The 137105-nt window shown below is 48.7% G+C and overlaps 11 protein-coding genes across 31 annotated transcripts; 5 read left to right on the top strand and 6 right to left on the bottom strand.

The window, feature by feature from the left end:
- Positions 1 to 9506: 9506 nt before the first annotated feature.
- Positions 9507 to 11948, top strand: GP1BA (glycoprotein Ib platelet subunit alpha). 2 transcript variants are annotated; one of them, XM_037808327.1, is made up of 3 exons: positions 9507 to 9539; positions 9741 to 11326; positions 11645 to 11948. In XM_037808327.1, the coding sequence occupies exons 2-3, from the start codon at positions 9747 to 9749 to the stop codon at positions 11811 to 11813; spliced, it is 1749 nt and encodes a 582-aa protein (XP_037664255.1). In that variant the 5' UTR covers positions 9507 to 9539; positions 9741 to 9746; the 3' UTR covers positions 11814 to 11948. The 2 variants fall into 2 exon arrangements, with proteins under 2 accessions (XP_037664255.1, XP_037664253.1); XM_037808325.1 differs by having other exon boundaries at positions 9741 to 11788.
- Positions 11949 to 13989: 2041 nt separating this feature from the next.
- Positions 13990 to 16726, bottom strand: SLC25A11 (solute carrier family 25 member 11). The gene is made up of 8 exons (XM_037808343.1): positions 16241 to 16726; positions 15481 to 15633; positions 15186 to 15392; positions 14928 to 15018; positions 14754 to 14844; positions 14565 to 14664; positions 14433 to 14484; positions 13990 to 14313 (listed from the first exon to the last, which is right to left on the bottom strand). The coding sequence occupies exons 1-8, from the start codon at positions 16333 to 16335 to the stop codon at positions 14158 to 14160; spliced, it is 945 nt and encodes a 314-aa protein (XP_037664271.1). The 5' UTR covers positions 16336 to 16726; the 3' UTR covers positions 13990 to 14157.
- RNF167 (ring finger protein 167) lies at positions 16571 to 20921 on the top strand. Of its 5 annotated transcripts, none has more exons than XM_037808338.1 (10): positions 16571 to 16796; positions 16933 to 17434; positions 17517 to 17597; positions 18466 to 18591; positions 18693 to 18780; positions 18969 to 19059; positions 19261 to 19366; positions 19509 to 19602; positions 20263 to 20343; positions 20418 to 20921. In XM_037808338.1, exons 2-10 carry the CDS (start codon positions 17261 to 17263, stop codon positions 20726 to 20728), a joined length of 1152 nt encoding a protein of 383 aa, XP_037664266.1. In that variant the 5' UTR covers positions 16571 to 16796; positions 16933 to 17260; the 3' UTR covers positions 20729 to 20921. The 5 variants fall into 5 exon arrangements, with proteins under 5 accessions (XP_037664266.1, XP_037664269.1, XP_037664268.1 ...); XM_037808341.1 differs by lacking the exon at positions 17517 to 17597 and adding an exon at positions 17645 to 17791 and having other exon boundaries at positions 16580 to 16796; positions 18466 to 18539; XM_037808340.1 differs by having other exon boundaries at positions 16580 to 16796; positions 17316 to 17434.
- A 475-nt stretch (positions 20922 to 21396) lies between these two features.
- Positions 21397 to 24322, bottom strand: PFN1 (profilin 1). The gene is made up of 3 exons (XM_037808371.1): positions 24027 to 24322; positions 22385 to 22577; positions 21397 to 21765 (listed from the first exon to the last, which is right to left on the bottom strand). Exons 1-3 carry the CDS (start codon positions 24156 to 24158, stop codon positions 21668 to 21670), a joined length of 423 nt encoding a protein of 140 aa, XP_037664299.1. The 5' UTR covers positions 24159 to 24322; the 3' UTR covers positions 21397 to 21667.
- Positions 24323 to 25576: 1254 nt separating this feature from the next.
- Positions 25577 to 31810, top strand: ENO3 (enolase 3). 2 transcript variants are annotated; one of them, XM_037808336.1, is made up of 12 exons: positions 25577 to 26145; positions 27565 to 27651; positions 27921 to 28016; positions 28186 to 28244; positions 28402 to 28471; positions 28859 to 28992; positions 29934 to 30156; positions 30245 to 30442; positions 30646 to 30847; positions 31253 to 31361; positions 31522 to 31580; positions 31663 to 31810. In XM_037808336.1, the coding sequence occupies exons 2-12, from the start codon at positions 27567 to 27569 to the stop codon at positions 31730 to 31732; spliced, it is 1305 nt and encodes a 434-aa protein (XP_037664264.1). In that variant the 5' UTR covers positions 25577 to 26145; positions 27565 to 27566; the 3' UTR covers positions 31733 to 31810. The 2 variants fall into 2 exon arrangements, with proteins under 2 accessions (XP_037664264.1, XP_037664265.1); XM_037808337.1 differs by lacking the exon at positions 25577 to 26145 and adding an exon at positions 26881 to 26929.
- Positions 31811 to 32634: 824 nt separating this feature from the next.
- Positions 32635 to 36961, bottom strand: SPAG7 (sperm associated antigen 7). The gene is made up of 7 exons (XM_037808355.1): positions 36804 to 36961; positions 34168 to 34235; positions 33838 to 33926; positions 33624 to 33708; positions 33414 to 33503; positions 33182 to 33338; positions 32635 to 33066 (listed from the first exon to the last, which is right to left on the bottom strand). The coding sequence occupies exons 1-7, from the start codon at positions 36886 to 36888 to the stop codon at positions 32957 to 32959; spliced, it is 684 nt and encodes a 227-aa protein (XP_037664283.1). The 5' UTR covers positions 36889 to 36961; the 3' UTR covers positions 32635 to 32956.
- Positions 36962 to 37037: 76 nt separating this feature from the next.
- CAMTA2 (calmodulin binding transcription activator 2) lies at positions 37038 to 53348 on the bottom strand. Of its 8 annotated transcripts, none has more exons than XM_037808306.1 (23): positions 53195 to 53348; positions 51848 to 51942; positions 51539 to 51642; positions 50362 to 50429; positions 50145 to 50280; positions 49521 to 49607; positions 49126 to 49279; positions 48642 to 48776; positions 47126 to 48069; positions 46304 to 46430; positions 44852 to 44986; positions 42830 to 42945; positions 42014 to 42198; positions 41595 to 41673; positions 41196 to 41418; positions 40622 to 40926; positions 39316 to 39512; positions 38879 to 39062; positions 38635 to 38706; positions 38516 to 38536; positions 38181 to 38350; positions 37932 to 38006; positions 37038 to 37833 (listed from the first exon to the last, which is right to left on the bottom strand). In XM_037808306.1, exons 2-23 carry the CDS (start codon positions 51876 to 51878, stop codon positions 37770 to 37772), a joined length of 3612 nt encoding a protein of 1203 aa, XP_037664234.1. In that variant the 5' UTR covers positions 51879 to 51942; positions 53195 to 53348; the 3' UTR covers positions 37038 to 37769. The 8 variants fall into 8 exon arrangements, with proteins under 8 accessions (XP_037664234.1, XP_037664231.1, XP_037664230.1 ...); XM_037808303.1 differs by lacking the exon at positions 53195 to 53348 and adding an exon at positions 52590 to 52733 and having other exon boundaries at positions 49521 to 49592; XM_037808302.1 differs by lacking the exon at positions 53195 to 53348 and adding an exon at positions 52590 to 52733.
- LOC119513741 (extensin-like) lies at positions 52641 to 53189 on the bottom strand (the record flags this gene model as incomplete). Its single annotated transcript, XM_037809182.1, has 1 exon — positions 52641 to 53189. A coding segment is annotated over one exon (549 nt), but the record flags the coding sequence as incomplete, so codon positions are not given.
- Positions 53349 to 53723: 375 nt separating the features above from the next.
- On the bottom strand, positions 53724 to 61974 carry INCA1 (inhibitor of CDK, cyclin A1 interacting protein 1). Of its 3 annotated transcripts, none has more exons than XM_037808346.1 (7): positions 61876 to 61974; positions 58721 to 58806; positions 56780 to 56893; positions 55433 to 55472; positions 55001 to 55194; positions 54387 to 54549; positions 53724 to 54160 (listed from the first exon to the last, which is right to left on the bottom strand). In XM_037808346.1, exons 1-7 carry the CDS (start codon positions 61957 to 61959, stop codon positions 54014 to 54016), a joined length of 828 nt encoding a protein of 275 aa, XP_037664274.1. In that variant the 5' UTR covers positions 61960 to 61974; the 3' UTR covers positions 53724 to 54013. The 3 variants fall into 3 exon arrangements, with proteins under 3 accessions (XP_037664274.1, XP_037664276.1, XP_037664275.1); XM_037808348.1 differs by lacking the exon at positions 61876 to 61974 and adding an exon at positions 61650 to 61687; XM_037808347.1 differs by lacking the exon at positions 61876 to 61974 and adding an exon at positions 60556 to 60646.
- Positions 60800 to 88174, top strand: KIF1C (kinesin family member 1C). 6 transcript variants are annotated; one of them, XM_037808315.1, is made up of 24 exons: positions 60802 to 61205; positions 62891 to 63011; positions 63249 to 63381; positions 63748 to 63824; positions 64191 to 64370; positions 64964 to 65029; positions 65426 to 65604; positions 65691 to 65802; positions 66201 to 66278; positions 66424 to 66489; positions 66581 to 66656; positions 67115 to 67193; positions 67387 to 67532; positions 68917 to 69086; positions 69255 to 69334; positions 69450 to 69525; positions 74230 to 74309; positions 75186 to 75280; positions 80923 to 81006; positions 81416 to 81602; positions 81741 to 81813; positions 82480 to 82887; positions 83005 to 83097; positions 86850 to 88174. In XM_037808315.1, the coding sequence occupies exons 3-24, from the start codon at positions 63276 to 63278 to the stop codon at positions 87531 to 87533; spliced, it is 3195 nt and encodes a 1064-aa protein (XP_037664243.1). In that variant the 5' UTR covers positions 60802 to 61205; positions 62891 to 63011; positions 63249 to 63275; the 3' UTR covers positions 87534 to 88174. The 6 variants fall into 6 exon arrangements, with proteins under 6 accessions (XP_037664240.1, XP_037664241.1, XP_037664242.1 ...); XM_037808312.1 differs by having other exon boundaries at positions 60800 to 61205; positions 62891 to 63020; positions 82480 to 83097; XM_037808313.1 differs by having other exon boundaries at positions 60800 to 61205; positions 62905 to 63020; positions 82480 to 83097.
- Positions 88175 to 98012: 9838 nt separating this feature from the next.
- On the top strand, positions 98013 to 98506 carry LOC119513302 (protein S100-A10-like). The gene has a single exon (XM_037808373.1). It carries the CDS (start codon positions 98063 to 98065, stop codon positions 98354 to 98356), a length of 294 nt encoding a protein of 97 aa, XP_037664301.1. The 5' UTR covers positions 98013 to 98062; the 3' UTR covers positions 98357 to 98506.
- The last annotated feature ends 38599 nt before the right edge of the window (positions 98507 to 137105 follow it).

Raw genomic sequence — 137105 nt, forward strand, 5'->3', positions numbered from 1 at the left:
ACAAATATTCATAGCAGCTTTATAACAGCCCAAAGCTAGAAGTTGCCCAAATATCCGTCAGCAGGATAATGGATAAAGAGTGGGAAATTTTGGATTTTATACGCACACAAAAGACACTAGAGGGGAAAAAAAAAGACAGTAAGGGAAACATAATAGTGAGATATGAGACACACCAAGGGAAGTCCAAGGTGGTGCCTTTTGTTTAATGTGTCCAATCCTCCCTCCTAACCCCTGAGAACATGGACTACCTTTCTGGGTCTCTGCTGTCACAAAACTTGCAATCTGGAGAGGTAGACAGACATGTAAACAGAGTGTCATACAGTTTGGGCAGGATGCTGTCAGAATTTATAATACAGTAATTATCCAGTCTAGGGAGCTCAAAGAACAATTTCCCTCCTGGAAGTGATCCAGAGTGAGTGCCCCCAAATCCACCAAAGCCCCAGGGACAGAGAGCACAGGCTTCGAGCCCAGGAGACCCCAAGCGACAGCTGAAGTAGTTGCTTTGCCATTCAAACACCGGATAGAAACATTACATTCCACCCCCGAACTCCTCGTTCTGACTCAGATCAGTCCCATGAAACCCCACTTCCGAATCTAATTTTTTCTTTTTCTTGGTTTCTTTGGGTTACAAGGAAAAGAGAATAAACTCAAATCACCTTAAAAAGAAAAAAGGGAGTTTTTCAACCATTATGGCAATAATTGATTTAGACAAGAATCATCATCATCAGTGGATGCTGAAACTTGTGGGCCAGGCTTTGATGAGGACCAGGTTGGTTACGTGGTCTCAAAGGATTCGTCCATAAAAGGGCTTCTTAGTTACAAAAGGTAAAATAGTATTTTGAGAATGGAGAAATATGGTGAATTCCACCTTAACCACCATCACCAATAAGGGGTCAAATTATATAATGTGTGTCCTCATATGATGCTCTGAGAAAGACACTGCGTCGTGTAATATTCCTGCCAGAAAGCATAACATTAATCCAAGCCAAAGGAAATATCATACAAACATAAATTGAGGGATATTATACACAATAACTGGTTTGTAGTTTTTAAAAAATCTCAAACTCATGAAAAACAAAGACGGATTAAGGAACTAAAGGAAACTGAAGAAATATTGTCCTGGGTTGCACTGGAGAAAAAGTAGCTGTAAAGGGCAACACTGGGACACAATTAGCAAAATGGGAATATGAACTGTGATATAGTATTATAGCCATATTAAATCTCCTGATATTAATAACCATACTGTAGTTATGTAAGAGAATGTCTTTGCTCTTAAGAAATACACACTGAAATATTCAGGGGTAAAAGCACACACTGTCTCCAATTTACTCCAAAGGATCAGGAAAAAAAAAAAGACACTTGAGAGAGGAAAAGAGAGAATGATAAAGCAAATGAGACAAAATGATAATAAATGATGAATCTGGGTAAAGGGCTTGCAGGAGTTCTTTGTGCTATTCTTGCAATTTTTCTGTAAGTTTTAAATTATGTAAAAATTAGAACTTAACTAAAGTGCTAATGTCTGAGCATCACCCCCCCTAAATTTCTGATTTAATGATTTGATTGGGGATGGGGAGAGAGGGAAATTGGGCACCCACTGCCCTAGAGAAATTCTTGTACATGAGCCCTAGGAAACACGTAGAAGACTTTTCATAACACCATTATTCACATGGCAAAAAAAAAAAAAAGAAGTGGAAATGACACAGTCTACATAAACGACATAAAAAAAAAAAGTCATATAATGGAATACCACGTGGTAGTAAGAATGAATGAGCCACAGCTATGGGCTCATCAGCGTGGATGTGTCTCAAAAACCCAATGTGGAAAGGTTGATGCCTTCGGAACCAAGCCCCACCTCCAGGGGGAACCAAATGGGGCGGCCACCTCCCTCCACCAGAACCAATGATGTGGTCCTTGGGGCAAGGGGGTGAAATGCATGGACCCTGGCCCCAAGGGAATCTAGAGAGGCAATATCTGGTGCTTTCTCCTTTTCTAGGGGGAGGAGGGATCTTGCTCATGAGGAGGCGGTTTCTAAAATACAGGAAGGGAGTTCAGATGCCACATGGCGGAAAGGAGTGACAGAATCCAAGAAGAAAACAAAATTCATGAAGCAACAGTGAGCAAAGAAATCAGTTACCTCATTGGTAAGTCTCAATAGGTTTTAATAGGTGTTTTTAAGCGGAAGTAATAATTTAGAATAAATGCAGGTGATCTCTCATGGATGGATGAAGGGGAAGTAGGACATTACACATAATCTAAGAATCTCATCTTGTTTTGGGGCAATCAATAATGACTAGCTCTAGACATTGATGGAAAATTGGGATTAAATATTAGGTTAAAAATAAATTAATGGTGCCCATCAACAAATGAATGGATAAACAAAATGTTGTATATACATACATACAATGGAATATTATTCTGCCATAAAAAGGAATGAACTTCTGATGCATGCTACAACATAGATGAGCCTTGAAGACATTTTGTTGAGTGAAACCAGTCAGACACAAAAGGATAAATACTGTATGATCTCACTTATATAAAATAAGCAGAATATGCAAATCCATAGAGTCAGAAACTAGAATACAGGTAACCAAGGGCTGGGAAGGGGAGGAGAATGGAGAGTTAAAATTTAATTGGTACTGAGTTTCTTTTTTGGGATGATGGGAAGTTTTAGTAATGAATGATGGTGATGGAGGCACAACTTTGTGAATGTAATTAACACCACTGAATTGTATATTTGAAAAGGGATAGTAAGGGAAATTTTAGGTTGTATATAAGCACCCAAAAACCCAACAACAACTACTAAAACTGTAGAACTATACAACACAAAGGATGAACCATAATGTAAACAGTTAACAGCATAATTATAATAATATTGTTTCATCAGTTGTAACAAAGGTACCCGGCTACTGCAAAATGTCAAAAATAGGAAAAACTGCATATGGGGGGGTATATGGGAATTCTGAGCTTTGTGCATGATTTCTCTGTAAACTATGACTGCTCTAATTAAAATAATAATAATAAATGAATAAGTAGATAAATACTATGTTAATCCCTTGGGGTTTGATGGCTGGTTGGGTACACAAGGGGACCTTCTGGGTGTGGCTAATGTTCTGTTTCTTGATCTAGGTGCTTGTTACATGGTTTAGTTCAGTTTGTGATGTGAACTTTTCTGTACATATATTATACTTTAATAAAAAAACATTTAAAAATTTTGAGTCACCATTAGAAGAATATAAATAAAACATAATCTTCCAAACCATCAGAAGAAATAAAGAAAACTTGATCAGCCCAATAAAAGGAACAGCAGAAAACCAAATGACAGGAATAAAACAAAATATCTCAAAGCGAAAATAATGGGTTGAACTCAACTATTAAAAGAAACATATGCTCAGATTGGATTTTAAAATAATCCAGCTAGACTCTGTCTGCAAGAGGGACATCAAAACCAAAATGGTAAGTAGTTGGAAAACAAAAGCATAGAAAAGCTATGCTATAAAAACACTAACACAAAGAAAGCAAGTATAGCAATATTAATGCTAAGCAAAATAGAACTCAACACAGAAAATATTAAAAGAGGGATATTTCATATTACTTAAAAGACTCTGTCTGTTAAGAAATGTGAGTGAGAAGCACAATTCACCAAAAAACTATATTGTGTAGTGGGCTGAATGGTGGCCCCCCAAAAGGTATGTCCACATGCTGATCCCAGGAAACTGTGAATGTGACCATATGTGGAAAAGGAGTGCTTGCAGGTGTAATTCAGTTAAGGATCTTGAGATTGGGAGCACATCTTGGATGATCCAGGTGGGTCCTAAATCCAATAGACAAGTGTCTTCATAAGAGAAAGGAAAAGAACAGACCCAGAGGAGAAGTCATGTGAAGATGGAGGCAGAGATTGGAATGATGTGGCCACAAGCCAAGGAAAGTCAAGGAATGCCAGTCAGTCCAGCAGCTGGAAGAGGCAAGGAACAGATTTTCATCAAATGTTAAAACTTTTGCTCTGCAAAAGACTCCGTCTGTTAAGAAATGTGAGTGAGAAGACCTTGTGGCTCACACTCCCTTTATCCAGTGTATGGATGGATGAATACAAAAATGGGGACAAAAACTAGATGAAAGATAGGGTGGGATGAGGGGGATGATTTGGGTGTTCTTTTTTTGCTTTTATTTTTTATTTTTTATTCTTGTTTTTTTTCTTTTTGGTGTAAGGAAAATGTTCAAAGATGGATTGTGGTGATGAATGTACAACCATAGATGGTACTGTGAACATGGATGACTGTATGGTATGTGACTATATCTCAATAAAACTAAATTTTAAAAATAGTCTCTGTTAAGAAAATGGGAGACTGGGAGAATTTATTTGCAAACCATGTATCTGGACAAAGATCTAGAATCTAGAATATATAAAGAAGTCTCCAAACTCAGTGGTAAAAAAGCAAACACTTCCATTAGAACACGGGCAAAAGACATGAAGAGACATTTCACAATAGCAGAGGATATACAGATGGGAAACAAGCACGTGAAAAGATCATTAGACATTCAACATCATTAGCCATGAAGGAAACACAAATTAACACCACTGTGCAATATCACTACACACCTCTCAGGGTAGCTAAAATAAAAAATATTGACAAAACCAAATGCTGACGAGTATACAGAGAGACTAGATCACTCATACATTGCTGGTGGGAATGTGAAATGGTATGCCCACTCTGGAAAACAGTTTTGTCAATTCCATTAAAAAGTAAACATGCAAGTACCATATGGCCCAGAAAACGTACCCCTGGGCATTTGTCCCTGAGAAATGAACAATTAGGTTCACACGAAAACCTGTCTACAAGTGTTTATAGCAGCTTTATTCGTAGTAGCCAAAAAACTGGAATCAGCTTAAATGCCCTCCAATGGGTGAATGGTTAAACAAACTTGGTATATACCTACAATGGAATACTACTCAGCAATAAAAAGGAGTGAACCATTGATACACACAACAACCTAGATAAATCCTCAGAGATTATGCTAAGTGAAAAGAGCCAATTCCACGAGGTTACATTCCATATGATTTAATTTATATAACATTCTTGAAGCAACAAAATTATAGAAATGAAGAACAGATTAGTGGTTGCCAGGAGGTAAGGAAAGGATGGAATGGAAAGAAGTGGGTGTGGCCATAAAAGGGCAAGGTGAGGTTTCCTTGCAATGATGGAAATATTCTGTATCTTGACAGCACAATGTCATTATCCTAGCTGTGGTATTCCACCATAATTTTGCAAGAAGTTACAATTGGGGAAAACTGGGTAAGGGGAACATGGGATCTCTGGATTGTTTCTTACAACTGCATGTGAACATATAATTATCTAAAAAAAAAAATCCACCTGAAATTTTAAAAACATTCTTGTAAATAATTCAATTTTTTAAAGAAAAATTAAAAATACAAAGGACACTTTATCTTTTAAGGATTACTACATTGGAAATAACAATTCCAGTATCAACCAACTTGAAAAATGAGGGAAATTTTAACTTTCTCAACTTCAGAATTGGTTTGATAAAGGATCTCAAGGATGCCACCAAGAACCTGGTTTCTTTCCGTGTTTTTCACCATACTGTCTGTGACATCAGCTTCATCCTAAGGCCTTGTGATCACAAAATGGATCCCAATAGCTCACCTAGGGCTATGTAGTTCCTTGTCTACACCCAGAGAGAGTACTTCACCTCAATCATCAAACAAAAGTCTTGGGCTTCATTATTAAAGGACCCACTTACTTCCTGTTTCTACTCCTAGACCAATCCCTGTGGCCCTGGGACTAAATCTGACCAGATTAAGTGAGAGTAGTTGTTTGAGACCTAAACTGTGTGAAGGGAAAGGAAGTCTAGTGACTGGCTATTTCTATTATGCAGTTGGGATGGAGTTAAACCCACCAAAAATGCTAAGGATGGGGTAGGAGTAGTTCCCCAGAGAAAAAAAAAGAGAAAAAGAGGTAGACCTTCAACTAATGTCTTTTACATGAACTTTTTAGAAATGAACCACTATTGGAGTACTGGATTAGGTTTCTTTGGATGCATGCAACAGAAATCAACTCTAGCTAACTTAATCCAAAAGAGAATTTTTGGAAAGACATGAAAGAGCTCACTGGATGCAAGAAAAACTGACAATCCAGGACTGCTCAGGAATCAGGTAGCTCCAAGGGGCTTAATAGCAGGAACTGCGCTACAGCTTTTTCTGAGCACTTTGCTGAAATCAATTAAGTCCAATTATATTTTCCTTCCTTCTGTCACCTCAATCACCATTTAAAACCCTTGGAGAAGGAGTCTAGTTGTCCATAATTAGGTCACACACCTGGGCTGAACTCAGCTGGTGACATGCAGGATCCAGTGGAATGAACTTCCAAAGATGTATTTGACTTCCACAGCAAGAGGCAGGACACCTGCTTTTGTAGTCCCATCAATTTTTCACTCATTTGGGGAGATGTAATCTCCTAAAATGAAATTGGGGTCCTCTGATCAAAGAGGTACGGAAGCTGGATGAAAAAAAAATTACAAATATTCATGAAGTACTACATGATAAAACAGTACTCAAAGCAGTATTCAAATGAATAACTACAGATACAAGATTTTAACAAGTGATAAAGTATAAATGTATAACTTTACAATAAATTTGAGCATCAACATGAAATAGGTGATTTTTAAAGAAAATATAAATTACCAAAATTGACTCAAGAAGTAGAACACTGAACAGACTAATTATTTATATTAGGAACTAGAAAGGTATTCAAAGAGCAATCCCTCAAATGGCATCAGGTCCAAATGGTTTTATAGGTGAATTCCACCAAACTTACAGAACAGAATTTTCCTACAACATATAAATTGTTCCAGAGAATATAAAGTTTTCCAACACATTTTACAAGGCTGGCATAACCCTGATAATAAAGTAAAACAAACAAAAATAGATAAATCCCCCAGAAGAAATCTATGGGCCATGACTATTTTAAAACTTAGCTGTGAATGAATCAACCAGAATTATATAAAAATAAATGTGAATATTTCAACCCAGAATTATATTAAAAATACTCTTTTATAATGACAAAGTAGGGTTAATCCCAAGCAAAGATGCAAAATTTGTAAATGCATTAACATAATTCCGGACACTGACATTGGAAGAAGGGAAAACAGGATCATCTCAGTAGATTCCAAAACATATGAATATCTTCTATATTTGGAAAAGTCTTCAACTTAGGAATCTTTGGAGATGCCTCCTATTACCTAAGCTGAAAATGTCAGGTTCTTGCTTTTCCGGACACCCTTGCAGCTGGATCACAGGCACATGACCAAAAAGACACACCCAGACTCTGGATCAGGAGCTAGGATCACAGAGAAGTAGGGATGGCACGTGATTCTCTCTCTACAGTAATGGAAGTTGTGGTAACACCGACTCCCTGGCTCAGCAGCTGTAGCAATGCAAGCTTCAGTGACCCAGTCTTGCAGCAGGAGCAGAGTTTTACTCACCAGACTGGTTCTGCAGCCGGGTTCTGGACACTGTTCCTACCTGCCTAGCTCGAGGCCTGGTTCTCCAGTCATCACTGAGAGTTCCATGAAAGTAGCCAATGGATATTTAACAAATTCCTTTTTCAGCCTAAATGAGCCAGAACATTGTCTGTTGCTTACAACTAAAACCCTTAACATATTGATGCAGTAAAAATCAATATCCTCAGGGGTTCTTACTCCACATCATGGCTTCTCTTGGTGTAAACTTCCATCTCACTTCCTGCTGCTGTCTGCCTCATCTTTTCCACATTTTTGAATATGTTTTTTTGCAGCTGGCAAATTATATAAACAACAGGTCCATGGAGTAACTGCACCCAGCCAAGTGTCCATCCCTTGTCCAGGCACCAGGGGTGAGCAGGTAGGGGCAGGCTCATGTGGGTGCATGGGGTGCCCCTGCTGGGGGATAGTAGGTGGGGCATTTTCATCTTGAGAGGGAGACATGGTGGCTGACTTCCTGAACGAGGAATCTAGCCTCGCCTTGGGAAGTCAGAAAAGGCTTCCCAAAGGAAGAAATTCTGAGCTGCAACCTTCTGGAAGAGTAAGAGTTAGGCAGAAGGGGGTGAGGTACGAGGAGAAACCGCAGGCACAGGAAAGAAGATGATCCAGAGGGAAGGGTGGAAGGCTAAGAGATGGGGCTGGGTGGGAGGTGAGGGTCAGATCATGCAGGACCCCGTAGACCATGCTAGGAATTTTAGAGTTCCTCTGGAGAGCTCCAAGGGGCCACTGAGAAGTTTTAAGCAGTGTAAGGATATGAGCAAACCTGCAGTTCTGAAAGACCACTGTGGTGAGGAATGAGGGGGAAAAGGGAAGTCAGAAAGTTGGGAGGCCATTTGGGAGGCTGTTGCAGTGAAGTGGAAGAGAAAAGATTGCACCCTGGACTAGGAGCAGTGGCAGTGGGGATGGGGAGGGATTTGAAAGAGACCAGAAGGTAAAATCATCAGGACTAGGTGCTAGGCTGGCTGTGGGGGTGAAGAAGGGGAGGAGTTAGGGATGACTATCAGAGTTTTTGTTTGTTTTGATGGATCAGCTCAATGAATGAGTGGATGAGGGTACCATTCATTTGACTGGAGGACACAGGAGGAGAAGCTATTTGCAGAGAGACGATGCTCGAGATTTCAAACATATTGTTATAGTGCCTGTGGAACATGCAAGTGGAGAAGTCCAAAAAAGAGTTTGCACGGAGGTGTTTGGGCTAGAGATAAAGATTTGAGAGTCAGGGGGGTATTGGAGGTGGTTGAAGGCAGGGGGACAGATGAGGATAAGCTGGGGTGCTTGTGTAGCATAAGAAAAGAAGAGGCCCTAAGACCAAACTCTGGGAGCAGGTGACTTTTTCAGTAAGGGAAGAGGAATAACAATCTACAGAGGAGACTGAGAAGGACCAACCACAGAGGAAAGAGGAAAAACAGAAAAATTAGTGTTACAGAGGCCAAAGGGAGAGTCCTGAGGAAGGAGTGGCTGTGGGCATGCAGGCTGCAGGAATCGAGTAGGATTCTAATGGAGAAGTGTCCACAGGATGGAATGGAATGGATGGCACTGGCGACCTTGGCAAGAACCAAGCCAATGGAAAAATGGGAGAGGAAACCAGTCCAGAGTGGGTTGAGCAGGCAGAGGGAGGCAAGGTGGAAAGAGAGAAAATTAGGAAACTCTAAGAATGTAGCTGTAAAGGGGAGGAGAGAGAGGGGTGGCATCTGGAGAGGTTTTTAAAAGATGGATGAGGGTGGTGGCTGCAGAAGTCCACCCCCAATCTCCCCAGTGTGTAAGGAAAGTGAGAGGGAGCAGAACCAAAGAGGACTTGGGGGAAAGTTATGAAGGGAGGCGATAAGGGTCTGTGTCCGGGAGGGAGACTCTGTTGCCTGGGTCACTAGAGTCCCTATCAAGCTGGCATTTCCTCCCCATCACCACCCCCTTTCCTGCCCCAGCCAGCCCTCCCTGGAGCTGCAAGAGAAGGACCGAGTCACACCCTGGAAGAAGCTCTGAGCCTTCGGAGGTCTTTCTGCCTGCTGGTAAGCTGGGGTTGGGGCAGGGGAAGGAGGAGGTCTAAGAGCCAAGGACCTAGGAGCTAGTGGTTTAGGCCTTTTGGGAGCGGGGAGGCTATTAGGTGTGGCAGCTTATGAAGGAATTGTGGAAGCTGTGGTGGGGCCTGGGGCTGGGAGAATGATGCCGGTGGCTGGTGGGGCATCCGCTCAAGCCTTCCTGGCCCACAGGTCCCCATGCCTCTCCTCCTCTTGCTGCTCCTGCTGCCAAGCCCCTCACACCTCCAGTCCACCTGTAATAGCTCCGAAGTGGCCAGCCAGGTGGAAGTGAGCTGTGAGAATCTGAAGCTGAAGGCACTGCCTGCAGACCTTCCAGCAAACACCACCAACCTATACCTGGGTCATAACCCCCTGGCCACCTTCTCTATGGCATCCCTGGTGTCTCTGACTCGCCTCACTCACCTGCACCTGGATCATAGCCAGCTGGCTGAGCTGCAGATGGATACGACGCTGCCACTGCTAGAGTTGCTGGATATATCCCACAACCAGTTGAAAAGCCTGCCCCCACTAGGGCGGGCCCTGCCAGCTCTCTCTATCTTGGACGCCTCCTTCAACCAGCTGGCCTCACTGTCTCCTGATGCCCTGGACGGCCTGAGCCAACTCCAAGAGCTCTACCTGCGCAGCAATATGCTGAAGGCTCTGCCCCCAGGGCTCCTGAAGCCCACACCCCAGCTGAAGAAACTCAACCTGGCTGACAACAAACTGAGGGAGCTTCCCCCTGGGTTCCTGCATTGGACGGATGAGCTGGACACCCTCTACCTCCAAAATAACTGGCTGCACACAATACCAAATGGCTTCTTTGAGATGCCACTGCTGCCTTTTGCTTTCTTCCATGGCAACCCCTGGCAATGTAACTGTGAGATTCTCTATTTCCGTCGCTGGCTAATGGACAATGTGAACAATGTCTACGTATGGAAGGAAGGTGTGGATAATAAGGCCATGACCCCCAATGTGACCAGTGTACAATGTGCCAATTTGTCCAAAGAACCTGTTTACACCTACCAAGGGAAGGACTGCCCCACTCTTGGTGATGGGAATGAAAACGATGATTATGACATCTATGACGATGAGGACAATGAGGGTAACAAGGTCAAGTTTTCTGCCAGTACCAAAATCCCTACAACCGACTGGGACCTACTCTACCCAGGACCTACTGCTTCCCTAGACCACCAAATGACCTCTTTGCCTCCAACTCAAGAACACACTACCAAAGACATCCTAGATCTCACCACATTCCTTCCAACTACAAAACCCACTACAAAACCCACCACAACCCCAAGCACCCCAGAACCCGCCACAAGCCCGACCACCCCAGAACCCACCACAAGCCCGACCACCCCAGAACCCACCAGAGCCCCACCCCCAGAACCCACCACAACCCCAACCACCCCAGAACCCACAACCCCAAGTGTCCCAGAACCCACAACCCCAAGAACCCTAGAACCCACCCCAACCCCAAGCTCACCAGAACATATCAACTTCTCAGTAATCACAAAACTTCCTCAATCCACCACAACGATCCCTGAAACTACCGACCTCCCAAATGTCAGTGGGTTGGCTCAAGGGACTTTGGATAGCTCCAGAAATGACCCTTTTATCCACCCTGACTTTTGCTGCCTCCTCCCCCTGGGCTTCTATGTCTTGGGTCTTCTGTGGCTCCTGTTGGCCTCTGTGATCCTTATCCTGCTGCTGACCTGGGTCCAGCGTGTGAAACCACAGGCCCTGCACTCCGCACATCTGGAGCTGCAGAGAGGAAGGCAAGTGACCGTGCCCCGGGCCTGGCTGCTCTTTCTTCGAGGGTCGCTCCCCAGTTTTCGCTCCAGCCTCTTCCTGTGGGTACGGCCTAGTGGCCGTGTGGGCCCTCTGCTGGCAGGACGGCGGCCCTCAGCCCTGAGTCTGGGTCGTGGTCAGGACCTACTGGGCACAGTGGGTGTCAGATACGCTGGCCACAGCCTCTGAGAGTGGGTGGTTGGGGGACCTGGAGGCTCCAACGGGCTTTCTTACTGGGATCTAGCTGTGGGTGGGTGGGTAAGAGCACAGGGTCGGGGGAGATCTTATGACTTTTTCTTTCTCAGAAGCCTCCTCTTCACACCCCAGGCACAGAACCTCAGACCCCACAAGCAAGGAACGGTGGTGAGATGGAGGCAGATTTGGGTGGGTCATAGAACAAGACATCCTATGTCACGTGGGGGGTGCCCAGACCATGCAGCCATTGCCATCGCTTTGAGGAAGTTTTTTTTTTAAGACAAAACAAATAATAAACAGAATAGAGCCTGGCTCCCATGGGTGGTTTTTTACCTTTTTTCTTTGCTTAGCATTTTCTTGTTTTCCACTGTCACTGTATATTATTTGTGTAGTAAAAATAATTAAAAAAATAAACAAGGATGTTCAGTTTATTTTGAAGAGGGTGAGAGTGACTGTCATCGGCATTCCCCAGAGGCCCTAAATACCCTAAGCCCTGGTCCCACAACTCATCCAATAAGACTCTGGTCTTAGCATGTGTCACTACCTGGGGTGTCATCTCCCTCTTCGCCATGGGTGACCACACAGCAGGCCACCACCAGCATCAGTCCCTGCTCAAGAACCATCCATGTCCCCCTAGAGTTCAGTGGCCCTGCTGAGGCCCATCTGCCCACAGCCTGTGGTGGGAGGGGAAGGTGGAAGCCTGTTCAGATTTGCAGCCTCAGGCGCAGCAGCTCTCCTGCCCCGGCCAGGTCAGCAAGACAGGGGAAGGGTGTGGGCCTCACAGTGTTCCATCTGGGTGGGTTTTATTGAAGAGCTTCAGGTTTCCTGCTCTCAGGCTAGAATCTCAGCAGATGGAACCCACTGCACTCCCCTGGTGCCACAGGGCCTGCCATTCCCTTACCACACCGGGCGGGGCTCTCTCACCCAATGCCCCGTCCATCTCTCACCCATTGGTGCTTCACCTTGGGGCCTAGAGACTAGGGGAATGAAGGCTGAGACTTTCTAGCTTCGTGGAGACACCCTCCTCCAGAGGGTGCTTGAGGGGTCTCTAACTTGAAGATATGACCATCTCTCTCTCCTGCTTTGAACTCCACGCTGGCAGAGGCCAAACTCCTGTTTAGCAACCAAGGGGTTCCATGCACTGGCTCCATCTGACAGTTCGGCTTCAGTAACACAAACGTCTTCAACTGCTCCCTAGTTTCTCCTCTAAGCCTTTGCTCTCACTCCAGCCAGGAGTGCTGTCCCTGTTCCCCATCCCCTCCCCAACCAGTCAAACTGCTACTGGGTGTAGTTAGACTGCTACTGGCTGGGCCAGGTGCTCCAAGTTACCTTGTACCTGGCTATTGCTCCACTCTGTTTGCTAATTGCTTCAGTATCATCTTCCCCTCTGATCTTGTAACTCCTTGAGGACAAAGTCTAGGCTTCCAGTGTTTCCAAGTGGCTAACACGGCCCAGCCCAGGGTGAGCAGGGTGGGGAGGGCCCAGTATGGGTGCCAGGCTCCTGAGCTCCACCTCCTCCTGTCTACAAGGCTCTGCCAAGGAGACAGCTCCCACCTGCTGCTTGCCTGTCCCCTGGCCTGACACGAAGTCTTCAGGCCTCTTGTTACCTGGCTCTCTCCCAGCTTGACCTTCCCATGCCCTTTAATGCCCCAAGAGGCTTTTAGGCTCCTTGAAGGCAGGACCTGGGAACCACATATCTTTCCCCAACCTGGGGCCCAGATCAAGTCTCCGGCCAACACCCTCCTTTTCCTCCATCTTCCAGTCTTTGGTGAGGGGGACACACTCACTCACTCAAGTCCTGCCCCTCCACCCCCATTGGTTCCAGCCCACAAAAATTTTGGCTACCCCTCTCTGAGTCCCTTTACTCCCTCCCTCTTTAGGCTGCAGACCCCAGAGACCTCCCCTGGGGATTATGTGAGATGACTTGTGTGCGTCTACCATTCTTGGGCAAGTGGCTGGAAAACCACACACAGCGCCTGTCATTTGGGTTTCCCTCGCCCCATCAGCTGCTGCCAACAAGATGATTTATGGAACATCTGCAAAAAAACCGGCGGGTGCTTTTTCTTTAATGATTTTTCTTAAAAATTCCGGTTCCTGTTCTCTAGAGACACCAGCTTCTTCGTTCAGTCTCCTTCCCCTACTGAGCCTCACAACTATTATGGGGTGGTTTCATCAATCCAATTTATTAAGTCCTCAGTGAAGTGGAGGGAGGTGGGGCACTGCCCCCCACAGCAGGCCCTCTGACCATTTCAAGTAGCTTTTCTCTCTCCTGTCCCCTCAGCTCTGCCTTGGTTCCCCACCAAGCAGGAGGATCAACTGCCATCCTGTGTGCCCTGAAACTAATCCCCAAGAGAAGGTGGAAATCCTCAGGGAGTTTTCCAGCTCCCCGTCGGGAACAGCCAGGGACAGATAAGTCACCAGGTTCAGGACAAGCACAGCAAGTTGGAGCAGGGGGTAGAACAGACTGAAGTCCTTTATGGCAAAGGGAAACCACACACCGTGGAGAGGAAATAAATAGACGGGGCCCGGGGCAGCGGAGTCCAGGCCCCCCGGGACGTCACGACTCTAGGAGCATCAGGTGAGTGGGAGCCCTGGCACACTGGCTCCATGTCCCACACCCTCCTCAGTCACTGAGGAAGAGACGCTTGTAGGCCTTGTTCATCTGCTCCAAGAAGATGAAGGTGAGGACGGTGTGGGGGCCCAGGCGGGCATAGTATGGTGTGAAGCCCTTCCACAGGCTGAAGAAGCCCTCGTAGCGGATGACCTTCACCAGCACATCCTAGACAGGCAGGCAGGCACAGGGCGCTGGGGCCAGGACCTGGCCTCTAGGGTACCTCTTCCCCAGCCACCTTCCCAGCCCTCCCCGGGGCATCCAACCCCCGTGGCCCTGCTCCTCACCAGCCCGTTCTTGTATTCCGGTTTCCCATCAATCGTCCGCATGTTCTGGATCCTGAGAGAGAGGACGGAGGGGCGTGAGAGACCTGAAGGGAGCCCTCCCACCCCTCTCCAGGCCCGGGCCTGCACACTCACCGGGTCTTGGCAATGTCCACAGGCATGGAGGCAGCGGTGGTGACAAGGCCGCTGATCATGCTGGCACAGAAGTGGCACAGGATGTTGTCAGAGAAGTAGCCTGGGGGGATGGAGCAGGAGTGACGGCCAGTCAGCTGGGAGCTGGCTCAGGCCAGGCTGAGGAGATGAGGGCCCAGCTCTGGGTCTCACCTGAGTCCAGCAAGAACTGCTTGGATTGGGAGTAAGAGGCGAGCTGGGCGGCATTAACGACAACGGCCCGGGCCATAGTAGGGATACAGCCCTGGAGGCGGGGAGGTAGAGGAAGAGTCAGACATGCCCGAGACCTCATCCTGCATCCTCCAAGTCTCCAGCCCCTCCACTCACCCGCCACAGTGTGGGGACTCCCTCTTCCCGGGTAATGCGAATCAGGGCATCAAACACGTTTTTATAGCCACGGCGCTGATCAGCTGGAAGCCTGGTGGGAAGGGAGGGAGAACTCAAGCTGAGGATGGCTCACCCTGTCCCGCAGGAGCAAAGAAAGGGAGGCTAGAAGGGGCGAATGCTCTGCTTTAGACTTGGGAAGAGAAACTGGTCCTTCCACTGTCAATTCCAGGGAATGGGGCTGGAGGCTCAGGAACTCACCGGCCATCAGCAGTCATGCGGATGAGCGCTACCTCGGCTGGTGTTCCCACAAAGGCACCAGTTGCACCCGCAGTCATGCCAATCACAGCCTTCAGCAGAAAGCCAGGGGGTGTACCATCTGCCCCGGTCAAGTGCTCAAACAGCACAGTGTAGATGCCAAGGCGAGTGGTGGTGTAGGTGGCCTGGCGCAGGAGGCCAGCTGACAGCCTGGGGAGTGAAGGGGTCAGCGCATCAGCCTAAGGAATGAAGCTGCCAACCCGTGCCCCATCCCACCCCCATCCTGCAGCCCCAGTACCCAGTGTAAATGCCCCTCAGCCCTTCCGCCTTCAGGATGCTGGTGAGGGCATGGAAACTGGTTTTGTACTCCCGCGTCTTGGCCCCTTCCCCGCTCAGCTGCATCCGGTTCTTCACCAAGTCCAGGGGCTGCACAAAAACTGTAGCTCCCATCCTGGAGGGAAGATGGAGTGGAGTCAAAGGCCGGGAGTCCCATTGGAGCATTGCAACAAAGGGGTCAGAAGGACAGAGCCTGCTACGTGACTGACCAAGGGCCCAGGAAATTGGCAGGCACGTGTATAGGAGTCCGTGTGTGTGTGCACCTAAATGCAACGGGTCTGAAAAATCCAGTAGTCTGGTAGGTGCCATGCAATGAAAGGGCTCCATGTAGCTCCGTGGGGGTCAAGCAGTGACTTGGGATCAAGTGAAATCTGACAGAGGGAGGGGGTTGGAGGGCATGTATGTCTGGGGACTCCACATAGTACAGCAGAAGCCAGGCAAGGACTTGGAACCCCAAACAGCCTGGCAACAGAGTCCAACAATGGGTTGGGGAGTTTTGGTGGCCTGGCAGGGGCCGTGCAATGACCCTGTATGCGGCCCAAGGAGGGATCCTGCTATGGGCCAAAGGTCCTGGCAGCCCATCAAGGACCTCGCAATGCACTGGGGACCGCGCTGACACGCGCCAGCGCGGATCACTGCAACAGACCCAAAGTTGAACCGGGCCCGGTTTCCTTGCGTCCATCCCTTCCTCTTCCTTTCCCATCCCTGGGGCCTGAGCTTACCCGGCCAGGCCCCCAAACAGGAACTTGACGGACTTAGGGGAGGTACGGGGCTTCCCGTCCACACCGCCGGCCCCTGGATTCGTCGCCACCGCCATCGCCACTCAATGCCCCGCGGCTGCTGGTCCCGTGCGCGCACGGGCCCGCTCGCGCCCAAGGTGACACCGCGCGCGCAACAGAAGCGAGGGCGCGCGCGCACGGCCCTCCGGCCCGCAGGTCTAGCACCAGCTGGAGATTCGCAAAGGCGGCCGGGAATAAAGTGGTGCCGAAGGAGGAGCTTGAATGCTGGGTGCGGAAAGGGGTGTAAGCACATTAGAGACCCAAGACGGCAGGCGCAGTTTTTACCAAATTGGAATCGCGGGAAAATAGAGACGAGTTTGTTTTCAGGTCTCGCGAGATCGGATAGCTAGGCCAGCCAAAGTGAGGAGGAATCTCGCGATAGATAGAGCAAGATTTCAGCTGGTGGCCGGGGACGAGGGAAATGTAGTGGATACTCTCGCGAGATCGGACGGTACCGCGGTGGCGGCAGCGGCGGTGGCAGCCAGGGGGAGGAGAAGAGGTTTGTAAACAGGGCTGCTTCGGGATTCCGGGGACCAAGAGGAAAATGATCAGGGAGTCTTCTGGGGCACCTGTGCCCCCTTCATCCCCACAGACACTCGCTTCACCTCTAACCTTTCTCTTAACCGGCCTTTCAGAACCGGAAGTCTTTCATCTTGAGCGTCCAATGCTGGAAGCTGCCTGACTTTCTTTACCGGAAACCTTTTTCCGAGGGATAGGAAGACGGCCCACCTGGCCGGAAGTCCCACCTTCTTGAGCCCCCCCCACCCTTCCAGAAGTTTTCTGTCACCTGTGCTTCCCTCCGTCCCTTCTCCCCGTTTTATTCTCATCCCAGAAAAAGATATTTAGTGTTTCCCTCCCAGCTGCACAAAACGGGTTAGCTGTTTCCCTCCCCGAGTCCAGGTTCCTTCTTTGGCGCCTCCATGTAGTTGGAAAGTGGGACCTGGGGGTGGCGGGACCCCTGGGATGCTGAGGGAGGGGCGGGTAGGACGCAGAACTCCGCTTGTGCTCCTGCTACCAGGACGCGGCCTCCTCAGCCTCTTCCCTCCCGCTGCCATGCACCCTGCGGCCTTCCCGCTTCCTGTGGTTGTGGCCACTGTGCTGTGGGGAGCGGCCCCCATCCGGGGGCTCATTCGAGCGGTGAGTCTGGGGGACGCAAGAAGGAAGGGCGCTGAAGGGAGGGTTGCAGGCTAAAAAGGGAAAATGGACTGTTTTTCTTCAGACCTCGGACCACAATGCCAGCATGGACTTTGCAGACCTCCCCGCTCTCTTTGGAGCTACCCTGAGCCAGGAGGGACTGCAGGTGATTTTTCTTCCCTTTTTCTTATTTCCCCAAATCCTCAATCCTAGGCAGGGGTTGAGGAGCCTTGCTTTGGGTGCAGCTGGAGGTAGCAAAAGAGTCAAGTCAGGAACGAAAGGCAGCACATCTAGTGTGGAATCCAGATTACAGCGTACCCATCCTTGGAACTGCCAGCTTTGTGAGGAAGATGGAAATGAGTAAGATAAAGGGCAGGGGGATGTGGTGTTGTCAGTAGTGTCTCTGGAGCCATGTTATTGGTTGGTTGACCTTGGACAAGTTCATTGCCTCTCTGAGACTTTGTTTTATTGTAAAATGGGTTAATACTAGAAGCTATCTCTGGGTTGTTGTGAGGATTAAATTAGATAAGCAGTTTGGCAGTACCTCATCACAAAGACTGCCCATGTTAAGAACTCAGTTGCGCCAGAGATATCAGTGACAGTTATCTGTGAAATGGATTGGTGGGGGGAATTGAAGGGTGTGAGGGAGTGTGTTCTGTAGGAGTGTGTGCATTGGAGAAGGGAATGTGAGGTCAGAACTTGACAGAAAGTGACAGGGATGGTAGAGAATTGTATTACAATTAGTGGGAAATGGGCAGGCAGTAGCATTAGCCTGGAGTATGGCGTATGGATTACCCCATCTAGGACAGGGAGAGGGATGATGGGAGGGTCTGGTAAAAGGATGTTGCTTGCTTTAATTGCATCCTCAGGAGGGTAAGTGGAGATGTAGACTTCTGATTCAGGTGAGATGTCCAGACCCCAGGAATGGCGAGAGAAGTGGAGATAGAGGATGTGTAGCATGTGGCATGTTTGGGGGTCCTTGTGGAGAGCAGAAGCCAGGAAGGAGAAATCCAACTTGCTTCTCTCTCCCCCAGGGGTTCCTTGTGGAGGCTCACCCAGCCAATGCCTGCAGCCCCATTGCCCCACCACCCCCAGCCCCGGTGAACGGGTCAGTCTTTATTGCACTGCTTCGAAGATTCGACTGCAACTTTGACCTCAAGGTTGCTGAATGGGGAGTGGGAGCTGGGAAGCCGAGGGGAAAAAAGGCACCAGGAATGAGGGGAGACGAGGCCCATGGTGGCTCATCCCCCTGTCTTCCTAGGTCCTAAATGCCCAGAAGGCTGGGTACGCCGCAGCTGTCGTACACAATGTGAATTCCAATGAACTTCTGAACATGGTGTGGAACAGCGGTAAGGCTGGGCGATCTTGACAGCTGGGTTTTCTGTAGAGCTCAGGCCGAGGGCTGGTGGGAAGACTGAAGGTTAGGGGAGAGAAGCTGATCCTTTGGGTGGGTGGGGCAAAAAAGCCAAATGCCAGGGTTCCTAAGGGCTTTGAGAACTGGAGGGTTGTCTCTAGCATAACATCCTGATCCCTGCAGAGGAAATCCAGCAGCAGATCTGGATCCCGTCTGTGTTTATTGGGGAGAGGAGCTCTGAGTACTTGCGTGCCCTCTTCATCTACGAGAAGGGGTAGGATGTGTACCTCCTTCCGTACTTCCATGCCCACCTGGAGCTCAAGCCTCCCTGCCCCAACCATTCAGCTTCAGGCGCTCCCCAACCTGCTTCTCGATTTTCTTCCCAGCCCCTTCCCTACCCCTGGGCCGTGCTCAGAGCCATTCACTTTGTCCCTCTTCCTTACTGTTCTCCAAATACTGGTCTTCTTTTCCCCAGGGCTCATGTGCTGCTGGTCCCAGACAATAGCTTCCCCTTGGGCTATTACCTCATCCCTTTCACGGGGATTGTGGGCCTGCTGGTTTTGGCCATGGGAGCAGTAATGGTGAGTGGCTCAGGGAGTATGAGGCGGAGAGTTGGGGCCTTTAAGTCCAGGCTGGATCCAGGGTTGGGAGGTGGGGGTGGTTTGTACTAGATTGTCCAGTTTTGTCTCTTAAGCCTGGTCCATCCACTCCCGCTTCCCCCAGATAGTTCGTTGTTTCCAGCACCGGAAACGGCTCCAGCGGAATCGACTGACCAAAGAGCAACTGAAACAGATCCCTACACATGACTATCAGAAGGGTAAGTTGGGGGGGGGGGCGTGGGGGCTTTTCCCACAACTCACCTGGTTCTGAAGGAATCGGAGTTCAGGATGGAAGGGGTAAAGAAAGATGGCAGAAGAGTGCCAGTGAGTCCTGAGGTGCCAGCTTTTCTTCTCTTTTTATCCACATATACAATGAGAACAGGGGAGGAGATGGAGAGCAGAGCTGAACAGGAGATGGAAAGCAAAGATGATGACGTGAAATAGTTGGGGGAAAAGATGGAGGGACCTTGCTTATGAGGGAGAAGGTGAAGAATGGGAGGAAGGAAAGGGGAGGATTCAGTCAGAAAAGGAAGAAGCAGGTAAGGAGGGGGCTGGGTCTTGAGGCCTCGGAGCCTTCCAGTGCCCATACAAGGTTATAGCAGAAGCCCTGCCCCTCCCCATTTCCGCTCCTCCCACTCCATTTCTCCCTACTCCCCCCCCCAAAAAAAAAAAACCACTTCCTTACCTCTGCTTCTTTTTGCCTGTTCTCTCTAACCCCATTCTTTGCCTTGTTCTGCCCTGGCCTGAAACTCCCCCAGCTCTTCCAATGGCTCTGTAGAACGAGGGAAATTTTTGCAGGGCTTAGCTTCCCAGAGTGCTTGTGGGTCCTGGTTCAGGTTGGCTGAATGAAGGACATGACTCCTTTCTTCCTCCTCCAGGAGACCAGTATGACGTCTGTGCCATCTGCCTGGACGAGTATGAGGACGGGGACAAGCTGAGGGTCCTCCCCTGTGCTCATGGTGAGGCCCTCGCCACCTGTGCCGTGTCCCCACCTGCAACAGGTGCCGGGCGCTTCACCTCCTTCTCCCCACAGCCTACCACAGCCGCTGTGTGGACCCCTGGCTCACCCAGACGCGTAAGACCTGCCCCATCTGCAAGCAGCCTGTTCACCGGGGTCCTGGGGACGAGGAGCAGGACGAGGAAACTCAGGGGCCAGAGGAGGGTGATGAGGAAGGGGAGCCAAGGGACCACCCTGCCTCAGAACGGACCCCACTCCTGGGCTCCAGCCCCACCCTTCCCACCTCCTTTGGTTCCCTAGCCCCAGCGCCCGTTTTTCCTGGGCCCTCAACAGATCCCCCACCCTCTCCTTCCCCCTCTTCCTCTTCAGCTGCCATCTTGGTTTAATACTTCCCTTTCCCTGACCTCTGATGACCTATTTGCACAGCCCCTCACTCTCCCTCCTGTCTTCTGTGTTGGGGGTAGGGGACATTTCGGCTCATTTTCTCCTTCAACCCCATCACTTGAGGGGATTGGAGAAGGAAAAGGGTCTGGGTCTTCACTTCTTGGGTTAATAAAGTTTTTTTTTTCTTTGAACTAAGGTGAGATAGTCTCACATAGGTGAACTTCTTATCTTTTAAGAGAAAATCACCCTTTTTTTTTTTTGCCACATGTCATTTCTTTTTAATCGTGATTGGCTGGGGGGTGCCAGGAGACTAACCTGTAGTCATGGGGACAGCCCCAGCAGGCATTTAGTGTGACTCAGAGGGGGGCCCCACCCACACGTGGGGATGACTCAACTAGCCCTGCCTTACCCTCAGGCCTGGACCCATTCTCTTGTAAGGAGGATTCTATTCCATTACCACATCCAATTCAGCAGCCCTAGGATCTAGGATTGCAAGGATCATTCTGGAAGGGCCGGTCCCTGGCCAGGAAAGCCTAAACTGGAAGCAAGAAGCTCCCATTTCTGGACTTTGTGATGCCTTAACCCCCTTTCCTCACAGTCTCCAAACAAGGATAAAGGTGGCAGGATCATGCTGCTCCATCACGACACCCAGGCTGAAACCACACGGCTCTTTGTTAGCAGAATCTTTTTTATTCAGAAAAAAAACAAAAACAAAAACAAAAAACAAAACCCAAAAAACAAGTTTTCCAACCACACACAGGAGGGGTATGGGTAGGAGGAGGTGTCTATACATCCAGCCCCAGCCCCCGCCCCATGTGGTTTTGGCAGCAATAAGGGATGTGGGGTAATGGCCCCCAAAATAAAAATGGTGTATGTGTGTGTATGGGAAGGAGAGGGGTGCAAAAGCCGTGGGGAATGGTGGGGGGAAGGGATGGACGAGGTCAGTACTGGGAACGCCGCAGGTGGGAGGCCATTTCATAACATTTCTTGTTGATCAAACCACCATGGACACCTTCTTTGCCCATCAACAGGACTAGCGCTGGAGGAAAAGAGAAAGGAGGCTAGGACCCCAAGTGTCACAATTCTACCCCCCTGCCAGTTGTTCAGCAGCTGTCCAGCCCTGGGGGCTGTAACCCAACCGCATCCCTTCCAACCTCCCCCCAGCACATACACACAGGCAGGCTGTCAGTCATCCTGAAACAATAGGGCTTTTCAAAAGGGGAAAATCAAGCTTAAAGGTTGGAGAGGAACAGACTAATATTTGGGGGTAGGGCTACTGATTCATATCAAGACTAGAAGTGGCTATGGATGAAGCTGCCACCTCTAAATTTCAGCAGAGGAGCCCAGAAGATGAGAGCTAAATGCCCAACAATCCCAGCAGTCTGCCTCCTACAAGAAATATGAGTTTCTAATTAGAAAAGGTTCATGGCAGAAAGGAATTTAAAAAGTAATGCACTTCAACTTCTTTGTATTACAAGATGAGGAACTGAGACAAAACTGGAGGGACTATCCAGGTCCCCAGGCTATAGGAACAAAAATGGTAGAACACTGATCTGACTCCTTTCACACTGGCAAACCACACAAAAGAGAACTTTCAAAAATTAATGGGAGGTGGTACATGAGGGACCTTGGAGATAGGAGGGATAAGAGAAACTCACTCTTGGCAGTCATGGTGACAGTGAGGTTGAAGGTGGGGGCTCCACCGGTGCTCTTGGTGCGAAGATCCATGGTAAATTCCCCATCCTGCAGCAGCGAGTCCCGAATCACAGAGCATTTCTGGCCCCCAAGTGTCAGCCCATTCACGAAAAAACTTGACCGGTCCTTGCCAACCAGGACACCAACCTCAGCTGGCTGGAAGAGGAACCAAGGACCCATTCAAGGGAGGCAGTGCACCAAGGTTCCCACCCTGCTCTCCAAGGACCCACCTGCCTTCCACTTCTCAGGGAGCTAAACCCCCCCAGGGAGGAGAGGTAAACGTGGTTTGTACACATCCATGAAATGTGAGAAATTCTTAGGACGGTGAGACGTTAGTGCACAAAAGATGATGATCTCCAAAACTCGAGAATGGAGGAAGGATGATGTATTTCTCTGGAGACTTAAGAGTTTAACATTTAATAGAGAAAGCAAACCCAGGAAATAAAGGGGGCCAAAAGTCAGTGAAGAAAGTGGGGTGGAATGGAGCGGGGAACTTTTGGATGCTCAGAACTCTCCTTCAGGAAAAGCAGAAGCGGAGAGGAGAAGGGAGGGGGCGGGCAAGGCAGGAGAAGCAACTTTGCCCTTATTTGGTCAAAGGTTCTGCAGGAGTTATTAGGGCCCGGACGCCTGGGTCTCCAAGTAATCTCGAGTTGAGGTCTAGGTATCTGCGCCCCAAGATAAGGAAGCAGACCCCTGGGAGCTCCCCGGGAAAGTTGGAAAACTTTTGAAGGGTGCCCGGAACTAAACCCGACAACCCAGTTCTTGCGTCTAGATACCCCAGGGAACCTCTCTCCCCTCCCCCTTACACCCCAAACCCCCACATCCGGTCCCCTCCCGCCCGGAAATCCCCTTCCCCCCTTTCGAACTTCCGCTACCCCTCCCCACTTCCGGGCAGTGAGGACATGGGAGGTGATGGGGACAGCAGTAGTCATCCCTTATTCCTTCACTTATCGTGTCTCAGAACTTTCTCACCAAGTTTCCCCGTTCCAGGCCCCGCAGGGTGGTGGGAAGGGAGGGCGAGGGGACTTCCGGGATTGGCCTCACGGGAATGTTGGGCCCAACGTGCCGAGTTAGGGGGCCATGCGGCGGCCTCGCCCTCTCTAACAGAGTTGGGAGGGGCAGGGAGCCCAGGAGGGGGAGCATGGGACCCAGGCCATGCGCCTGGGGCTCCTTCCTGCACGGGGGAAAACAATGGTGGAGTGGGGCGCGTGCTGGCAGCGGGAAGTGGTCCAGGGACCGTGAAGTCCCCTAGCCCCCTCTCAATCAGAATTCCTGGTTAAAACTGCAGCGCGTGCCCGCCCCGCCCTAGAGGCGGAAGTGGGCCGCCGCACCGGGCGGCGCGCCCCTCCCCGCCCTGTGCCCCGGATGTAACGCCCCGTCGCGGAGCCGAGCCGCCGGCAGGCTGCGCGCTGTCGCCGGGGGCGTAGGACTTAGGGGGCAACGGAGGGACCCGCTCACATGCAGTCGCCATTCGCGCGGCTTTCAGGGCAAGGACCGGGTCATAGCCTTTCGCTGCCCTCCCCAGATCGCTCCGGCCTCCACCTAAGTCCCTCCCTCGGGGTCTAAGCCCAGCCAGTCCCCCGGACCGCGCAGGCCTCGCAGTACCGTGATGTTAACGAAGGTTTTCCCGGGCACGGCGGCCCAGACGGAGGGCGAGTCCTTATAGCCCACGATGGCTGCGTCCTGACAGGTCCCGTCCGCCATGAGGTTGTCGATGTAGGCGTTCCACCCGGCCATGGCGCTGCTACTGGGACGGCTCTCGGTGGTGCTGCTGAGGCCGCGGGCTGGACTCGGGCTGGCGGGCGGGGGGAGGCGGAGAGCTCGGGGCACGCGCTGCCGTCCGGACCACGGCTCTGCTAGCTGTGCAGCAGCCCTCGTACCGCCACTTCCTGCTCCTCCCCCCACCCCTAGATTTTTATTTGCAAAGGGCGGTAGGGGCGGGGCCTGCTCCCCATTCCCTCCCTCCCCCCTCGCCTGCCCAGAGACCGAACTTTGCAAATACGATTTTAAAAATCCCTCCCCCTATTGCAAAATTTGCAGAGTTCGATGGAAAGCAATATAAAAGATTGGGGGGTGGGGGAGAGGTTGGGGTTTGGACTCCACTTCGCATTGATTATAAACCAGACTTTGGTATAGGGGGAAGGGAGTGACCGGAGTAAGGAAGAGAAAGGAGGAAGAATTAGCAAGCTGCAAATTAAGCAAATTAAGCAAATTAAAGAAGGTTCGGGGAAATCGGGGTTAAACGGAATGATTCCCCCTTCCCCCCACCTCTGCCGGAGGGAAGGGACTGTGAACGCCGCGCGTGCGCCCGCGCCTGCGCCGGGGCGGGGAGGGAAGGCGCGTGCGGCGGTTGGGACCGGCGGCCGGGTTGGCGGGCGCGCGCCTGGGCGTGCCCGGCGGGCCGATCGGGACCCTGCGGCGAAGGAAGGCGGGCTGGAGACGAAGTCTCCCGGCTGGTGGAGGGGGCGGGGGCGAGGGCGCGCGCGCTGCCGCCTCGAAACCCTTGATTTTATTTATTCAAGAAATAAGGGAGCGAAGGGGAGTTTGACGAAATGTCCCCGCCGTTCTCAGGGCTGAAGTCACCCGGGAGGCACTTCTGTTCCCAGGAGCTGCCCGTGTGGCACAGGTTCTGCTTCCTCGAGTCCGCCCCACGTCGGGGCGTTATCTCTTCGCTGTGTCAGCTCCAGTCAAGAGCGTCACCCCACGTCCCAGCCCTGCCCGTGCGCCGGCCAGCAGTTTGGGTCACCGGCCGTGCCCCTTGACCTGTCGCTGCAGGTCACTGAGTGAGGGGCGCCTGCGGGGCGAGAGGGGCGAGACTACTTTTCAAGGCGGAAGAACACCAACAAGGCCAAGATTGGCAACTTGTTCGAGGAGATTGTTCCTTCTACTGTGGGCGCGTTTGGGCTTTTTCTCCTAACTTTTCTTCAGTAAAACTAATGCTAAGAACTCGTGCGCGATTGGTTGGCCCGTCGCCAAGTGGGAAGCGGGCGGGGTGGCTCTGGTGGCCCGCTTAGGTGAGCCGGTCCCGTTCTGCCCGCCGCACCGCGGAGGGGCTTGGCCGCCTCGGGTTCCCGGTGGGAGGGACGCCGGGGTCACGCCGCGCCTCCCTGGCGGGAAGGGGCTTGGTTTCTTTCTCGTTCTCCCGAGCTGGATGCAGCTTCCCCTGCCTCCCTCCCCAAACCACGTGGACACCCGGCGACCCCCGAGCCCTTGTTCCTCGACAGCCGTCGTGGCTGAGTCACCGGCCGGCTCGGGTGGGGCGGCACTCGGGCACGTGGCGGCGCTCCCCGCCAGCCATGTCCTGACCTCTGGCCTGCCGCACACCCCACCCCAGGGTGGAAAAATTCCCCGTTGGGAGCTGCCAGACTTAAGGGGGAGGGGCGAGGAAGGGATCAACGGGGGGCGGCTGGGAGAGGGCCGCCGGGGTGAGTCAGCGCTGGCCTCCGTGACCACCGCCGGCCCGAGCCTCGGCGTCCTTCCCTCTCTCGATCGGGGCAGCAGCCCGAACTCGGGACAGACCCCACACGCCCCAGACCCGCCAAGGCGGAGAGTTACCTAGTGCAGACACCCACTTCCCGTAGTGCTACATGCTGACGACCCGGCTGGCCGCCGGCGTTCAGACGCGCACAAAGGGCCACCCCTTCCTCCGATCCATTCATTTTTTTTCCCCACTCCTGATTCAGTTGATGGACCCAGGCCGCGCGCCCTGAAGTGCCCGCAGTCGGTGAGCAAAGGGGCTTCAGACCGGCAGTCTCCACGCAGAGCGATAAGTTCTGTCTCAGCGCTATCAGTAGGGCGCGGCGCCAGCTCTGAGGGCCCGTCTAAATTCGTCTCCCCGCTCCCTTTCTTCCCCCCGCCTTGCTGGCTGGGATAGGGTAGGATGGGGTAGAGCCGAGAGTGACCGGTATGAGGACCCTCAGGGGTAAGACCCCGTCGCCTTCTGGGTGGGAGGAGGGTTCACTTTTAGACCTCGGAGCTTGCCCAGAGCCCCTGACCCTCCCCCGACTGAGGACAGAGGCGGCCGGCGCCTCCCAAGTGAGCTGAGCATGTGTGGATGTCAATCCTGCAGCCCCTCTTCCAGGCCCCCTCCCCAGCCCCGCAGGGCTCAGGTTACCCCTGGCCTTTCCTTAAGGGCACTAGTTCCTCTTTAACCTTTGCAAAAGGGGAATATAATCCTGGGAAGAGGAGAGACACCCCCTCCCCCCAATCTGAAGCCCCTTCTCTGCACTTCCTAAGAGGTGGAATTAATAGAGACTTTTATTGGGGGATGGAGAGAAAGTGGGGGTGTGGGGGTCCCCAGAGCCAAAGGCTTCATGCTTCAGGCTGAAGTGGGTCCTTGGCTTCCAGCCGGGTGTGGAGGGGGGAGGATGGAGAGAGAGAGGCGGAGCTGGCTGGAGGACTGTGCGGCTCAGGGATAAATGCCCAGCCTGAGAGGGGGTGAGCTGACACTGTCCCAGCTGCCACCTAGACTCAGAACTCACCCCAAACCCCCAGCAAAGACATCCCAGGTCTGCTGAAGCTGTGAGCCCCAGGAGGTGGTAAAGGGTGAGGGTGGTGCTGACCTGGAGAAAATGGGAGGAATTTCAGCTTTTTTCCCTCCTGGGACTTGGGAGTGCTTGAGACTGACTGGAGGGACTGGATGGGGCAAACAATGGGCACACCCAAGGATACAGGGAAAGAAGGCTGTGAGGACAGGCAGGCAGGGATGGATAGAGAAGGGTAGTTCGAGTTGGAGCCAGATGGGGAATTGAAGTTCCCCTGAGGATTTGGAGAAGACTGGGGAGCAGGAAAATGAGAACCAGAATAGCCAGAGAGGATTCGAGGGCTAGGAGGCCATGGAGATTGTTTGACCGGATTTGGAAGGAGAAGACATAGGGGCAGTTTGGGAGAAATGGGGCTTCGGGGATGGGAATCCGAGGAGTTATAAAGGAGAAGCCCCTGGATTCTGAGGATGGAGGGTGGAATAGGAGAGGTCTGAGTGGGGGAGGGGGCTGTGCTTGCCTCTGGTCTGTGACCTTTCCGTGGGGTATTTTTAGCTGCATCACCTGCCTCCTTGGGGTGGGGAAGACTCTTAAAGGGCGAGGGATTTCTGGTTCCTTAAGGGACCAGCTGTCGACACTTACTCACATCTCTTGTTCTGCAGCCATGGCCATGCAGAAAATCTTTGCCCGGGAAATTCTGGACTCCAGGGGCAACCCCACGGTGGAGGTGGACCTGTACACGGCCAAGGGTAAAGCAGGCCCATTTAATTGGTTTGTCTTGGAAGATCCCAACCCCGTCTGGTTTTTGTCCCCCAACTCTTTGCCACATCTACTCTTTCCTCTGGGGTCCCTTCCCCAGACCTTTTCTCAGGCCCTCCTCTTCCACCCTGGCTCCTCAGTCGGGAGGAGCAGGCGTCTCTCTCTGCACTGCCCTCTTATCCCTGGGCTTGGGAGGAAAACCTCAGTCCTTTGAGCCTGGATGGGGCTCTCTGTGACCTCCCAAATCCCCCCACCTCAGGCCGATTCCGAGCAGCTGTGCCCAGCGGGGCTTCCACAGGTATCTATGAAGCTCTGGAACTAAGAGATGGAGACAAATCGCGCTACTTGGGGAAAGGTGAGGAAAGTCCAGTGCAGGAAGAGCTGTGTGGGTGGTTTCAGGACATGGGCACACAAGGGGTAGAAGACTGGAACCTGAAGGTCTTGAGGAGCTGGGGGCCACTGGAAGAGACCTGATGGGGAGAGCAGAACCCTTCCAAATGAACCTCCTCTCCCGGCCTCTCTAGGGGTCCTGAAAGCTGTGGAACATATCAACAAGACCCTGGGCCCCGCTCTGCTGGAAAAGGCGAGTGCAGCCCATGCCCCTGCTGTGCTCATCCCAGGCAGCCCATTCTTGGGAGGTGCCAGTCACCCCTTCTCTCCCAAATACTTTTCACTCCTCCATGCTTTGTCTCCGGAGAAATCTGACCTCTGCTCTCCCCTCCTCACATCTGCTCTTCCAGAAACTAAGCGTCGTAGATCAAGAAAAAGTTGACAAATTTATGATTGAGCTGGATGGGACGGAGAATAAGTGTGAGTGAAGGGGTAGGGATGGGGGAGAGGCAGGGGAGAGAGCGCAGCGGCAGAGGCCTGGTTGGGTTATTTTTGTGGCCCACATTTTGGGGCACACCATAGCTGGATGGATTTGTTGTATTAATTCCACAGGCATTTCCTGATGCCTGCCGTCTGCCAGGCCTGGGCCGGGCTGTGGACACAGACCTGAAGCTGACACGTTCCGATCCCTTGGGTGGGGTCTCCCAGAGCTCCTCGGGCGGATGGGAGAGATCTATTAGCAGGCTCTTAATGCCCAGTGGTTTGGGGCCAGGATTCTTCCTGGGGTCACCAAAAGGAGTGTTCAAGGAAATGACCCCAAGCCCTGAGGGAGAAGCTCTCAGACTTTCTTCTACTTGCTGCTTCCAGCCAAGTTTGGGGCCAATGCCATCCTGGGCGTGTCCTTGGCTGTGTGTAAAGCGGGAGCAGCGGAGAAGGGGGTCCCACTCTACCGACACATCGCAGATCTCGCTGGGAACCCAGATCTCATACTCCCAGTGCCAGTAAGTGCAGCTGCCCCTACCAGATCCCACAGGGACAGAGCTAGGGGTGCATAAGCAGCCCCCGGAAAATCCACCTTCCAAAGGCAACTCCGAAGAAGCTATTTCCTGAAATCGAACTAATTATGCTGTGCTCCAGCCCCTCCCCTCTCTCCTTCAGTCCAAATCTGCCCTTAAGACTCCCTGTGCTTCCTTCCCTTGCAACTTAACCCAGCTCCTTTCACATTCCAGTCCTAGGCTCAAGAACTCCAACCTCCAATTCCAGCTCTGTACCTCACCCCCCACATCAGATTGAGAGCTGCTGCATGGCAAGGATCTTGGCCTTTCTTTATGTCTTCTCAAGTCTTTATTAAGCTAAATTCCATCTCCTTATAGAAACCCACTGAATTTATTCTTAATAATAATGTTACCATTTATTATTACTTACAAGGCAGTAACAATTGTATAAAGGCACTGACTCTGGAGACAAACTGCTGGGTTCAAATCCTGGCTCTACCTGTTGACTCGTTTCGTGATCCTGAGCAAATTATTTAACCTTTCCATGCCTCAGTTTTCTCATCTGTAAACTGGGGGATAATAGTACCTAGTTAACAGGGTTGTTTTGAGAGTGAAGTGAGCTAGCACATTATACGTCAAGTACTTAGCATGGTGCCTGCACAAAGCCATGGCATGTAAATGTTAGTTATTGCTGTTATCTTATAATCATATTACCAGGCACCTGCTAAGTGTTTTACATTTAGTGTCTCTTAATTTTCAGCAAAAGACCCTGTGGGGAAGTAGGTATTATCCCTATTTTATAGAAATGAGGAAATATCTCTGATAACTAAAATGACTCCTCCTAGTAAGTAGGGGAGCCAGGATTCCACCTAGACTCCCCATTCCTTCTTGATCCCTCTCACCTGGGGTTCCCCGGCCCGGGTCTGAGCTCCCTCTCCCCTTCCCAGGCTTTCAATGTCATCAATGGGGGCTCCCATGCTGGAAACAAGCTGGCCATGCAGGAGTTCATGATTCTGCCCGTGGGTGCCAGCTCCTTCAAGGAAGCCATGCGCATTGGCGCCGAGGTCTACCACCACCTCAAGGGGGTCATCAAGACCAAGTATGGGAAGGACGCCACCAATGTGGGCGATGAGGGCGGCTTTGCACCCAACATCCTGGAGAACAACGAGGGTCAGTGCTGAGCACTCTGGGGGTCAGAACCCGTAGGTCCCCCCAGAGAGGGGCTGGAGCCTGAGGACCTCTCTTACTCCTCTCCCAGCCCTGGAGCTGCTGAAGACGGCTATCCAAGCAGCTGGTTACTCAGACAAGGTGGTGATTGGCATGGATGTGGCAGCTTCTGAGTTCTATCGCAATGGAAAGTACGATCTTGACTTCAAGTCTCCTGACGACCCCGCACGCCACATCACTGGGGAGAAGCTGGGGGAGCTGTACAAGAGCTTCATCAAGAACTATCCTGGTGAGCCCCCCCAAGTGTTCCACTGTTCCTTCTAGAGTCCCTGGCAGCTAACACATTGACTTCCGTGGCTGCCATCACCACCTGCTCAGGGCCTTGCACCCCTTAGCCCCATCATAATGCCTGTCCAAACTCTCTGCCCTGTCACTCCTCCATGAGGCCCCTTCTAACCTCTTCCCCCTGACTCTGCCCTCAACTCCCACCAGTGGTCTCCATTGAGGACCCTTTTGACCAGGATGACTGGGCCACCTGGACCTCGTTCCTCAAGGGGGTCAACATCCAGATCGTGGGGGATGACCTCACTGTCACCAACCCCAAGAGGATTGCCCAGGCTGTTGAGAAGGCGGCCTGCAACTGTCTGCTGCTGAAGGTCAACCAGATCGGCTCGGTGACCGAATCCATCCAGGCGTAAGTCCCTCCTGGCCTGGACCCATCACAGCCTCCTTCTGTCCCAACCTCGCCCACTAACTCCAAGCCTACCTTTCCCCCAGGGCCTGACCGACCTGTACCCTCCTGACCGCAAGGTTTTCACTAACCCTTGGCCTGGCCCCATGCCACTGTGACCCTGCCATGTCCCCTCCTCCCTCCCCAATGCCATTCTTCTCTCTCAGATTCTGACATTCTTCTCAGAAACTCAGATGCAAGACCAGGAATTTCCCCTTCCCTCCTACTTGCCACTGTTCTCCCCCACAAAGTGACCACTTCCCTGTTGGGCGGCACTCCCCAGGAGGGGATTAGAAGGGAAAAGGCCCATCAGCCCCTGGCTTTCCCACAGAGGTCCCATCAGGCTTACCGAGCGCCCTCTTTCCCCAGCTGCAAACTGGCTCAGTCTAACGGCTGGGGGGTGATGGTGAGCCACCGCTCTGGGGAGACTGAGGACACGTTCATCGCCGACCTCGTGGTGGGGCTCTGCACAGGGCAGGTATGCATGGCTCCCCTCTGCTGAATGCCTGACCGGGTTTTCGGGGAACCCTGGCCTCCCAACCCCGAGTTAAATGTCATCACAGGCTACTCCCTTGGGCCAACCCCAATCCCTCCTCTCCAGCCTCACCCAACCCTCTGAATTCCTCTCCACTCCTCAGATTAAGACTGGTGCCCCCTGTCGCTCGGAGCGTCTGGCCAAATACAACCAGCTCATGAGGTAGAGTGGGTGCAGCAGGCCTGGGGATCGGGGAGCTGAGGCTGTTCGGTTGGGAGCCAGCAGCTCTGACTTTGCCTTCTAGGATCGAGGAGGCTCTTGGGAACAAGGCTGTCTTTGCTGGACGCAAGTTCCGTAACCCGAAGGCCAAGTGAGAAAGAAGCTGGAGGTCCCAGGCCCCCACTGGACAGACCCAGGTCTTCAAGCTCTTCCCTCTGAAATAAACACTGGTGCCAACCAAGACAGTGGCGTGCTCCTCTGTGAGAGGAAGGGATGCTCATCTCTGGGCTGGGTGAGGCAGGAGGAGCGGGGCAGGAAGGGCAGACAGAGAATAGATGTGAAACCTATTAGAACAAGGAGGAAGTGAAGGACTCAGTCAGAGAGGAAGTTGCGCTTGATCTAGAACAGAGAAGTTCCCATGTTGAGAGGAGGTTGGCAGAAGCAGGTGCCGTGTGTGGCCTGAAACCGAAGAGGTACTGACGGAACAAGGAGCCAGCTCCAGGAGAGTCGGAGCAGGGGTGGAGCCCCCCTCGGGAGGTGGGAGAGGCTGGATCAGGTCTGCCCATCAGTTGCAGTGAATGTCCACAGACGCAGGGTAGAGGAGTAAAGGTCACAGCCTGAGTGAGCTGTGTGAGGATGAGAGGACCGACGAGCACAACCACCCCCTGCACGGTGCCTACGAGGTCTCAGAACCGTTCTACACGCTTGACATTTATGGCCCGTGTAAACCTGTAATCTCTAAGCAGCTCTGTCAGATAGGCACTGTTATTACCTCCATTTTAAGGGTGAAGAAGTGAGGCACAAAATGGTTAAATAACTCATCTCCCCCGGGGTAACAGAGATAGTAAGTGGCCAAGCCAGGATCCAAAGCCAGGCCACCAGGCTCCAGAAACTGTGCTTAACAAGTTTTATCTTATAAATCTCTATACAAGTGCCAATATTTGGCCATCTTTACCTACACAAACAGCAAATCATACTGTTTGACCTAAAATTACCCCCCTCCTTCTCTGCCAGTGCCTACAGGACCCACCTTTCTCTGTACAAACCAACCAGGACACTGGGTCAAACAGTGTTTATTGAATGTGAAGTAACCCTAGGCCCGTGGGGAAGAAAATTCCAAGGAGAATGGGGAAGAATACAGATTAAATACCCGCTTGTACATTCACTCTTTCACACGTGCACACACACACACGCACACACACACACCACATACATGTCCAAGCTCCAACAGTGACAAATCAAAATCCTGCTTCCCCCAGCCTGAGTGACAGCCAGTGGGAGATGGCTGGGAGGTGGGCTCCAGGATGGGTACTAATAGCAGCAGCCTTGTCCCTCCCTGCCTCCTGCCCTGCCCCAGGGGCCAGAGGGAGCCTGGATGCCTAGGAGGTGGGCGGCAGCTCTTCCCCGCTCTGCCGCAGACGCTTCTTGGCCCGGATCTCGTTCATGGCCTCTTCAATGGAGCGTGTGTCCCTCTTGTTGGCCACGGGCACTGGGGGCAGATGGGAGGCTGGGGAGGGCCTAGGAGGCCTGGGCCTCCCCTCCCCTCCCCGCTATATCCTGAGCTCCTGTTCCCAGCCCTCCCCCGGCCCCCACTGTGGCCTCACCACAGCCGTAGGTCTTGTTGGCCTGTAGCATGTGGGCCGCGTCCTTGGCTGCCCCCTTGCCGATGAGGTGGCTGTACTTGTCCTTGTAGTCACTGGCGGGGCTCACCACCGCGGGGCCCAGCTGGGCCGCTGCCTCCTCCTGCCGCTGGGCCAGCTCCTAGGGGAGCAGAGGCGGCGCCGTTGCCCAGCAGTCCGGGCCGACCCCTCGCAAGGGACTGCAGGCATAGCTCACCTTTAGCTTCCGTTTTTCCTCAGCCTTCTGGGGGTCCCACTCCTCTCCACGACGGTAGGACTCCAGCTCTTCATCCGAGGGTGCAAATTCCTGGGGAAGTGGGAAGGATAGGGTCAGGGATCCATACAACTGTTTCATCTCATTCCTCTCCCTCAAGGGGGTTCAGGCTGAAAAGGGGCGAGGGGAGAGCGAGGAACTCTGGCCTTTCACCTTTTTGAAGATCATGACATAGCGACACTCGTCATCTTCCCCAAAGGAGAAAGATGTCAGGCCAGCCACTTCCACCACATCGTGTCTGGGAAGGGAAGGCAGAGGGGAAGGAGTCCGTTCAGCCATGAGGAGGTCTAGTGCCCGCCTCTCATGGATTTGCTGGTCCTTTCCTGCCACCCTAGCAGCCTGCCTTCCCCAGCCCAGAGACACTCACAGTATGCTCCTCTCTATCTTGCTCATCGGCTGAAACTTTTTCTTGATCTGCCCACTGTCTTGGATGAAATCTGACACCTCTTTCTCCATCTTGGGAGAAGGAAAAGGGAAGAAGATATGAGATGATGGGTCCACCCAAACACCCCTCTCCCCAGAATGGGCCGACAGGCCATCTAGACCGCCCCACTCCTTCCCGGTTCTCCATGCCACTGGCTTTCTGGCTTCACCTCTCTCGAGACATTTTCAAGACACTTGAGTCCTCAACCTTCTAATTCTAACTTTTAGGAAGTCCTTCCCGAAGGCTGCCTTTGGTCGCTCCAGTTGTTCTCACCCTTTTACGAAACTCCACCTTCTTTTGTTTCTCTTGCTCCTGGAGTTTCTTCAGGCGGGCAGCCTGCTCTGGGGATGAGAAATGGCCGCATGAGGCTGGGGCAGGAAGCCTGGGCGGGGAGCCTCTGCAAAGTTTCACAAGTCTGATGTCCAGTAGAAGGTATCAGGCTGGACAACTCTTTATTCACCAAGCACTTATTGATGTTTACTACCTACCTGGCCCCATGCTAGGCCCTGGGATGCAAAGGTGATTAAGATACACCAGATGTGACAATGAGTAGAATCATGTTTAACCCCATTTTTCAACCCCACTGGAGAAACAGTTAAATATTTATTTAACACCCACCACACATAAAGAGTTAAAAGGCATCTGGAGATGTAAGGAGAATAGACTAAGCCCCTGCCTCCAAGAGTTATCTTCTCATTGTCTAAATAACAAGGGGGAAGTTATTTAACTTCCTATGTTCTGTAATACTCCCCACTTCCCACTTCTGCCAGACAGGATGAGGCCGAATGGCTAGCTGGACATAGTTCTTTGGGAATGCAGGTGTGCGAGGTTAGTTGCGAAGGAACTCCCCACCCTGGGGTCTTACTTCACCCCCCTCCTCTTCCTCAGATCCAGCCTCCACACCAGACTCTGTCAGGCCTCTTGCAGTGGCATGTATGTTCTACCTGGGCCCTCCACTCCTGCCTGTCTTCCCCCAGGATGTGACCCTACTGCCTCTGCAGCTTGAAGCACGTGCCCCTTCCTACTCCTGCTCCTCACCCCACCCCCTCCTCTGCCATTTCAAGTCCTTTACATTTTTAACATCCACTTCTAACACAGGATCTGAATCCCTCCAGCTGCACTGAACCTCTCCCCATGTCCTTAATCACTCCATGTCTTTGCACAGGTTCTTCCTCCTGCCTGGAACACTTTCCTTCCTCAAGCAAACTTGTGCAATCCACCAGGAGTTGGAGTGACTTCTCCCTCTGGGTTCCCAGACACCAACTATAGCATCTGCTGAGAACCAATATAATGTAACTTTTTGATTTGTTTGTCTCCCCTACCAGACAGCCTAAGAGCTCCTCAACTGTCAGCAGAATGAGCACTTATCTGCCTGACCCTCAGTGCACCATACTTTGGCCCCCCGACCTGGTTCTCCTGGTTTGAGAGTCCTCTTTCTCCATCTACGGAGGTGGCACAAGATTATGGTTAAGAACACAGGCTCAAGAGTCACCTGGATTTGAAACCCTGCCACTCACTAACCATGTTACCTCGGGCAAGTAACTTGACTGTGAACTTCAGCTTCCCAGTCTGTCAACTGAGGCTAGTGATCCCCACCTAGATAGTCGTGGTGAGCATTAAATAATTCCAATTCCTAATACGCTCCCTCCTTTCTCACAGCCTCACGTACACAGCTCCCTCGACCTGTAACGCTTTTCTCCTCCCTATCACTTACTCAAATTATCTATTCTGCAGATCTTGCCTCATTTGGCCCACTGCAGGGTAGGTCAGGACCCTACCTCCACATCCTCACAGCCATCATTTCTCTTTCAGAGCACTTATCAAGGTGGTTATTAATTGCCTGTGTGACCATTTCCTCAATTCGCGGTCAGCCCGCGCCGTGGGCTCCTTGAGAGTATCCCTGGCCCCCAGCACACAGCAGGCATTTAGTAAATAATGGATGGCATTTTGATATTAAGCATAGATTAACATTTAGATATTAAGCCCGGGATAGGGGCTCGTCCACGGTCAAAACCCGCAGGGTTGGGAGCCGAGGTCCGCCCCAAGGCAGTCATTTCGCCGGCTTCATGCACGCGCCGCAGCGCCCCGGGAGGCCTGGACCGCCTGTCGGGCCGCGCCCTAGACCCGCCGCCGAACTCCAGGGCCCGCCTGCAGGGAAGTTACTCGGAAGACACAGGCGGGAGACTATGACCAATCGGACAGGGCCGGGGTATTCTCATCCCTCCAATCAGCATCACCATCCACCATGGCAGTTCGTGAATTTAAGGCTACACATAGGAGAAGGGTTATTGGTGGGAGGCAGAAGGGACGGGGTTAAATCAAGTAGGCGGGGCAGAAAGACACCAAAGAGACCAATAAGGACCCAGCAACCAGTTGGCAGTGCCGAGGGTGGGGCGGCTCAGAAGAAAGGTCGAACAAATCTTAATACGTAGCGCTTTAAGTTGAGATAGCCAATGGAGGGGAACGGATTGTGGATGGGCGTGTCCTGAAGCCAATCGGAATAGAGACGCAAGCCAGAACGCGGGAGAAGAAAAGAGTCGGGGTCGTTTACACCCTCCTCCAATCCGAGGACCGGACTCGAGGACCAAGGACTACGAAGGAGATGGGTTGGAGGCGTCCTACCAATCAGAGCATGCCATAGCAGACGGGCGGGTCCGACGGCTAATTAAAAGCAAGGACTGTGGAAGGCCAGGGTGGGAACCAGAAGGAGGGTGGGGCTAGGCTTCAGGTAGCCAATTATCGTCCGTTAAAGGCAGGGGGCGGGTCGGCAGCCCTTTTAAGGACTTTTGGGGGCTCCGAAGGGGCCTGTGAGGGGTCTTTCAAGGTTGAACAGGCAGCATGGTTCAGAGGAAAAAATGCGGTCCCGAGAACTGGGCGAAGAAAGGCGGTTGTGAATTTGGGATCCTCACCTCGGGCCTTGCGCCGAGTCTCCTGGTCACCGAGGCTGGGCGGCTTCTCCATGGAGCTCAGGATAGAGCCCAGTAGGTCCGCCATCTTGGGAGAAACTGAGAAGGGGCGGTGCGTCTTAAAGGGAAGGGCGCAATGCCTTTAAGGCCGGAAACTCGTCGGAGGCGAAAAACCACGCGAGGCCCCGCCCTCTTCCCGCCCCGCCCCCTCGCGGTAGACAGAGGCCCGAGGCAGGCTGGTGCAGCGATGTTTAATGGCAATTCTTATAAACCAAGCCCATGCACACGTAGAAAGTGCTCGTGGAGCCGGCAGGAGGCCCACCCCGCGACAGGGAACCACAAGCCCGGCCGTGCAGCCCTCCCCGCGGCGCCTTAAATAGATTCTTCACTATACTCTGTATGTTACATTATGTACAAGCCCCCTCCCCTCGGGGGACGGGGCGGGACTCCGCTGTGCGTTCCTATACACACCCCCTCCCCTTTGGCCACCAGGTTGGTGGCCAGACTCGGGGTGACGCGGGACAACAGGGGCTGAGGGAGGGAAACAGACGCCAACATGCGGAGTCGGGGCGGGGGCGCGGTCAGCCCTGAAACACGACGCGCGCGCGCAGCGAAGGCAGAGGGGAGACCCAGGCGGCTACATTCAGAGACGCGTCGAACAAATAAATAAGGCAAGTCGGGAAGGGGCCGAGTCCGGTGCAGGCAGGGCGGGCTCCGCGGATCACAGCTGAAGATGCAGGTGTGTGGGCCGTGGGTCTTCTGGAGCCACGGACCGAGAGAGAGAGGGCACGACCAAGAGGGAAGAGGCGGGGTGTGAGGAGCGGGGCTTCGGGAGACGGAGTTCAGCACTTCGGAGAGGGGAGGAGGTGAAGGGGAAAGCTGCCGCCTGGGGGCTCGCCCTCCCCCAGAAAGCCTCTCCCGGTTAAGACTGCGAGAAGCCCCTCAGTGGTGAGGAAGGCCGTGGAGAGGTCAGGTGGCCAGTCCAGGTTGGGGAAGTCCTTCCAGCTCCTGATTCTGCTTCAGTTCCCTCATCCTGCAGACAAGGAAGGAGTCAGAGGCGGCCACTGTGGCGGGGGAGGTGGGACGGTGGAGGTGCCAGGGCAGAGATCCAGCGGGAGAGGGGAGGAGTACCTGTGTCGGCAGCGCCGCAGGAATCTCATGATCTTCCGGGCTGCCTGGTCCTGCTTCTTGGTGAGAAAGGAGCCTCTGGTGGAGGAAAGAAAAGCTGGGGAGACCTCGCCCAACACCCACGCACCCCCTGCCCTCAGCCCTTAGGAACACTAGCAGGGAAGAACAGTACCGGGGGCTGGGGGCCTAAGGGCAGCGGGCATGGGTGAAGGGGGTATGTGCGGAGCACTTGGGCTGGGGGGCCGGGCGTACTTGTTGCGGGCAGGCAGGGTGCCCGCGGGCCGGCGGCGGTAGGAGCGGTAGTGCTGCTGGATGAGCACGGCTGCTCGGCGGCTCTGCTGAAATCGCTTCTGCTCATAGTAGCTTCGGAACTTGCTCTGGATCAGGATGGCCGCCTGGGTCATCTTCTTATAGAGTGCGAACTGCAGGGTTGGGGGAGGAGGGACAAGGACTACAGTGGAGGGACAGAGAGCCCAACCCCTGGGGGTCCACCCCCAAGGTCAGTTAATGCATGTCTTTCCCACACGCTCATGGAAAGGCAGAATCATCACAGACACAACCTCACGCCCAGATCTCATGCCTAATACCTTAAGTGCAATCCAGGTCAGCTTGTGGAGAGAGAAGGGGAGTTAAAGCTCTGGCAGCATTTTGGATGCTCGGGGCTGGGATGGGTGTGTGGGAGTGGGCAGGCAGAGAAGGGTCTCACCTGCTTATACTTCCGGTAACAGCGCTGGATCACAGCTGCTGCTACCTCCTGTTGCTCCTTCAGCCGCCGGCCCTAGGAACAAGAGAAGGGGCGAGTGTCTCAGCACCTGATGGCCCACCTTTCCCTCTCCCAGCCCACCCCCCAACCCTTTACCCCATCTGGATAACTCCAAAAGCCCTGGGAGCCCACACTCTCCCCCAACTCAAGATTGCATCATCTGTCCCGAGAACTCCGGCTCCCTGACCTTATACTTCCGGAAGGCCGTCTGGATGACTCGGGCTGCCTCGTACAGTTCCCGCTGCTCATGATCTGACAGTGTCAGCAGGGCAAAATCACTCTCCATCTTGCCACTGGCAGATGCAGAGAGGAACTCGGCCCAGGAAGGTGCTGGTGGGACAGCCGGGCGACCCCGCTCAAAGGGCAGTTCACTGTGGGGGAGGGGAGAAGGGAAGGCCCAGGGCACCTGAAGTCTCTCTTCTGCCTAGGGATTGCTCTGAGGGGAGCCCCCTGGCGACAGTCTGGGGAGAGTGGCTTCAGAGTTCCAACTCCAGTCCCTTCTCGAAGGCCTGGGGCCTCAGCAGAAAGGAGCTCTGGCTGTCGGGGAGCCTCCTCCCTCCCTCCCTCCCTCCCTCCCACCCTCCTTTGAGGAAGAATCCTGAGGTTTTGTCCCGAGCTGGCCACCTGGGAGGGGCTGAGCCTGGGAAATGGTCCACGTTCTCCAGGTAGCTGGCCAGCCAGGACATGGTCTCGCTGAGCCCCACGGCCCCCGTCCGCTCCCGCAGTGGGGCTCCGGCCTCAGGCAGTCCCACAAAGTCCTCTCGTTTAATCCGCTCTGGAGTGGCTTCGATGATCTGCTTGGCCAGAGAGATCATGTCCACCTGGAGGAAGGAGACGCCGGGTAAGGCTTGAGAGGCCCCACCTGCTAGCTGTTCCTGCCCTGCCAGAGCTGTGACCTGAATCCACTCCCTGCCTCGTTCCTTCTCTCTCCACCAGAAGCTGAGGACTTCAGGGACGGCTGTCCTTGCTAACCCTGTCTCTCTCTTGCTCTTCAGACAAATTTACTTGTACTTACTAGGTTCCCACTTGGGAGTACAGGCCTCTGTGTTGAGACGTTGTGCAGGACACAGGGTAGGAAGAAGATAAGCCAAGTGGAGATTCAGGGGCTAAGCAAATTGGGGCTTCACCACTTTCTATGCCAACTGCCCACTCAGACCTGTCCCACTCGGGCTTGCCCCACACCGGCCTGTCAGCACAGGCCTTCACCACAGCACACCCTCTCCCTGGGCTTGGCCATCTACTCCCCACTCACCCCCAGCTCCCCAAGAACCAGCCCAAGGCTGCTGACCACATGGGGCCCTGCTGAATGGCTCCAGCCTTGCTTCTGCTTCAGCCCTGAATTCCGCAGCACTTCCTGCTGGCCACACTCAACATATCCTACCCTGTGACATTCTCCTATTTTTTTTAATCCATTAGCCTCGCTAAGGCAGGTATGTCCCCCAGTTCTAGCAGAGAAGTAGGCCAATATACTTGAAGAGTTACCATCTTCACTTATTCATTCGTTCCATGAGACTTGCTTAGCTTTTGCCAGGTGCAAGCCTCCTCCCCACCCCAGATCACTGCCACATACCTCCACCTTGCCAACCTCTCCCCTCCATACACCTCCCAGCTGCCCTCTACCACTCTGGTATCCAAAGAACCTTATCCCTTCATGGGTCCTCAGGTAACTGATTAGAGATCTCCCTGCTACTGAGCTCTAGCGAAGATATTCCCCAGAATTAACCTCTGATGCCTCATGGCTTCTGAGTCACAAGGACTGAAAAGCCCTAAGTAAAGGGCTGCCATGCCTGTCCCCAAATGAAGGGAAATGGCCCCTTCTTCCCAAACAGAAGCCAGACGCTGATTCTGCTTTATGGGCTAATTTGCCTCAGCCCACCTCCACACCCCATTCCATTTCTAGTTCTCGTAATTCCATCGACATAGGCAGTACCGGGATCACATCCACGGCTGGTGGGCTGTCAGCTTCCTCTGCAGCAGCCCCACCATCTGAGGCTGCCGGGAGAGGAGGAGATGAGGGTGGGGGCCTTTTGAGATTGGTGGCCTCGTAGTCCATGAGGAGGAGGGGGGCCTCTGGGGCACTAGAGGAGAGCCGGCCTGGGACCACCTCTTCCATAGTAATCTCAGAGGGTGGCAGAGGAGCAGGGGGAGGGCTGCCATCCAGGGCGCTAGAATAGGCCGAGGTGACGGAGAACGTGCCATCCGACAGCTCCGAGGGCGAAGAGACACTGCTCAGGCCTGTGAGAGGGAGGGAAGCGGGTGAGGGCAGCAGGAGCTCCTGCCACCCAGCTCTCCTACCAGCCCCATCTCCCTGTGGGGTCTTGTTACCATTATCTCCCCTCCCCTGCCTCCCGACCTCTGACCCTGCTCTCGCCTATCCTCCCACCCACAGCTCTCCCTCAAGAAGATTGGGGGTTATTCTTTTTTGTAACCATCCTGAAAGTTGGAAAGCACTTCAAAATTAAAAAGTTTAAAAAAAAAAAAGAAAAGATTCGGGCAGCCCTCACCTGTGTCTGGGCTGGAGGACAGTGGCGATAGGGCCACTGGGGGCTCAGCAGAGGCCTCCTGTCTCTGCAGTTCCTCAAGGCAGCGGGCAAGGCGCACGTGGCCCCGGGAATGAGCCACGGAGAGGGGGAGACGGCCCAGAGAGTCGGGAATGCTCAGGGCCTGCCGGTTCCAGCGGAAAAGGAGCACAGCCGCTTCCAGGTGTCCCAGGGCACAAGCCCACATCTGAGGAGAGGGTGGGGAGAGGACCCGGGAGGGTGGTGGGATGGAGGCGAGGCCTGGGGACCCTTCCGGGGGGCCAGGACTTCCGAAGCCAGCCCTCCCACTCTTTCCCCGAGTCCTTCATAGGGTCCCCCTGGGCCCCCTGGCCCCACATGGGCACGGGAATCCCACATCCTCACCAGCGGGGTACAAGAGAAATGGTCCACATTGAGCGGGTCAACCTCTTGCTCTAAGTCCAAGCTTCCGGTCTCCACACTCCTGGAGGGTTTGGGAGAGGGACAGCAGAGCCCAGTCAGGGCAAAGTGGGGACATCGGAAGTAAAGGGACTGGGAAGCAACTGTCTGGAAGTACTAAGGTCAGTGGGATGAGGCAGTTGAAAGACATTAGTAAACTTAAGGAGGTTAAGAAGTCAAAGTGTTGTAAGTCGAGGGCCCTTCAAATCCCCACTAAATCCAAGTCCTCTTCCAGCCCCTCTTCCTTCCCACTGTGACCCCAGCTCCCACTCGGCAAGGCTCTGGGTCCCCCAGTTCCTCCGCAAACCCCCCTTGCGCTGCAGTCCCAGTGGCTGCCCAGCCCCCTCCCGGCCGCCCCTGCTCACCGCCACTGGCTCAGGGTCTCGATGAGGCGGGCGTAGCCCTGGGCGGCGGCCAGGTGCAGGAGGCTCATGCCCCGGAAGGGGCTTCCGTGGGCCAGACGTTCAGGACCCCTCCAGGTGGAGCGTGGGATCATGCTCTCTACCAGGACCACCACCCGGGCCTCGAACCCGGGCCCCTGGCCTTCATCCTGCAGTGCACACAATCTTAGGCGGGGATCTGCAAGTCTGGGCCCCTGGTGTGCAATGGCCTCAGCCATCTGACATCTGTCCCCCTTGCTCTAACTCTGTCCCCTCCAGGTTCCCAATACTGGGACCTCTGACAGATGTTCTCCCAGTTCAAGTCCCCATGTGGCCTCAGTGTCCCCCACTTTTGCCACCACTTTCCTCTGGCCCCTCTGGGGCCAGGCCGAGCACACCCTTGCCTGTGTTGTGCCTTTAGTCAGCTCAGAGGAGCACCGAACCCACAAGCTTCTCTCTTCAGAACCCACTGTCCTCTCTGAGCCTCTCCCCAGGCCTCCTCTTCCAGAGAATCAAGACCCATAGGGCCCTGAGCCCCAACTCTCCTGGTCCCCTCCCCCCATCTCCTTCTCCTCACCCTTCTTCAGACCAGAAATAGTCTGAAGCCTGCCATGCCAAGAGGGTGCCCAGAATAGCCACTCTTGCAGGGGGTGGGGGTGGGAGCAGGGTGACGTCAGGGAGAAGGGAGGAGGGCGGTCTGAGGAGGCTGGGGACAGGAAGGCGAGGAGGGTCACACACCAGAGCCATTTTCTTTGGGAAGACCCTCCCCTGCCCCACTGCAGACTGCCCTCATGGGAGTACCTGAATTGGGGGAGCCTCAGGACCCTGGCACGGTGCCTGCCCGGCTGCTGCGATCTCTGCCATCCGCTTCTCCATCTGCTCCAGTCGCTCCAGGATGGACATGCGGAACTGGTTGTCTGAGGGGGAATGGGTATGGGAGGCTGAGTGGGCAGGCTCTGGGGGACGCCCTGAACACCAAAACTGGAGGGGAAGACACGAAGGCATATTCTTTCCTCTTCCCCAAACAACCTACATACCTTCTAAATAAAGCCCACCAAGACTCAGTCCTCAAAAGAGGGCTCCTAATACCACCTGTATACTAGAACCAGAATCCAGACCAAGACTGCTTCCTTCAAGACACAGAGACGTAGGAATTCCAACACAGTCCCCCAGCCCCCAGGTGCCCGGAATCACACATATACATGCACCCCCCCCAACCTTTTTCTAGACAAAATGTTTCCTCAGTTCACCTTGGCCCCCTACGCCCCCCACTACCTTTGTCCCCCATGCTGGGGCTGAAGGACTCCAGGGTCCCTCCTCTCTGTTAATCACTGGCCAAAAGAGCTCAGGGACTGTGATTTGAAAGCACCGCCCCCCTCCAGCCGGCCCCCCGCAGCTGTCCACAAAGAGGATGGCGGGAGAGGGGAGGTGACAGAGATGGATAGCCATGTCCATTCCTCCTCCCCCCTCCAAGCCCCACACACAAATACACACGCGCACGCACGCACACACACACACTCCAAGCTATATCTGTCCCCTTCTGAGATCACACAGGGACAAGGAGGGGTACAGAGCCATGGGAAAACAGGCACAGAGAAACAGGGTGGAGGCTGGGGATGTTCTCAGATGCCAGGACAGAAGGAGTCAGATGGGTTAGACGGGGATGAAGGTGGAGAGGTGAGGGTGGGGGAATGGGGTAGAGTGTGACGGACAGCAACCCAGTAATAACAGAGAGAGGAAAGAGAAACAAGGTGAAGGAGAGGGGAGAAAAGGACGAGGGGGTGGGGGTGGGGGCTGGGGTGGTACCAAACAAGCAATTAAGACAGGATAAGAGGGAAAGAAGAGAGGCAAGTTGAGACACGAGGCTGGGAAGGAATGATAATGGGAAGAAGAGACTCATAGGCGAGATGGTGAAACAAAGATGAGACAGGGACGAACAGCCACAGAGCAGGACAGAGACAGAGCAGGACCGAGAGGCCTGGCAAGAGTGGGAGGGAGACGGACTCAAGTCCGTGAGACAGGCCACCCCACGCACACAGAGACAGGTGGCCTCCAGGAGTGAGGCCAAACTGGGAGCAAGAGCCCCTGTGAGAGAGGAAGGTGTGAAGGGAGACAGAGACAAAGCCCCACAAAGGGCGATGGCAGAACAGAGAGAAACTAAGAGGCAGCAACGGGGACGCCAAGAGGAAGAGGCTAAGAAAAGCAAACCTCGAGGAAGCAGCAGGTGCTGGCAGAAACAGTTCTCAAAGCCACAGAGAGGGATAACCAGTAAAAGGGACATGCACATGCATACACACGTACGTGTGTATACGTGTGCATGTGTGTAAGAAAGTACATCGTGCTCTTAGCAGTGGTGGATATCAGTGAGTAGTAATGTTGCAGGCAATTTTCATTTTCTACTCTACTTTTCTGTAATTTTCAAATTTCCTATCATGAACACGTATCTTTGCAATAAGAGGGAAAAAACAGTAACGGATCTCAACCCATGTGTCAGTACATATATCCTCATGCATGTCACGTATCTAATGCTCCGGACTCTGTCCCTGCCCCAGCCTCTTGGCCTGACTTGCCTAGATCCTGTCCTGTGGGGCGGAGGGGACAGGGCAAGAACTGGATGAAGATGGGTCCAAGATTTATGGGGAAGTAGAGGTGAGAAAAGTTTGCTGCCGCATTCAGAAATGACCATGAAACAGGAGTTGAAAGAAGAGTGGTAAGGCACGAGCTAGGTGGTGGACCGTGTGGGTCCGGAGGGGCACACAAGCAAGTAATGAAGCTCAGTGGTTGTGGGGCCAGATACTTGGGGTCAGAGGGCCAGGTACTCACCATCCAGGGACAACCAGTCGAGCTGAGTACTAGGCAGAGACAGGAAACGCCGGGCTCGATACTCAAAGAGCACAGAAGTAGAGAGGGGCCCCTCCCGCCCTGCCACCTGCAAAGACACCAGCCCTACCTCATGGGCTGGGAGGGGCAGGATCAGCGAGAGGGGCTCTCCTTCCCTGGCGCCCTCACTGGCCACCTGGATCAGAGCCACAGGCGATCATCCCAGATGGAACCCCCCACGCCCACGCTGTGGTCCAAGCGGCTCTGAACTTCAGGGGCCTTGACTGGGAAGGGATTGCATTCATTCGAGAACTTAGTACCTACTAGAGACCAGAGACCCCTTGGATTCTAGACTCTGTTGTTAAAGATGTTGGTTATTTGGCAGCAAGGCCCGGAAGCTGAGGATTAAGAGATACTTGTATCTTGGAAACAATCCGATAGGGAATAAACCCTTGGTCTCCCAAGATCCGAGTCCAGAGGCTAGGACCCTGTTACTAAGATGGGGGAAAGGGGAGCTAGCTACTCAAGAACAGGGTCCAGTGGGACCTGTGTCCCAGCGTCTCAGTGTCCATGGCCTTGAGAATGGAACCCCCAGGCCCCGTTCTCAAGACCAGGTGCTAAGACTCTTCCTCCCAATCCCCAGCTCCTGTGGTCTTTTCTCGTTTCCTTCCGTGTGTGGCTAAGCACACAGACAGCAAGGCTATCAACCTGTCCTCGGGATCCCACAGAAAGGCTGCCTACTGAGTATATGGTAAGGACAAGGTTGGTGGCAACAGGGCAAAGAGGATTCTTGGTAATGGGGTCTAGCCGGGGGCTGTCCAGCAGAATTTTCTGTGATGCTGGGAACTTCCTGTACATGCACCATCCAACAGGGTAAGACTAGACACACATGGTTATTGAGCATTCAGTGTGGTTAGTGCAACTGAAGACCTGAATTTTTAATTTTATTTCATTTTAATTACTTTAAATTTAAATAGTCACATGTGGGTACTGGCTGGCGTACTGGACAGCGCGGGGCTAGTCCCCACTATCTCTCCCTTCTCATTCCGCCCGGAGTTCCCTGGGCTGGAGGCAGAAACTCAGACTCCATCGAAGCCAGAGAACCGGGTACGGACATTAGATGTCTCTTTGGCCAAATGCCTGACCTTAGGGGAGGGGAGGGCAAGGACCCAGGGAAGGAGCTGACTCATCCAAGGTCACTAGTTAGCTAAGGCACAGATTTCTTGGACTGGAATGTGGCCTTCCTGATGCCCAGGGAAGGCTCTTTAGCTCTGGCCAGGCTCATCTACTTTCCAGGGGAACATGGGGCTCAGCCCCAGGATGGGACCAGATCCTCATCCTCTCAGGAACAACCCAACACATTTGCTCCTGGGGCTTCTTGGAAGCCCAGAGGTCCTGATCTGTCCTAACAACCTATGGGTTTGCCCCTTTCCCTACCCATCCCGATGCCCATACCAGGACAGTAGCAGCGTAAGACACCAGGCTGGACGAGTGAGGCTGGCACTGCGATGTGATCAAAGACGCAGGAGTAATGCTCGGAGGTCTCCGTCCAAGGACCGGTGATGAGCACCTTGACCCCACCCTGCAGACAGAGGCTGAAATCATGTGACTGGAAGGGCCAGTGGGTGTTCTTTCACTCTCTCATTTACTCATCTGTTCAGACCCTTAGAGAGTATCGACCATATGTCGGGCCCTGTGTGCAAGCCGGAGATGCAGAGATGCACCAGCCCGGTTGGGTGCGGTCGGCGAGTCCATCCCTGCCAAGTGGTTACCTAATCACTAGGGGGAACTCTCTGCCTTCCCCAAGGCCACCAGCTCATTTGCTGATAGCTCTCATCATGAGGAAGTTCTTTCTTTTAGGCTAATTCACTCTAAAAGTTCCTCTTTTCCCTGTCTGGAGCAGCAGCAAAGTGAATTTCTCACCATTGCTGAAGACAGTGTTTTCAGCTACCCAAAATCTGAAATCACATCCCTGCTCTGTTTCCTCTTCTCAAGGCCAAATGGCCCCAGCTCCCTCCTCCTAAAAACAGTCACCAAGGGAATGAGGTCCCTGAGGGACTCATGCAACCACAGTTAACTAGGAGGAAGGGGGAGGAAGGCAGGAAGGGTTATTGGTGACTACGGAAAAAGGAAAGAAACTACATTCTAGGAAAAAATGGAGACTGGGGAGAGAGCTAAAAAGGCGTGAAAACAGGGAAACTAGGTCACAGACCATGGGGGGCACAGGGCTACCTTAGTACAGAAAACGAACAGCACAGAGGGAAGTCCAGGACTCACCTCTGGGTAGGACCACTCAGGGGAGAAGTCTGTGATGGTGCTAAGGGCAGGAGACAGCTGTGGGGCTGGGGTAGGGATGCTTGGCGCGTCGTCGCTGATGAGTTCTCCCATGAGGTCTGGGAATGACGAAAGACTGAAGGGCTCCAGTTCGCTGGCCCCACCAGGTCCTCCGAACAAGGCTTCCCCTCTTCCTACCCTGCCCGATGGCTCCAAGGAGGCAGGGGAGGGTGGAGGTGAAGGAGGGGGTGAAGGGGCAGGTGGGGCAGCCCCCTGGGCCTTGAGCTCCTCCCCACCATCATCATCTTCGATAAAGAAGCAGTTTCCTCTTCTCCCACCTGCTCCCGATGGTGGAGGGGGACCCCGAGCAGCTGCCTGGGGCTCCAGGGCCGCAGCAGGCTCTAGGGCAGGACAGGGGGTGTGGGCAGCTTCTGCCTCGGGGAAGTCTGGGCTTACCCCCTGTCCCCCTCCGTATGTCTGGCCCCTCTGGGGGCTGTTGAGAAAACGATCAGGGTCAAAGGCAGGACTGGGAGGAGCTGGGGGGGCAGAGGGCTCAGAGCCGACGACCACTGCCAAGCTCACGGGAGGCCTAGGATCAGCCTGGGGAGCCAAGTGCCTGGTGGGCGTCAAGCCTCCAGTTTGCTGCTCCACTCCCGTCAAGAGGAGGATGGCAGTGCCCCCTCTGGACGAGCCCCCTCGAGAGGTGGGAGGGCTAGGTCTGATCTCTAGGGGTTCAGCAAAGCCTGACGAAGAGGAAGAGGAGGAGGAGGAGGAAGATGGGGAGGTATGTGCCTTGGGGAGCTCTGGGGGAAGTGGGGCTATCAGTGGAGGTGGCTCAGGGGGGTGGGTATGGGGGATGGAGGTCAGGGTTAAAGCTCGGGGCTCCACTTTGGGGGAGATGATGCGATGTTTCGTGCTGCTACATTTGTGGGTAAGGCTCCCAGAACCTGGAGTGGAGAGAGGTTGGGAGGAGAGAAGGGGTAGACACATCTCATCTTCTCCAGCCTTCCCCTACGGGAAGCCTTCATGTATTTCCTGGGACTTCACTGTAGACCCGAGGTGTAATACTGATTGTGGCCACTGTGAGGCAGTAGAGATGCCCCCAACCCCCAACCCCCAACAAGCAAACAAACATAGGGCAGGACAAGCATTGTAGCAGAGGAATAGGGGCTTGGGGCAGTAGCAGAAATAAGGAAAGTCACAGAAAAAAGGACAAAAAAAGAACTAAGGGGGCACCAGCAAGGACTAAAGCTAAGGCTGGGTGTAATTAGTGGTGCTAGGCTGGCCAGGATTTACATAAGGGTAGAAGACAGAAGAGGGCATGGACTGTAGAGAAAAAGGACCTAGGACCAACCAGCGAGCACCCGGAAGGGAAGGCATCTGGTAACCAGCCTTCTTTCTGGAACATGCAAAAGACATGCAACTCAGCATGCAAAGCCCATCCAAATATCGCTCTGGCTTGAGTAAGAGCAAGTGCAGACAGGTGGGAAGAGAGCTTCAGGGTCAGAGGGTCACTAACCAAGGCCCCCACTGCAGAGACAGGCATGGGTTCGGGGTGCAGGCTTGGTCGGGTGGGTGTCCAGGATCTGCTGCACCAGGTGTTCTACAGAGAACTCCTCTGCCCCGTTCCCACAGCTCCACTTGATGCCATGAACTAGAGGAAAGTTGGGGGGAAGTGCTGTGGGAACCCCACAAAACAACCCCCAAAGTACCTTGATGGCTCCTCCAAGCACCTGAGATGCTCCAAGACTTCAGGCTGGGTGAACTGAGGCCACCAGCCTCAAGGCTGCTCGGACATGTAGCTCACAGCTGTCCTTTAGTCCCTTCTCCATATTCCAACACCTTGGAATGCACCAGGAATACTAGCACCCCCTCAGGAAAGCACCATCCTGGCTTGGAGGGAAATGGTCACCCCACAGGCTTCTGGGTACAGAACTCTGGCCTCTTGTAGAGGCCCGTTTCCAGTCTCCCCTCGCAGCTCGACCTTGGCCCTGCCGCCTTACACATGGGCTTTAGCTGTCCCAACAGCTCCTCCCGGGACCACTTCAGCCACTCTCGACGGTCGCTGCTGATGGAACAGAAGATGGGACTGCAGCCCTTTCCACAGTCCTCCAGGGCTGGGACGTTCAGGTAGTGCACAAGGACGATGTCAGGGTTCTGAGAGCACAAGGTACACACAGAGAACCACGGGGTCCAGGGTCAGGGGCTCAGTGCCCTATCCTTACTTTCTTCCTGGGCACCCCTCAAACTCACCCCTGATTTCTGGCTCTCTCCATCCCCAGCCCCCTCTCTCCTTTTCCCACTCAGAACCTGGCCATCCTTCCACTTCATCCTTTCAGATCCCATTTCCCTCAAAGAGCCGGGAAGAGTCGGGCTCCCTGAGCTCCTCCATCCTTACCTGGAGCAGCCAGTAGCAGCGCCGATGGAATGTGGGGACGATGGAAGAGTGAACGTAGCAGCCATAGAGACACTGCCAGGAGATAGGCTGGGGTGGGGGGAGGGCTAGTCTGCTCCCCAACTCTTCCTCTGTTCAGTCCCTTTGCAGGAATCCCAATCTTTCCACCAGTTCCTCTTCAACCCTCTCCCCACCCCAACCTGGTCCCCATCCCTTCCAAAGGAGGGATAGAGAGAAGGGAATGATGGGGCTGGGACCTGAGAAAGAGGACCACATTTGAAATCTGGGACTGCCTAGAAATCAGAGGGCAGTGCAAACATGCATCTGGGATGAGAAACAATGATTTGGGGAAGAGAAATCTGGCTTAGCCCTTTGTTACTTGGATCCCTGAGGGAAATGCAAGAGAAGTGGGGGGACAGGGTAGATGTCAGTATCCTTGAGGGAGAAGCCTATGGTCTGGAGAACTGGGTGACGGAGGAAGCAGTCAGCTGATCCAGAGTGAAACCGAAGAGTGACTGGGAGGGTAGTGAGGCGGACAATGTCACCGAGCACTTGCAGGCCTGGAACTCAGCTAAGGGTGGAGAGGGAAGGCCCAGGGCAGTGGCGCTGGATGCCTGACTCTCTTACCTCCATGCCCTGGACCTTCAGCTTCATGTGGTCCTCACGGGTAGTCTTCCCATCTTTCCGTTTCTTCCAGAGGTAACCATCCTTCCGGTATTTCACCTTCTTGCGGTTGTAGAGGATGATGGAGCCATTCTGAGGCCTGGGGGGGAAGGCTTGGCCTTGAGTTCTGGGAACAGAACCCGGGACCTCTGCCACTCCCCACCATCACTGACTTTCTCACCTTGTCTTTGGGGCACAGGATAGCCACTCATCATGCTTCTCAAAGGTGATCAAGTAGGATGCAATCTCCTATAGGAGAGGAAGTGCCCCAGTGGGTGTCCCCTTTATGTAAGAGTTTCGGCCTGGCCTTTGAGTTGCCCCCTCAGAGTCCTACTCTCTGCTGAGTTACGACAGCTAGTGGAGGATACTTCTGGGTATCTGGGCCCAGCAAGGCCCACCACCCTCTTGAGAATCCCAGATTCCACCTCAGACAAAAGTCTAATCTCTCCTTCTCTCCCTCCCAACTGGGCTCAAATTCTTCCCCACCCATCTTTCAAACCGTACTTTATTTTACCCTTCTCAAATCTCAATTTTGTGCTACTTCCTGGCTCAAAAAACACAAATGGTTTAACATTGCTAATAATTCTGGATTCCTCAGCCTGACTCCAAGGTTCTTCCCGTATCAAGGATCAAACCATCGTTCCCACTTTTTACCCATATTGCATCGACCGTCCCTGCCAGACTGGTCCATTGATTCTTCCCTGAACATGCCCCGAACACTCACCTGCCACCTGCCTGAAGGGCCAGGTGCAGACCACTCCGTGTCTGGCAATCCTGGCCATCCTCCAGACCAGATCCCTTCCTAGAGGCACCGTGAAGCCTGGCTGACCACCCCAGCCCTTCCTGGAGGCTCTACAGCCCTTTCAACAACACACACACACATACCCTTTTACTGACCATTCTCTTCTTCATCAAATCAAAAATTATCAACCACCAATTACCTCTAAGGCACTGGGGGGTGGGGCTTTAACACAGTGCCCTACATGTGGTGGTTACAAGCATGAACTCTGGAGTGAGTCAGGTAAACCACATGAGGTAAATTGGTTTTCTCTTCTGTAACATGAGAATATAACAATGACTGCTCCATAGTGTTGTTAGAGGATTAAAGGAGATAAAGCAGATGCGTGCATATCACTGTGCCCGGTATGTACACAGTCATAGATGGGTGCTATTATTTTACTCAGGTGTATATGCCAAGGAAAAGTGAGCTACCACAAGACTCATGCCTTTATTCGCTCCTGTAGTCCCCAAAAAGCCTAGAACCTTACTCTGCACTCAGACCCAGAAAGACCACCACTCACCCTCCTCCAGCCCTCTGGGCCTTGCTAGCCCCTAATCTCCCAGGTTCCCTAGAAAACCTCATTTGTATTCCACCGTAGCCGCTCTGGGGGCAGCAGCGGACAGCGAGGAAGACACTCCAGCAGCTTCTTGGGGAGAAAGATCTTCAGGTGGTGGCTGTTCTCTAGAGGGAATTAGAAGGCAGGGCTTAGTGTGCTAGCTCCAATGTCCCTGGGGTAGTCCAGGGAAAAAGGGCTGCAGGCAATCCAGAGGCATGGGGAAACAGAACGATGACAAGGAGAGCAGGGGATCCAAGAATTAGAGGGTCACCATGGAGTGGGGAGGAAAAAGGGCTGTGCCAAAACTGGGAACCTGGATTGCAAACTCACCAGCAACCTCAGTGGTGTCCTTGGAATTCATGGTGAGGGCTCCAGGGGGTAAGGTCACCCCCGGCCTGAGGGGCCGGGGGGAGGGGGAGTCTGTGCTGGGAAGGGAGAGAACAAGGTCATGGCAGAAGCCCCCACTCTAATCCAGGGTGAGATGGGAGAGCGGTTCAGGCTGGGCCCCTATATCAGGGAAAGATGAGGAAAAGAGAGGAAGGGGCTGGACTATGATGTGAAAGCTGAACCAGAGAATGGAGGCGAGGGAGAACCCAAACATGGTGCCAGGAACCAACATGAGTGGGAAGACATGACAGAACAGAGTGATCAGGAAGAAATGAGGTAGGGCGGGGGAGGGGAGAAGGTCGACAGGGCTGGCGCCCTAGAGGCTCTACAGCTTGGGCTCTTGTAAGGGGTAGGGCCACAGTCAGGTCAGGTCCTGGGGGCTGAGGTTGAGGGTATCTGGTCCTCGGAGGATGGTTTGGTAAAAGAGCCTGGATGCTGGGGGGAGGGCAGGAGCCCTAAGTCCAGGTAGGGAGCGAGGCCTTTGAAGACACACCCTGAGTTCCTTCTCTGTTTGATTTTTCCAAGGGGAAGAGCAGATCTGATAATCTACTCTCTTGGTCAGGGCCTGGTAGAACGTGGGCTAGAACCTGGGACCCAGCTTTCCACCCTCGGGTCAACCCATCCTCCACGCTGAGGCCCCTCTCCCGTACGCCTCTGCCTCCCCTGGCCTCCAAGCCTCCCGTACCCCATCTACCACTCTGGCTGCAGCCTGAGGCCCCCACCCTCCGTGGGGGAACAGATGGAAGCTGGAGGAGGCTGTCAGCGCGGGCTCCGCCAGGTGTCCAGGGATGGAGAGGGGGAGGCGGCCTGTCCGAGCGCGGCTGTGTGCAGTGAAGCTGGGGCTGGGGGAGGGACTCCGCCCCAGGGCGCAGGTGCGCAGTCCCGGCCCGGCCGCCGGCCAGTGTGCGGAGTGGGAGCGGGCAATGAGCTGCGGGCCCTGTGGCGGCGGCGGGCAGCACCCTGAGCTGGGACGCGGGTCCCCGGAGAACCTCTGAGATGGGAGGGTCCCGCCCCACAGAGAAACGCTGTGGTGAAGACGCGGGGCAAGGACCGCGGGCGCGGGACGGTGCGGGCGCCGGGGCGCGGGGGTCTCCGGGACGCGCAGCTCCGCCGCGGGGCCCTGCGCAGAGAGGCGCCCCCTGGCGCGGGGGAGGAAGACGGAAGCGGGGAGGTGGGAGCGAGCGGGAGGAGGGACGGTGGTCCCCGGCGCGGCGCTCCACCTCGGGGCTGGGTGGAGCTGCGCCCCCTGGCGCGGGGGCGGAGAGGAGGGCGACGGGCCCTGGCTCTTACCTCCCGGGGTCCCGCGGGTGACGGCGGCAGCGGCCATTCTACCCCACACCGACCCCCCCCCCAGCGCCGGCTGACAGCGGCGTCCGACGTCACTGCGCACGGGGCGGGGCCTCCACTTAAGGGGCTGAGGGTCTGGAAGGGAATCTGGGGTCAGCGCACGTGAGGCGCTGGGTGGGGCGCCGGGCGGAGGGGCTCGGCTTCCAGGGTCTGAGCCAGGCCGAGGGCCAGACTTCCGGGAAGTCTCCAGAGGGGCACAGTGCTGAGAGGCGGGGTCCCGGGGGCGGAAGCTCGGCCTGGAGTATGGCGCGGCAGGGGCGGCAGCGGGGAGCGCACATGCGGGAACCCGAGGAGCTCGGCGAGGAACGCTGGACTGGGGCGGGGGAACTTTTCTGTCCTCGGGCAAGGCTCCGCCTTGAAGTTTGGGGGACTCACCCAACTTCATTTTAGGTGGGCTCTCGGAAGGTAGAAAGGAGCCCTCCATCCCAATTAGCCTCCCCACTCCTGCTTCATAGAGAGAAAGACAAACGGCTCAATGTGCTTGCTTTAATAACAACAGAGAGAACACAACGCCGGGGAGCAGGGCCTAGTGGAAAAGAAGGCCGGAGTTCTTGGGGTTGTTGTGAAGGGGCAGGGATTTGAGACCGGAGGCCCTGGGGGTGGGGGGGTGGCTGTTAACGCATAGTTCCGAAGATGGGAAACGAAATTGGGAGAGGCTCAGGAAACGGAAATGCCAGAAATGGGGGAGATTCTAGTGATGGGAACTGGTCTTGGGTCCCGGAGGCAGCCAGCACCATCATCTGGGGCCTGGAAGATTTCTCTTTATTCCTCAGACTCCAACTCCATCCCCCAGGGATTGTAAAGGGGGCTCCTACTGGCTGTGACACTGCTGCAGAAGGCCTGGGAGCCCAGCTCCCTGGAAGGGCAAGGCCCGTGCTGGCCTAGGGGACTCCAGGGAGACCAAAGCAGCTGTAAAGATGAAAGAGATTGAAAAAGAAAGAGAGAATGGAAAAGCAGGTCTCTACATTACCTAGTCCCCAGGCCCAGGTACCCAAGTCTCTAGCTCGCATCTGTTGTATTTCTGTTCCTCTCAAATCCAGCTACCCACACTGGCTCTTGGCTTCCCGTCTCTCCATGCAAGACCAGGGGTCTACATCACCCCCCACCACCCAGCCAAGTTCCTCTTCAACCATACCTGGGCCCTGCCAGTGCTGAGAAGACGGGCCTTTTCCAGAGGATAGGCTGCCCTCTCTTCCAGATCAGGGTATTCGGTGGATCTGGGGAATCCAGGGCCCTCTTCCCCAAGCACCAGGGCCTCAGATGCAGCCCCAGAGCTGCCCCACTGGGCCTTCTTCAGTCTGTGGAAACTTTAGGCTTAGGAGGGGGCCTGGAGGCCAGGCTTCCTGCCTCTCCATTCTTCACCATTCTACCCTGAAAAACTTCTTGCTGGGACACAGGGGTTTTGTCATCTGACCTTCAACTCTCCACTCCCAACTTTCTGCCCCCCACTCAGACTGAAGTATTTTCAGTGCAGGGACCCAGAGTTGACCCCCGGTTTCCCCCCATCCCCCAGTTCTATGGTGTGCTTCTTGTTTCTACTGCTTCGAGCCCATATGAGTCATTCTCCATCCCTCAGTTCCTTCTCCTTTCCACATTATGGGAATTTGGCTCTATCTGATTGCACCAAACTCCTGTCTCTCTCCAAAACAACCCCAATTCCCTTGAAGCTCTCAATACCTTCCTTGGCTCAGACTGTCCTGCCCCCAATCCCTGCTTGGCTCCCAAAGCCCAGAGGTCTCCTCTCCTTACTCATTGATGATTCTCTGGCGCCTCCTTAGATCCTCCAGGTGATAAGCCACAGCCCTGACCCGGGCTGGGATGCCCCCAGGTCCTTGCTGTACTCCTGCCAAACATGGCTTCCTTCTTTTTCTTCTGCAAAGCCTCTCAGGAGGTGGGAGCCCCTCAGGGGAGTAAAAGCCAGGCTGGGAGTAACCAGTGGCTCTCTGTGTCAGAGAATGGGGAAAAGGAGCCAGAGAGTAGAACTGGGTCTCTCAGGGGTTCTTGGACTGAAATAGGGAGTTAGGGGTTTTGAAACCCTATGCTGTTGTCTGCAAAACATGACTGATTTATAGAAAGGAGGGCCTGGTTAGAAGACTCCAGAGGGAAGGGGTAATAAGGAGAGCTGGGGACAGGATGGCTGTGGGTGTGATTTTAAGAGAAAGGCGGAGGAGTTTATCATACCATCAAGGGGGGAATGTACTGTTCTTCTGTCCAGATGGGGCTGTGAAGACAAAAAGGAGCTAGTTCAGAGAAGACACCCCCATCCAGCTGCTTCTCTAAGGACCTCTCCCAACCACCTGTCTGCCATTAGGAGCTACAATATTCCTCAATCAGTGCGGCAGTTATCCCCAGACTAGCTTTTTTTCTCTCCCTCTTTTTTTAACATGCATACAATACACAAAATTTCTCATTTTAACCATTTTTAAGTGTAAAATTCATTGGTATTAATTACATTACAAGGCTGTGTTACTATCCCCACCATCCATTACCAAAACTTTTCCACCAGCCCAAACAGAAACTCTGTACCTATTAAGCAGTAATTCTCACTCTCCTCTCTCCCCAGCCCCTGGTAACTGCTAATCGTTCTGTCTCTATGAATTTGCTGATTCTGGTTATTTCATGTGCTTGTTTGAGTCTGTTATGTACCCCATAAAAAGCCGTGTTCTTTTAATGCAATCTTATGGGGGCAGACCTATTATGGGTGGGACCTCTGATTAGATTATTTCCATGGAGATGTGACCCCACCCATTCCAGGTGGGTGTTAATTAGTTTACTGGAGTCCTTGAGAGAGAGAGAGAGAGCTCAGAGTTGACATAGACTCAGACATTTGGAGATACTAAGATAAGAGATGAAGCCCAGAGTTTTGCCCAGGAGAAGCTAGGTGAGAACCCACAGATGCTTAAGGAGAAAGCCACTGGCATCAGAAGCTGATAGGAATGCAACCAGGAGCAAAGGACCAGCAGATGCAGCCATGTGCCTTCCCAGCTGACAGAGGTGTTCCAGATGCCATTGGCCTTTCCCTCAGAGAAGGTATCTACTTCTTGATGCCTTAATTTGGACATTTTCATGGCCTTAGAACTGTAAATTTGTGAATTAATAAACCTCCATTTTAAAAGCCAATCCATTTCTGGTATACTGCATTCCAGCAGCTTTAGCAAACCGAACAATTTCATATGAGTTGACTCAAACAAACTTGTCCTTTTGTGCCTGGCTTCTTTCATTTAGCATAATGTGGTCAAGTTTCATCAATATTGTAGACTGTGTCAGAAAGTCATTCTTTTTTATACCTGAATAATAGGCCATTGTATGGATACACCCACATTTTGCTAATCCATTCATCTGTTGACGGACACTTGGGTTGTTTGTGCCTCATTTTTTACCAAAAAGAATGGCACTCAGGAAGATCACCCACCTTATTCCCCATACCTGGAATACCCAGACTAGCTATAAGGCTTTGTGGTAGTTTCAAATTGTACAGCCTCACCTCCCCACCTCAATTAAGCTTTTATTTTCTTCCTCTCTACTCACCCGGATTTTTGACTAAGGCTCTCCCAGAAGCTGTCTCCATAACGCTGGGGCATCAGTCTGAGGCTCTGGGAAGACAAGCTGGAAGGTGGAGATCGGCTGACCACCCTGGAACACCTGAGGTGAGGCTGAGGTAAGGCAGGGTCTGGCTCTTCCCTGCCAGGATCTGCTTACCCCAAGGATTCTTTCCATGGAAGGACAGAGCTGCCCAGGCTCCCTCAGGCCAGGCCTTCCCTTATCCACTTTGGCCGAGGCCTCTGATTTGAAAGGAGACTGGAGCTGGGGTGAAGACGGAGACTGGCAATTATTCAAACCTCAGATCTCACTGAATATCAAGCTTCTAAGCCCTATGGCCAGGACACATCAGAGTTGTTGTGACAGATAGTGATCCTTTTGGTTAATGCAAGGATCCAGGGGAGCAGAAACTCTGTTTACTCCTGCTTTGTCTTCCTATCTCAGGACTAATTTGCTTGTAGGTAGGGAGGGCTGTGCAGACCTGTTTGAGAACAGTGCTCATCACTTCGAAAGCCCACAGATTGAATGAAGACTGCCCTCTTGATCTCTGGAAGTGTGATGTATGGGTTGGGCCTGGAGCCTTTAGCTCCTTGATCTTCATTTCTCCTTATTCCCACGACTTTAAATACCACTAATGTGCAGATGACTCTCAAATCTGTATTTCTATCTCAGGCTCCTCTTCTGGGCCCCAGACTTGCAGGTACAACTACCCACTCACCATCTCCTCCTCAGCTCTCCCTCCTCACTGAAAGGCCCCTCAAACACCCAGTTGCTGGGGGTCAAAACCTGTATGCCTCACTTTCCTTCACCTCCCATATACTATCCATCAACAAGTCCTGTCAGTTCTACATCTAAGATATACCCGAGTTTGACTCCTTGGACTATTTCCACTTTGTGCCACCCTATTCCAGGTCATCTCGCTGTCTGGACTGTTTGCAATAGCCTCCTCCTCCTCTCATCCCTTCCATTCTCATCCCCCAACAATCTATTCTGCATGGAGCAGTGAGAGTAATCTTTGAAAATATGATTATGTAAAATGTTATCAGGTTTGAGATTGACTTCAAAATAATCTGGATAGAAGAGGGTTGGATGGGTGTATAGATGAAAAGAATAACAATATAATGGTAATTACTCAAGCTGAGTGAAAAGCATACATTGGGTTTATTACACTATTCTATTTTTGTATTTGAAATTTTCCATAATAAAAAAATTAAAAAAAAAAGTCTGATCTTGTCACTCCCTTGCTTGAAACTTTCCCATTGACTTCTACTGCCCTCAAAATAAAAGTCTGTCTCTTTTTGAAGGCCTAAAAGGTCCTATATGATTTGGGCTCTGCCTCCCTCTCTGATTTACTGTCTACTTTTCCCTTGATCACTAAGTTTCAGTTACACTAGACTGCTTCCTGTTGCTCGTACATACCAAACTTGTTTCCTTTTTAGAGCTTTTTCACCCGCTATTCCTTCTTCTTGCTCCTGGTTCTTATCATGACTCCCCCTTCTCATTTTTCAGGTCCCAATTCAAAATCACCTCCCCAGAATAGTCTTCCATTCTCATTCCATCTAATCTTGAGTCTCCCAAGACACTCTATTTTCCATTATATCATAATCCTGTTTGATTTCCTTCATGGTACTTATCTCTAGCTGAAATTATTATTTGTTTACACATTCTGTCTCCCCTTCTAGAATGTCAGCTCTAGGAGAGCAGGACCTTTGTCTTGTTAATTGCTGAATCCCCAGTGCCTAATACAATGCCTAGAACACTGTAGTGTTCAACAACTATTTGTTGAATAAATTAATGTCTCATCAATTCCCTGAGACCAGGCATTGAGCTTCTTCCCCCTTACTTCCTATCACTCTCAGCGTAGGATGCAGACATGCAATCTTCACTCCATCCTGTGCCCAGCCTTCCTATTGGGTGGAGAAGACTCACTTGGCAAAGGGGATACAGTTGTCTCCTTCTTCCTGTACCTGCATGGCTGGATCTGGCTGGGTGGCTAGCCTGTCTCCTTCTTGGCCCTGGGAGGATAATGGAAAGTGAATTATTCACTCATATAATGACTGTAGGGATGAGAATAATAGCAGATCTAGAAATTGGAGAGAGGATGTGTGGATACTGTAAAGGGAAAGAGAACTTAAAAGGTATTTCTAGTGCTGGACTGGGATATTAGCTGAACATACACGTTGAAGATGGGGAGCACAAGAAAGGTGGATGTTGTAAAAGGTAAAGGGGAAAGCACATTTTCTAAAGCCAAGTGTAGAGAGTAAGTGAAATTCACAAATGGCAGTTAAGTGACTAAACCAGCAATATGGGATGATAAAATGAAGAAAGAATGACAGGTGGAGACTGGATGGGACAGAGGCATTTGGGGGGAGTTGGTCTAGAATTGGTGGTGGAGGACAGTTAGAGAAGTTGCAGAATTAACAGTTGGTGAATGAATCAGGAATGAGTGGTTGGTGAAAGTTGAGTGTGGATAGAGTGGTCACTTGGTGACAGCGAAGGAGGGGGCAGTTGGGAGTATCAGTGGGAAAAGGTGATCAGAGGAGTCAGTTGCAGGGAGCCAGAATTAGTGCAGGCAAGGATGACCTGAAAACCAGTTGGGGTGGGCAGAAAAGGTAGTTAAGAATACTAGCTAAGTTCCTTTTAATTCATTGCTTATTTCCTTAGAGTCTCCACTTATTAAATTCAAATTCTGCTAAGCCTTAAAGTCTCTACAGACTGCTAAGAGCGACACTGTCCGGGCACATAAATTTACTTCATAGTTTCCCATTTTGATTAGTGACTATGTGAGGACTTTTTTTTCCCCTGACCTTTTATAGGTTAAAGAGAGCTGATGGATCTATTAAAGCTCTTTTCTTCTTGGGAAGAAAAAAAAATAGAACTAGATAAATTAGGGGGAAAAATACTAGAAAAATTAGGTAGCATAAAGAAAAGAAAATGTCAATTGGAAACTGCTAGAGGTGAACAAGTATATCCAAGGGCAACTAGGGATGGGCTGAGGTGAAAAATGGAGAGAGGAGTGTTTTGGGCTGAGTGGCAGATAAAGATTAAAGTTGGAGTTGGTCTGAGAGGACAGGTGGAGTCTAAATGGGATGTCCTGGGCCAGAAGCAGGTGAGCAGCACCCAGGGACCAGTTGGGAACTGAAGGGCATCCAGACCTCAGGTAGTTGGGGCTAAGTGGGTGACTAGACCCTAGGGGCACGCTGGGGCTTCAAAGCCAGATTGGCTCCTCAACATTGACTTAGACGGTAGCCAAGGCCTTTGGAGGGCAACCCGAGCCTGAGAGGGTAAATGACGCCCTGAGGGATCAGGCTGGGGCTGGAAATGGCCCGAGCTGATGCTGATGCTGGTGGTGGGGTGGGGGTGCGGGGTGCGGATAGGGTAGCCCTGCACCGAAGGGAGGGGCCGGGCCTAAGGATTGGGCCTGAAGGGGTTGATTGGACTCTTAGCAGGTGCACTGAGGCTTAGCCTTCGGGAGCAGCAAAGTCTGAGGGCACCGGGGGGCTACAGTCAGACTGGAGTCTCGGGAAGGTGATCTGGGCCCGAGGTGGTGGGCTCATGCCTGAGGGGTCAGCCTGGGACCTGAGTGGGGCTTAGGCCTGCCGCGCGAGCCCGGGCCTGAGGGTGGCACCCAGGCCTGAGGGACTCGCTTGAGCCTGAGGCGGCGGCCAGGGCCTGCTGGGCCTGCCAAACTTGAGGGGCAGGCGGGGACAGGGCGCCCCGACGACTGCGCCGCCGCCGCCGCCGCGCGCACTTGGCCACAGAACCTGAGGCAGCTGAGGCGAATTCTGGAACGATGGGCCCAGCCGGGAAGAGGAGATGGGCGGCGACAGGAGCCGAGGGAGGAGCCGGCGGGCGTCGCGCGCCCGGGGCGGGGCCTGGGAGGAGCCGCCTCCTGGGCGGGGCCTGACGGCTGGCTCCGCCCCTTGGCTCGTCCCCGGCGGTGGCGACGTGCGCGGGTCCGGGGCCTGGGTCCCTTCCAGGCTTCGTCCCCATCTTTCCCAGCGAAGGCTGACACTTCCCCTGCTAGGCCTTTGGCGTCCGCAACTCAACTCCGCCGTTCCCGCCCAGTGGGCCCCTCAGTCCCGGGAGCATTGCCTCTTTAACAACCACCTCCCCGGCCCCTTCTCGGCATTGCGCGTGTCCGCGCGCGCGTGCGCGCGCCCGTCTGTCCCCCGCCCCTCGCTGCCGCCCCAGCTCGCGCTGCCCGGGCGGGCGCCGGCCGCTGGCGCCGCCGCTGCTGCTGCCGCCCCCGGGGCGCAAGTCCGCCGCCCGCCGCCCGCCGCCCGGGGACGCGGCGAGGGGCGAGGGCAGTCCTGAGCCGGCCACGATTCCCCCCCCGCTCCTGTCCCCGCTTCCCGGGAAGTTTGTCCCTGTGCGCTCTGCCAAGCTGCCCCGGGAGCCCCGCCGCGCCGAGGTGAGAGCTGGCGGTGGGGGGAGCGCCGCAGAGGAATGTGCCGGGCTGGGGGGGCGGGGAGCCGGCGTCCCCGTTTGCAGGACCCGGCGGGGGCCGGGCTGAGCGCGAGGGCCGGTATCATGGACTGTTTGTCCCGGGGAGGCGGAGAGAGGAGCCAGGCCCGGGACGCCGGTCGGTGGCCGGACAGGAGGACGGGGTCCGCATGGCCGCCCGGAGAGGCCGGAGCAGGGGCCTGTTTGAGAACTGCCGGGTGGGCAGGGCGCAGATGGCCGGAAGCCCCCTTTTAGGTCTGTCGGCCCCACCCCAGCCGCCGGCTCCTTTTCCTACCCTACTACCTCTTTACGCGGCACAGGGCGACCCCTGTCCTCCCCCCTTATTCTTTTACCCCGGTATCCCTCAGCCCTGCTACCCCATTCCCCATCCCATAAGCCGCAGGGGCATCACCGTAGCTTGTCCCCACCACTGTCCCTTCCGTCCCCTGGTCAGGGTCTGGGGGTCAGGGCTGTACTTCCTAAGACAGCTTTTGTGATCTCAGCTTCTCCCTTCCTGTTCTGGGACAGAGCAGCCCCCTCACCCTCCCGTGCCCTGCCCAGGAAGGCTGGTGAGGCGAGGCCGGGCATGACAGCGGTTTGGGGTCACAGGAGGGGGGGGCGGCCGGTATCCCTGATACCTTCTCATAATCCTCCACCCTGCTCTCCTGGGCGTGGGCTTCTCTGCCTCTCCTCCCAGGGTGTGGGCACCCGATCACCCACATTCCTGAGTTCCAGCCTGGCACCTTCCCCAGGGCAGCAGACGCCATAGCGCTAGCCCCGGGCAGGGGCTGGGACCGGCCTGCTTCCTTTCCCTTCTCTCCCCACTTAGGGAGGCCCCTAGTGCCCCCCACTCCCGTAAAGACACAGGTATTCTGGGTTCCCCTAACAGAGGAGCTCTGGGAGTCAGGAGGGATGGAGACAGGATGACCCCACCCTCCCCTGCCCATTGTCCTGGATCCTGGGGAGGAAGTGCTAGGAGCTGGGCGCGGGGTTTGGGGCTCATAAAGCAGGCCCTGTGGACCCCAGCCCTGGGTTGCACCTCCACCCTTGGACTCAGCTCTCTCTCCCTTGTGTGTGGGCCCTGGTGGGAGCTGGTTTCTACTACGCCCTTGCTGGTCCTGTGAGGAGTTTTAGGCAGGCTCTGTGTTTGGGGTTTTCTCTCCTCTCACCTCTCTCCTGGCTCCTGATTTGTGCTTTTGCCCCAGATCTCCCCTCCCCGCCTGCTTAACCCTGCTGTATTTGATATTCTCTGTCTTTCTTTCTTTCCTTCCCTTTCTTCCCTTCATAGCAGGACCTCAGCCTTGTCTTCTCTCTCATGTCCCTCATTTTCTTGGTGTCTGTGGCTTTGTGCCCCTTCTCTCCCCCTTCTCACCACCCGCGGTGTCTCTCTGCCCATGAATCCCTCTCTCGGAGTTGCCCTCTGTCTAGCCTCTCTCTCTTTCCTATCTGAGTGTTCAGTACACTGTGAGTGACGAGGAATAAAAATATCCACCCCTGCCCTTGGACTCACATTGCATCGGGCCACTCCAGAGGGGCAGCCGTCCTTACCTTCCCCAATATCCCCATATCCCCCGGCCCCTCGCCCTCCAGCCACATCCCAGACTGATCTCTCTAGCCCCAGGTGCCTCCTAACCACTCTTCCCCCACAACCAGAGTTTCCCCCACAGCCCCAGCTGGCGTGGCCAGGCCCCAAGGGTAGGATGGGGCTCCCCCTACGAGGGCCGGTGGCAGCCAGAACTGATACCGCCCCCCTGGTCTGGGGCCTGGACGCCAGGTAATTCGGGTGAGGACCCAGGTCCCTGCGAGCCGCGATATGGCTGGGGAGAGAGGCAGGAACACTTCTGGGACTCCCTCAGGAGAGTGACAGTCGGGAGGAAGGCCAGGGGAACACAAACTGGGTCCTTGAGGGGCTGGGTCACCAGAGAAAGGGGGTGGGCGGTTTCCTGGGAGAAGCTAGGAGGTGAGGTCTGGGTCCCCCAGCTGCTCTCACCACCCCTTCTCTGTCCTCCAGCTGAGGAGGGTGGGAGTCTCTGGAGCCATGGCTGGCGCCTCGGTGAAAGTGGCAGTGAGGGTTCGGCCCTTCAACGCCCGTGAGACCAGCCGGGATGCCAAGTGTGTGGTCAGCATGCAGGGCAACACCACCTGTGAGTGAGCCCCAGGGGCTGGCTGGCCTCGGGCAGGGAGGGCCATGCTGGGCACAGAGCAGGTGCTGGGTGTGAGGGCGGGGGCTGGGACAGTGTGGCCTTTTTGTGCTCCTGGCCCCGGGGAGGGGGAATGTTGGCCTGGAGCCCTCCGTTGCCCAATCCTGGGAGGCAGCTCAGTGGGGGGCGGGTCCTAGGAGACCAAAATTAGCTTTGGTGACTGGAGGGGGTGGGGAGTATTAAAGGGGAGAGAGAAACTGGGACAGAGATGGGGAGTGGGATGCCAATGCCAGGGACTTGTGGGGAAGGGGAGAGGTTGGACGTACCTGACCTTGGCTTTCCTGTCTTTGCCCTTTCCTGCCCCCTCAGCCATCACCAATCCCAAACAGGGCAAGGATGCCCCCAAGAGCTTCACTTTCGACTACTCCTACTGGTCACACACTTCGGTGAGGTTGTTGGACTAGGGGAAGAGCTAAGTGATGAGAAGAGGGGTTTGGGTACTGTGGGTGGGGCATTGCTGGCAAATAGCACTTCCAGGGGTGGATTGTGACTGGGTCAGAAGGATCAGGACCTCTGGGTGGGGCTGGGTGGGACCCTGAGATTGCACCAGGATGAGGGAGGTAGATCCCTCGGGATATTTAGGATTGGCAGGGGCCTGGGTGGGATCCTCAGAGTTGATTTGGAGCATGGGAGAGGAGAGGGGGACCTTGGGCCAGTCATCTGTGGTGGGGGCTGGGCTCTTGGGTTCTAAAAACGAAGGACAAAGTCATCCAGGGCCCCCTGCTGTCTTTCTCTGTCCCCCTTTCACCCAGGCTGAGGACCCCCAGTTTGCGTCTCAGCAGCAGGTGTACCGGGACATTGGAGAAGAGATGCTGATCCACGCTTTCGAAGGCTACAACGTGTGCATCTTTGCCTATGGGCAGACCGGGGCTGGGAAGTCCTACACCATGATGGGGCGGCAGGAGCCTGGGCAGCAGGGCATTGTGCCCCAGGTACACACCTGCCCTCAGCTGTCCTCCAGGGGAGCAGGGACAGGGATTGAAGGATTATGGAGCAGGCACCTGCAGATGTGATGGGGGTTGGGGCTAGCTGTAATCTGGACTCCCAGGACTCCTTGGGGAGGGGTCTTGGCCTCCACCAGACGTGGTTGGACCCCGTGAGAAGAGCCAAGCCTTCGGGGTCAGAAGGCCCTGGTGTTGAGCCCTGCTTGTACCACTTACTACTATTCCATCTTGCCTCACAGTTATTTGTGAGCATGGTTCCCCTACAGGCTCTGAGCCGCAGTCAAAGTGCAGATCCCTGGGAACTGACCATAACCCTCTGGCTGGGCAGCATAGCTCCTGTGCACAGGCTTTGAGGTCAGGATGCCTGGTTTGCCTCCTGGCTCACTGACAACTAGCCGGTGAACTCTCTGAGATTCAGTTTTCTCATCTGTAAAATGGCCATGACACCTTCCTCAGGGCTATGGGAAGGGCTAAACTGGGTCACGTGGGGGCAGGGGCTGGCCTGGTGCTGAGTGCTGTGGGCGTGTCATGATGTGAACAGGAGCTACAGATTGCTTCTCTGTGTATCCCCACCCCACCAGCTCTGTGAGGACCTCTTCTCCCGCGTTAGTAAGAACCAGAGTGCCGAGCTCTCCTATTCTGTGGAGGTGAGCCCACATCTTGGTGGGGGGCTGGGAGGGGGCTGGTTTCCCTAGGGAGGGAGGCAGGTGAGCAGAGTCATTAACCGAAGGCAGTCTCTGGAGTCAGACAACCTGGGATCCAGGCTTTGACCTTGACTTTGGGCAAGTGATTTAATCTCTCAGTGCCTGAGTGTGCTCACCCGTGACGTGCAGATAATGATTGGAGCCCCCACCTGGGGTTGTTGGGGGGCTCTAATGAGCAAGTGTGTGCAAAAAGCTTAGCCCTGTGCCTGGTGCGTGTAAGTGTAGAGTGTACAGCAGCTTCAGTTCCCTGTGTCACTCCCAGTGGGGTTTCGTGTAAGTATCATTGTCGGTATTATTGGCTGCCTCTGTTACTACTTCATACCTGTTTCTCTCACCCAGGTGAGCTATATGGAGATCTACTGTGAACGGGTACGAGACCTCTTGAACCCCAAGAGTCGGGGCTCTCTGCGGGTCCGGGAGCACCCCATCCTGGGCCCCTATGTGCAGGACCTGTCTAAACTGGCTGTGACCTCCTACGCAGACATTGCCGACCTCATGGACTGTGGCAATAAGGCGCGGTGAGGCAGGCTGATGGGGTGGAGGGAGGGGAGCCAGGATTGGGACCGGGAGAGGCAGGACCCCGGTGACCCCTCCCTTCCCTCAGGACCGTGGCTGCCACCAACATGAACGAGACCAGCAGTCGTTCCCACGCCGTCTTCACCATCGTCTTCACACAGCGCTGCCACGACCAGCTCACTGGGCTGGACTCCGAGAAGGTGGGACCCCTACCCCTAGCAACAGGGACAGTGAAGTGACGGGAAGGGGCTCAGTCCTCCTCCCTGTCCGTGCTATGTCAGATTGGTGCGTCATAATCTTGTTTGCTTGTTTGTCCTTCTTACTAGACATGTCAGGGCAGAGCTTGTTTCCCACTGTGTCCCCTGTCTTGGCACACAGTGGGCACGGAAATGCTTGTAAATGAATAAAGGGACAAATGAATGAGCAACCAATGCCTTGTTCTTTTGTGATATGCTCCACCTTCTCCTGCTGCTTTCCCTCGCCCCCTCCTGGCATTTCTCTTTGCTAGTTACCCAAATCTCTGCTGGGTAGGGATTCCCCTGATTTCCCCATCCCCTGCTGAGCCCAGTCACCTCCTCCTCTTTCCTCTGACCCCCAGGTTAGTAAGATTAGTTTGGTGGACCTCGCTGGGAGTGAGCGGGCCGACTCCTCCGGGGCCCGGGGCATGCGCCTGAAGGTGAGGGGCTGCGGAGGGACGGGTAGGGGCTGTGCGGGGAGGTCTCTAACTGTAACCTGGGCCTCTTTTTGGGGAGAGGAGGAACGGCAAGTGGGTCTACTGGGAGAGGCAGCTCTCATTCCTTTAGTTCCTTCTCCCTTTCCAGGAAGGCGCCAACATCAATAAGTCCCTGACGACGCTGGGGAAGGTGATCTCTGCTCTGGCAGACATGGTGAGGCCTGTGGGCTGGGAGGGGAAGGGGCTCCGGGAGAGGGGACAAAGAGGGTGGCCCGTCCTGACCCCTTCCCCCTTCCATCCCCTAGCAATCAAAGAAGCGGAAGTCGGATTTTATCCCTTACAGGGACTCTGTGCTCACCTGGCTGCTCAAAGAGAATTTGGGTGAGGGGCTTCTCCTCTTTGCCGACCCTGCCACCATCCTACTAACCCCTTTTGAGCCGTCTGACAAATCCCACTGTTGCCCCATTGACTCCCCCACTGACCCAGGGACTGTCCTTTGAAGACTTCCTGATATAGAGATCAAGGCCACTCGCTCTCTGCCAAGTCAAAGACCTCACTGACCTGGCCCACTGACCCCTCTCTGACACCACTTCCACTCCTGACTTCCTCCTCCTCCCACCGATCTGAGATTGTACCACACATCTCTGATGTCTCCCAGACCTCACCCCTCTCGTGCTGACCACCAGGTTTAGCTCCATGAGTCCTGGCTTCACCCTGCCTCACACAGTGACCCTGTCTGACCCCTGCCTGTGCATTAATACCCTCTTGACCCCATGGTCCAGTCTGGTTTTCCGTAGGACCCAGCCCTGCTGAATCTTTTCCCTCCTCTCCGTTCGTAGGTGGGAACTCACACACGGCGATGATTGCAGCCCTGAGCCCCGCTGACATCAATTATGAGGAGACGCTCAGCACCCTCAGGTGGGGCTTCGCGCTCTGGCAGGGAGGGGCAGCACACAAAAACATGCCAGGAGCCCAGAGGCTGAACACCCAGCGGGGCCCTGCCCGTGCGACAATGTCTCGAGGCCTGGAAGGGAGAGAGGGAGACAGGCAGCAGACCAGGGCGTCCCTGTGCCTGGGCCTCACTGGTTCTGGCCCTCCCTCCTCGCCCCAGGTATGCCGACCGCACCAAGCAGATCCGCTGCAACGCTGTCATCAACGAGGACCCCAATGCCCGGCTGATCCGGGAGCTGCAGGAGGAGGTGGCCCGGCTGCGGGAACTGCTCATGGCTCAGGGGCTCTCGACCTCTGCCCTGGGAGGTAAGGGGCATCAGGGATGTGTCCTGGCCTGCCCCATCCCTCCGGACTTGCCTTGCCTAGTTCTGGGGCCAGGGAGGGATGACCCACCACAAAGCCCTGCAGTGACATGGCTGTGGGTATTGAGAGGAGACATATACCTCTAGATGGTAGTAACCTGGGAGGACTGATTCTCCGAAGGAGAGTCAGGACTCAGAGGGACCTTGACAGGCTCCTGAAACTAACGAAATGACAGAGCAGGAGAAAGACAAGTCTTGCATTTGTGCTTCAAAAAATAAATCATTAGGAATAGGCTGGTAGGTTAGAGGTTGTTTTTTATTTTTATTTTTGTTTTTGTTTTTTCATCTTATTCTGTTTTATTTAATTTGAGATTTCCAAGATTCTGGCTGTATCCATAAGAAATCTTTTGCATGGGCCTATCCTTGTTAACTTGAGGCTTATGAATAAATAAAGAAAGAGTGCTGTTTAGAGACAAACAAGTAGTCGATAATAAGAACCTGAGAGAAACCAAGCTTTGTTATTTTCCCCTTTTAATTTTCCAGAAGAGTTTCAGTTTGCAAAAAATGGCTAGGGTATAATTAATTGAGGTAATATGTATTTAAACAATTAGAATTCAAATTCTAATTCTTGTTCCAATAGACTTAACTCTTCCAAACATATACTTTATATACAAAATTATAAATGTGCATTTGTCACATAAACTTTTATCTTGAGGGTTAAAAAATAAAAGTCTAGGTTGGTAGAGCACCCTTTTTGGCAGGTGTTCTCATAAAAACATTAGGTGCCCATTAGCTTAACAATGGAATGGTTTCTAAAATGTGATGCTCAGCCTCGCTAATACAGAGTAGCTGCCGTATTGAAGGTATATCATCCATGTTGACCAGGTCAAATAGGGACTCTGCATTCAGTCTTGGGGTCCATCCCATTGAGGGCAGGTGGGGTGCTGAGGGGATTGAAACCATGTGCTTGGGACAGTGGGGGAATGAGGGTGTCAGTTCTTGGGAAGAGAAGGATAAGGTAGATCTGATGGCTGTCTTCCAACATCTGAGGGATTGTCATGCAGAAGAAAAAGCAGTGTAGCCTCTTTTAAGCCTAGGGGGCAGAACTAGAAACAGTGGGCACATAACCTTAACATAGCTAACAGCTTTCTGACAGTGAGAATCATCTAAAAATGGAAGGAACCGGCTGCCTCATTCAATGGTGAGTGCTCCAACTCTGGAGGTACACAAGTAGACTGTTGCTTATTGGCAAGGCTGCAAGTAGGAGGGTTTCCTGCCCGGTAGGAGGTTGACCAGATGTCTTCTGAGATCCTGTATAGACTCATCCTCTGTGAAGCTCCTGCTCTGTGTCTCTGATCAGCTCCATCTTTTCTTTTTCTCCCTCCCAGGCCTGAAGGTGGAAGAGGGGAGCCTTGGAGGTACTCTGCCAGCTATATCAGCTACCCCTGCCCCAGCTTCACCCTCATCTCCCCCCGCACACAATGGGGAACTGGAACCATCATTCTCCCCCAACTCTGAGCCCCACATTGGGCCTGAGGAGGCCATGGAGAGACTGCAGGTGGGAAGCTAGAGCTGGCAAGGGGGTGGACGTGTGGAGGGCTGCTGAGAGTGAAGTTCTCCAAAGCTGGGAGTTTAAGATGAAGCAGGAATCCCAGAAATAGTGTGGCCCCCCGAGTAGATGCTTTTCCTAGTCAGCCCTGATCCCTGTCTGTCCTTGTGCCCCCAGGAGACAGAGAAGATTATAGCTGAGCTGAATGAGACCTGGGAGGAGAAGCTACGCAAGACAGAAGCCCTGAGGATGGAGAGGTGTGACGGGTTGGGGCTGTCAGCTGGCACCCTGCAAGGGCAGGTCAGCCCTGAAGGGGGAGGAGGGTGTGGGTTGTGATGATAAGACCAACATTTGCCTGTCTTTTGCCCACAGAGAAGCATTGCTGGCCGAGATGGGGGTGGCCGTCCGGGAGGATGGGGGAACCGTGGGCGTCTTCTCTCCGAAGAAGGTGAGTGAGGGATCAGGTGAGGAGATCTGCAGAGCTCTGGATGCTAAGAGAAGAGGGTTGGGGGTTGTAGGGTGGTGACCTCTGAATTGTCCCTGCATCATCTCTGTCCCCTCCCCAGCGATCTCAGTCCATCTGACAGTCAGCCAGAGTCGAATGCCTGTGGCCGGGATTCTAGGGGACAGGAAGGATGACGGGATCCCTGCGGTTAGGGGGATTTCAAGAGCTGCTTAGAATCTAGGTATTTACAAACATGAACACACTCATGTGTATATTACTTCATGCATAGAATGTATCTCTGGAAGGATTCATATGAAGTTGGTTACAGTGGTTACCTCGGGAGAAGGAGAGGAACTGGGCAATTGGAGGGTGGTTGGGAAAGAGATATTCACTGTCTGCTCCTCTGTATGATTTGAATTTTGTACCTGTGCATCTATTACCTACTTTAAAAAAGTAAGTAAAAATACATTTTAAAAAAAGATAACTGGAGAAGGCAAGTCTGTAAGGGGAATACAGGAAGAGTAAGCACTAAAATGTAAGATGGGAGTTATAAATGTAGCAAGGAGTCTAAAGATGGAAGGAAGCAGTCACGTGGCCTAGAGAGATATGTACACTGGTTTCCTGGAGAAGGTGGTTTGGAATTGGAGCCTGAGGGATGCATGGGTTTCAGGAGATAGAGAAGAGCAAAAAAAACAGCAGGCTAAGCAGTTGCGGGGTGCCCGGGCAATCCTTGGGCCGCTTGGGGCACGCCAGTGCCTGCCAAGTGCCTTCCATGTGGTAGGTGCTCAGTAAATCTGTGCTGAGAGAAAGGAAGCAGGGTAGGAGTGATCAGGTTCAGTCGGAGGCAGGAATGATCTTCAAAATATTTAACAACCAGCCTGCACAGGGACTGACCAATCAGAAGGATGCTGGCTGTCCTGGTGCAAAGTGATGAAGGGACCCTGGAGGGGCCAGTTTGAGCAGAGCAGAACTTCCATTCCTACCGAAGCACCAGCCAAGCCTACTGGTCCATGGCATAAAGCAGATTAGGCTCAGGCCCTAGGTCTGTTACGCTGTGCCTGTGTCACTGGGGGCTGCCTGGGGGAGGTGGGTTACTGGGAAGAGGCCCCTCCCTATTTGGTAAGCCCTGGTCCTCCTGGGAGACAGCAAAAGCAGGGATCATCGAACAGGGATCTGAAAAAAGGGAGAGGGGTTTGCCTGCCTGGTGGAAGATGCTGTGGGTAGATGGTTGAGGGCAGTGGGGCGGGTGTGAAGGGCCTGTTCCAAGGCTGGGGGACCCAGGGCTAAACTTTCCTAGAACCCAACCAGATTTGAGGATGGGGCTGCACATGGCTCTTGATGTCACTTCTAGCCACCTGGGGACACCCAGAAACCAGAGCACTTCCACCAAGTTGCAGGATTGAAGAAAAGGCCAAAAGGCATGGGGACACTGATGGGTTGGCTGTTTCTTCCCTGGAGGGCTTGACACTGCGTAGGAGAGGCCACCTGTTGAAGCCTGTGACCAAAGAGATGGAGGTTTTGTTTTGTTTTTGATACTCTTTTTTTATGGTAGTGCACACAATAAAGAACATTCAGATAGTACTAAAAGATGTGTACCGTGACAAGTAAGTCCCTTTCCTTCCCACCCCCAAGTGCTTCTCCCAGAGGCAACCTCTGCTTTCAGTTCCTGATGTGGTGTTCTAGAGAGTCCATTCATGTACAGGCGTGTGTTACATACATGTGTGTACACACATGGATAGCATCCCTTTTTGCTGGTAGTGGTGGCATGCTGTATACTGTACACTTTTTTTTTTTCATAACTGTATTATCAACAGTAAAACAACTAGTGTTGTCCTCCACCTCCCCCCCACCCAGTGTCAGAATATTCCATTTTCTATATGGAGGATAACTTATTTAACCAACTTCCTACCAATGGATGTTTAGTTGTTTCTAATTCTAGTTCTTTGCTAATACAAACAGTGCTACAGTGTATACTCTTATAAATAGGTCCATTTTCTGTCAAACAAATTCCTAAAAGTGGAGGTTTTGGACCGTATGGTAGCCATTTAAAATTTTGATATCTTTTGCCAAAGTGCTGTCCAGTGTTACAAACATCCCAATTTATACTCCCAAGAGCTGTGCACAAGAGAGCCCTTTTTCCCTTACGCTCTTCAACATCCTGTGTTATCAGATTTTTATCTTTGTTGATGTGATTGTTGAAAAAAAGGTGTTTTAGGTTAATTTTTGCATTTTCCTAAGAGGGTTGAGGATGAGCATAATTCTCGTATTTTTAAAAGGCTTGTGCATTTCAGAAAGGAAAAGTGTTATGTGTCCAGGGGAAGCAGGTTTGGTGGGGATGATGCCCACCCAGGAATGGTTCTAGGGGAAAAGCTACAGTTTATCTTGGAACCAGCAAAGACCCTTAGGGAGAGCCTCCTCGAGCTTGGACTCCACCACCATGTCTAAGGGCTCCTTAGATCAGTGATTTCCAAACCTGGCTCAGGAGCTTCCTTCCCCCACCCCAGCCTTGCCCTCGGCGGCTCCTGCTTATCTGCCATCCGCATTGGGCTTCTAGGTAAGGTTTCATTTGAACAAAGAGTCCCAGGGCTGAACAAAGATTGAAACGTACTGCCCTAAATCATGTCCCTTCTCCCCAGGGATAGATCCCTTTCTGCTGCCAGAGCCCATTGGTGTTTGCTGTTCCCAGAGCAGGCCTGAGACTGCAGGATGGGCAGGGGACGTGAGTGTCCCTTGGGAGAAGATACATTGCAGCAGTGATTGTTGGGGTGCCTGGTAGAGGGGCACCTGCCTGATGCAGGCCCCATCTACCATGGGCACAGCCTTGGCCTCGCTGTTCAGGGTGGGGCCCTAAAGAAATAGGGGCCTCAGCTACTGGCTGTTTTCCCTCCACCTGTGTGCTTTGCTGCTGCAGTGCCTTTGTGTGAACTCTTCCTTTCATCTGGATTGCTCTTCCTTCTGCTTGTCCATGTTCTTCTTATTCTCAGAGACCAGCTCAGCGCTGCCTCTTCTGTGAAGTCCCCCCGATTCACCCTGGGCTCCCATGGTTCTTCACTTTGTCTTCACATGTGAGGCCCTCCCAGAGTACGCTGGCCCTCAGCTCTCTGGGAACAAATGAATGAGTGAATGGACCAAGCAAGGGAGAGAATAGAGCAGAAGCTCTGAGGTGTCAGTTTCTCACCTGTAACAGTGTTTCCACGCCAAGTCTTACCTCCTGAGTTGACTGATTTCCTTACTGACAGGACAGCAGCATCGGGGTTTGTCTCATCTGCCCCAGGTCTTGCATGTAGAAGCTCACAGTAAATCCTTGTCAAGAAGAGGCAGGGGATCCTGTTCATTGGAAGGCTTAGGAAAGCATGGAGGAAGTGCCATCTGAGATAGACCGAGAGGGACACGAAGGCAGTGAGTGATTTGGACAGGTGGGGATGGGGGTGGGGCGGGGAGGGAAGCTGTTCCGGGCAGAGGGAACACATGATCAGCTCACGCGTCCTGTCGGGGATGCAGGAAGCTTCTGGAGTAAGCGCTGAGCCATCTACTGGGCGGGAGCACAGAGGAGGAGCAGGGGGCCTGGGAACGGGGCTTGGATAGGTGGGCCAGGGCCCTGACATGGAGGCCCAGCGATGCCAGGGTGAAAAGCAGGGCCCAAGTCAGGGAGACCTGCAGTGGCCCCTGGAGAAGTCTGAGGGAGAAGCAGTGAGACGGTGTGGTATGGTGTGAGCAGGAATCTGGGAGACCCATGGAGTGGCGGGAAGTCAGGCAGGCCTGAGCTGGGGTGCTGCGGAGGGGGCGGCCCGATGTGGGCTGAGGCATCAGCCAGTGCGGAGGGAGACTTCACCGGACTTGGCAGCTGGTGGCAGGAACAAGACTTGTATGAAGTTACCTGCCGGAGGACAGCAGGACTATCATTAAGAGAAACACAGAACTCAGGGAAGGGCGCTTTGAGGGAAGGAAATAAGCTGAGTTTTCAGCGTGGAGCAGCAGGGTGGTCAGCCCGGTGTGAGGGGAGGATTTGGGCAGGGACAGCACTGGGCGGCGGCTGCGGTGAACCAGCACCAGGTACAGCTGGCCTGGGGAGGGTGGGGGCCCGGGAGAGCCAGGGTGTCAGGTGCAAGGACAGGCTGGTTGTTTGCTTTTAAACTGAAATGACACTTTTTAATTTTTAAATTACTATTATAAAAGTTATACCCACTCAGAAGAAATGTAAGCTGTAACAAAAGATGGAAAATGCATCTCCTAAGCCAACATCCTCTCATGCTCCAGGTGTTGCAAGATGTATTTTGAGGGAAGAAATGATAGGACTCTGGGACAGAGGGAATGTCAGGAAAGGAGAGGGCATCTGGATTCTGAGATTTCCAGTCAGGAAGACTGGTGGGTCAAGGGGTCTCTCCCAGAAAAGGGGCCTCGGGAGGGGGTGAATTCTGTCAGCCCTGTTGCGTGTACAGAGAGGGTGGTTTGGGCCAGGGTGATTCTTTGGCAAAGGAAGTAGGAGCAGCTGAGAGGTGGGGACCAAAGACTCCTCAGGTTCCTCCTCAGATTCCTCCGGGCGAGGGGATGGTGCAGCTAATAAGGGCAGGAGAGTTCTCCAAGAGCGAGGGGAGGGGCAGCAGGCAGCACTGTCCCTGGATGCTCCTTCCCCTGACCCCCTCTTTGTGGCACCCCTGGGCAGCTCTTGTGCTCCCTCCCCTGACTACCCTCGTCTTCCCCCACCAGACTCCCCACCTGGTGAACCTGAACGAGGACCCCCTGATGTCTGAATGTCTGCTCTACCACATCAAGGATGGCGTCACCAGGTAGCATTTACTCAGTGGCCTGTGGGCCAGCCTCTCCTTTCAGGGTGTGGTTGCAAAGGGATGGCCACAATAGTGATTCCCTTTCCTGGTGACCTCCCTGGAGGCACCACGGATCTCTGGAAAGCTGCCCCCTTCCCCTGCTCCCCAGCCCTGTCTGCTCTTGGGCTTTTTGAGAGTTGTCCAGCCTGCCTGCTCAGCGGCCATCCTGCTTCCACCCACCAATTTGGTTAGGGTGAGACGCCTCCTGGGACCAAATTGATCTGGCACTTGTGGGGTTAGCTCCTGATTTACTGGAGCAGAAGAGTTGGTGGAAAATGTAGACTACCTCATTGCTAGCCCTGGACAGCATTGCCTTGGGCATTCCTTGGTGGGAACTTTCCAGGAGGGAGAGAGAAGGGGAACATGGCCTCCAGCCCCACGGTAGGCTCAGCAGCTGAGGGCAGAGGGCTTCACTGGCTGATGCCGACAAAGCTGTGGGACTTAGTGCCTCTTAGGTCACCTTCTGTGGTGTTTGTGGCTGTCCTCGGTGATTTCTGGGTGTAGGGAGTGAGCCCTCGGGGTGATTAGCCCTGAGGGTGGTTGGAAAGCCTATCTTACCCCAGGAGTGTCTGAACATTTATTTCCCCTTTGCTTTGTAACATGGTGTCCCAAGATCATGGGTTTTGGAGTCAGCAGACCTGGGCTTAAATCCTGGCTTCACCACTGCCTGGCTGTGTGACCTTGAGCAAGTTGCTTACCTCTCTGAGCCTCAGTGTCCTCATCTGTGAAATAAGAGTAATTACACTTGGCTCATTGGGTCGGATGAATGCCTGTTCATAAGGGGCTCGGCAAGTGCCTAGGCACATGCTCAGAAAACATTGGCCTTTGCTTTCCTAGGGTCGGCCAGGTAGACGTAGACATCAAGCTGACTGGGCAGTTTATCCGGGAGCAGCACTGCCTGTTCCGGAGCATCCCTCAGCCGGACGGAGAAGGTAATGGCGGAAAGGGCAAGTGGGGTGGCCAGACAAGGAGAGAGTCAGGTCCCATGATCACCCCACAGCACTGAATACAGAGGCCTGGTTGGTCAGTAGGGATACGGCCAGATAAAGAGGTGACTACTGCCATGGCCAGGGAGTGGCGAGGGTCGCTGAGGCAGAGGCAGAACCCTGTGGCACACAGGGGGTGAGAGTTTGGTGCAGGAGGAGAGCCTGCCCTCCTCTGTTGTTTCTTTAGCCTAAAATAGCACCCTGGTCATTTTTTATGAAAACCTGTATTGCTTTCAGTGAGATATTGGAATTTATCTCTGGAAAACCTGCATCCATCCAGTTGTGACTGCAAAGGTTTTCAGGGAGTTAAACAGTCCATGTATTTGGAAACAGTTCCAAATCTTTCTGAGACCTTTAGATCTTATATGGCCAGAGCAGCAGAAGCCTTTAGAAATCACTAGCCTTCAGGGTGAGGGTAGTAGCTTGTTGGACACACCAACAAAACAACACTCGTGTGGTGCAGGGCATATTTTGAAGTCATTATTTTGTTCTGGTTCAGTTACTTTAAAAAATTGAATGACTTGGGTCCATTTAGGCCCAAGTGAAATCATCAAGCTCTATGAATAAAGTTGCAGTGGGAGGGCAGGGAGATAAGGCACTTTTCCGGTTTGCTAATGCTGCGGTTTTGCGAAATACCAGAAATGGATTGGCTTTTATAAAAGGGGTTTATTTGGTTACAAAGTTAGAGTCCTAAGGCCGTAAAAATATCATAACAAGGCATAAACTTGAGTATACCTTCACTGGAGAAAGGCCATTGGCGTCTAGAAACCCTCTGTTAGCTTGGAAAGCATGTGGCTGGCATCTGTTTGCTCCCAAGTTGCATTTCAAAATGGCATGCTCCAAAATGTCTAAGCATCAGCCAACATCAGGGGTCCATACTCCAAGCATCTCTGAGCTAGGCCAGCACTGAGCTCCCTCTGTCTGAGCTCTTATAGGGCTCTAATAAACTAACCAAGATCGAAGCTGAATGGGCAGGGCCATGCCTCCATGGAAATAATCTAATCAAAGGTTTTGCCCACAGTTGGTGGGTCACATCTCCATGGAAACAACCTAATTCAAAGATTCCAACCTAATCAACACTAATACATCTGCCCCCACAAGATTGCACCAAAGAACATGGTGCTTTGGGGGACACAGTACATCCAAACCAGCACAGACAAGATATGCACTGGGTTCTCCATCAATATAGACCCTGCCTGCCTCAGAAATCAAGGAGTGCTAGTCTCACACCTTTAAGGGGCCAAGGCAACAGGCCATGCATGGTCAGCACAGTTTTTTTTTTTTTAATAATGCAATTTTATTGACATTTTATTGAGTTATATTTCATACCAGATGTCCTAGTTTGCTAATGCTGCAGAATGCAAAACACCAGAGATGGATAGGCTTTTATAAAATGGGGGTTTATTTTGCTACACAGTTACAGTCTTAAGGCCACAAAGCGTCCAAGGTAACACACCAGCAATCGGGTACCTTCACCGGAGGACGGCCAGTGGTGTCCGGAAAACCTCTGCTAGCTAGGAAGGCAGCCGGCATCTGCTCCAAAGCTCCGGCCTCAAAACGGCTTTCTCCCAGGACGTTCCTCTCTAGCAAGCTTGCTCCTCTTGAAAACATCACTCCCAGCTGCACTCACTGAGTTTTTTCTCTCTCAGTCAGTTCATTTATATGGCTCCACTGATCAAGGCCCACCCCGAATGGGTGGGGCCACACCTCCATGGGAACATCTCATCAAAATTATTACCCATAGCTGAGTGGGGCACATTCCAAGCAAATCTAACCAGCACCAAAAACGTCTGTCCAACAAGACCACAAAGATAATGGCATTTGGGGGACACAATACATTCAAACCGGCACACCAGATAATCATCCATTGTTAACGGTATCATATAGTTGTACATTCATCACCACAGTCAATTTTTGAACATTTTCATTATTTAAAAAAAAGAAAAAGAAAAATTAAAAAGAACACCCAAAACATCCCATATCCCTTATTCCCTCTTATTATTTATATATTTTTTGTCTTTATTTTATTACTCATCTGCCCGCACACTGGATAAAGGGAGTGTCAGTCACAAGGTTTTCACAATCACATGGTCACACGATAAAAGCTATATAGTTAAACAATCATCAAGAACTCAAGCCTACTGGGTTACAGTTCAACAAATTCAGGTATTTCCTCCTAGCTATTCTAATACGCTAGAAACTAAAGAGGAATATCTATATAACACATAAGAGTAACCTCCAGAATGACCTCTCAACTCTATTTGAAATCTCTTAGCCACTGAAACTTTATTCTGTTTCATTTCTCCTGCCCCTTTTGGTCCAAAAAGCCTCTCTCAGTCCCACAATGCCAGGGCCAGGCTCATCCCCAGGAGTCATGTCCTTTGTTGTAGGGAGATTTACACCTCTGGGAGTCATGTCTCATGTAGGAGAGAGGGCAGTGAGTTTACCTGCAGAATTGTTTTCGAGAGAGAGGTCACATCTGGGCAACAAAAGAGGTTTTCTGTGTGTGTGTGTGTGTGTGTGTGTGTGTGTGACTCTTAGGCATAATTATAAGTAGGCTTAGCTTCTTTGCAGGAATAAGTTTCATAAGGGCAAGCCCCAAGACTGAGGGCTTGGCCTATTAAATTGGTAGTCCCCAATGTTTGCGAGAATATCAGGAATCCCCAGGTGGGGAAGTTTAATATTTCTACATTTTTCCCCAGTCCCTCAAGGGGATTTGCAAATACTTTATTATTCTCTGCCCAAATTACTCTGGCATATATCGGGACATCACACTAAGCTATACAAACCAGCAAGATCTCACTCCCTGTTCAAGGTTCCATATAGTTATGGTGTTTGAATAAATTGACCATACAAGTTAAATTAGATGATGTGCTGCAGAAAATATACATTTTGCACCAAATAAACATCTCCTCCTTTGTTCTCACACAGAACTTGAAGTTTTAAACAATCGATGTCATCTTTTACCCTTTAGTTTGATTTTCCTCAGTCCTAACTAGATCAGCTTCATTCATATTTCTAATTGAAGTCTGATCGCTTTTTCAGCTTTTTTTAACAGTTGTTGTATGGGGTAATGCTGACTTTCATAGCTACAGAAGTCTAGCTCTGAATCTCAGGTGTCACACAGATACCTAAACTTCAGGGAACCACTGGGTTATAAACAAAGAGCTCAGCATCTCAGAATTTAGAGATAGCCCTTACAACTCAGGAATAGATGTGACTGCTGTAAGAGCTTACAATCTAGGAACTTTTACAATAAGCTTTCCCCTGATAACCTGTGCTCTCAGATTCACTTCTCAGAGTTTGCACATTATAGTTAGTCCATTTTAGTGAGGCTTATTTCACTCAACATACTGTTCTCAAGGTTCATTCACCTAGTTGCATACTTCACAACTTGATTCCTTCAGCTGCTCAATATTCCATCATATGTGTACACCACAGTTCACCCTTCCATTCATCGGTCGATATACCCTTAGGCCACCTCCATCCATGCAAATCGTGAATACTGCTCCCATAAACACCCGTGTCAGCACAGTTTTAAAAAGAAGAAAAAACACTCTCATGTGGCTTCCAGCTGGGGCCCAAAGCATGCCTGTGGGGTTTCAGTTTGGCTTGGGACCAGCAGATTAAGGCCCACCAACTGGTGTGGTTCACGTCCCCAGTGGCAGCAAACGCTTTCGGCATTGTGGGCTAAACACTGTTGAATCAGTTAAGCCCAGTGAGTTATTCCTGTTCTGCGGTTACTTCCAGCCGTGTGTTTGGGGAGATACTGGAGCCATCCAAGACTCACAGAGCGAGCCTGGGGCCCTTGAGCTTGCAGCGCATTTGGGAATATGAGACAGGCAATCGCCATTAAATCACAGTCAAAGCAGCTAGTGATTCTGGGCCTCAGAGGTTGGGGCTTTAAGGGTTTGTCAGTTAGGGGGCTCTGTCCTTAGGGCAGATTTAAGACCAAAGGCAGACAGGAGGGGCTGTGGACAGAGGGCGACTTCGTGCCTTTGCTCGTTTTTTCCCACAAGCTCACAGATGAGGGAACTGAGGTTCTCAGGGGTTGGGTAATCTGCCCTGAGGCTCCACAGCTAGAAATATGGCAGAACTGGATTCGAACACAGGATGTCAGGCTCCAGGGGTTGTACACTGAGACTGAGTCCGGCCCAGGCCGACCCAGACCAGGGTGTTGTGGGTCCGTAGACATGGAGAAGCCTGTCCTGGCCAGGCTGGGGCAGAGTCATTGCCTCACCTGGCAATTTTCCCTCTGATTTGAGATTATCTGCTTGTTGACTTGTTGATTGTCTGTCTTACCAGCCAGAGGGAAGCTCCATGAGAGCAGGGATTTTTGTTTTTTTTCTGTCTACTGTATTTTCAAGGCCTGAAATAGTCCCTGGCACATTGTACGTTCTCAGTATATTTGGGAATGAATGAATGAATTTGGGGCCATGGTGGGAAATAAGGAAGTAAGGGTGGAGCTAGCCTAACCTCCACCCTATCCTTCTGCCACCTTGTTCCGTTGCTGTTCCCCAGACATCCCAGATGCACGGTGAGGCCTTGTGTTCTCTCTGCCCAGCCCACCCCCTTCCTCTCTTCTCTCAGGTCTCCCTTCAGGGTCGGCTGGAAGTTACCATCTTACCTGTTCATTCCCAGTCGTCTGCCTCTAAATTGAGGGCTCCACTGCTTGCTTTGCTCTCCCATCGCCTCATCAGTACCTGTGGTTCAGAAAGTCCACATTCTGCCTTGTGTTAGTTAATTTTAGTTCCTGTATTTCTCTATTACTTTTAGTATACATAAGAATGAGACTTTTTGCATACCGTTTTATGGTTTACTTATTTGAGCCTTTCAATAACTTTGTAAAGAAAGATTTCATTGTCCCATTTTATAGAAAGTCACAGAAGTTAAGTGACTTGCTCAGGGTCCTTCAGCTAAAGAGTTGCAGAGGCTGGATCTTTGGAATTCAGGGTTCCCTCTGTGTTACAGGGCACCACACCTCAAGGGCAGGGAGCAGTCTCATGCATCTTTGTGTCCCCAGCAAGTGGCAGGATCAATGGTTTGCAGAGTAGCACCTCCATTTCTGTTTGGTTTGGGTTGAGTTTATCTTGTCTTGTGAGACTGATGTTTGAGTGGTGATTGGACTGAATTAATGCAATGGCAGTTCGCAAGATGCAGCAAGATAGATGGGCTAGGAGCCTGCTGGAGGAATCCAGACTTGGCCAGGGGCAGTGTTAGTCAGAAAGGAAGGAATGGACACATAGAAGGCAGAAATGACAGGGTCTGCTGACCTGTTGGACATGAGGGATGGAGCCTTCTGAGAATCACTCGTTTTTGAAGGTGCAACAGAGGAGGGTGGTGGAGGGTGAGTAGGGAGTCACTGCAGAGGCTTCTGGGAGTTGTAGTTGGGGCTCTAACCCTCCTTCTGCTCTTCCTTTCCTGTGCTGCCTGCCACCAGAGGGGCCAAGGCACCCCGACAGGTACTGGGGGTTAGACTTGCTGGTGCATGTACATATTTTGGGGGTTGATACAAGGTGGGCGACTGTGACCGTGACCCACCTTCCCCCAAGGTCTAATCTTTCCCTTTCTTCCCTCCCTCTGTGCAGTGGTGGTCACACTAGAGCCTTGTGAAGGAGCCGAGACGTATGTCAATGGGAAACTTGTGACGGAGCCGTTGGTGTTGAAATCAGGTAGAAGTGCCACAGAGTCTGGGATATGGCTGTACATGGGTAACCCAGGGCAGAGCCTTCTGGGTGAATCCCAGGGCAAGACCCTAAAATAAACAGGAAATGGCATGGGGATATGAAGAAGGAACTGGGAAGTAAAGAGAAAGGCACCAGGTCTCAGTCTTCTTGCTGCCCCTGGGAAACAGGAAAAGAGTGTCAAGTTCTGCCAGTTCCCTCTGGCTTTCAGGGATAGGGATGTCTCCTGGGGTCAACCAGGGAGCTTTCAGCTCTGAGTTCCCTCAGACTTGGGATGATGGGAGAGAGGGTGTCAGAGCCCCTGGGCCCTGTGGCTAAGGCCTTGCATGCCTTGGGTGTGGGTGTGGGGGTGCTGCTGTGGGGGAGCCAGTCCATGTTTCCCTCCTTCCGTCTCCAGGGAATAGGATTGTGATGGGCAAGAACCATGTTTTCCGCTTCAATCACCCGGAGCAGGCACGGCTGGAACGGGAACGAGGGGTCCCCCCACCCCCGGGACCACCCTCTGAGCCCGTTGACTGGAACTTTGCCCAGAAGGAACTCTTGGAGCAGCAGGGCATTGACATCAAGCTGGAGATGGAGAAGAGGTGCGAGGAAAAGGCACTCAGGTCCCGGGACCTCTAGGGCTGCCCCTCCCAGCCCCTGGCTTCCCCTGGTGTCAGTTGCCCCATGGAGGTGGCTCCTGAGCCCCACACAGCATTTCCTCCCTCTCTGCCCAACCCCAGGCTGCAGGATCTGGAGAATCAGTACCGGAAAGAAAAGGAAGAGGCTGATCTGCTGCTGGAGCAGCAGCGACTGGTGAGGGATTGGCCGGGGGAGTGGGAGCTGTGGGAGGAGTGGTGCAGTTGGGGCAGCAGTGGGGTTTAAGGAGTGTGTGGCCAAGAGGCTGGAGATGGGCTGGGGGGACAGATGAGCAGCTTGCCCTGGTCAAGCCAGAGTGGAAAGTGGGGATGGGGACGAAGGGTAGGGGTGGTGTCGAGGAGAAAAAATTTCCGAACGAAATGTGATCTGCGGAGGAAACCATTGCGTGCAGGGAACTAAAGTTCCTCCCAGCTGCCCAGGGTTTCCCAAACTCCAGTTGATGTGCCACCATTATGATTTTGCCATATCCGAACACTGTTGTTTGCTTAAGATTTTTCTTTAAATGATTTTTAAATCATTAACCTCATCCTGAGCAATAGTATATATCCACAAAATCCCAGACATGATCCACAGCTGGTATTATTGAGGACTTTCTCCACGCCAGCCGCAGTTTTAAGTGCTCTGTGTGCATGCATCCTCAAAATCTTCTATGCAGCAGATGCTACCCTCCGCGCTCTATGGTAGAGGAGCGTTGGTTGAGCAGCCTGCCCAAGGGCACACAGAAAGGGGTGCAGCCGCGCTGGAACCCAGGACACTGGGCCAGGACTCCTGGGCTCCGGGCTGTCCTTAGCCCCTTCCCCTCTTCTCTCTCCCTGGCCCCAGTACGCGGACTCGGACAGCGGCGACGACTCGGACAAGCGCTCCTGCGAGGAGAGCTGGCGGCTCATCTCCTCCCTGCGCGAGCAGCTGCCGCCCACCACGGTCCAGACCATCGTCAAGCGCTGTGGCCTGCCCAGCAGCGGCAAGCGCAGGGCGCCCCGCCGGGTCTATCAGATCCCCCAGCGGCGGCGGCTGCAGGGCAAGGACCCGCGCTGGGCCACCATGGCCGACCTGAAGATGCAGGCGGTGAAGGAGATCTGCTACGAGGTGGCGCTGGCCGACTTCCGCCATGGGCGGGCCGAGATCGAGGCCCTGGCCGCCCTCAAGATGCGGGAGCTGTGTCGCACTTACGGCAAGCCCGAGGGGCCCGGAGACGCCTGGAGGGCCGTGGCCCGGGACGTCTGGGACACGGTGGGCGAGGAGGAGGGCGGCGGCGGTGGCGGCGGAGGCGGCGGCGAGGAGGGAGCGCGCGGGGCGGAGGTGGAGGACCTCCGGGCGCACATCGACAAGCTGACGGGGATTCTGCAGGAGGTGAAGCTGCAGAACAGCAGCAAGGACCGCGAGCTGCAGGCCCTGAGGGACCGCATGCTGCGCATGGAGCGGGTCATCCCCCTGGCGCAGGTAGGGAGGCCCTGCTGCCGGCCCCGCGCGCCCCAGGCCCTGCCCGGGCTCCCTCCCCGCCCCCTCCTCTCCTCTCCTCTCCTCCCGGTCTTCCCTTTCGGAACCTGAACCTCCCGCTTCAGGTTCCAACCCTGTCCCCCTCTTTCTTTTCTTTTCTTTCTTTCTTTCTTCTTCTTCTTTTTTTTTTTTTTTTTTTTTTTTTGCATGGTAATGCAAGTATTTATTTGGGGTCTTAGAATTGCAGTTTGGGGAGCACAGATTCAGGTAACAATCCAAATCCTGTCCCGTCTTGGCATGTCCAGGCAAGGGTTTTTAAAGAAAAAGATTAGATAAGTTGTTTGTGTTGGTGGATGTTTGGGGTATTCCAATTGTTTTTCAGTTAGATAGATTACGGAATTCTTTATCTTTTGGTTTATGTTTTTTTTTGGGGGGGGTTGATTAATTGATTTTTTTAAATGCAGTTTTATTGAGATACATTCACCCACCATACGACCCATCCGAAGTATGCAGTTGCTGGCTTACAGTATCACCACATAGTTGTGCGTACAGCCCCATGATCAATTATAGAACATTTTCATTATTCCAGAAAAGAAATAAAAATAAAAAAGAAAACCCAAATCTTTCCATACCCCTTATCTCCTCCATTCCCTACCTATTATTTTTTATGCAATTTTATTGAGATGTATTCACATAACATACAATCCTCCAAAGTATACAATCAGTTGTTCAGAGTATCATCATATAGTTGTGCATTCATCACTGCAGTCTTTGAACGTTTTCATTACTCCAAAAAATGAAATTAAAATTAAAATAAAAAAGAACATCTAAAACATCCCATTCCCTTCCTCCCCCCATTGTTCACTTTTTTTTTAAATAGTTTTATTGAGATATATTCACACACCCTGCAGTCATCCACAGTGTACAATCAGTTATTCACAGCACCATCGTACAGTTGTGCATTCATCACCAGAATCAATTTTTGAACTATTCCTTATTCTAAAATAAAAATAAAAGCAAAAAAGAACACCTAAAACTTTCCATCCTCTCCATCCTACCCTATTCTTCTCTAATTTTTGTCCCCATTTTCTACTCATCTGTCCATACACTGGATAGAGGGAGTGCGAGCCACAAGGTTTTCACAGTCACACAGTCACATTGTGCAAGCTACATAGTTATACAATCATCTTTAAGAATCAGGGTCACTGGGTTGCAGTTTGACAGCTTCAGGTATTTCCCTCGAGCTATTCCAACACACCAAAGACTAAAAGGTGATATCTATATAGTGCATAAGAATACCCTCCAGAGTGACCTCTCGACTCCTGCTGAAATCTCTCAGCCACTAGAACCTTATTTTGTTTCATCTCTCTTCCCCCTTTTGGTCAAGAAGATTTTCTCAATCCCACAGTGCTGGGTCCAGGCCCAGGAGTCATTTACTGCGTTGCCAGAGGGATTCACACCCCTGCATTCTCCACCTATTATTGACTCATAGTATTGGGATGGTACATTTCTTACCGTTGATGAAAGAATATTACTGTTAACTATAGTCCATAGTTTGCAATAGGTACTATTTTCCCCATAGACCCCTCTATTATTAACTCCTTGTAATAGTACTGTACATTTGTTCTAGTTCATGAACTTTTTAAATATTTGTACAATTAATCACAGACATTGTCCACCACAGGATTCACTGTGTTATACATTCCCATGTTTTAATGTCCACCTTTCCTTCTGGTGACATACATGACTCTAAACTTCCCCCTTCTACCACATTCACACACCATTCAGCACTGTCAGTCATTTTCACAATAACATGTTACTGTCACCTCTATCCATTTCCAAATGTTTAAGTTCAACCTAGTTAAATATTCTGCACATATTAAACCACTGCTCTCCCTTTGTTAGCCTCACTCTATATCCTGGTAACCTGTATTCTATTTTATGTCTATGAGTTTACATGTTATAATTAGTTCATATCAGTGAGATCATACGATACAGTCCTTTTGTGTCTGACTTATTTCACTTAACATAATGTTCTCAAGGTTCGTCCATATTGTGTGCTTCAGGACTTCATTCCTTCTTACTGCTGAATAATATTCCATCATATGTATATACCACATTTTGTTTATCCATTCATCTAATAGACTTTATTTTTTAGAGCAGCTGTAGGTTTATAGAAGAGTTACGCAGAAGAAGTAATATTTGTCCTTCTATGTCGGGCTTATTTCACTCAACATGTTGTCTTCCAAGTTCATTTGTGTTGTAGCATGTATTGGCAATTCGTTTCTTTTCACAGCTGAATAATATTCCATCATATGTGTATGTCATATTTTGTTTATGCATTCATCAGTTTATGGACACTTGAGTTGCATCCACCTTTTGGAAATTGTGAATAATGCTGCTTTGAACATTGGTGTGCAAAGATCTGTTAGTCCCTGCTCTCAGTTCTTTTGGGTATATACTTAGAAGTGGGATTGCTGGGTCATATGGTCATTCTAGACTTAACTTTCTGAGGAACCACTAAACTGTTTCTAACAGCTGCTGCACCATTTTATACTCCCACCAAGAAAGACCAAGTGTTCTTATTTCTCTACATCTTCTCCAACACTGATTTTTCATTTTTGTAATAGTAGGCATTCTAATGGGTGTGAAAAAATGGTATCTCGTTGTGGTTTTGATTTGCATTGTCATTATGGCTAATGACATTGAGCACGTTTTCATTTGCTTATTGGCCATTTATATTTATATTTTAAGACAAATGTCTATTCAAGTTTTTCATCCATTTTTTAATTGGGTTGTTTGTTTTTTGTTGTTGAGTTGTAGGATTTCTTTGTATATACTAGATATTGAACCATTACTAGATATGTGGTTTCCAAATATCTTCTCCCACTCCGTAGGTTGTCTTTTAACTTTCTTGATGAAGTCCTTTGACTTCATTCCTGGTTTCTTGCTGTTCTTGATCTCCCTGGACACCCTGCTACCCCAAGGCCTTTGCACCTACTGCTGCTTCTCTCTAGAGTGCTTTCCTCCTAGATATTCACCCAGCTCGCGTCTTTAGTTCCTTCCCGTCTTTGCTGAGATGATAAATTCTCAGTGAATCCCTTCCCTTCCCATCTATTCATTGTGGCTACCCTCTCCTGGCTTCCCTATTCTCCTTCCCTGTTCTCTTTCTCCATCTGACATAGTATATGTGTGTGTGTATATACACACATATACAGTTAGCTTTTTATAGAAGTATAATATATGTACCATACTATATATGTTTTTTATTAATTTGTTTGTTTATCAACTATCTTGCCCCCCTAAAATGTAAGCCCTGTGAAGGCAGGTCTTTTTTTCCTTCTGTTTTTGTTTATAGTTGTATTCCCAGGGCTTAGAACAGTGCTTAGCACAGAATTTATTCAACAAATAGTTACCAAATACTTCCTACATGCCAAGTGCTGTAACTCATTTAACTCTTACCACAGCCCTATGCAGTAGGTATTGTCATTATTGATATCATTTTACAGATGAGGAAACTGAGGCACAGAGAGTCTGGAAGCCCAGCATCCAGATCCCACAGCCAGGAAGTGGCAGAACCAGGAATGAATCCGGCTTTTGAGCCTGTGCTCCTAATGCACCCTTTTTCTACTGTTGTGCCTTCAAGCCCTTCTCAGGAGCCCTTGACGTCCAGCGCCCTCCAGGTCCTTCTAACCTTCCTCAGGACTTGGCTCTCCTCACCCTCTCCCTTTCCTCTCATCCCCTCTCCCTCCCAGGATCACGAGGATGAGAACGAAGAAGCTGGCGAGCCCACCTGGGCCAGCCCCGAGGGGTCTGAGGCAGTAGAGGAGGCAGCCCCCGGGGACCAGGCGCCCTCAGCCCGGCCCCCGTCGCCGCCCCTGTCCAGCTGGGAGCGGGTGTCGCGGCTGATGGAGGAGGACCCCGCCTTTCGTCGTGGCCGCCTTCGCTGGCTTAAGCAGGAGCAGCTGCGGCTGCAGGGACTGCAGGGCTCTGGGGGCCGGGGTGGGGGGCTGCGCAGGCCCCCAGCCCGCTTCGTGCCCCCTCACGACTGTAAGCTGCGCTTCCCCTTCAAGAGCAACCCCCAGCACCGGGAATCCTGGCCGGGGCTGGGGGCTGGGGAAGTCCCTGCTCCACCCCAACCCCCTGAGGAGGTCACTCCCCCTCCAGCCACCCCTGCCCGCCGGCCCCCAAGTCCCCGCCGGTCCCACCGCCCCCGCAGGAACTCCCTGGACGGAGGGGGCCGAGCTCGGGGAGGGAGTTCTGCACAGCCCGAACCCCAGCACTTCCAGCCCAAAAAGCACAACTATTATCCCCAGCAGCCCCAACCGTACCCAGCCCAACGACCCCCCGGGCCCCGCTACCCCCCATACACTACACCCCCGCGGATGAGACGACAGCGCTCAGCCCCTGACCTCAAGGAGAGTGGGGCGGCTGTGTGACTCCCACTGCCTGGGCAGGGAGGGTCTGGCCGGGGCCCCTTGTTGGGAGGTGAGAAGATGCCTGAGAAGCTGCTTCCCCAGGAACGCTGGGGCAGGGAGGCCCAGGAGATGACAGAGAAGGTCTGAGTAGGTGATAGAAGACGTGGGGTGACCGGGCTGGAGGCCGAAGGAGGGAAGAGGGCACAGAGCTGCCAGGAGCAAACCAAAGTGAAGGACGAGAGATAGGAAGCTGCCTCGGGGCCACCCCTTGCAGAGGGGGGAGGCCCCCACAAACGCTGCTATGGGTGGGGTGGGGGGCTGGGGTGCTGCGTAGCCAGTGTTTGACTTCCTTTTCAAGTGGGGACCAGGGGGAGAGAACCAAGAGTGAGGCAAGTTCTCCTCCCCTGCCCCTATCTGTCTGTCTGTCTGTCTGTGGTGGGTTTCTGTTTCCAGGGAGGTGTGGCGGATCCTAAGTCATTCCCCTTCCCTTCCAGGCCTCCTGCTATATTTGGGGGACCTGTCTGGTTTGGCTGGAGTCCCGTGATGGTGTGGGACCCTTTAATAAAGGATAGCAAACAGGGAGCTCGTGGCTCATTGTTTTTGTTTGTGGCATTAATGGAGATAAAGATTACGTACAGTAAAGTGCACAAATCTTAAATGTACGGCTGGTTTCTCTTGTTTTCTTGAACTTTCGATCGTTTCTTCTCTTCAGGGTGTATAACCTGAGAGCACTCCTTTTTTCCTTCTTTCACTTACCCAGTGTCTCCATCTCTGCCCCAACAGCACTCTCAGTGTCCTGGTTAGAGGAGAAAGGGAGGGAAGGGAGGGGAGGTGGAGGGAGAGCCAGCCCCTTGCCACTCAACTGGCTGTTCCTGGCAGGACAGGGAGGTGTGCGGGGGGCCGGGGACAGGTAGAATGCGGGCTTCTGCTTCCTTCCATCACCTAACCTGTTTCACAGGCCTCCCAAGTAGCCACAATTTCCCTGAATTCTCTGTCTTGGATGCGCTAACAGTGGCGGTGTTTGTCATGCCCACTGCCTCTGCCTGATCAGTTTGGTCCTGTGCATGTTTCCTGGCTTTCAGCAGGGCACAATTGGTGTTCCGAGTGGAATTGTATTTGTCTTAAAACATTTTTCAAGAAGGATGTTCCCTGCTTGCTTTAATGTTCCAACTTGGAGGAACAAGCTCTTGCCAATGCCACGTCGTAAAGATTTTGTTGGTTAGATTTTATCCCTGCTTCACCTTCACATTGCCAAACTCAGGAATCCCTGTGTTTTCATCCTGTTCCACTTGAAAATTGGAGCTGCTGCTTTGCAGCTTCCTGAGGTCAGTCTGGAGGCACAGGCAGCCAAAACCGTAGACGTTATTCCAAATGCAGCCAAACCAAAATCACAGCTCTGGGCAAAGATACAATTAGGTTTGCTGTTGGTTTCCACATGCTGATGCTGACTACCTTTTTCATGTCACCTTTGGCTGCCAGGTCTTCAGGGACCTGTTGACAGTGACCCAGGATCTAGAATGTAATGGATGGTTTGGTGACAAGTGTTTACTTGACCAGTTTATAATCTAGTTGGGGAGACTAAATGAGAGCAAGAAAATGATAGAGTACAAAGCTCTCTGCAGTTCAGGGCAGGCTGAGTAGTACAAACTGAGTGCTGCAGGAGTTGGGGTGAGAAAGACAGCTCAGTATTTTTAAATGCAGTCAGATTATTTTTTCCTAAAGTTTCTGCCTTATGTAAATATGCATTATTTGCCATTTTTTATCCACCTCTCCAGCCTTCCAAATCAGTCTTTAAAATGTGGATGGATTTTGTTTAGATTCCATTCAGAAATGTCCATTAAGATCTGTGCTGCTTGTGCTGTGTGCATACATATGGCATATCATTTAGTCCTTAAAATAACTCTGTAAAGTAGGACTTTGTCTCCATTTTAAAGATGGGAAGACTGAGGTTTCAATACATTAATGACTTGCCCAAATCATAGTTGTGTATGTTTTTTTTTAACTTTTTATTTTTGAAATAATTTCAAACATACAGGACAGTTGCAATAACTGAACAATGCAGAATAAATGAACAATGCAGAAAACTACAATATACCCCTACCCAGATACCCAGATTTATCTACTTTTAATATTTTGCCACATTTGCTACATCATTCTATCTATGACCCATTTTCTAGACATTTGAGAATAGATTGTGTACATCATGCTCTAATACTTCCATGTGCATTTCCTAAGAATGAGGACATTCACTAATGTAACTACATTAAGTGCAGTTATCAAGTTCAAGAAAGTTAACATTGATCTAAAGCACCCAGTCTATATGCCAATGTTTTTAATTGCCCCAACAATGTCCTCTTGGGCGTTTCCTCCTGCATTCTTAGATCAGGTCTAGGATCATTCATGTACTGCAGGTCAGACAGTTCTCAAGTGGCAAAGTTACGGTTCCAACCCAGGTCAACCCGACTGAAGCCCAGACCCCACCTCATGCCCCTAGGATGTCAGGTTTCACCTTTCTTTCTAGAAACCATGTTGTCTTCCCCCCACAAGGTCTTCTCAAGTATTTCATGAGCCTGCCTCTACTTTGTGGTTTCTCCCAAGTTTCATCCCAATTTGAAGATGAATTATATGGCTTTCCTAATGATAGGATTATATGTTTCTGGTGGATAATCTTTCCCTAAATCAAAAATTTGAAATTTTTATTTCCTCTTTAATTAGTATCATGATGTGATTTTTATAAGAATCCCATTACAGGTATTGAAAGGAATAGGGTATCATTGTTACCTGATTTTCTTCAGTTCTGAGGATCTTTGCACTTAGACCCCTATAATCATCAATGTATAGATTTACTCCTGAATTAAAAGTCAAAGAGACAGCTCATTTAAATACACAAACTTACAGCTTTTTGTTGTGAAGTGTGGTCAGAAAACAGAAGGCCAGGAGCAGAGAAATTCAATGTTTGTAACCTCATGATTGACTCATTGAATATCTTGGATAAATCACATAATCTTTCAGTGCCTCAATTTCTGCATTTGCAAAATGAAGATGAACTTGCTATCTACTGGTCTACCTCACAGAGCTATTGTGAGATTATTGAGTTGGTGTTTATGTACTAGAGTTTAAAAGACAAAAACAAAATAAGTCATTAGCCATGCCATTTTTCTTAGTAGTACTTAAAGGTGTTGGATACTGGTTTCTTCCAAGTTGCCCTCTGAAAAAGTAAGAGCCATTATTTTGTGGTTCTCCTCCAGAATCACAGCAGAAGCTGTGTTAAAAAAAAAAAAAACACAACTGTGATTTTGGTTCAGATGTACTGTGGGTAGGTTCTACTTACCATCCCTAAATATCTACCAGCTCCTGATCAATCACAAACTCTGCCTGCACCATCATCTTATTCCTTTGCACATGCAGTTTTTCAGAACCCTGGTTGTCACAGGGTCCTGCTTCTTACACCAGTAGAATTTTAGGGGAACAACATCCAAAGCAGACTGGCTCTAAGTACCCTACTTCACCTAATTTGGCTCACAGGCCCTCCCTATATCCCTAGTACTCTGTGCTGCCTCATTAACATCTCTGACTACCCAGCTAAGCTTGTGTTAGTTTTTGCCTTTCTCCAGGTCAAAAGCCAGCAGCCTCTGCCATATCCTCCAGGTTCTCCCTCCTACCACCTGCTTCTGTCTCTCTTGAAAGGCAAGAGGAGATTGTGGCTTCATCTGGCTAGTATGTGTCATCTAAAGGTCTGGTCACCAGATGTGTGTGGTAGAAACGGTTTCTCTCATCACTAAATAATTCCACAGTTCTAGGAGCTGATATTAAATTACCGTGTCTCTGAAAGACTCATCATTGAGGATTTCCAACTCCATTCCTCCAATTCCTTCCCCTCCACCTTCCTCCCCCTTGTAATCCCTGCAGAAGAAAGAATATGCTTTCAGATACACAGGAAGGTCTTTCTCTGAGCTCTTATACCTCCTAGGCTGAAGCTGGGTTCTTGCCTGATACCCTAGACACGTGGACTGGCTTGACAAGTTCTTCTAACATCTGCTAGGGAGTGAACCTGACTGCTAGCTACAGTGAATCTCCTCTAGCACCTGCAAAAGCTTCTTTAAAAATGACCCTGTCTTGGGGTTCTTGCAGAGCCTTCCTAGTTGGAGAGGAGAAGAGCTCTCCTTTCTCCAAGTCCCGAGTCCCAGGTTAGGGCCAGTCAGAGGCTTTGGAGCACCCAGACCCGGGTTCCCGCCTTGCCATTATTTAGTTGTGTTGCTCTGAGTAAGTGACCCTCTCTGGGTCTCAGTTTCCTTCTCCGTAAAATAGGAATAATAACTCAAAGAATCTGCTGGGAAGATTTAATGAGATAATACTGAAAGGGGTCCGGCCTTCCCTTTTTCCTTGCTCTGATCTGGAAATGAAACCTTGGGAAGGAAGGGACGTGCTGCAAAACGAGGTCAAGTCCCAAAAGATGTCAAAGAGCCTCTCCAGTTCATCCCTCTGCGACGCCCAGCCCTCCTTAGCCCCCAGAACGGCTTCCACGTTGTTACACTGCTGTCCGCCAGGGGAAGAAACGGCGCAGGTTCCCTCGAAGGCCTCTTTTGCTCGCGCGTCCACAGGGCCTTGAGAGCGCGTGGCCGTGCGCGTTCGCGGTCACCCGGGGGCGGGGCGGGAGTCGGCGCCTGCGCAGGAGACTGGGCGTGATGCGACGGGAGACGCCGGCCGCTCGTTTCATCCAGGCTGGAGTTGGCTGATCTCGCTATTGCCGGGCGCGGGAACGTGCGCGGTCGGCCCGGGCTTTTCACCCGAGGAGCAAAGAGGATTTCTTCTCCCCCTGCCTAGCTTGGGGCCGGGACCAGCTTTCATCTTGGTTTTCCTGAAGGGACAGATTGACTCCCTTCCGAGTTAGCATTTCTTCCCCATCGCGGATGCGCTTGAGTTCCAAAGAAGGGGAAGAGACGGAACCTTCACTGAGCAACTTCTGCCTTAGGGACTCTGCAGGGGAGCGGATCACCACCTCAGGGCAGACGGTGACCCCCGTACTTGAGGCGCTTCGGATGGGAGTTCGCTCTGTTTGAAACAGAGCTAATAACATAAAAGTAGAAGGACAAAAACTGAACTAATCCATATTTTCATCACCGCAAAGTACCTGTTCCTCTTTCCTGAGAATGTGCCCTAAAATGTTAGTTCAACAACATTGAACACCCGCGGTCAGCACTGTCAGGTTGTGTGGGTTCTACAAAGGAAAAAGAATGATCAGGAAACAGGGTTTTTTGAAATCCGTGAAAATGAGTACGTGTTAGAGTGTTTTAAGGAAAAAATGCCATAGCGAATGCTGGAGAATGATTACTAAGAAAGATTTCAGACGAAAACACGGGAGAGAAGCGGTGGATCTGATAAGAAAAGTCTTATAATCTGTATTCAAATCTAATTGCACTGAGAATTTGTATATGGGAGAAACAATTTAACCCAAATCCCTGAGTTCATTAAATTTTTCTTTCAAGATTTTTAAGTCAAAATAATACATGATAACTGTATACAAAATTGAAAACACGATCAGAATTTTAATACTCCTGAGGAAAAGATGCCTAGAACTAAGTGCCTTGCTTGGAATCAAGTAGGGTAGGAATGGAACCGGACCCTAGATTTCAGATTCCCAGGCTCAACCTATTTCTATTATGTCACAATACTCAGATTGGTTCAGGCTTTAAATAAATAATTTGAAGCCTGAATTTCTTATTTAAATAATTCCTGTGAAAGGTTACAAGTTCCAGAACCAGGCTGGTGTTTGTCACAGCTGTGATAGAAGAACCATCCAGTTTGCTTTTGTGTGGATTCAGGATCTTGATCCCTTCACCCTTCATGAAGGCAAATGGGATGTGGGATTGTGAGAACAGGACCCGGGTACAAGCCTTTGTGCAGACCGTGCAGTAGGGGAAAGAAGGCCTTTGGAAATATTCCTTCAAGAAGATTCTAGACAGAAGTCCCAGAGTCAGACCTTTCAGGAGAATTGGTCAAGATACTGTAAGTCTGGTTCTTAATTTGACCATGTGTTAGAAACACTTGAGAGGCCTTATAGAAAGAAAGCTTTCTGGGCCTAACTCCACATCACCGGAATCACTGTGCCTCTCTCCTGCCTGAAATCTTCCTGTGTTCCCAGGACTCTTAGAATAATAACCGATCTCCTTCCCATGGGCCACTAGACCCACAGGATCTGGTTCTCACCTACCTTTCTGAATTTATCTGCAACCTCCTGAGCACTTTCCTCCCCAGTCTTTGTGTGACCGTCTCTTACCCAAGTCTCAACTTAAATGTCATCTCAGGAAACCTTGCCTAACTACCTCACTGGTAATACCCACAGACACCCCTACTTGCTAGCATATACGCTGTTTTATTTTCTTCATAGTCCATATCACCATCTGGAATGATACTCTGTACTTGTTCACTTGTTTATTGTCTCTCAGGGGTTGCCTTGGCTGATTCGCTGTTTGTGTATGGCCCAAGGGCCGAGATTGGTGTTTACATTTTTAATTGGTTGAAAAAAAAATCAAAAGAAGAATCATATTTCCTGACACACGAAAATTCTATGAAATTCACATTTTGGTGTCCATGAATAAAGTTCTATTGGAACACAGCCCTGCCCATTTATTTACATATTGTCTGTGGCTGCTTTCCTGCTACAAGGGCTGGATTGAATGGTTGTGACAGAGATTGTATTGCCTGCAAACCTAAAATATTTACTATCTGGCCCTTTAGGGAAAATTTGCTGACCCCTGGTCTATCTCCCTCACTAGGATATAAGTTCCTTGTCATTATCTATTCTATTTCTGGCGATCGCTATACCACAGAGCAGGTGCTCAACTAGTTTTTGAATGAGTGAACCAAGGAAACCCTAGAATCTGTGTTTAAAAACCAAACCAGACTCCCTCGCTGATTCTGATGTGCAATCAGACTTGGCCTCACTGCTGAGGGAAAGGCTAAACCAGCCCTAAACGTGGCCACATTTAGGTCTCCACAGTAATAACCAGTGATGTTGTTTCTAAAGCTCCAGAGGGTTGGAATTGGAAAGACACTATTTATTTTCCCAGCACTTTTGTAGCCCTTATTATGTGCCAGGCCCTGTTCTAAACATTTAAACATATTAACCAATTTAATCCTCAGAACCATTCTATATAGTGGTTACTATTGTTAGTATTATTCAGTGTACACACAAGGAAACAGAGGCAATAAAGGTTAAGCGCCTGGCCCAAGCTTCTGCAGCGAGTCAGCAGAGCCAGGATGTGAGCCTTGGTGATTCCAGGGCCTGGGCTCTTAATCTACGATTCTACTTCACCCCTAGGCTGGAGGTGCCCACCCCGCTGTGCCTATTTGTGAATTAGTTATTGGCGATTGTTCTAGTTTGCTAATGCTGCCAGAATGCAAAACACCAGAGACGGATTGTCTTTTAGAAAATGGGGTTTATTCAGTTACACAGTTACAGTCTTAAGGCCGTAAAGTGTCCAAGGTAATATATCAACAATCGGGAACCTTCACTGGAGGATGGCCAATGGTGTCCGGAAAACCTCTGTTAGCTGGGAAGGCACGTGGCTGGCATCTGCTCCAAAGTTCTGCTTTCAAAATGGCTTTCTCCTAGGACGTTCCTCTCTAGGCTGCAGTTCCTCAAAAATGTCACTCTTAGTTGCTCTTGGGTTGTTTGTCCTCTTTTAGCTTCTCTAGAGGAAGAGTCTGCTTTCAATGGCCATCTTCAAACTGTCTCTCATCAGCTGTTCCTGTGCTTTCTTCAAAGTGTCCCTCTTGGCTGTAGCTCCTCTTCAAAACGTCACTCACAGCTGCACTGAGTTCCTTCTCTTTGAGTCAGCTCATTTATATGGCTCCACTGATCAAGGCCCACCCTGAATGGGTGGGGCCACACCTCCATGGAAATATCTCATCAGAGTTATCACCTACAGTTGGGTGGGGTGCATTTCCATGCAAACAACCTAATCCAAATGTTCCAACTTAATCCCCACTAATATGTCTGCTCCACAAGATTGCATCAAAGAATAGGACTTTTTCTGGGGGACATAATACATTCAAACCTGCACAGAGATTTATTGACAAAGCTGCTGATGTGTCAGGTGCCTTGCATGGGGGGAAGGGAAAATGATGAAGTGCAGGTGCTTCTCTTAGAATAAGTTGGAGACAAAAGAAACCCCTATGTGTTTAGAAATGGAGCTCTGTCACTGAAGAGACACAGAATGCCAGAAAGGTTTCCACGAGAGAGGCAAGACTGGACCCGTAAGAACAGGGTCAAGGAGCAGGCTGTGAACAGTTATTATTAGAAGTAAGTGTGCCTGGGTGGTTGTCATTCGTAGGATTATAAAAGTGCCATTTGTCTGGGACTCACGGAAGGATGGATATTTGAAGCAGGAAGTGGTAGATAGAAACTTATTTCATGAGAAGAGCATCACCAGGCACTGCTGTGTTCCCAGACCAGATTCCTTCATTTCACGGGCAAGAGGGCTGGCATATATGGAAAGTTCATTGTAGGTCTTGGTGGGAAGTGCCTCAAACCTTGGGCTTCACCTTGAGCAGAAGCTGAGGTAGGGGGGTGAATTAGTTAGGGTTCTTTAGGGAAACCGAATCAACAAGAGGTATCTGTATATATAAGAATTTATAAAAGTGTCTCACACAACTGTGGGGATATATGGAGTCCAAATCCCACAGAGCAGGCAGCAAACTGGCAACTCCAATGAAGGTGTTTGATGAACTCCTCAGGAAATGCTTCGCTGGCTAGCCGAAGAAGAAGTGAAGGTCCTTTCTCCTTCTCCCTTAACAGTCTTCAACTGATTGGATTAAATTCAGCTGATTAAATTCTCTCATTGCAGAAGACACACCCTTCCTTGATGTAATCAGTCACAGGTGAAGTCAATTGACTGATGATTTAATAAACCAGCCTTGTGGTATATCAACCAGTCACAAACATCCTTGCAGTAACTGTTAGGCCAGTGGTTCCTTGACCAGACACCTGGACACCATCACCTGGCCAAGTTGATACATGAACCTAACCATCACAGGGGGACAGGAGTGGGAGCCCTGGTGAAGAGGATTGGTTGGAGGAATAACCAAGGGTCTAGCTTGCCAGGACCTAGAGCCCTCCTTGCTTGGAGGCTTGCTGGGCTTCCTGGGGGACCAGCTCCCTGGGGTTACCCCACAGGGGCTAGACGGCACTGAGGCCATCACCTGTCAGCTTCAGCCTACCCTGACCCCATGGCCCCAGGTAGCCAAGGGAATAGAAGGAGCAGGGTATCTTGAGGAATGGCACTTCTTAGGGAGTGAGCTGAGAGTCCTAAGGCTTTCTTCATTCTGCAGCTGAGAAATAGGGTGGCTCCTCACGCTCCTTTCTATCATCCAAGAGGAGGATCTTCCAAGTCTCCAACCCCCGATTTTTCACTTCCCCTAATTTCCTTACCCAAGAGCCAGAAATTACCTGGAATCCTAGATAATGGCCTGGGTTCCTATTCTGAAGACTTCATAGCAGCATTTAACATTCTAATGTTAGAGGTGTGGATGGACTGTGGATACAAAATCCTCATGGCCTTGTGAGGAACTGGACCCACCTTGGGGTCAGCACCTTGAAGGCCCTTAATTCATGAGCTGTTGTGCCTGGGGTAAACTCTTGTAACTGATTTTGGTGACAGGGCGCACATCCGTATAGCAGAGAGTGATCATAGATAAATTTTGCTCTCTTCCAGCTTTTGCCTTCTGACTGGGCAGCAGGGCTCTGCCAGTCCATATCTCAGGAATACCTGGCCTCACATCTCAGAGAAGGAGGTAAGCCCATGTTGGCCTGAATCCCTATCTTACTTATCTTATTTCGTTCTGCTTCAGTCTGGCTCCTTCCATGGTTCCTGCTTCTCAGTGTGACTGTCTCCACTCAGGGTCTGCTTGTGACAACTCACCCAAGGGAAGAGCAAACCTGGCTGAACAGTATAACTCACTGTTCCAGTTTGCTAATGCTGCTGTTATGCAAAATACCAGAAATGGATTGGCTTTTATAAAGGGGATTTATTAAGTTACAAATTTACAGTTCTCCAGCCATAAAAGTGTCCAAACTAAGGCATCAACAAGAGGATACCTTCACTGAAGAAAGGCCAATAATGTCTGGAACACATCTGTCAACTGGGAAGGCACGTGGCTGGCATCTGTTCATCCTGGGTTGTGTTTCAGCTCCTCTCTCAGTTCCTGTGTGTCCTTAGTTTGGCATCTCCAAATGTCCTTTTGTCTGCAACTCCAAGCATCTCTGAGCACATCTGTCAGCTCCCAAGTGTCTCTCCAAAAGTCTCTCCCAGCTGCTCTTGGGGCATTTTGTTCTCTCTTAGCTTCTCTGGAGCAAACTCTGGGCCAGTATCTCAAAAGCTTCAGCAAGCATCTGGTTCTCCTGGCTTAGCATATCCCAAGGCGTTTTCATCTCTCTGCTCTCTGTGTGAGCTCTCTTTAAAAGACTCCAGTAGCACTGGCTACGCGTCCCAGCTCATCGAGCGTCCTGCCCTCGCCTCCCAGCCAAGGTTTCAACAGACCTCACGAAAATGCCATCTCAAATGGAACACGCCCTGGAAACTATGATGTTTACGTTTCACAAATTTGCCGGGGATAAAGGCTACTTAACAAAGGAGGACCTGAGAGTATTCATGGAGAAGGAGTTCCCCGGATTTTTGGAAAATCAAAAAGACCCTCTTGCTGTGGACAAAATAATGAAGGATCTGGACCAGTGTCGAGATGGCAAAGTGGGCTTCCAAGGCTTCTTGTCGCTAATTGCTGGGCTTGGCATCACATGCAATGACTATTTTGTAGTACACATGAAACAGAAGGGAAAGAAGTAGGCAGAATTGAGGAATTAATTCCCCCCACCCTCATAAAAATTATCCCAAGAGTCGCTTAAGGAATCTGCCCTACAGCTTCCGTCTGCATAAGAATTTCATAACAGATCGGGGTCCTTAGAAAATGTACAAATAAAATCCAACTCCCGTTTGACAAGTAGTGGAAGAGAAGTCAATTAAATGCCAGATAAGCTTTTAATTTTTATATCGTTTGCATCCTCTTGCCCTCAATAAACAAATTTCTTTTTTAATACCTGAAAAAAAAAAATAAAAGACTCCAGTAAACTAATCAAGACCTACCTGAATGGGTGAGGTCAAATCTCCATGGAAACATTCAATCAAGAGGTCACACCCTAATTTGCCCCCACAAGATTGCATTAAAGAATTTGGCTTTTTTGGGGGGACATAATATATCCAAAGTGGCACACTTAACTATAAGGTGCTTTTAATCTCTCTCTGTCTCTCTCTATCTCCCTTTCACCATTTAGATACTTTTAAGGAGCAAACTTTTAGCAAATAAACTGTTTTAGTTTGCTAATTCTGCCAGAATGCAAAACACCAGAAATGGATTGGCTTTTATAAAAGGGGGCTTATTGGTTACACAGTTACAGTCTCAAGGCCATAAAGTGTCCAAGGCATCAACAATCAGGTACCTTCACTGGAGGATGGCCAATGGCGTCCGGAAAACCTCTGTTATCTGGGAAGGCATGTGACTGGTGTCTGCTCCAAAGTTCTGGTTTCAAAATGGCTTTCTCCCAGGACATTCCTCTCTAGGCTGCAGTTCCTCAAAAATGTCACTCTTAGTTGTACTTGGGGTATTTATCCCCTCTTAGCTTCTCCAGATCAAGAGTCTGCTTTCAACGGCCATCTTCAAACTGTCTCTCATCTGCAGCTCCTGTGCTTTCTTCAAAGTATCCCTCTTGGCTGTAGCAGCTCACTCCTTTTGTCTGATCTTATATAGTGCTACAGTAATTTGATTCAGACCCACCCTGAATGGCAGGCCAACACCTCCATGGAAATTATCCAGAGTCATCACCCACAGTTGGGTGGGGTGCATCTCCATGGAAACACTCAAAGAATTGCAATCTAATTAACACTGATAGTCCACCCACACAAAATTACATCAAAGATAATGGCGTTTGAGGGGACATGATACATTCAAAGTGGCACATTCCACCCCCTGGACCCCAAAATGATATTATCTTTCCATATACAAAATACATTCATCCCACAATATCACAGAAACTTAAATCACTTCAGTAACAATAGTTAAGTACAAAATTCCATCAAAATCAATTATAGGTGTGGTCAGTCCTAAGGTATAATTTTCCTTTAGCTGTGGATCTGTGAACTTAGAACAAGTTATGTGCTTCCAATATACAAAGGAGGGACATTCATAGGATAAACAATCCCATTGCCAAAAGGAGAAACAGTAAGGACAACAGGATTAACAGGACCAAAACAGTTCCTAAAAGTTGCAGGACAAACTCCATTGGATTTCAAAGTCTGAGAGTCATTAACAGAACTACGTGGCATCCTTGGGGTTTGAGAGAGCAGGAGTCTAACACTTCCTAACAGCTTTTTCAGCAGCCCTTTCCTCTCCAAACACTGGAGTGAGTTCTCCAACATATCCACACATTGGGGAGACCACCTTCTCGGCCCCACCCTCCTCAAACATTGGGGCAGTACCCGGATTCCCTTCCATCTCCAGGGCACATGCTCAACCCGTTCAGAAAAGTGGTGTGGCAGCAAGGCTCTCCCCATTTCCCTGGGAATGTGCTCCACCCTCTTTGGCACCTGGGGTGGCAAAACTCTTCCAGAGCATCCAGGCGGAATGCCCATCCTTGATCTCTGGGGTAAACTCACCCTTTACATGCGTGTGGGCCAGTCCGCTCTCCCAGCCCAAGGCCTCTTGACTCCAGACCTCAACCTCCATGGCTCTGTCTTTGAAGAAAGTTTTCCTTCAATTTGTTCCTTGTCTGTCTCCTCCAGTCCAGACCGGTAATGGCTCTGTCTATAAAGATCTAGCAAAAATTCTGTTGGCTTCACATGAAGCACACAGGGGTCAAAGCTGTCAGATAATAGGACTTTCCACAAATCCTTTCTGCTTAACTCCTTTTCTAATCTTGGCTTGTACTGAAATGGTGGCTGGGGTCCATGTTTGGTTACATCCTCATGTTGGGCTGTAGCTTCTGAGATTCTACCCCCTGGAAGTCCGTAATTATCCAAGCCATCAGCTTATGGTTTCTTTGAACCCAAGAGTTCAGTGCTAAGTTTATCTCTCTCTGCTCACATTGTACTATAAGCTGCAAGGAGAAGCCAGGGTACATCCTCCGTACATAGTCTGGAGATCTCCTCAGCTAAGTATTCCAGGTTGTCGCTTTCAAATTCTTCCTTCCATCTGACACCAGGACGCAATTTTGCCAAATTCTTTGCCACTTAAAATAAGGATCGCCTTTCTTCCAGTTCACAACAACACATTGATCATTTCTGTTTAAGGCCTTGTCAGAAGAATCTTTAGAGTCCATATTTCCACAAACAGTCTCTTCAAAGCAGTTTAGGCCTTTTCTACCAAGCTCCTCACAATTCTTCCAGAATCTTCCCCTTATCCATTTAAAAAGCCACTCCAACATGTTTGGTATTTGCAAACTCAGCAGCAAAAGCACCCCACTTCTGGTACCAAAATCTGTTCTAGTTTGCTAATGCTGCTGGAATGCAAAACACCAGAAATGGATTGGCTTTTATAAAAGGCGGTTTATTTGATTACACAGTTACACTCATAAGTCCAAGGTAATGCATCAATAATCAGGTACCTTCACTGGAGGATGGCCAATGGCGTCCAGAAAACCTCTGTTAGCTGGGAAGGCATGTGACTGGTGTCTGCTCCAAAGTTCTGGTTTCACAATGGCTTTCTCCCAGGACATTCCTCTCTAGGCTGCAGTTCCTCAAAACGGTCACTCTTAGTTGCACTTGGGGTATTTATCCCCTCTTAGCTTCTCCAGATCAAGAGTCTGCTTTCAACAGCCATCTTCAAACTGTCTCTCATCTGCAGCTCCTGTGCTTTCTTCAAAGTGTCCCTCATGGCTGTAGCAGCTTGCTCCTTCTGTCTGATTTTATGTAGTGCTCCAGTAATTTAATTCAGACCCACCCTGAATGGGCAGGCCAACACCTCCATGGAAATTATCCAATCAGGGTCATCATCCACAGTTGGGTGGAGTGCATCTCCATGGAAACACTCAAAGAATTACAATCTAATTAACACTGATAGTCCACCCACACAAGATTACATCAAAGATAATGGCATCTGGGGGGACATAGTACATTCAAACTGACACATAAACCCATAGATGTGGTTTGATACTCTTCCCTATTAGAATCTTGCAATATTTGGAACTCATATCTCAGAGAAGCCTTAAGTAATGACACTGACTTTTGAGAGCTGGAAGGAATTTCAGAGAACATTTAATCCATCATCTTGCATTTATTAAAAAAATTATTTTTGGATGGCTGTGGTGGTTTGGAGCTATGTACCCCAGAAAAACATGTTCTTAAACTTAATCCATTCCTGGGAGTGTGAACCCTTGTAAATAGGACTTTTGATGAGGTTACTTCAGATAAGGCGTGGCCCGGATGTGTCCTAATCCTGTTACTGAAGGTCTTACAGGGAAGGTCATGGAGAGAGATAAAAATGCCCAGAGGGAACAGCCAGAAGCTGAAAGTCAGTGGAACCTGGAAGAGAAGGCAGAGGCCAGGAGAGGCCGCCAAGTGACAGAGGCCACTTTTGGCAGAGGAGCCAAGGACCAAGGACTACCAGCAGCCAGCCCCAGAACACCAGTCTTCAGAAGAAAGCATCGTCTTGACAATGCCTCAATTTGTAGTTCTAGCTTCACAACCGTGAACCAATAAATCCCCATTATTTAAGCCAACTCATTGCACGGATTTGCTTTAGTATTGAGGAAACTAAAACAAGGGCCCACTGCATATGTAGCATTTTGTATTTTGGATGTCACAAAGATATGTTAAATATATATATAAAATCCTTGGGGCCTGGCCCTGTCCTTCCTTTCCTACCTCCTTGTTAGCACTTTCTGCCTCCCACCAAATTGCTCATGAGGTTGTGATTTGCTAAAGTCACTCTTGGCTTTTTGGCAACAGGCCAAGGCTTGACGTCCACCTCCAGCTGAAGGAAGTCGCCTTGAAGGGCATCTGCAACCAAGCCAGCCTTTAGCCTCAGAGCCGTGTGCTTGCCCTAGCAAGGCTGTAACCAAGATTAGGAGCCCAAGACATAAGCAGGAGATTGTTCTGATTGACAAGGCAGTGACATGTAATGTAAGGAGCCCGGGACAGGGCACCAGGAGACCTGGGTCCCAGCTCATGCTTTGTTTCAACTGACCTCCAGCCCTAGCATCCCCTTCAGTCCATATAAGAATCCATGCTGTATGTTAAAGTTGGTGGATTGAGCTATTGGGGGAGGGGGTCCGGGTATGATGGAATTCTGTGTATGGGGCTAGTATTGTTTTTGCAACTATTCATGTAACTTTGAATTTATTCCAAAAAAAAAAAAAAAAAGTACCCCAGTGAAAACAACAACAACAACAACAACAACAACAACAAAGAATCCATGCTGTGGCCACATGGGGCTCCCAAACAGGTCACACCCTTCCCTTAGCCTAGAATGACTTCTGGCCTTACCCAAGTATCTGTTGGTTAAAATACTGCCCTTCTTTAAGAAGCAGCTCAGATCTTACCTCTTAAGTGCAGATGCCTTCATATTCTTAACTATACATGGGGTAAGGGTTTCCCTTTCTGAACCCGAATAGAAAAATTTATATACATCTCTTAGAAAACTTAATCTTATTCTACTTTACTATGTACTACTGTGCTTATCTTGTTTCCTCTACTAAATTACCCCTATTAAATTACTCTTCCTTGAGAGCAAAGACTAATATTTGTGTAGCTCCTTTATTACTTAATGGTGGACTTTAAATATTTGTTGACTCCCTTTATCAGGAAAATGTAATGCCCGAGGGCATGGCCTCTGAGCCACTCACTAGCTATGTGGCTTTGGCCAAGTTATTTGAACTTTCTGTGTCACAGTTTCCCCCACAGGAAATGGAGAGAGTTGTACCTACCTCCTGAGGCAGTTTTGAGGAGTCAATGAGCAATTAGCCTAATACCTGTCAAGGCTGTTAAGTTCTGTTAAGTGTTAGCTAGTGTATTATTATACTTCGTGTACTAGGACACCCCTCCTTCAAAATGTGTCAGAGTAGGAAATGCTATTGCTGGGGGAAAGTTTTCCCTCCCTGATTTAGTGGCTTCTTCCCCCACCCAAGATGAGCTGTGCCCAAACCATTAGTGACTGATGTGTGAAATCCTCCCAGAGAGCTTTTATTGTGGACTACTGAATTTGGGTCTTCAGATGAGTTAATTAGAGATAGATCCATGACGTCATTGAGGGTGAGTGATGACAGGATGATGGGTAAAGTCGATCTCTTAATACTAACACAATTCATATCACATAAGAGAACAAAGACTGTTTTTGATAGTAAACAACTCTAGATTCCTGGAACAGTCATAGGCTCTAAGGTTACAAGTTAACAATTCTTAGAATTGTTAAAACGACGTGTTTTTTTTAATTTAAATTTTTTTTTTTAATTTTTCATTAAATTTTTTATTGAAATACATTCGCACACCATACAATCATCCATGGTATACAATCCACTGTCCGCAGTATGATAACATAGTTATGTGTTCATCACCACGATCTACCTCTGAACATCTTCCTTACATCAGAAAGAACCAGAACAAGAATAAAAAATAAAAGTGAAAAAAGAACACCCAAATCATCCCCCCATCCCACCCCATTTGTCCTTTAGTTTTTATCCCCATTTTTCTACTCATCCATACACTAGATAAAGGGGGTGTGATCCACAAGGTCTTCACAATCACACTGTCACCCCTTGTAATCTACATTATTATATAATTGTCTTCAGGAGTCCAGACTGCTGGGTTGGAGTTTGGTAGTTTCAGGTATTTACTTCTAGCTATTCCAATACATTAAAGCCTAAGAGGTGTTATCTATATAGTGCATAAGATTGTCCACCAGAGTGACCTCTTGACTCCATTTGAAATCTCTCAGCCACTGAAACTATTTCGTCTCATTTTGCATCCCCCTTTTGGTCAAGAAGATACTCTCAGTCCCACGATGCCGGGTCCACATTCATCCCCGGGAGTCATATTCTGCATTGCCAGGGAGATTTACAAACCTGGGAGTCGGGTCCCATGTAGTGGGGAGGGCAGCGAGTTCACCTGAAAACGACCTTTTTAATATTAATGAAAGGCTCTTTGCCTCTTTTAGAAAGTGGAAGAAACTGAACTGTTTTATCAGGACAAGATAACAGATCAAGTAAAAATTTAACTTAAATTTTATGACCACTGGGATGTAAACATTTCTCCACCTGGTTTCTTATCCTTCTGAAAACCCAAGGCTAATGACTAACCCCATGCTTTGCCTTTTCTAAGCATTTCAAAGATATTTGGCATATGTTTTGTTAATTTTGTAGGGAGAGGTGGATTTTCTGAGAAAGAGATTGAGATCTCTGAAGTCAGAAGAGGTGAGATAAGGTGAAGAATGGCCTTACAGGTGGCTACAGTTCCAAGAAAGGAAAAGCAACTCATTACTCTGGTTTTGACTCTCTGCTACACCTCAACTACAAATTATTTCTTTTTTAGGAGCTTTTCCTATTTTAAGGTCCTGGGTTGTAGCTGCACTCATTTTCCTTATTCTTTTTTAAAAAATTTCATTGTAGTAACTGTGAGAATTAGATTAAGTTTAGCTTTCACACAGGGTGGGGACAGCTCAGGGTAATGGCAGAGGGTCAAGAAGCCAAGCGATAATCGGTGGCCGGTCCTCCTGTTTATCCACCCACTGTCCTTGCAAGGTGGAGACTGGGGGGGGGGCGGGGGTTAGAGGTTCCTTAAACAGCTTCATAAGTTGTTACCAAACTAGCTCAGACTGGGTCTGCAGCTCAAGAACAAAGGAAAGAGGGGTGGAGACTTGTTTCAAATGTTCCAAGTTTGCACAGGAGACTTTTTTTTTCAAATGTTTCCAATTTAGGCAGGCTGCATGTTTCAAATTTGTGCAGGCTAGTTAGGCTTGTCAAATAAAATGTAACCTCTGAAGTATCCAGCCAATGGAGAAACAGGGGAGGGACTTGTGGTTAGGTGTAGGGAATAAATACTGCTGGGTCTATTTTTCTGCACGCCAACCCCCACATTTTGGTTGGGCACCTGTTCTTGCAAGACCTTGAATAAATTCTTTTCTTCTCCACAATCGGGTGAGTGTTTATTCCTTTTTAGGAATAGTGCTTGTTTCTCACAGTAACATGTATATACTACCTAACATTTCCCATTTTCACCACTTTCAAGTATATGATTCAGTGGTGTTGATTACATTCAAAATGTTGTGCTACCTTCACCACCAACCATTACCAAAACTTTTAGAACTTATTTTCACAGTACCTGCTTCTGGCTCCAGAGGAAGATCTCCAGGCAAGAGAACCTTCTCAAGCTGTGCTTTCTTTCCCAGGAGAATGCACTACAGACACCCATCTTGGGTGGCTTCCCGGGCAGTGAGAAAGGAGTGTATCCTCATTTGTATTACAGGCTAGAGTTATCCTCCGGGGCAAGCATTGTCATCCTCATGCTCTTTCTCATCTCCTTTTAAGGGCATTTATTTTGTTTCTGTTCTGATAAATAATAAGATTTTTCATGGAGGACTGGAAAATCAGATGAACTTCAACGGAGGAGGAGAATATTCCTGCTTTTCCATACCGCTTTGTAAGGGGGGAAGGGAAGATAGGCTTGCGAAGCGTAGCTGTGCATCCTTGAGTTGGTTTTATGTTCCAGTTAAATGAATATTACAGTTTTCCATCATCACACAGGCACTACCCTACAGCTGAAAGTAAGTTCAGAACAATAACCATAGAGACGAAATGAAGATTATGTTTCAGACCCAAATGCAGCATTCCACCATTGAAATGCTGAAATACAGACTTGAAGAAGACAGACTAGCCATGCAAGTAGCTTCAGAGATTGGTCTTTTTTGAGCTTTTGGCATTTGACCAAATCATTGCAAAGAGACATAAAAAAGCAATTTCAACATATTGTATGATCCCATTTATATTAAATGTCCAGAACAGGCAAATCTATAGAAACAGAAAGTAGATTAATGGTTAGCCATGGCTGGGGTGGGGTGGGTGGGCGTGGGAGTAACTACTACTGGGTACACAATTTATTTTTGGCATGATGAAAATGTTCTAAAATTAAACGATGGTGATGATTGCACAACTCTGTGCATACTATTAAAGTATGAAACTTATTGTATGGCAATTATACATCGATAAAGCTGCTAAATAAAAAAGTTCTCTCCTCCCCTGGGAAAAAAGCAATTCCAACTCTAAATAGAGTTAAGGGGGACAATGTCCCCACTGAAGGTGGAGTTCTAGATGAAATAAGAGTGACTGAATTGATAGTTGTTGAATCTGGGTGATGAGTACTTGGGGGTTCATTATACTATTTTCTTTACTTTGGAATATTTTTGAAATTTTCCATAATAACAAGTTAAATGAATTTTTAAAAACTAATGCAAAAATGAAACAACTCAAAATACCAAGAGAAGGAAAGGACAGAAAATGGGTGATGGGAAAAGCTGAAATGAACTCACAGATACCACTTAAAAGAAGGGTTAACTCAAATTCCAGAGAAACATGAAAAGAGTCATCCTTGTTTTAAGCATTTAGACCAGACCAAATGACACAGGAGAATCTATAATGCCCACAGCTTATAATTTACCTCCTCCTGATATTTCCTTTTCTTATTTAAGTATTATTTTATAGACACAAAGAAACATAGGTACAAGAATGAAGAGGTTAGAGTTATCTCTCTTTTTTGAGATGAAATAAAGGAAAAAATAGTAACTCTGAAAATAATATGGCAAAAAAAAATTACACTATATGGAAAGGTATAAACAGTGAAAAGTGAGTCTCCCTTCTACATACCAAAAATTGTCCCAAATTTTGTTCCCCAGTGACAATCACTGTCACCATCAGCAGTTCTTATAAATGGAGAATATATACATATATATATATATATAGCCCCCAAATCTGTCTACAGCCTTGTTGCTCTCCTAGAGTTGCATTTGAACTCAGGGAAAGAAGTCATGGTCAATTTCTGAAGTTTTTAGGCCCTATTTCTCCTCTTTATTATCATGCAGGTTTCCAAACACAACCCATGCACAGATGCGGGCCCACGACCAGGTCCACCCTGGGCCGGAGGGAGCTGCCCTGACCCCCAGACTATGTGTGCATTGGAGTGGGGAGGTTGCCTTGGCTGGGAAAGCCTTCCTTTCATTCTGAGATTATTTCATTTCTCTTTTTCCTTTTATGGTGTTAAGTAAAATGATGTTGATAAGCTGTTTTTATTTTTTCCCTCCTAAGTGCCTTTATTGACAAAAAGAAGACAATAAATATTTTTATTGGGAAAATTAAAAAGTTAAATCTTGGGCTCCAGGATTTGGATTGCATGAATTGCAAAATTAAGAATACAAAGACTGGTGACTACCATGGTATCATATATTGGTGCACCTTTCGCCTCTCCCAGTTCCTGTTGGTTGAAATTCTCACCTGCCCAGGCTCAGCTCAGAACATCACTCCAGTAAGCACAGAGAAGTGAAGAGGGGGAAAGAGAGAGCTCAGAGTCATTCCCAAATAGTAAGAGAATTATAAAGGTCACATTACAAAAGAGGGGGAGAGTGGAAGGGTTATTCAATAAAGAGACAGTCATGGAGATACAAGCAGCTGTGCCGGTTTGAAACTGTTATGGACCCCAGAAGAGCCATAATCCTTTAATCCAATCTTGTTGGGTGGAAACTTTTGACTGAATGTTTCCATGGAGATGTGACTCACCCAACTGTGGGTGAGAAGGGTGAGAACTTTGATTAAATTATTTCCATGGAGATGCTACCTGAATGGGTGGGTCTTGATTAGTTTACTGGAGTCCTTTAAGAGAGCTCCTGGATAAAGGAGCTCAGAGAAGCTGAGAGAAATATTTTGGAGAGAAGCTAAGATATATAATCCAAAATTTGTTCCTGGGAGAAGCTAAGAGCCAACACTTACCCAGATGCCTGGGAGATGCAGACAGAAAGACACTTGGAGATGCTAAGCTAAAAGATGAAGCCCAGAGTTTGCCCCGGAGAAGCTAAGGGAGGAGCCACAGACACATAGAGAGAAATGCCCTGGGAAAACAAGCACAGATGCACAGAGGCTGAGACAGAGAAGCTAAGAGGGACAGAAGCCCAGAGACATTTTGGAGAAAGCCATTTTGAAACTAGTACCTGGGAGCAAAGGACAAGCAGATGCCTGCCATTTGCCTTCCCAGCTGACAGAGGTGTTCTGGATGCCATTGGCCTTTCTTCAGTGAAGGTATCCTCTTGTTGATGCCTTAGTTTGGACACTTCTATGGCTGGAGAACTGTAAATTTGTAACCTAATAAATCCCTCTTATAAAAGCCAATCCATTTCTGATATTTTGCATAGCAGCAGCTCTAGCAAACTATAACAGCAGCCAATACAAATATGGAACAAAATGCTCTCTCCAACTATACGTATCAAAGAAATACAAATTAAAACATTAATTGGATACCATTTCTGATGGTTAGGTTCATGTGTCAACTTGGCCAGGTGATGGTACCCAGGTGTCTGGTCAAGCAAGCACTGTGAGGACACTTGTGACTGGTTAATAAACCAATAGGCTGGTTTATTAAATCATTAGTCAATTGGCTGCAGCTGTGACTAATGATGTCAATGAAGGGTGTGTCTTCCTCAATGAGAGAATGCAGTCAGCTGGATTTAATCCAATCAGTTTGAGACTTTTAAGCGAAACAGATAGAGGACCTTCACTTCTTCTTCAGCTCACCAGCAAAGCATTTCCTGAGGAGTTCATTGAAGTTGCCAGTTCGTTTCCTGAGGAGTTCTTCAGACATCTTCATTGGAGTTGTTAGTTTGCTCCCTGCCCTACGGAATTTGGACTTGTGCATACCCACAGTTGCATGAGACACTTTTATAAATCTTATATTTATAGATATCTCTCATTGATTCATCTCCCTGGAGAACCCTAAGTAATACACCATTTATCGACAACAAAAAGCAAAAAATATTTAAAACATATTTTGGTTGGAGTGGTGATAATTGGACCACATTCTGAATGTAATTAATGCCACTGAATTGCATAATTAGAAATGGTTAAAATGGCAAATTTTACATTATATATTTTTTACTGCAATAAAAATATTTGGTTAGTTAGAATTCAGTGAAAAAAATGCAGTTACCCTGTGGGATAAATTGGTAGATGAAAGAGGGATTCAGTTACCAGAAGAGGAATAGAGACATTGAGTAGGAAAAAAAACCATGGCTCCCTTACAAAGGTTTTCTTATTGTGGACTCTTTTTTTTTTTTTCTTTTCTGGGTAAATTCCCAGAAATCGAATTATTGAGTGAAAGGATAAGGCCATTGGATTAAGGCTCTGGAAACAGATTACCAAATTTCTTTCCCAAATGGTGATCCTCATTTACCTGCCTATAAGCTTTGAAAATGAAAGGTAAAACTACCTACAAGCCAAGTGAAGAAAGTATCAAAGGATGACAGATATCTTTTAAACAAACTTCTGCAGGGTGCATCAGAACTGGAGGAGGTCAGGAGTCTAGTCTTGCTACTGGGTTCCGGCCTTGGCTATGACACTAAACTGGGTCACAAGCAGAGCTCCAGCCTTTTTTGGTGCCTCATTTTGTGCAGCTGCAAAATGAGAGGCTTGGACTTGCTGTTGTTTCAGGTCTCTTGTGGCATTAATGTTTTATAACTCTGTAAGAACAGATAGTTGGTGAGGGTTGGAGCATTTAACTAACAAAATAGCTGACATTTTTTTTGTGACTAAGAGCCAGAACAAGTTGGTACCCAGTGGAAAGAGTCCTGAGCAGGAAAAAGTGCTGAAAATTATTGGTGTCTGTCTGTGGGTGACCAGACTCGTTCACTGATACATGTAAGACCTCTTTTGGGGATTCCCACAAATACTTGGGGAGGAGTTTACCAGGGTTTGTGGATCTACATTGGCAGGTGAGGACAAAGCCAAGCAAACATGAGTTACCTCAACATGCCCCCAAATTTAACTCCTCATCTTTGCTTATCCAACTTCTTAACCTGCCAGTGGTGTCACTGACCTTTCAAGACATCCTGGCTCAAACCTCAGCGTCATTTCTTCTGGTTGCAGCTTCTTTTCTTCTGGTCACAGCTACAGCAAGCAAGCCCTGACAGCTTATTCATTCAACAGATATTCTCAGGCTCCTACTTGCACAACCCACACTGATTGCTTTCCTCTTACCCCATTTACTTTCAGTACATGAAGCTTCATCCTTGTTGTTGTTGTTTGTTTGTTTTTTAACCCTTCTTTTTTTTGTTTTTTTAATGAAATTTTATTGAGATATAATCACGTTACATACAATCATTCAAAGTGTACAATCAGTTCACAGTATCATCATATAGTTGTGCATTCGTCACCACAAACTTTGAACATTTTCATTACACCAAAAAATAAAATAAAAATTAAAATAAAAAAGAACATCCAAAACACCCCATTCCCCTCCTCCCCACATTGTTCATTTATTTTTTAAAATACAGCTTAATTAAGATATATTCACACACCCTACAGTCATCCACAGTGTACAATCAATTATTCACAGCACCACCACAAGTGTCTTGACTCCAATAGTCTGTAATGCCTTACAGTTGAGCAAGGATGATGCTTCTTTTTGTCTTCTTCAGTATCTACCCCACAGTCTGGCATTTCACTGTAGACACTCATTCATTTATATATATTGAGCCCCATACTATGTACCTAAGATAGTGTGGTTCTAGATGCTGGAGCTATAGCAATGAAGAAAACCAGACAATCCCTGCCCTCATGGAGCTTACATTCTAGGGTAAAAAACAAAAAAGTAAGATAAGTAAACAAAATACATTTTATGTCAGATAATACCTGTTGAGAAAAATAAAGCAGGGAAGGGGCATATAAAGTATGTGAACGGACGGGGGTTGGATGTTGAAATTTTAGACAGATGTCCAGACTGTTGAGTAAAACATGAATGGGATGAGGGAGTTAGCATCATGGCCTCTGGAGGAAGTGTTCTAGAATGACGGAACTGATGTGCAAATGTCCTGAGGCAATAGCGTGTCTGACACTGTCCAGAAACACTGTTGTGGCTGGAATAGAGTGAAGCTGTTCGCTGCATTTTTTTTTTTTTTTCCCTGCAATTAAGGAAAAAAAAAAAAAAAGAATGATTGAGTTTAAGGTGTCGGGAATGCCTCACCTAGAGGCGGGCCTACCCTGGGCAGCCATTGTCCCATCCCGCGCAGTCCCCAATCTCTCCTTTGGGGGGCGATGGGAGCACAAGAAGGCGCTATCCGGAAGCGGCCTCTCTGCGCTCCTCCAGCTCACCATTGAGAACTGGAATGGACCCGCCTCTCTCCAGGGTGATCAACGAGTTTTTCCTCGGTACCTAGAGCGGCCCAGGGGGAGGAGAAGGGCAGGGAGAGCCCCAGTCCTTGTCCCTCCGCCTGTGAGCTCAGCGGGAGTGGGTGGGATGTAGCCTGCCGTCTCCTGCCTCTGGGCGTTTTCAGGTTCCTTTGCTCCCGTCTGTTTTGAAAGATGCCCTTTGATTTGATATTGGTTTATTCAAGTCAGATTTATTCTAGTCAGTTTTATTCTTGCCTGTGTCTCTTACTGTTGTGGGTTTCCTGTTCAGGTTCACAAATTTGCTTTCTGTAGCTGTAGTTGTTATTGTTGTTTTTTAAAATCTTGTCTCCTGACTATAGTGGATTGTTGTATTTCCTCAGGCTTTCTCTTGGCTTCAGATAGGCCTGCTGTCACAATTATTGTTTAATGCGTTTTTCTGAAGTTCTGAAGCTTTTATAAGCTTCTCCTTGCATCTTATAGTAAAATGTAAGAGGAAAGGGATAAGCTGAGAACTGACTTTCTTGGGTACAAGGAAACCCTAAATTGATGGTTTGGAAAATTCTGAGTTTCCAGAGAATAGAGCCCCATGTGAGGATTTACCTGAATATGGAACCGGTCAGCCATTTCAGTGTGAGTCAGGATTGGAGATGGAGTTATCCAGAAAGGCTTGTGGAAAGTCCTATTGTCTGATGGTTGGGACCCCTGTGTGTTGCAGGTGCAACTGACTATTTTTTTTTTTTTTTTTTTTTTTTTTGCAAGATCTGTGTGAATGGAACCACTCTCAGCCTGGACTAAAAGGGATAGAAAAGTGATAGATTGAAGGAACAGTGACTTCAAAAGGCAGAACCAAGGAAACTGAGATCTGGAGCCAAGACACCTTGGGCCAGGAGAATGGAACCACCCATGTGGTGGAAAGGGTAGGTTTGCCCTGAAGTTTGCAAAGGGTGGGCCTTCTGGCGCTTTGTTCAGGAAGAGTGTTACCACCCTAGGGCTCTCAGATGTCTGGGGAATTGAGGAGAGCTTGGTCACTCCATTGTTTAGGAAGAGTGCTGCCCCAGGTTTCAGAGGGAATGGAACACATTCCCCAGAGATTGGGGAGAGTCTGGCCACCACCCCATTGTTCTTAGGAGGTTGAGCCTGTGCTCTGGAGATGGCAGAGATGGGAGAGAGTCCAGTCGCCACTCCGATGCTTGGAGGAGGGTGGAGCCGAGAGTAGGGCTATCACTCTAATGCTCAAGAGATATTGGACTCTCGCCCAGTGTTTGGAGTGAGCAAGGCCTCTGCATAAGCCCTTGGAAAAGATGGAGCTGCTGCTCTATCAACCCCCAAGGACAAAACGTCATTCTTTAGATGATCCTCAGACCTTGAAATCTAATATAGTATGCCCTGCAGTTTCTCGAAACTGTTTGGGACCTGTGACCCCTGTTTGGTTTAATGTTTATCCTATGACTATCCCTCCTTTGTATATTGGAAGCAGATAATTTGTTCTAAGTTTCACAGGGCTATAGCCTGAGGGGAATTTTGCCCCAGAACAGACCACACCTATAGCTGATTTTGGTGAGACTTTGTACTTAATACTGTTACTGAAATGATTTAAGCCTTTTGTGATATTGTAATGGAATGAATATGTTTCGCATATGGAAAGGGCATGTCTTTTTGGGGTCCAGAAGCTCTTACGTACCCCAGAAAAGTCCATGTTCTTTTAGTCCATTCCTGTGGGTATAGACCTATCATGAGTGGGACCTTTTGATGCTGTTATTTCAATTGAGATGTGACCCACCTTTTTCAGTGTGGGTCTTGAAGCTCTTGCTGGAGTCCTTTATAAGAGGATAAAACACATACAGAAGCTGAGAGATGAAATTCAGAGAAGCACCCAGGGAAGTTTAGAGAAAAGTGCTGGAGAAGCTAAGAGAGGACCCACAGAAAACAGAGAGGGAGCCACTAGAGCCAGAAGCTGAAAATAATGAAACACAGGAGAGAAGGACCAGCAGACGCTGTCCATGTGCCTTCCCATGTGACTGACGTGTCCCAGATGCCTGTCTCCAGAGTCCTGGTATCGTCCTTTTGATGCTTTGAGGTAGACATTTTATGGACTAAGAACTGTAAATTGTAAGTTAATAAATCCCCATTGTAAAAGTCAACCCATATCTGGTATATTGAACTCTGGCAGCTTTAGCAAGCCAAAACAAATGGTAACAATCAGAACCAGATAATAAATGGAAAAAGCATTTGCATTCACGATAGCAACAACAAAGCCTATAAAATACCAAAGAATAATCTTAAATATGTGGACATGTGTAATCATATTAATAGCTAACATTTGTTTTGATCACGCAAAGCCCTGTGTTATGTATTTTACTTTGAATAACTTTGGTTTTAAATGGCTGCCTCCGCCATTGGATTGAGGCTTTGTGTATTAGTCAGGGTTCTCTAGGGGAACAGAACCAACAGGAGATATCTGAAAATATGAGATTTTATAAAAGCATCTGACACAACTGTGGGGATGCACGAGTCCAAATTCCATAGGGCAGGCTGCAAGCTGGCAACTCCGATGAAGGTTTTTGATGAATTCCCTAGGAGAAGCTAGCTGGCTGGCTGAAGTAGAGATGAAAGTTCTTTCTTCTGACTGCTGAAGTCATCACTTCTCCTTTTAAAGCCTTCATCTGATTGGATGAAACGTCTCTCATTGCTGAAGACACTCTCCTTAGTTGATAGTAGATATCATCAGCCATAAATGCAATCAACTCACTGATTAAGTCCATGAAATGTCCTCACAGTGGCAGTTAGATCAGTGCTTACTTGACCAGGCAACTGGGCACCATTATCTGGCCAAGTTGACATATGAACCCAACCATCACTCTTTGTAACTCCAGTGTTCAAATTTAGTTTAAGGTTAGTATTGATTATGTGTCTTTATCTAGCAGTAGCCAGTTATTCCTTTGGTCTTTAGGGAACCCTGAATGTTCTAGGAGGGAGAAAATCTTGAGACAGAGGCACTGAAAGCACAGACTGAAAATCTTGAGAAAATCTTGAGACAGAGGCACTGAAAGCACAGGCTGCCCACACAGAGCACTTCTCTGCCTTTGATAATCGGCCATGTTTTACCCCTCATTCAGTCCCATCATGCTCCCTTGTGTTCTCCTTTGTGGTGAACTCAATCCCTTCCCCAGCTCAAGTGGTTCCCACTTTGGGCTACGTTTTTTTTTTTTTTATCTTTTTTTTTTTTATTGTAGAATATAACATATATACATAGAAGTGATAACTTTCCAAGTGCAATTTAACAAGTAGGTAGAGAGCAAAATTCAAAGGATGTTATGGGTTATAGTTCCACAGTCTCAGTTATTTCCTTGTTGTGAAATATAATATATATGCAAAAAGATAATATCTTTCAAAGTATGATTTAATAAGTGGTTATATAGGAAATTTCCAAAAATGTTATGAGTTACAGTACCATAGTTTCAATTATTTCCTTAATGTGAAATATATATACAAAAAGGTGATAACTTTCTAATTATAATTTAATAAGTAGTTATAGAACAAATTTCAAAGGATGCTGTGGGTTACAGTTCCACCATTTTAGTTCTTTCCTTCTTGGGTTACATTTTTAATAGTGTTTAGCATGAGGAGGAAAGCTGCTAAGATTATAGCAAGAGTGGATATGGTGAAAGAGGGGGCGACTGAATAGGTCATAAGCTAATATCAGCTTCTGAAGACAGCAAACATATCAATTAAGTATATTTTAACTATATTCTTAGTCAGCAAATCTTTTTTGAGCACTTACTCTGTGCCATGCACTGTTTTAGGCTCTAATGAAAGAGAAGTGAAGGGGGGCAGACAAAATCTCCCCTCAATGAACAGTCTAATGGAGAGAAAAAAGCAATAAACAAAACAAAAAAGTAAAATGCATAGTCCGTCAGGTGGTGACAAATTCTTTGGAGAAAAATAGATTAAGGAAAGAGTACAGGGGATGTTGTAGGGAGGATTACAGTTTTAAATAGCACATTCTCCAAACTTCTTTCCTCCTATCTAGCCATTTTGCCTGCATGAATTGACATCTCTTCATCTATACCTGTTCTAGTTTGCTAATGCTGCCAGAATGTAAAACACCAGAAATGGATTGGCTTTTTTAAAGGGGGTTTATTTGGTTACAAAGTTATAGTCTTAAGGCCATAAAGTGTCCAAGGTAAGGCATCAACAATCAGGTACCTGCACTGAAGTATGGCCAATGGTGTCCAGAAAACCTCTGTTAGCTGGGAAGGCTTGTGGCTGGTGCCTGCTCAGAGTTCTGGTTTCAAAATGGCTTTCTCCCAGGATATTCCTCTCTAGGCTGCATCTCCTCTTCGAAGTGTCACTCTCAATTGCTCTTGGGGTGTTTGTCCTCTCTTAGCTTCTCTGGAGCAAGAGTCTGCTTTCAATGGCCATCTTCAAACTGTCTCTCATCTGCAGCTACTCTCTCAGCTTCTGTGCATTCTTCAAAGTGTCCCTCTTGGCTGTAGCAAGCTCGCTCCTTCTGTCTGAGCTTATATAGTGCCCCAGTAAACTAATCAAGGCCCATGCTGATGGGCGAGGTCACACCTCCATGGAAATTATCTAATCAGAGTTATCACCTACAGTTCGGTGGGTCACATCTCCGTGGAAACATTTAATCAAAGACTTACAATCTAATCGACACTAATAACATCTGCCCCCACAAGATTACATCAAAGAACATGGTGTTTTGGGGGATATAATACTTCCAAACCAGCATAATATCCTTCCCAGATTTCAGGATTTTTTAAAATTTAATTTTTTAAACAACTAATATATCTTAAGAGCACAGAATTCAAAAGAACAAAAGGATGTTAGCACCCAATTCTCTACCTAGAGTCAACTATCATTACCAGGTATTTTGTGAATCCTTCCAGAGACAGTCCATGCATATGCAAGCAATTATTTGGGATTCCCCATTCCTCTCTGCCTTCAGTCCTTTCCCCTCCCCTCCCCTCTTTCTTTCACAATTGGTAGTGTTTAGTAAATTCTGTTATGAAATACATTGCTCTATAAAAAGCTTCCTCATTCTTAGTCATAGCTTCAAGGTATTCTGTTTTTTTAATATACTATAATTTATCTAATCACTCCCTTATTGATACATTTAGACTGTTTAAAATAATTTGCTATTATGGGTAATGGTGCACCAAATAGTCTTGAATGCATGTTATTTTACACCCAAGAAAGTGTATCTGTAGACTGCATTCTTAGAAGTGGAATTGCTGAATCTAAGGATGCATGCATTTTTCATTTAGAAAGATATGCTCTCCATAGAATTTGTAGTAATTAGTAATTTTCACTCCTCCAACAATGAAAAAGTGCTTATTTCCCCACCACCCTCACCAACAAAGTTTTAAAAAATTTTCTTATCTTTGCCAGTGAGCGAGGTGAAACAGTATTAATTTAGTATACCAGTGTTGTGTTTGAAGACTTAATTTCAGTTACGTATGCACAAATCCAGTTACATTTGATTCTTTCTAACTGAATAGATTTTCATTTGAGTACCTGAGCAGGGGACGTCACAATTACCAATATGTCAGATAGTGAGCCAGGGCCTAGGAACAAGAGATTGACTTCAGAACATCATGGTTCCGAAGTGATCACAGCGGAGGTGACAGATGGTTCTGGAAGAAAGAGTCACAGATATGTTCCTAAGAGATCCAAGGTTGGGGGAGTCTGTGACCTTGAAAGCCACATCAAGTGTCAGAGAAACATCAAAGAGAAACAGAGGATGACCTCTTCCCAAGAAAGAAGACACTGAGCCACAAAAATGCCCCCCAAAGACAGCATAGCTACAAATGTAATGACTAAGAAGGAATCATTGTAATACATGGGGCCCCCCCAAAATTCACACCATACTCTACATTGGAGAATTGTGTCACGGGTTCATCTCTTTACACCTCAAACCTATGATCTCTGATAGAAAAGGCCTGAGCCTTATTAAGTAGTGATTCAGTGGGTTTGGGTTTAATCAAGTAACCTCCCACTCAATTAAGAGTATAGAGACACACAATAGTTTAAAAGTAAAGAGCACTCAAGACAAGATTTCAACTTTAACACATCTTTACAAAAGGAGCACTTAAGGTAAAAGGAACAAGTTTACAGTGTAAAAATTAATTTACACATTACCAAGCCTGGGAGCCCCTGTTCCTCCAGACGCAACTGGACATGAGATCAGAGAACTCCCCCTTGTTTGAGTTAGCAGAAAATTTATAGCATCTTGATTTAGAGTAACTCTAAGTCATATTCTATTTTTACATTAAATGATACTTTATGAACATGAATGTCACACAGAGCGAAGCAACTCAATCCATGAGTGGTTGAAGATCAAATGAAGGTATCCACATTATGAGAGACTTAGCCTCGAATGCTTATAAAACGCTACTGATAGTATTTTTACTAATTAAGCTATGATTTTGGTAAAAGCGATATAATATACTTTTACTTGTATAAAAATTAGAAAAGAGATTACTACTGCTTGTCTCTAACTTGTTAATATAGTTTTTAAAATTTTATTCTATGATTAGTTTTGCCATTACATCATATTGATAAACATACATTTGATTAGGACTGTATTCAACCTTGCTACATTATTTACGACTTCTCTATGATTAAAATAACAGCTGCAGCCCATCCTGTTTTCACAGAGGACTAGGTGATTACATGTTATCTATATCTAAGAAGGTTGAGAGGGCCCTTCTGCTTTCTTGAAAATATTCACAGTTCTTTTTAACTGTTTAGCTTCTCCTTTGGTATAACTTCGTAATCTGGGACTTGAAGGGTATGAATCATCTTATAGTAAGTCCTTTCCACTTTTTATCATTTGGAAATTATACTTGAGTGTTTTTAGGTAAAAGTTCTGTTAAATATGCCTCTATATCAGAAGGAATAACTGGTTTTTTACTTTCAGAATAGAAAACATCAGGTGATATATGAGAGCAGCATGGAGAGAAGGAATCAGCATTCTCATTATCAGATTCCTCAGTAGAGATATTATCCTGTGATAATTAATACTAGAGAAAAACCATATAAATGTAATGAATTGAGAGGATTTTCACAGGGAATTTAGAACGCATTAGATATGGTTGAATTCAAAGTGAAAAGAAACCTTAGGAATGTAAAGAATGTAGGAAAGCATTTTAGGTGGCGCTTGAAGTCAGAGAATTCACGGTGGAGAAATTCTGTAGTAATGTAACGAGAATGGAAAATTTCCTGGAGGAGCTCACACTTTGTTCAACATCAGAGTTCATTTGGGAGAAAAACACTGAGTGTATTAAGCATGGAAGAGCCTTTGGCCACAGCTTTGGTCTTACTGAACATCAGAGAGTTCACACCAGGGGAAAAAAGCCCTATGAATGTAAGGAGTGTGGGGAAACATTTAGGCATAACTGAGCCTCAGCAGCCCAGAGACCTTGCGTTGGGAAAGAAACCCTTTGGATGTAATGACTGCTGGAAAGCCTTTCCTCAGAGCTCCTGCTTTATTCTACATCACTGAATCTCAGGAGAGAAACCCCATAACTTATTGAATGTGGCAAAACCTTCAATCAGAGCTCAAATCTTATTCAACATCAAATAATTCATCCTGGAGAAAAATGCTGTGAATGTCAGAAATGCTGAAAGGCCTTCAATTATTGTTCACACCTTATTCAACCCCAGAGAATTCATGTTGGGGAGAAACCATTTGAACATAACAAATGTGGAAAGATGTCTTCATGACAGCAACAAAGAATTCATTTCAGGAAATAGTCTTTTGAATGTAATGAAATTGGGAACATCTTCAGCTGGACTTGTACCTAAGCATCTACTTTGAGGAAAAGAGATGGTTAAAACCTTGAGCAACTCAAATGTATCCATGTATTTATTTCACCATGTAAAGCTGGAGCTGAGTTCTGCAAGCAGTAAATTGGATTATACATATCTTATGTGAACAATAGATCAAATGGAAAACCTGGGGGAAAATTTGTCTGCAGGTTCCTCATTATACATCATCAGAAGTGCCCCACTTCTGATGATACGTAAGGAGTGAAAGCAGTGAATGCAATTTGTGGAAATTAATGAAAACCTTCTTACTTGTCATGCAAGAATTCCTTGTCTAAGAGTCAGGGATCCTGATATCTCTTGCAGTCACTTCCCACCTAGAATCGGGAAAGTGTAAGGTAGCTCTGAAATGGTTCAAACTCAGTGGAGGAGGGTGGTAAGTTTTCTGCCACCAAGAGGTAGTTTATAAATGGGAAGAAGCAGTCCAAGATGCTGTGGAAAAACAGACCTCATGACTCCGAAGGGGTTGAATAGTGGGCAGACCCTAGTTAAAATGAGGGAAGTGATACTCCTCATCAGGACCTGTTTCATTTATTTTCTGGCACTTAAAGTTAACTGAATTACCTTTAGGATGGTGCATGTTGGAGAGGAAGACAGGAAAACATGAGTGCTTACCTGAATTAAAGCTCACCACTGTGTTCCAGGACTAGGAACCTTGTGTTTCTTCTCAGACTTTCCCATTCCCTCTCAACTCTAAAACTATGTGAATGGTTCCCATTCAGAGACTTGAAGACAGAATGCGGGACTGGGACTAGAGCTAAGCAAGTGAGGTGCCAAGATCATAAAATTTAAGGAGACATGTGCTCTCTTGCATGACCCTGATAGTGAGTGCCTTCTTAAATATTGTGCCCTTGGTGCTTTACTTGCCTTATCTTGTCTTGGCCTTGGACAGAAATCCTGAGAGCCAAATGGCTTGCCTGGAGGGGGCAAAGTGGAAATGGCCTCTGGATCTCGGGAAACTTGGAACAGCTAGAGCAGAGTGAAAGGCGTGGAAAGAAGAAATGAGGGAAGCACTTGGGAGGAAACTAGCCAAGGGAAGGAGTTGTAGGAATGGGCTGCCAGTCACAGGGCTATAGCTAGATAAACTGTGCAGCTCTAAGACCCAGTTTTCCCATCATCAGGGGCACCTAGTAATGACCATCTCTTCATTCATTCACTCATTCACGATGAGTGCCCACGATGTCAGGCACCTGGCTGGCTGTTAGAAATATTTTTTGGCTGGACTCTTCATGCAAGGAATGCAGATCTTCAGAAGCTGACTCAGGTAATGGAGCTTTATTATAAAGGAACCGCACAGTAAAGGGTTAACTCAGCAGGCCTCGGCTATCCAAACCCTGTTCATCCCAAAGGTCTCCAGGACTGGCCCTTGACCGGTCCTGGGAAGTAACTTCTGAGTCCTTGGAATGTCCTCCTGAGCTGAACAGGCAGACTGTTATGAATCCAAAGCACCTCAAGGGATTTCAATAGCAGGAGCTTGTGGGTCTTCACCTTTGTCCTCCCACTTTAGACTTTCCCTTTCTCCTTTCAAACAGCACTGAAAGAAGAATCTAACTAGCAGTGTTTTTATTATGTTATTTTCAACATTTTCCCCTTCTTCTTCTGCACGTGATGCTCCTCAGTCCTAGAATTTCAAGAGTTGTCTTTCTTTCATTCTCTCCATCCATATTATTATTATTTCTATGGAAGCATTCTTTAAAAGCAAAACTGGGGTTCTTGGTATGTTGTACCAGTAGGATTGTGTTTAGCTATTAGTGTCAGTGACCCAGAATAACAGTGGCTCATATACAAAAGGCCAGAGGTAGACAATTTGAGGTTTCCATGGAGCCTTCATAGTCACCTGGGACCCAGGGTGTGCCAATTTGAATATATTGTGTCCCCCAAATGCCATTATCTTTGATGTAATCCTGTGTGGGCAGACATTATCAGTTTTGATTAGATTTCTTTGAGAGTTTCTTTGGAGATGCACCCCACCCAGCTGTGGGTGATGACTCTGATTGGATATTTCCATGGAGGCGTGGCCCCACCCATTTAGGGTGGGCCTTGATCAGTAGAGCCATATAAATGAGCTGACAAGCACAAGGAACTCAGTGCAGCTCTGAGTGATGTTTTGAAGAGGAGCTACAGCCATGAGGGACACTTTGAAGAAAGCACAGGAGCTACAGATGAGAGACAGTTAGAAGATGGCTGTTGAAAGCCGACTTGCTACAGAGAAGCTGAGAGAGGACAAATATCCCAAGTGCAACTAAGAGTGACATTTTTGAGGAACTGCAGACTAGAGAGAAACATCCTGGGAAAAAGCCATTTTGAAACCCAGACTTTGGAGCAGACACAAGCCACGTGCCTTCTCAGCTAACAGAGGTTTTCCAGACACCATTGGCCATCCTCCAGTGACGGTACCCAATTGCTGATGTGTTACCTTGGACACTTTATTGCCTTAAGACTGTAACTGTGTAACCAAATAAACCCCCTTTTATAAAAGCCAGTCCATCTTTGATGTTTTGCATTCTGGCAGCATTAGCAAACTAGAACACAGGGTATTTCTAGTTTCCCATTCTGTTCTCACTAGAGGGCAGCCTCTGCCCTCAGGTGCAAGATGGGGCTACTGTCATTGTGACCACATTCCAAGCAGAGAATGGAGAGAGGGACTATCTCTCAAGGAAATTTCCCACAAGCTGCCACTTCCACTCACATTCCCCCGGCTAAGGCTTAGCTACATGGCCACACCCAGCTCAAGGAATGCTGGGAATTATAGTCTTTACTGCAAGCAGCCATGTGTCCAGCTAAAACTCTGGGATTCTAGGAGGGATGGGTGACATTGGGGCAGGCAGCCACCAGCCTTCGCCAGGGTTGTCATGAATGTTCCTTCCATCTTTCTCTTTGCTGTCTCCACTAAGGGACATGTTTTGCAGCCAAATTTAATGCCTTAACAGCTGGTCTGGTTTGGAATATCGGTTATGACAGTACTTATAAATAACATATACTGAGAGTTATCCTTTGATATAGAAATAATTACGAAAAATATCTTGAGGAAAGACGTTAATCTGTATATTGAATTTTGTAGGTTCATTGTATTTTGTAAACACCTGATTTTAGATAGCCCATCTATACAAAGTGACTTCTGTGTCTGTCAGGTTGGAAGTGCCCAAAGTCTCAACTTTTTCCTTCCTTCCCATCGGCTATCCTGGCCACAGATTCTAGTTTGTAGACCTCTGGCACCACCTGATGCCCAGAGAGAAAACTGTCTCTTTTGTTGTCCAGGGAGCTGTAAACCTATAAACGTATCTCCTTCTGCTGTGTATTTCCAGATTCCCAGTTTACTTAATTCCACTTCAGACAATCTCACACAAACACCCTTTTTTTTTTTCTACCCATTTCTTCCAACTCTTGCCTGCTGCCTCAAGAAAATCTTTCCCTCTCCTTACCTACAGCAGCAAGCTGTAGCTGCAACAGTAATTGCCATTGAATACTTTCTAGTGCCTGGCATGTGCTAGATGCTTTTCGTGCATCATCTTATTTAGTTCTAATAAGGACCCTATGTACTAAACTCATTTTAATTTCACAGGAGAGGAAACCGAGGCACAGATCTCAGGTTGCTTTCCCAGATACCCAGAGCCAATAAGTGGCAGAAGCCTGAGCAGAGTGCAGGACTGTCTCTAAAGCCCATGCTTTATCAGTGGTGTTCAACCCTGCAAAGCTCTTTTAAAAATACCAAGTCTCCACCCCCCCACCCAAATGCTGTATTTAATTGATCTTGGGTGAAGCATGGACATCAATTTTTTTTTTTTTATGCTTCCCAGATAAAGGTGCACCCAGGGTGAAAACGGGGGCAAATCTAAGCTGTTCGCAGCCTTTGGTGGTGAGTCTGAGTCCTGCTAATAACATACTTGTGGGTCTAGAAAAGGCAGCCTTGGATTCTGGGTGAAAATGGGGTAACGACCTTTAGATCTCATGAAGGAACCCAGAAGATACCCTCATTAACTCCATCTGCCCCCCTCATTTTCCTTTATTCTCATTCTATATTCAGCATCATCATTCAAGACAAATAAAATAGTAATTTGTTACTCATTTCCCCTTTGTTTTGTTTATGACTAATATGGCAACAGCATTGTTTTACACTGTTTTATACTGTTCATTGCACGGGTATTTCACTTGGGTTACTGCATAAATAGATTCTGTGGGCTGGTAGCAGAATCTACCCATCACTTGTAACATGTCCTAAGGGTAAATAAGTGTGTGTTAAGTTTCACATAACCAATTTACAAATGGAATTTAGGAGTACATCCTGAATGTGGGTTTGGGAATTTGTGTATATTTGTATGTCTTGGAATATGTTGACTGAAATACTCGTAATTAATTTTCTTTAGTGTGAATTTCACCATTTGGGCTTGCTGTATTATTTGGATACTAATTTTAAATGTACATACTCCTTCCTCAGGTTTAAGGTGACTTTTAGATTAGCAATTCCCACATATATCAGAATCACTCAGGGATTAAAATACAAACAGCCACGCCCCCATCTTGGACCTTCCAAATCACAATTTCTCATGGCTGGTCCTGGGAATCTAGAATTGATACTCTGCTCCCCAGAGGCCCTGCCTTGCATTTGTATGGTATTATGGGACACATTTTATGTGATGTTGAGTAATCTTTAAAAGTGTGAGATAAAATTAATTTATGCACAATATGTGAAATAAAGTCAGTGTCCCAAATTGAAAGAAAATTTCAAGAATCACGATTTCAAAGCCTGTGAAGGAAATTGTAAACTATTCTTGCTACTGCCACATGGTGGCGCCTCTTTGGCTGACAAACAAATGCCTGCTCCCTTTGGAAGTATCAGGAGAACTTGGTGTTTGGATCTTCTGAAACTCAGGCGGTGATGTTATCTATTGCTCTGTTATTTTTAAATGTACCCTTTGTCACAGCCAAGAGATGTCTAATGAGACGTGACGACTAAATGTCATATGGTGTCTTGGATGGGATCCCGGAACAGAAAAAGGACATTAGGTAAAAAATAAAGAAATCTGAATAAAATATGAACTTTAGTTAATAATAATATTGATTCATACTAATCTAAGATGTTAATAACAGGGAAACTGAGTGTAGGGTATATGAGAACTCTGTATTATCTTTGCAGTTTTTCTGTAAGCTTCAAACTGTCCTAAAGTTAAAAGTTTATTTAAAAGAAAAGAAAGTATTACAAAGATGGCAAAAATGTGCTGCTATAATTGTAGATGTTTTTATATTCTATAAATCACTTTTGGGTTTATTAAGTAATAGTGCATTGAAAAATGCACCCCAAAATTTTATTTTAAGACAGAACTAAGACATAATCGAACTCCATGAAAAATGTTCAACAGTGGTATGCTAATTGTTACTATAAATTTAGGATAAATTTTAGCAAAATCTTAGCGATAATAAACACAGCCTTAACACAAAAATGTATACGTTGGTTGTAGGTTTATGCGCCACATGATGGCATCTACCTCACTTTATTGGGAAAATAGTGTTATGTGATGTCTTCAAACATGTCTTGCATAAAAGTGACAGCTCTGCCCTTGTGGTTCTCATATCAGCCATACCATGGACAGATGTGGTAAACCCCACAGATAAGGGAGCCAAGAGGTTAAACAACGTTATTAAGATCCTAGAAATAGTAAATGGCAGGGCTGGCCCAGATCTAGATCTTGTGATGCTTAATTCAATACTCTTTTTTTTAAATGCAATTTTTTTTCAGATACATTCACATACCATTCAATCCATCCAAAGCATACAATCAGTGGTTCACAGTATCATCATATAGTTGTACATTTATCATCATGATCAATTTTAGAACATTTTTATTACTCAAAAAAAAGATAAAAATAAAAAAAAAACCCAAAACTTTCCATACACCTTATCCTCCCTTCCCCCCATTAATTGATCCCTGCTATTGGTGTGGTAAATTTGTTACTGTTGATGAAGGTATATTAACATATTACTGTTAACTATGGTCCAGAGTTTGCAATTGGTACATTTTCTCCCATGTATCTATTCTATTATGAACTCCTTGTAATAGTGTCTTACATTTGTTCTAGTTCGTGAAAGAACTTTCTGTATTTGCCAATACTCTTTTTTTTAATCTTCATTTTATTGAGATATATTCACATACCACGCAGTCATACAAAACAAATCGTACTTTCGATTGTTCACAGTACCATTACATAGTTGTACATTCATCACCTAAATCAATCCCTGACACCTTCATTAGCACACACACAAAAATAACAAGAATAATAGAATGAAAAAGTGCAATTGAAGTAAAAAAGAACACTGGGTACCTTTGTCTGTTTGTTTCCTTCCCCTATTTTTCTACTCATCCATCCATAAACTAGACAAAGTGGAGTGTGGTCCTTATGGCTTTCCCAATCCCATTGTCACCCCTCATAAGCTACATTTTTATACAACTGTCTTCGAGATTCATGGGTTCTGGGTTGTAGTTTGATAGTTTCAGGTATCCACCACCAGCTACCCCAATTCTTTAGAACCTAAAAAGGGTTGTCTAAAGTGTGCGTAAGAGTGCCCACCAGAGTGACCTCTCGGCTCCTTTTGGAATCTCTCTGCTACTGAAGCTTATTCAATACTCTTTTTTTACCACTCTGCAAGAGCAGGCCCTGTTGCAAGCAGTAGGAGCTGATCTTCAACCCTTAGAAGGGTATGCCAGCCCCTTTCCTCCTTCCTAATGGATCACCACAGTGGATCTTGTCCAAGTGTCTGTGCCTTCTCTGGAGTGCCTGAACTTGGGCTCTTCAGTAGTGTAAGCCAGGGGTTTTTGACTTTGCTGCACATTGGAGCCACCCAGGGAACTTTTCCAGTGCCTCCATACTTGCCTTCAGAGATTCTGATATATTTCATGTAGAGGGAATCTTAGGAATTTTTTCCTGTCGTAGACTGGTGTCACCTTGTTGATTAATGTTGCTACTAGAGAATAATAAACAATGTGCCCACTAAATCCACCTCAAGTACGTTAATGAATTTTGATTGGATGTTGTTCTGGTTTGCTAGTGCTGTCATTATACAAAATAGTAGAAATGGATTGGCTTTTATAAAGGGGGGCTTTATTCAGTTACAAATTTACAGTTCTAAGGCCATAAAAGTGTCCAAACTAAGGAATCAACAAGATGATACCTTCACTGAAGAAGAGCTATTGGTGTCTGGGACACCTCTGTCAGCTGGGAAGGCATGTGGCTGGCGTTTGTGGTCTTTTGCTCCCGGGTTGCATTCAAAATGACTTTTTCCAAAGTGTCTTTGGGCTTCATCTCTTAGCTTAGCATCTCCAAACCCCATTCTGTCTACATCTCCAAGCGTCTTCACATGTCAGCAAGCATCTGGGTCTCCTGGCTTAGCATATCCTGGGGCATTTTCTTGTCTTTCTGCGAGAGCTCCCTTTAAAAGACTCCAGTAAACTAATCAAGACCTACCCTGAATGGGCGGGGTCAAATCTCCATGGAAACATTCAATCAAGAGGTCACACTCTAATCAAAAAGATTAATCAATCTGCCCCCACAAGACTGCATTAAAGAATACGGCTTTTCCTGGCACAGATGTTACTTCTGCTAATCATATCAGAAATCACAACATCTTCATCTTTGAAACTGATGCCTGGGTTTGAGCAAAACCTTTTGGGTTTTTTCCACAAAAGGTGGAAGTTCTAGGTCTGCTCAAGATATGAAAAAGATTTAATCTGTTGGATGATTGTGGGGGTATGGCCAAAGTCACACAAGCTGAGGGCAGAAACATCTGAATGTGATAGTCCTTTGACTGTTCTCGACTGCATTGCATAATTTAACACTTAGGTCTTGTCAAGAGAAGAGAGCGCCCCTGCTTTTGACCAGGCCGAATATAATTGTTGACAGCCCTCTCTTCACTATGCAGTCTCCTTCACGTTCAGCCCTGTCTCCCATCATCCAACAACCCATATCCCAGACTAAGCAGTGGTATGAGAATGATGGGAGTGTGACTGACTTGCCCAATTTGGAGATATTTGACCATTGCCACCAATGATGCTGTCTTTCCCCTTTGGGCTCTGGTGATTTTTGACAATTGCCCACAAGTGCTTGTAATGACCCCAGATTCTTCCAGCATCTTGATACCAAAGACACTGTCTAGATCCATTTGCTCTCCCTTGGATCTAACACTGGCAGATCAAATTACGTATTCAATCATGGGTGGAAGGTCTATATTTGATCGTTTCTAGAATGCATAACTTGACAATATGGATTGCTGCTTATGGTGGTCTGTTTCCAGTGAAACAAGAAAGAGGAGGAGGGAGAAAACAATCCAAGATGGATTTGAAATATCTGCAGACAGTCCCTTATGCTGGTTGCTCAGCATACTTGACACAAATTTTTCTTGAGAATCCCCCATTTTAAGCTTCCCAGTACACCCTGTATCGAGATCAACTAATCTCATTAAGTAGTCAGATGCTATATAGAAATTGTGGACTCTAGTGTCAGCAAACATTTCCTATCCAACCCTATGAAAAACTTGAATTTAGGTGACTAGTAATCTAATGTGATTAGAGGGGATCCGAAAAGCCAGTTGGCTACATTTGTTCTTTTCACCACCTTTAACCTGTGTTTAAAATTCCTGCCATTAGTTTTAGACTTTTGGTTTAGGATACTGTTTCTTGAAGGCCACTATTAAAATTCAAGTTAATCTGGAAAGATTTCCCACATACACACTTTTCAGTGGACATGTGCCATCTCTGGGTAGTGCTGTGCTAAACACATAGACCCCAGCAACAGGACAGGTTCTTATCACCAGATGAGGAGATGGAAAACTCTTTCAAGAGAACATAAGTAACAACAGGTAGTATTAGCCCAAACCACCAAGGGTCAGCAAGGACTGGGGAGGAGCTGGTGGAGTGAGAAGAATCAGGAAGTGATTTGAGGAAAGTCTTGAGGCAGGAGAGCGAGGTAAACAACCCATCATTGTGCAGGGATTTTTGTTTTGGTTATTTTGGTTGATGGGAGATGCTTTATGCTCATATAAGGAAATGTGGGTTTTCTGGATGTTAGGATTTGAAATTTCCTCTCAGGAGCTAACTGACGGTCAAAACAGTGGCAAACCAGGCTTGAATGTGCTTCAGGGCTCCACTGAGCCAGGAGGTAGATTGTGTGTGAAGGGGGCTTTGGAAAGGCAGTCAGGTTGTAGTGAAAAGAGCCTGGGGAGGGGTGCAGCAGATCTGGGTTCTAATCCTGGCCTCTTCCCTTCTCATCTGAGTAAATCTGGACAATTCACTGATATCATTTGGGCCTCTCTCATCTGTGAAAACAGAAGGTTGCCATAGACGGCTTTTCCAGAGACCCTGACCATGGATAATATATGTGAAAGGTTTTTGTAACTAGTTAGGTGTGATGCATTTGTAAGGTTTGGGTTTATTGTCTTCTTGTTCTTTTAAACCATGCCTCAAAGCCTGTATTTTACCCACCTGGATGAGATCTGCACTTGTTTGAAGCTGTTATGTACCCCAGAAAGGCTATGTTCTTTTTTTTTTTTTTTTTTTTTAGGTTCCAATAGATTTTTTTTTATTTTTTTTAATTTTAAATCTTCATTTTATTGAGATATATTCACATACCACGCAGTCATACAAAACAAATCGTACATTCTATTGTTCACAGTACCATTACATAGTTGTACATTCATCACCTAAACCAGTCCCTGACACCTTCATTAGCACACACACAAAAATAACAAGAATAATAATTAAAGTGAAAAAGAGCAATTAAAGTAAAAAAGAGGCCATGTTCTTTTAATCCATTCTTGTGGGTGCAGACCTTTTGTGGGTGGGAGCTTTTGATTAGGTTATTTCAATTGAGATGACCCACACAATTCAAGATGGGTCTTAATCCTTTATTGGAGTCCTTTATGAGAAGATAAAGGACAGAAAAAAGCCAAAGAGCTTAGAGAGAGAAACACCCAGAGATGCTAAGAGAGCTCAGACAGAAAAGCCCCAGGAGAAGCAAGCAAGGACCCACAGAAATTGGAAGAGCCAGAACCTGAAAGCAAGAAAACCTGGGAGAGAAGGATCAGCAGATGCTGGCCATGTGACTTCCCATGGGACAGAGTGTGTCGTTTTGGCTTTACTATGTCCCCAGAAAAAGCCATGTTCTTCTTTTCAATCTTGTGGGGCAGACGTATTAGTGTTGATTAAGTTGGAACCTTTGGATTAGGTTGTTTCTATGGAAATGTGACCCACCCAACTGTAGGTGATCACTCTGATTCATTTCCATGGAGATGTGGCCCCACCCATTCAGCATGGGTCTTGATTAGTTTACTAGAGCCCTGTATAACAGCTCAGACAGAAGGAGCTTGCTGCGCAGCTGAGACAGACATTTTGAAGATGGCTGTTGAAAGCTGGCATTTTGGAGAATGCCATTTTGAAACGCAACCTGGGAGCAAGCAGATGCCAGCCACGTGCCTTCCCAGCTAACAGAGGTTTTCTGGATGCCAGTGGCCTTTCTCCAGTGAAGGTACCATATTGTTGATGCCTTACCTTGGACACTTAATGGCCTTAAGACTGTAACTTTGTAACCAAATAAATCCCCTTTATAAAAGCCAACCCATTTCTGGTATATTGCATTCCAGCAGCTTTAGCAAACCAAAACAATGTCTTATGCATCATGATTTCTTATATGATATTAAGGTAGTGAGATCAAGAGTGGGTTAATTTGAATGACTCACTACTGCATGCAGATGAGTTTGAAGGAGAGGGGAAAGAAACAGTCCCAAGATTAGTCTAGAGAGAGACTTTGTGTCAGCAGCAGAATTAAGCTGCAGAAACAAAGGGACCCTTCTGTTGGTAGAGACCATGAGGTGTCATCCGGGCATGGTGTGCCATGCCAGTGGGAAGAAGGATAGCATTGAGGGCAGAGGCATGGCATAAGAAAAAACAGAGTATGAAGCATGAGTCAGTGGAGTGTGGGAGGTGGCAAACGGATAGCTTTAGCCTAAGGAGAAAGTTTGTGTCATAGAGAAGAGAGCTTGCTGGAGGATTGAGTAGCTCATTGGAGATTTTTTTTCCCTAAGTACTGGATATTTTTTTAAATTCAATTTTATTGAGATATATTAACATACCATACAATCATCCAAATTGTACAATCAGTTGTTCACAGTACCATTATATAGTTGTGCATGCATCACCACAATTAATTTTTTAATGTTTTCATTACCTCAAAAAAATTTAAGAATAAAAATTAAAATAAAAAAGAAAACCCAAAACATCCCATCTCCTCATCCCTCCCTTTTATTCATTTACTTTTTATCCCCATTTTCCTACTCATCTGTCCACAAGGTTTTCACAATCACATTGCCACAGAGTATCAGCAATGTAGTTATACAATCATCTTCAAGATTCAAGCCTACTGCATTGCAGTTCAACAGTTTCAGGTATTTCCTTTTAGCTATTCCAATACATTAAAAACTAAAAAGGGATATTTTTATAACTCACATGAATAACCTCCAGAATGTCCTGTCAACTCCATTTGATATCTCTCAGCCACCAAAAATTTATTTTGTTTCATTTCCCATCCCCCTTTTGGTCAAGAAGGCTTTCTCAATCCCTTGATGCCAGGTCCAGGCTCATCCTTGGGAGTCATGTCCCACGTCACCAGGGAGATTTACACTTCTGGGAGTTCATGTCCCACATAGGGGAGAGGGCACTGAGTTTACCTGCAGAGTTGGCTTAGAGAGAGAGGCCACATCTGAGCAATAAAAGAGGGTCTCTGGGGATGACTCTTAGGCACAATTTTAAGTGGGCTTAGTGTGCTGGTTTGTATATATTATGTCCCCCAGAAAAAGCCATATTCTTTAATGCAATCTTGTGGGGGCAAATGTATTAGTGTTGATTAGATTGTAATTCTTTGAGTGGTTCCATGGAGATGTGACCCACTCAACTGAAGGCAGTAACTCTGATTGGATGATTTCCATGGAGGTGTGGCCCTGCCCATTCAGCATGGGCCTTGATTGGTTTACTGGGGCAATATATAAGCTCAGACAGGAGAGAGCTTGCTACAGCCATGAGGGACACTTCGAAGAATGCACAGAAGCTGAGAGAGGAGCTGCAGATGAGAGATAGTTTGAAGATGGCCGTTGAAAGCAGACTCTTGCTCTGGAGAAGCTAAGAGAGGACAGATGTCCCAAGAGCAACTGAGAGTGACATTTTGAAGAGAAGCTGTGGCCTGGAGAGAAACGTCCTGGGAGAAAGCCATTTTGAAACCAGAACTTGGAGCAGACACCAGCCACATGCCTTCCCAGCTAACAGAGGTTTTCTGGATGCCAATGGCCATCCTCCAGTGAAGGTATTCAATTGTTGATGCATTACCTTGGACACTTTAAGGCCTTAAGACTGTAACTGTGTAACCAAATAAACCCCCTTTATAAAAGCCAATCCATTTCTGGTATTTTGCACAAGGCAGCATTAGCAAACTGGAACACTTAGCCTCTCCTTTGCAGTAACAAACTTCATAAGGGTAAGCCCCAAGAGTGAGGGCTCAGCCTTCTAAATTGGTAGTCCCCAATGCTTGCGAGAATATCAGGAATTCCCCAGGTAGGGAAGTTTAATATTTCCACATTTTCCCCCAGTCCCTAAAGGGGGCTTTGCAAATACATTTTATATCTCTGCCCAAATTACTCTGGCATGTATTGGGGCTTCACACTAACTTGTACAAGCCAACCAGATCTCACTCCCTATTCAAAGTTCCATGTAATTATGGTGTTTGAATAAGCTGACCATACAAGTTCAATTGTATAGTGTGCTACAGAAAATATACACTTTGCACCAAATAAACGTCTCTTCCTTGGTCTCACACAGAAGTTGAAATTTTAAAACACCATTCCTGGTATAATAACATAGTTATGCATTCATCACCACAATCTATATGAGGACATTTCCATTTCTTCTGCAAAGAAAAAGGAAGAGGAGAAAAAAGAACAAAGAATGATGACTAAAAAAACAAAAGAAAAAATAAAACACAATACAATAAAAACTTCAGACACCAACACCAACACCAAGAATCCCATACTCCTCCCCTACATCCCCCTCTTATAGACATTTAGCTTTGGTATATTGCCTTTATCACATTTAATGGAAGCATACTACAATGTCACTGTTAACTATAGCCTCTGGTTTGTATCGATTGTATTTTTTCCCTAATACCATCCATTTTCAATACCTTGCAAAGTTGACATTCATTTGTTCTCCCTCATGTAAAAACATTCTTATATTTGTATATTTAATCAGAATCATTGAACACTCTAGGTTTTGCTAAGTTATACAGTTCAAGTCTTTATTTTCTATCTTTCCTCCTGGAGTCTCACCTACTCCTAACATTCCTCTTTCAACCATACTTACAATCATCTTTGTTCACTGTACTTACAGTTTTATGCTACCATCACACAATATTGTGCTATCCATTTCTGGATCTATAAAGTCAGTCCTCTTGAACATTCTATACTCCTTCAGCATCAAATGCCTGATCTCTACCCTCTTTCTATCTCCTGATATCTTCATTTCCACAGTCTTCTACAAACATCTTTCTCCTGTCTTTTCCTATCTGCCTGTATCACACCCTTTAGTATTTCTTGTAGAGGAGGTTTCCTGTTCATGAACTCTCTCAGTGTCTGTTTATCTGTAAATATTTTAAACTCACTCTCAGTTTTGATGGGCAGTTTTGCTGGAAATAGGATCCTTGGTTGGCAGTTTTTCTCTTTCAGTATCTTAAATATATCATACCACTGCCTTCTTGCCTCCATGGTTTCTATTGAGAGATCCACACTTAGTCTTATTGAGCTTCCCTTGTATGTGATGGATTGCTTTTCTCTTGCTGCTTTCAGAATTAATATTTCCACATTTCCCCCCAGTCCTTCAAGGGGGCTTTGCAAATACATTTTTATTCTCTGCCCAAAATGTCTTTGACATTTGAAAATCTGATTATGAAGTGTCTTGGCATAAGTCAATTTGGATCAATTCTCTTTGGGGTATGCTGGGCTTCTTGTGCTTGTAATTTTACGTCTTTCATAAGAGTTGGAAAATTGTTATTATTTCCTCTATTATTCTTTCTGCCCCCTTTCCCTTCTCTTCTCCTTCTGGGAAACCTATAACACATATATTTGTGTGCTTCATGTTGTCATTCAGTTACCTGAGACCCTGTGTGTGTGTGTGTGTGTATAAATAATTCAATTTTATTGAGATATATTCACATACTATACAATCATCCATGGTGTACAATCATTGTTCACAGAACCACTATATAGTTGTGCATTCATTTCTACAATTTTTGAAAATGTTCATTACCACAAACAAGAAAGAATAAGAATAAAAGTTAAAGTAAAAAAGAACACCCAAAACATCCCAGATCCCTCATCCCTCCCTATTACTCATTTACTTTTTGTCCTCCTTTTTCTATTCATTTGTCCATAGACTATATAAAGGGAGTGGGAGCCACAAAGTTTTCACCATCATATGGTCACACAGTATAAGCTACATAGTCATACAAATCATCTTCAAGAATAAAGGCTACTGGGTTGCAGTTCAACAGTTTCAGGTGTTTCCTTCTAGCTATTCCAATACACTAGAAACCAAAAAGGGATATCTATATAATGCATAAGAATAACCTCCAGAATGACCTCTCAACTATTTGAGATCTCTCAGCCACCGAAACTTTGTTTCATTTCTCTTCCCACTTTTGGTCCAGAAGACTTTCTCAATCCCATGATGCCAGGGCCAAGCTCATCCCCTTGAGTCATGTCCCACATTGCTAGGGAGACTTACAGCCCTGGGAGTCATGTCCCACGTAGAAGGGAGGGCAGTGAGTTTACCTGCAGAGTTGGCTTAGAGAGAGAGGCCACATCTGAGGGACAAAAGAGGTTCTCAGGGGGTGACTCTTAGGCACAATTTTAAGTAGGCTTAGCCTCTCCTTTGCAGTAACAAACTTCATAAGGGCAAGCCCCAAGAGTGAGGGCTCAGCCTTATAAATTGGTAGCCCCCAATGCTTGTGAGAATATTACTAATTCTCCAGGTGGTGAAGTTTAATATTTCCACATTTTCCCCCAGTCCTTCAAGGGGGCTTTGCAAATACATTTTTATTCTCTGCCCAAATTACTCTGGGATGTATGGGGCTTCACACTAATCTGTAAAACCAACCAGATTTCACTCCGTATTCAACATTCCATGTAATTCTGTTGTTTGAATAAACTGACCATATGAGTTAAATTATATAGTGTGTTACAAAAAATATAGATTTTGCACCAAATAAACATCTCTTCTTTTGGTCTCACAGAGAAGTTGAAGTTTGAAAAACACCATCAACATCATCTTTTACATTTTGTTCATATCTCTAATTGAAGTCTGATCTCTTTTGTCAGACTCCTTAACATTTGCTGTATGGGGTAATGCTGACATTCATATCTGCTGGACTCTGGCTGAGTCTCGGGTATCACACAGATACCCAAAGTTCCAGGGACCGACCAGGTTATACACAAAGAGCTCAGCACCTCAAAACTTAGAGATAACCATTACAACTCAGAATAAATGTTACTGCTGTAAGAGCTTACAATCTAGGAAAATTTACAATAAGACTTCCACTGATACCCTATGCTATCACACTCAATTCTCAGAGTTTGCACATTATAGCTCATATTAGTGAGGCATTATAATGTTTTTCTTTCCATTTCTGGTTTATTTCACTCAACATACTGTCCTCAATGTCCTTTCACCTCACAACTTCACTCCTTCTTGTAGCAGCTCAATATTCCATTGTATGTATACACCACAGTTCAGTTCGCCATTCCATTCATCAGTTGGTGTACCCCAAGGCCACCTCCATCTACTGCAGATCATGAATATTGACACACAAATCCCACTGTATAAATATCCATTCATGTCCCTCTTTTCAATTCTTCCAAGTATGATGACAACCCCGTCATTCTACTTCCCCACCAATAGTGATTAGGTACATCCCTTTCTGTACATTTTCCTCAGCACTTGTATCCCTGTTTATTTTTTAGACAGTTTCATTCACACAGCATACATTCCCTCCTAAGTAAACAATCAATGGTTCCCTGTGTAATCACATAGTTATGCATTCACCTCCAGTATCTATATAAAGACATTTCCATTTCTTCCACAAAGAAAGAGGAAGAGGTGAAAAAAAGTAGGGGCAGACACATTAGTGGGGATTAAGTTGGAACGTTTGGATTAGGTTGTTTCCATGGAAATGCTCCCCACACAACTGTGGGTGATAACTCTGATTGGATAATTTCCATGGAGGTGTGGTCCCACCCATTCAGCATGGGCCTTGATTAGTTCACTGGACTCCCCACACAACTGTGGGTGATAACTCTGATTGGATAATTTCCATGGAGGTGTGGTCCCACCCATTCAGCATGGGCCTTGATTAGTTCACTGGAGCACTATATGAGCTCGGACAGAAGGAGTGAGCTTGCTACAGCCAAGAGGAATGCTTTGAAGAATGCACAGAAGCTAAGAGAGTAGCTGCAGATGAGAGACAGTTTGAAGACAGCCGTTGAAAGCAGACTTCTGCTCTGGAGAAGCTAAGAGAGGACAAACACCCCAAGAGCAACTAAGAGTGACATTTTTGAGGAGCTGAAGCCCAGAGAGGAACGTCCTGGGAGAAAGCCATTTTGAAACCAGAACTTTGGAGCAGACGCCAGCCACATGTCTTCCCAGCTAACAGCGGTTTTCCGGACACCACTGGCCATCCTCCAGTGAAGGTACCTGATTGCTGATGTGTTACCTTGGACACTTTATGGCCTTAAGACCTTAACTCTGTAACCAAATAAACCCCCTTTTTAAAAGCTGATCCATTTCTGGTGTTTTGCATTCCAGCAGCATTAGCAAACTAGAACAACAGGAAATGGTTAAGTGACGTAAGGCAAGAGGTATTTGTGTTACACTGAGTGAGACTTCAGGTGTGGAGGATGTTCTGTGAGGTTGGCCTATTTGAAAAGAGAGAAAGGCAGGATCGACAAGGGAGGTGACAGTGATAAGTAAGAATCTGATGTGGGGAGGTGGGAAGAGGAGAGCAGTTAACGGGAAGAGAAAGCTATCCAAGCCAGATAGCTTGTGTCAGATCATCTGCAGGCCCCAGGGCTATGCTCATGAGAGAGGGTTTTGAAAGATCTCAAGGTTTACAAAGGGGGTGCTTTTGCTCACATGTACAATGTCTGGGAAGACACTGACTGCTGATTCCAATAGCTTGGTAATAGCTTTGAATGGGGTCTGCAGACAATTCAATTTGGGCACTAGGCCCAAATCAGAGTTGCCAAATAGCTTGAGAGATGGCATG

Source organism: Choloepus didactylus, chromosome 18 (genome assembly GCF_015220235.1).
Source record: "Choloepus didactylus isolate mChoDid1 chromosome 18, mChoDid1.pri, whole genome shotgun sequence".
NCBI classification, from domain to species: Eukaryota; Metazoa; Chordata; class Mammalia; order Pilosa; family Megalonychidae; genus Choloepus; species Choloepus didactylus.

Coding starts and splice junctions, on each gene's coding strand:
- GP1BA (XM_037808325.1), top strand. CDS start 9,747: ATGCCTCTCCTCCTCTTGCTGCTCCTGCTGCCAAGCCCCTCACACCTC.
- SLC25A11 (XM_037808343.1), bottom strand. CDS start 16,335: ATGGCGGTGGCGACGAATCCAGGGGCCGGCGGTGTGGACGGGAAGCCC. Junction 14,845..14,927: donor GAGTCCCCACACTGTGGCGG/GTGAGTGGAGGG, acceptor CCCCGCCTCCAG/GGCTGTATCCCTACTATGGC. Junction 14,314..14,432: donor CGGAATACAAGAACGGGCTG/GTGAGGAGCAGG, acceptor CTGCCTGTCTAG/GATGTGCTGGTGAAGGTCAT.
- RNF167 (XM_037808338.1), top strand. CDS start 17,261: ATGCTGAGGGAGGGGCGGGTAGGACGCAGAACTCCGCTTGTGCTCCTG. Junction 17,435..17,516: donor TCCGGGGGCTCATTCGAGCG/GTGAGTCTGGGG, acceptor GTTTTTCTTCAG/ACCTCGGACCACAATGCCAG. Junction 18,592..18,692: donor ACTGCAACTTTGACCTCAAG/GTTGCTGAATGG, acceptor CTGTCTTCCTAG/GTCCTAAATGCCCAGAAGGC.
- PFN1 (XM_037808371.1), bottom strand. CDS start 24,158: ATGGCCGGGTGGAACGCCTACATCGACAACCTCATGGCGGACGGGACC. Junction 22,578..24,026: donor AAACCTTCGTTAACATCACG/GTACTGCGAGGC, acceptor TTCCTCTTCCAG/CCAGCTGAGGTTGGTGTCCT. Junction 21,766..22,384: donor TGTCACCATGACTGCCAAGA/GTGAGTTTCTCT, acceptor CTTTTCCTCCAG/CGCTAGTCCTGTTGATGGGC.
- ENO3 (XM_037808336.1), top strand. CDS start 27,567: ATGGCCATGCAGAAAATCTTTGCCCGGGAAATTCTGGACTCCAGGGGC. Junction 27,652..27,920: donor GGACCTGTACACGGCCAAGG/GTAAAGCAGGCC, acceptor CCCCCACCTCAG/GCCGATTCCGAGCAGCTGTG. Junction 28,472..28,858: donor GGATGGGACGGAGAATAAGT/GTGAGTGAAGGG, acceptor TGCTGCTTCCAG/CCAAGTTTGGGGCCAATGCC.
- SPAG7 (XM_037808355.1), bottom strand. CDS start 36,888: ATGGCGGACCTACTGGGCTCTATCCTGAGCTCCATGGAGAAGCCGCCC. Junction 33,927..34,167: donor AGGTGGAGTTTCGTAAAAGG/GTGAGAACAACT, acceptor CCTTCTCCCAAG/ATGGAGAAAGAGGTGTCAGA. Junction 33,709..33,837: donor AAGATAGAGAGGAGCATACT/GTGAGTGTCTCT, acceptor TTCCCTTCCCAG/ACACGATGTGGTGGAAGTGG.
- CAMTA2 (XM_037808302.1), bottom strand. Junction 39,513..40,621: donor CAGCCGTGGATGTGATCCCG/GTACTGCCTATG, acceptor TCCTTCCTCCAG/GTGGACATGATCTCTCTGGC. Junction 38,351..38,515: donor TGACCTGGATTGCACTTAAG/GTATTAGGCATG, acceptor CCAACCCTGCAG/TTCGCACTCTATAAGAAGAT.
- INCA1 (XM_037808346.1), bottom strand. CDS start 61,959: ATGTGGGTGATCGGGTGCCCACACCCTGGGAGGAGAGGCAGAGAAGCC. Junction 55,473..56,779: donor AGCCTTAGTCAAAAATCCGG/GTGAGTAGAGAG, acceptor TTGTCTTCACAG/CCCCATCTGGACAGAAGAAC. Junction 54,550..55,000: donor CGCCAGAGAATCATCAATGA/GTAAGGAGAGGA, acceptor AAGTTTCCACAG/ACTGAAGAAGGCCCAGTGGG.
- KIF1C (XM_037808312.1), top strand. CDS start 63,276: ATGGCTGGCGCCTCGGTGAAAGTGGCAGTGAGGGTTCGGCCCTTCAAC. Junction 65,803..66,200: donor CTGGGCTGGACTCCGAGAAG/GTGGGACCCCTA, acceptor TCTGACCCCCAG/GTTAGTAAGATTAGTTTGGT. Junction 69,087..69,254: donor AGGCCATGGAGAGACTGCAG/GTGGGAAGCTAG, acceptor TTGTGCCCCCAG/GAGACAGAGAAGATTATAGC.
- LOC119513302 (XM_037808373.1), top strand. CDS start 98,063: ATGCCATCTCAAATGGAACACGCCCTGGAAACTATGATGTTTACGTTT.